The following is a 101657-nucleotide window of genomic DNA, read 5'->3' as shown; positions in this document are numbered from 1 at the left end:
AAACAAGTGGCTGAAAAAGTGAAATGTCAAGCCCTGCACTCTTACCCTGCAATTTCTGGTAACTCAATAGTCTAGCTGTCCCAAAAAGGTACCTGCTAGTACAGAGTTATGCATGCCAGCACAAGTGGACTTCTTACCTGTGACCACATTTGAGGAAACTTGCATTGTTATATGAAACAGCACAGCATGGTATAGTCCCATGGAGGTACACATGCATTTTAAACACATTATGCAACATAATTGTGAAACCCACCTTAGATGTGAAAACACAATCAGCCTTCTTTTCAAACAGCATATGAAACATCAATTCTCCTCTATAGAATAGGCTGAGGCTGTAACAGTACAGACTTGTTGAAATGATTAGTATGTTGTTTCTCAACAAATTATGGCACAGCTTTGTATCAAAAGCTCAAATAAATTGTAGCTTTACAACACTAGCAAGTTTGGCGATAATCAAGCACAAAAATAAAGTAAAAAAAAAAGAGCAAGCAAAAACATTCAAAAGCCCGATTGGCCACCGTCTTCCACTGCCCCCTCCAATCTCCACCAAACACGCATTCTCTAAAACAAAATATCTTCCATTTCCAAATTTGTAAGAATCAATAAATTTTCTGGATATTACCTCCTGTATCATCTCTGACTAAATACTGGGCCTGACTTTTGTTGATCACCATAGCAGCCTATCTGCATTCACTTCAAGCCACACCTCATCCAAAGCCATACTAGTCTATAAAGAGGGACAGCCAATCACATTTCAGCACCCCTCAGTATAGTCCCAGCCTCTTCCTGCAAGACAAGACAAACCTGGTTTGAAAGTGGTCAATCCCGTCTCATGTGAGATCATGTCTTTGCGATGTAGTAATGTGCAACATGGTGGAAATGTGTAAGATGTACAACACACACAAACTCACTCTCTCCATCCCCTTTTCTGTGTGACCTTAAAGTCAGTGAGGAAGGCCTTTTATTCTGTCACCTGCCCTGAATTCCAAATTTGTTGTCTCTTTTTTGTCCACTGTTATCACCATTGGCTCTCGTGCACACTCCTGTCCATTTGCCTTGACTTTCCTTGTGTCTCTTCCTTGTCCCCCCCCTTCAGTCTCTTGTCCATCATGTTCCGTTTCCCCCTCTATTTTACATTCTCACAGCCGACAGAGGCAGAAGAGTGTAGGGATGAACACCCCGAATGCCACCAGGATAGGGAACATGAGGCTGCTATTGTCGGCCGCATACGGGTTTGGTGTTCTGGGGCCTGACTGGACCCTGTACTTAGGAGCTGTCGAGGTACTCTTCTTACCACCCTCCTCTCCTGCCTCAGACTCCTCTTCCTCCTCCTCCTCAAGTTCTTCACGTTTCTCCAGTCCAGGGTGAGGCTGAAGTTTTGGTACATCTGAGATGCAGAAAATATAGAGATGGGAGAGATCATGGGTTTAAAGATAGGGTTGAGTGAAATTAATTTCATGCAGAACTTAGAGGTAAGACATTGAGGAGAGGGTGCGATGTCTTTAGACTGAATTGTACATACAATGAATTGTTTGAGCAGCCAATGAATAATGTTATTGAAAAGGAATGTCAGATTAAAAAAAGGAGAGCAATAATTTTGTAATACAACATTCTATTACAATTTAAATAATTTCAGAATTATTTAGACAACATTTTAGAAAATACAATTTTTCACTGGCACTGCTGAATATTCTCCTGTTAATAGACTGATGAGGCTCACCATCTAATGTTCCCTTCATCACATACAGAGCACAGACCTTGGGGTTGTCGTAATAACCCTAAGAAAACAAAGGGCAGGTTATCAGCGCAGAGCAGAGATAAAGCCATGTGTCAAATGAACATGCAGAGAAACACTGTCCTACCATTATTTGCACAAAAAAAAAAGATTAGTGACACAGAAAAGGCATAAACAAACAGTCGTGGCCAAAAGTTTTGAGAATGACAAATATTAATTTCCAAAGTTTGCTGCTTCAGTGTCTTTAGATATTTTTGTCAGATGTTACTATGGAATACTGAACTATAATTCTAAGCATTTCATAAGTGTCAAAGGCTTTTATTGACAATTACATAAAGTTGATGCAAAGAGTCAATATTTTCAGTGTTGACTCTTCCTTTTCAAGACCTCTGCAATCCGCCCTGGCATGCTGTCAATTAACTTCTGGGCCACATCCTGACTGATGGCAGCCCTTTCTTGCATAATCAATGCTTGGAGTTTGTCAGAATTTGTGGGTTATTGTTGGTCCACCCGCCTCTTGAGGATTGACTACAAGTTCTCAATGGGATTAAGGTCTGGGGAGTTTCCTGACCATGTTTTGTTCCCCGAGCCACTTAGTTATCACTTTTGCCTTATGGCAAGGTGCTCCATCATGCTGGAAAAGGCAGTGTTTGTCACCAAACTGTCCCTGGATGGTTGGGAGAAGTTGCTCTCGGAGGATGTGTTGGTACCATTCTTTATTCATGGCTGTGTTCTTAGGCAAAATTGTGAGTGAGCCCACTCCCTTGGCTGAGAAGCAACCCCACACATGAATGGTCTCAGGATGCTTTACTGTTGGCATGACACAGGGCTGATGGTAGCGCTCACCTTGTCTTCTCCGGACAAGCTTTTTTTCCGGATGCCCCAAACAATCAGAAAGGGGATTCAGAAAAAATGACTTTACCCCAGTCTTCAGCAGTCCAATCCCTGTACCTTTTGCAGAATATCAGTCTGTCCCTGATGTTTTTCCTGGAGAGAAGTGGCTTCTTTGCTGCACATCTTGACACCAGGCCATCCTCCAAAAGTATTCGCCTCACTGTGCGTGCAAATGCACTCACACCTGCCTCCTGCCATTCCTGAACAAGCTCTGTACTGGTGCTGCCCCGATCCCGCAGCTGAATCATCTTTAAGTCCTGGCGCTTGCTGGACTTTCTTGGGCACCCTGAAGCCATCTTCACAACAATTGAACCGCTCTCCTTGAACTTCTTGATGAGCCGATAAATGGTTGCTTTAGGTGCAATCTTACTGGCAGCAATATCCTTGCCTGTGAAGCCCTTTTTGTGCAAAGCAATGATGACGGCACGTGTTTCCTTGCAGATAACCATGATTGACAGAGGAAGAACAATGATTCTAAGCACCACCCTCCTTTTTGAAGCTTCTAGTCTGTTATTCGAACTCAATCAGCATGACACAGTGATCTCCAGCCTTGTCCTCGTCAACACTCACACCTGTGTTAACGAGAGAATCACTGACATGATGTCAACTGGTCCTTTTGAGGCAGGGCTGAAATGAAGAGGAAATGTTTTTTGGGGATTCAGTTCATTTGCATGGCAAAGAGGGACATTGCAATTCATCTGATCACTCTTCATAACATTCTGGAGTATATGCAAATTGCCATCCTACAAACTGAGGCAGCAGACTTCGTGAAAATTCATATTTGTGTCATTCACAAAACTTTTGGCCACGACTGTACATTCAGAGTTGTGTGCAGGTAATCATCAATTTAGTGCTTGACTTTAATTTGAGGACACATCTGAAAAATATATTTTTTTAATGGGTCAGGAGGAGAGGAGAAAACATTGAGCAGTGACACACTTCGGTCGTGTCAACTCACCTTGACAAACTCCACAGTGAGCTTGCCGTTGAAGGTGGACACCTCCCCCTGGACACTCAGTTTACCGCGGCGTATGGAGAAGGGCACAATCTCGTCATGAGCTGTACTGTGACCCACCCGCTCAAAGATATCCAGATCTTTCACCACCACATGGTCGTTAAGACGCACGTCAAACACCTGTAGAATGTCAAAAGGTATTTAAATATTACTAATAAATTACCTTGCAATAAAACATCTGTTAGAAACTGTCTTTTTGGAGACTATCAATATCTAAGTTGAACAACATTATTTGCTGCGAAATTAGAATAACATTATTATGACTTACTGTTTACAGTAGTGATAACTTTGAGATCTAAACTGAAAACATATTTTGATAATTTGATTGGAAAGCTGAGTCGTACCTTCTGCTGAGACTGAGCAAAGTAGACCTCTGCATACTTCAAGACAAGTATATAGTCTCCTTCCTCACGAATCGGCACCTCATAGCCAAAGGTATCCTCATTGTAGCGTTCTGTCTGGTAGAGAATCTGGTCCTCGGGACTAGAGCGCAATATGGGCAGACGCACTCCATAATCTGAAGCTAGAGGGAAATACAGAGTAGATTGTTCACTATGCTTTTGATTTATAAACAATTCTGTCACATATGCACCCAACACACTCCTTACATAATGCAAGCCCATTTGCTTACCATTTTACATTACATTTTAGTCATTTAGCAGACGCTCTTATCCAGAGCGACTTACAGTAGTGAATGCATACATTTCATTTCATGCATTTTTTTTTGCTGACATGAGCATGACATTGTAATTTCTGTTGTTTAATGTTTTATGGACTCCTGAGAAAACCAGCAAACCAGGCTGTCGTCTTGGGAAACAGTGGATGTAAAGAATCTAGGTAGCTAAAGCACTTACTGCAAATTGAATTTACAATTGTGTAAGCTTGCCTTGCCGTGCAATGCATCTGAAGTAACATAGATGGCTAACTATTTACTTGCTTATTGTGTAGTGGAGGATAAAAATAACTGTATGCCTATGGATGTGTAGCTAGCTACAGTATATAGCCGATCTGTGTATGGACCCTAAAACGTTTGGTATGAATATTAGTTCAGAACCTATCTATGAACCTCAGCTATCATAGTTGTATCAACTTCAAGTCTGAATGGCATTAATGAAGCCTATGGATTGAGTAGAATATAATAACTTTGTGCCAAAGATGCAAGTCCTATATACACTGCTCAAAAAAATAATGGGAACACTTAAACAACACAATGTAACTCCAAGTCAATCACACTTCTGTGAAATCAAACTGTCCACTTAGGAAGCAACACTGATTGACAATAAATGTCACATGCTGTTGTGCAAATGGAATAGACAACAGGTGGAAATTATAGGCAATTAGCAAGACACCCCCAATAAAGGAGTGGTTCTGCAGGTGGTAACCACAGACCACTTCTCAGTTCCTATGCTTCCTGGCTGATGTTTTGGTCACTTTTGAATGCTGGCGGTGCTTTCACTCTAGTGGTAGCATGAGACGGAGTCTACAACCCACACAAGTGGCTCAGGTAGTGCAGTTCATCCAGGATGGCACATCAATGCGAGCTGTGGCAAGAAGGTTTGCTGTGTCTGTCAGCGTAGTTTCCAGAGCATGGAGGCGCTACCAGGAGACAGGCCAGTACATCAGGAGACGTGGAGGAGGCCGTAGGAGGGCAACAACCCAGCAGCAGGACCGCTACCTTCGCCTTTGTGCAAGGAGGAGCACTGCCAGAGCCCTGCAAAATGACCTCCAGAAGGCCACAAATGTGCATGTGTCTGCTCAAACGGTCAGAAACAGAGTCGATGAGGGTGGTATGAGGGCCCGACGTCCACAGGTGGGGGTTGTGCTTACAGCCCAACACCGTGCAGGACGTTTGGCATTTGCCAGAGAACACCAAGATTGGCAAATTTGCCACTGGCGCCCTGTGCTCTTCACAGATGAAAGCAGGTTCACACTGAGCACATGTGACAGACGTGACAGAGTCTGGAGACGCCGTGGAGAACATTCTGCTGCCTGCAACATCCTCCAGCATGACCGGTTTGGCGGTGTGTCAGTCATGGTGTGTGGTGGCATTTCTTTGGGGGGCCGCACAGCCCTCCATGTGCTCGCCAGAGGTAGCCTGACTGCCATTAGGCACCGAGATGAGATCGTCAGACCCCTTGTGAGACCATATGCTGGTGCGGTTGGCCCTGGGTTCCTCCTAATGCAAGACAATGCTAGACCTCATGTGGCTGGAGTGTGTCAGCAGTTCCTGCAAGAGGAAGGCATTGATGCTATGGACTGGCCCGCCTGTTCCCCAGACCTGAATCCAATTGAGCACATCTGGGACATCATGTCTCGCTCCATCCACCAACGCCACGTTGCACCACAGAGTGTCCAGGAGTTGGCAGATGCTTTAGTCCAGGTCTGGGAGGAGATCCCTCAGGAGACCATCCGCCACCTCATCAGGAGCATGCCCAGGCGTTGTCGGGAGGTCATACAGGCACGTGGAGGCCACACACACTACTGAGCCTCATTTTGACTTGTTTTAAGGACATTACATCAAAAAGTTGGATCAGCCTGTAGTGTGGTTTTCCAGTTTAATTTTGAGTGTGACTCCAAATCCAGACCTCCATGGGTTGATAAATTGGATTTCCATTGATTATTTTTGTGTGATTTTGTTGTCAGCACATTCAACTATGTAAAGAAAAAAGTATTTAATAAGATTATTTCATTCATTCAGATCTAGGATGTGTTATTTTAGTGTTCCCTTTATTTTTTTGAGCAGTGTACTTACCCATGTATTGGAACAGTATAGTGATGGCTGCATACATTTATTTACTGTACTGTATTTGCACACAAATGGTGAAAACCAGGAAAATGGCACATGCATTTTATAGCTGATAAGGTCCTTTTAAAAAACGTGAGATGCAAACTTGCTGGCTAACCATAGCTTGGCATGTTAAAATATTCATGACTTATCTGTTCTGGCAAGTGAGAGGCGATATACCTGTGTCAAGTGTCAATGTTTCCTTAACTGTCTGGTTTCTATTTGCAGACAGACCCATTTGGTCTTTAGTTTAACTGGGATGGATGTCAGAAACAATATGAAATGTCACTTCAGAATGAAGTGTGTTTCAAAAAAATCTATGAACATGCAGTGGAACTAAGCATAGTGGCTATAATACATCAAACAAGAAATGTCATCAATATATCCTTTACCTCAATATACTTTCCCTTTAACTGCTCATGTTATTAGTATCCAATTGATTTTAAAGAAATACATTTGAATATCAGTCATTATCACTTGCCTAGTTAAAGGTCACATAAAAATAAAATAAACAAACATCACAGTTGAGTTTATTCATCCATGAGATGGTTCATTTTCGAAGGAGAAGCTCAACAAATGACAGCACTACTAATACTGACTATTCATTGGGTTAAATAGGTTCAATCGCAGAAGTCAAAACAATGCATGAGTTAGCTTGAAATATCTTCTTAATGGGAAATACACATCTCTACAACCATATGATCACCCTCTGGCAGAAGCAAATATTTCACTTGCTTTTCGCCAAATGGCTACAATTGTAGCTAATTTCACAGACTAGCTGGCTATAGCGTTCAATTCAATTTAGCAGTCACATTTGCTATTATTAACAGGAAATAGTAATCTAATAGAGCCATTTTGATGACCCAGCCATGCCTACATACTCACCTTTCCCAAGCTTTCCTTCCAATGGATCCTTCTTGAAATGAATGCCATGCATGTCTGTGTGAGCTTCCCCGCCAGCGTTCACTGCCCAAATAACTCGTTCAGCAAGGCCCCCACCATCCGCCCAACAGTGTTCAGCCAGCAGCGACACCACCACCACCACCACCACGACCAGCTCGGCGACCAATGGCACCGTTACCCGCCGCATTGCCATACACAACTTGGTACAAGCAGACACACGCGAGTTGGCCCAAGGAAGCTGTGTGAGAGAAGGCATCAATTGTAGCTAGCCAGCCAACTAGCATAAATGACAGCACAAAACCCTCCCACCCCCTCCCCAGATAAGGTAGTCAAATATGTTTAGGTAGCTAGCTATCTGGCTAACATTAGCCAAGCATGACTGATGAATGGTTGCAGCTGGCAAATGTTCGCAAACACTAAACATGGCTAAACCTAAAAAACTCTCAGGTAAACGAACAGCCTCGTTGGCCTTCACTATAACTGAGTAGAGTGGTCTTATCTGTTAGCTAAAAGCTATCTATGTGACTTGCTAGCTGACTTACTGCTCGGTCATCAACGTTCCCAGAAGCTCTAGCGGAATATGAGGTTCTTACGTTGCAAAATCTTTGGTGCAACTTGCTTCTATGCCTGTTTGCTTCAAGATGTAAATCGAATAGTCCACAATCTACACTGCAGCTCTCATTGAAAGCAATGAACGTTTAGTCTTCTCTGCCAAACCGGTATGACTGACGTTGATTTCCTCAGATGCACACACGGTGCATGAAGGCTGAGGCGAGAGAGGGTGTGAACATGCTGGTTCAGTGTAGAGAGGGAGTGAATGACTGAAGTGACAACCAATCACATCTCTCTAGAGAGAGAGAGAGTTTAGCATATTCATAGAAATGCATCGGATTCACGAATCAAATACAATTCCATACCACCACTGTATATCAACGAGCTAAGGGTCTGTTTGATGCAAAGCTGTTTAGTTGGAAAAATGCAGAAGGTGAAAGGTACACACAATTACACCTAATGGGAGTTATTCGTAATTGCATTAATCTTCGAAAATAAAACATTTAGAATAGAATGTATATACGAATTTCATAAAAACGACATTTGCAGTCCACATGTATGCGATGTATTTTGTGCAAACTTGAAGGACGAAAGTGATATCAATTTCCTAAAAAAAAAATGTTTAAAAACTGTAATGCAATGGCCCTATTCCAGGTCGTATTTATTGTAGTTGTGCTGTGCAGATGATCCGATCTCACAATGTCAGGAGAAGTGTCTAACTTCTCAGGAAGAACGTTAATATGATACGAAACGACGTGGCTCTCGAGAAGTTAAAACCCCCTCTCAGGCATTTTGTGATCTGATAATAGGCGCAGCGCTACTACAATATGGACGACCTGGAACGCAACTGATGTCTGAAATATTGGCCAATCAGGAGAGTCCAACGCAGCGCGCTTGCAGTGCACCCTGGGTTTGTCAAAAAGAATGAATGAACAAATAACATTGCAGTAGTAACATTTGACGCTTAGATTTCATATGAGGGCTCTCTGGGCAAAGATGGTTAAGATCAGTGGTCACCTACCATTTCTGAGTCAAGATCACTTTCGCAATAAAAAAACAAGCCGAGATCTACAGCTCAAAAAAAAATAGACTAAATAAAGACAGTTTTGTAGGAATGTGCCCTAAAACATTATCACAGCATAGTAGCTATTGTCCTATCACCGTCCTGCCAATATTGTTATTCTCGGACCATAATTTCAAAATTCGAGCTTTGATAACAAAATAAATCAGGTGTAGCATTTGCAAGTGATCTTCAGGTCGGAAAGTCGGAGCTCTGGAAATATGCTGAGTTTCCGTCTTGGAATTTCGAGTTGGATGTCCGTTCAAAAGATTTTTCCCAGTTGGATCTCGTTTTTCCCCCAAGTTCCCAGTTGTCTTGAACGCACTGAAGTCAGAGATTTATTTTGTTATCAATTCTCGAGTTTAGTCTCAGTTGTGAGACTGACCAGAGAGAGGGGACAATGTCTTCAACCTGATGGCGAAACTGATGGCGAAACTCGAGTCGCATTGCATCTGCCTCATGCACAACTTCATGCCTCATGCACAACTTCATGCTATGACCAGAGAAAGTGAAATATTCCTCAATATTAAAACAGACACGACGAGCTGCTAATAATAGCCTGATCACAGACAACGATGAGACAGCCTATAGGGAGGTCAGAGACGACAACAACCTCTCCCTCAATGTGATCAAGACAAAGGAGCTGTACAGGAAAAGGAAGGCAGAACACACCCCCATTTAAATCGACGGGGCTGTGGTGGAGCAGGTCGAGAGCTTCAAGTTCCACATCACCAACAAACTACCATGGTCCAAACACACCCAGACAGTCGAGAAGAGTGCCAAGTCTAGGTCCAAAAGGCTCCTTAACAGCTTCTACCCCCAAGCCATAAAACGGCTGAAGAGTTCATTAAATGGCTACACCCGCACATTGACTTGGTACCCCTGCCAGAACCCCCTCCCCTCCGCGTGAACGAGCACGCACTCAATTCTTCATCGCTGTGATTTGCTTGCAAATTGGGATTTTTCTGAACACGTTAGGCTGCATTTCATTTAATATTTTATGTCGGTTTGATCGCGGGGGAGGCACTAGTAATGTCTGCAGTTTTTGGGTTGTCTATTTGTTTCAAGTGTATTAGTCTATAAATAAATATCTTTGCCAGAATTCATCATCTCTTCCATGTCTTATTCGACTAGTAGTTGTTCTGAAATGTTTATTGCTTGCCGACATTTTTCTCCCTCCTCTATGTTTAATATAACACACACACATTCATTATTCATTTCGGTTGCCTATCCTGACGTGAAGTTGGTTCTATAGAAAGTATTTGACTCTGATGTGTGCCACAGAAATAATTTGACTCTAGCCCCCCCCCCCCCGCCCTTTCTAATTTCCTTAATTTTGTGGCTAGTCAAATACTTTCTGTGGCACACACTACTGGTCAACATGAGTTAACAAAATTATTCTGAAGTGTGCCAGGCCTTGCAGTCCCAAGATAGGGGGGGAGAATTTCGGCAGGCAAGAAAATGGCCTGCCGACTAGTTATTCTGAAATGTTTATTGCTTGCCTACATTTTTCTCCCTCCTCTATGTTTAATATAACACACACACATTACTTATTAATTTCGGTTGCCTATCCTGACGTGAAGTTGGTTCTAAGTTGTTTCTGTTATTTTATTGTGTTACTTTTTAAAACTTATTTAGTAAATGTTTTCTTAACACTGCATTGTTGGTTATGTGGTTGTAAGTAAACGTTTCACGATAAGGTCTACACCTGTTGTATTCCGCGAATGTGACAAATTACATTTGATTAAATAAAAAAATGCGTCTATCGAAGAACTTGCCAACTCATTCATTGTAGCTGCAGCGTGAGTGGAAGTATAGAGAAGCGCATTTTTGTTTTGTAATAGTGTTTAATAAAGACTGCTGAATAAAAACTTTGTCATTAACTCACTCATATAAACAGCAGGTCTTTGCTGTATTTTTTAAAAGTATTTATCTGAGCATGGTTTTAAAAGTTATGAATTCTCACGTTGGCTAGTAACTAACTTTTCTGTCGCCGGGGTCCTCCTGTCTTGGAAGCTTGTAGGCACGGTGATGTGAGCTATCCGATTGGCCAGCAGAGTAGGCGCACTCGATTTAGCCACTTAACTCCCTGGTCTGCCGGGTAGGCGGAGTTTGTCTTTTCAGACAAATAAAATGGTTCAAAATGGGTGCGCAGGGCTTCTGAATCATGTGCACCTACCGTCAACAGCGAACACACACTTTGCTACAGAAATGTTTGGTGATGACTAGGCGATCAATTGGTGACCACTGGTTTAGAAACTGTGCCCTGGGTTTTGATCAACCACAACAGACCATGCCGATATGTTGTCACTAGGAAAACACAACCTGTAGCCTACATAATCATATCAACATATGACAATTCAGCAATACACACAACACAATTCCCACACAATATGCATACAGCGAACACTATGATGAAAGAAACCTGCACCTGACTTTTTTAAAGTGCTGTGTAGCTAGCTGTATGCTAACGATGAGACAATTGTATCCCTTGCATCTCTTCAGTTTCGAAAATTGAGATCAAGAACTCAAAACAAAATGTATTCCTAGACATTTACCACACGATGGAGCCCGTGCGGATTTTGGGTCCTGTCAAGACAGACGGTAGGGAACAAAGAAGAGAGATGTTTCGCCGCTCCTGCGGATCCAGGTGGTCGAGCGAGACAGTTGCCATGACAACTTGTTCTTCTGTTCCAGCCAGCCAATCATTCGCGCACCATTGTTGTATCCTGGTACCATGAAAACGTCTCTGTCTCGTATCCTGTTCCCGCTAATAACACAAACACTGCTCCAAATAATTTCTGTTCTGTCAAGGTCAGCCTTTAGCAATATCTGTTTGAATATTTTCTTAAATTTTGATATTGTTAGAGCCCAGAATGTTCTAGGCCTATTGCTCTGTATTGTTTAACCATTATGCAAAAAATGAAAAGGAAGGTTAGATGTGTCAGTCCAATGTCCTTGTGAGACACTTCTTCACTTCACACTAGACCCTAATATAGGCCCTTTACATGTTTGTCTTGTATTGCAATAGTTAAATCCTTCTCTTCTTTCCTGGCTTTACACCATATAGCTATTTCCCTAGGACTTATTGCATCACTGGAAAAAAACAGGTTCACAAGTAGACATTTATTTTTAGTAGATTGCGTAGCCTACTATATACATTAGACAATGTATTACATTTACTGTCACACCCATACAGATACATACTATATTTCAAATTAGGTTTGTCTCTGGCATGCATAAAAACAGCACAATGACAAACTAGGACTCTGGAATTTATTTGTCAAACTGTACCAACAGACAGACAGACAGAGAGACAGAGAGACAGACAGACAGACAGACAGACAAGATTCTGTACACATAAACCATCATGTTTATTCACTGCACACAAATGTGAAGAAAAGCTACTATTTTCCAGATCTGGGGTTGACGTGTTTGCTGAGGTCCTCTTAGCTCTTGCTTGTACCATAAACCCAGTGCATTAGAGAGGATCTGGTGCTTTTATGGTGCTGGGTAAACACAGTGATCACCTCACAAAAGATCACAGTGACAAACACACACACACAAATAAGACTGCTTTTCTCACTCTATTACCCAAACTTGAACAACGTATCAGTAGTCACAAGTAATATTGCCATTTAAAGGTTGAGAAACAAAACTTGCCTAAACAGCAGGCTACACACAAGTGTATACAGTTCGTGGAGGGTTAATAGTGCGGAAACCATTAGCGGGTCAGTCTGTAAGCTACAGTAGAACCTGTCTAAGTTGGAATGTGGGGCTTTTAGCGAAGAACACTATTTTGACCAGTACCGTGGTCTTCCGTTTCTACTTAGAGGTAAGGGCTTTAATTCCAGTTTTTCTCAGGAAAAGATAGCTCAGAGGTCCAAGTATTTACTCCGTTTTGCTCATTCAATGATGATGACAAAGGGGCAGAGGTTCACATTCAGAATAATTAACTTGAAGCCATATCGACCATTCTTCCTCTCAGCGGGACATCATTCGTACAAACTCTGTGAAAAGAGAGGATAAGATCTGTCAAATATTAGAAGTTCAGTCTGTGTGTGTTAAAATATGCATAGGACATGCAGACTATGTGTGAAAGTGGACAGTATCACATGTTACTGCACATGTCTATATTTGAGTCACAGAGAGCAGTGGGGCCCCATAGTTGTCTGCAGCCGACAGACATATTGAATACTGTATCATAATGCATTTACCAGTTTAAGAATTGGGGTATAGGGATTGTGTTCTCGCTGTTATAAGGAAAACACAGGAGGAGACCACACTTTCCTTACATGGTTGAAATAGGCAGTTTGCAAATGTCAAAGCTATTTGAAGCTTTGCCAGAAAGTGGATAAAAGGAAGGAAATATCATGAAATTGAAGAGTAAGGAAGACCAGTTGACATCAAGCGTTTATGAAGCACTCCTGTCCCATCAGCTGAAGACTAGCTTGCACACAGCATGAATAGCAAAATCTCTAGCTATTACAATATTGTCTGTGATTTTATTATTCTGTTGGTATAGATAAATAAACTCTGCATCAGCTTACCTTCAAAGTCAACATGCCCATCACCATTCAAGTCGATGTCCCTCAGGATATCTTCTAAGTCCTTGTGGCCAACCTACAGTCCAGTAACAAAGGAGGAATACGTGTGTGAAAAACAAACAGTTTTTAGTAGTGATGCATACATCGATTAAGCTACTCAGACAGACTTCATTTGGTAACCTCACCTGTTGTCCCAGCAACTTCCTCATGGCTTCTCTCAGCTCAGCTGTGCTTATCGCTCCATCACCATTGGTGTCAAACTTCATGAGGAAAAAACAAATGATCACATTCATAATCCAGAGCATGAAATATTAGACAGACAGGCAATAGAACTACTTCTCTCCGTAATCACCCTCTCCTCCCTCTCTCTCTGGCAATCCAGTTTCTCACCTCTTTGAAGGCATCCCTCAGTTCTTTCACACCAATCATATCTGCAGTTTCAGCAAGAAGTTTGGGGCCCATCAACTCCACAAAATCCTCAAAGTCAACATGACCTCCCACTTCCCAAAAAGAGAAGGAATGAGGGAGAGAATGTTATGGGGAGGGAATTAGCAAACCATGGTGTAATGTACCTGTACTGCAACTATCTAGACTAGGGCACACTCTTACAATTCATGTTGATCTGTTGGCTCAGTTCTATCAACTCCATTTCAGTAGGCATGTATCCCATGGTTCTCATACAGTTTCCCAGGTCTTTACAGCTGATGAAACCATCTTTGTCCTTATCAAACTCCTTAAAAGCATCCCGCAACTCTGCAGAGAGAATACAGAGAAAGATTACTCTCCTGTAATCTGAAAACTCCTGCCACTACCAGAGACCCAACTACAGAGAGACAAGCACAGGAACATTAATGAAAAACAACTTACCATCAATCTCCTCTGGCCTCAGGTCTCTGTCCTATTGGGGCAAAAAAGACAGTGTCCGTGTAATCAGAACTTCAAATAAAATTAAGTTATTAACAATGAATAAATAAAGATTATGATTAAGTCGTTTAGAGACAACAATTGTCAACGTCCATCATATTATATTCTTACACTATCTGATGTTAACAATCCCAGGAACATAGCGACTTCAAAAGGTGAATCTGCGGTCTGCGCCATGATAATCCTCTATCTATTCTGGTGGAACTCAAGCAAGGCACAATAGCTATATATATAGTCACTGGAATGTTTTCAAACATCTTAATGACTCCCATTCAGACTGCTCCCAGCGTCATCAGAGACAGAGCACAAACGGGAAACGCATGTCTTTCAGTCTGCAAGGAATGTAGCTATGTTCTTTGTTCAGCTCTTGCTTATAATGAAAGCAACCTTTAAAGGATATAGAGGACAGAGAGAGAGAGAGAGAGAGAGAGAGAGACATATCCCAGAACCCTTAGGGGTTAATCTGCAGGGAGAAGTGTAAACATAGTGGCCCGAAGAAATATATTTGGCTAAACATCAAACAGCCATCAGAATCCTAAATGAATCCAATAATGGAACAAACTGCAGGGGTTTCTTTTGACATCAGTCACAACACAAACATAGAATGTAAAACAAAGAGCGTTGACCAAGGAGTACAGTAGCCCCAGGTAGGTAAGTCCCTGTTTGCGGTCTAATCCACATATTTGTACTTTATCTGCCCCACACACACACACACACATTTACATTACATTTACATTACATTTAGCAGACGCTCTTATCCAGAGCGACTTACAAATTGGTGCATTCACCTTATGATATCCAGTGGAACAACCACTTTACAATAGTGCATCTAAATCTTTGGGGGAGTTAGAAGGATTACTTTATCCTATCCCAGGTATTCCTTAAAGAGGTGGGGTTTCAGGTGTCTCCGGAAGGTGGTGATTGACTCCGCTGTCCTGGCGTCGTGAGGGAGCTTGTTCCACCATTGGGGTGCCAGAGCAGCGAACAGTTTTGACTGGGCTGAGCGGGAACTGTGCTTCCTCAGAGGTAGGTAGGCGAGCAGGCCAGAGGTGGATGAACGCAGTGCCCTTGTTTGGGTGTAGGGCCTGATCAGAGCCTGAAGGTACGGAGGTGCCGTTCCCCTCACAGCTCCGTAGGCAAGCACCATGGACTTGTAGCGGATGCGAGCTTCAGCTGGAAGCCAGTGGAGAGAGCGGAGGAGCGGGGTGACGTGAGAGAACTTGAACACCAGACGGGCTGCGGCGTTCTGGATGAGTTGTAGGGGTTTAATGGCACAGGCAGGGAGCCCAGCCAACAGTGAGTTGCAGTAATCCAGACGGGAGATGACAAGTGCCTGGACTAGGACCTGCGCCGCTTCCTGTGTGAGGCAGGGTCGTACTCTGCGAATGTTGTAGAGCATGAACCTACAGGATCGGGTCACCGCCTTGATGTTAGTGGAGAACGACAGGGTGTTGTCCAGGGTCACGCCAAGGTTCTTAGCACTCTGGGAGGAGGACACAAGGGAGTTGTCAATCGTGATGGTGAGATCGTGGAACGGGCAGTCCTTCCCCGGGAGGAAGAGCAGCTCCGTCTTGCCGAGGTTCAGCTTGAGGTGGTGATCCGTCATCCACACTGATATGTCTGCCAGACATGCAGAGATGCGATTTGCCACCTGGTTATCAGAAGGGGGAAAGGAGAAGATTAATTGTGTGTCGTCTGCGTAGCAATGATAGGAGAGACCATGTGAGGATATGACAGAGCCAAGTGACTTGGTGTATAGTGAGAATAGGAGAGGGCCTAGAACAGAGCCCTGGGGGACACCAGTGGTGAGAGCACGTGGTGCGGAGACAGATTCTCGCCACGCCACCTGGTAGGAGCGACCTGTCAGGTAGGACGCAATCCAAGCGTGGGCCGCGCCGGAGATGCCCAGCTCGGAAAGGGTGGAGAGGAGGATCTGATGGTTCACAGTATCAAAGGCAGCAGATAGGTCTAGAAGGATGAGAGCAGAGGAGAGAGAGTTAGCTTTAGCAGTGCGGAGAGCTTCCGTGACACAGAGAAGAGCAGTCTCAGTTGAATGCCCAGTCTTGAAACCTGACTGATTAGGATCAAGGTCATTCTGAGAGAGATAGCAGGAGAGCTGGCCAAGGACGGCACGTTCAAGAGTTTTGGAGAGAAAAGAAAGAAGGGATAATGGTCTGTAGTTGTTGACATCGGAGGGATCGAGTGTAGTTTTTTTTAGAAGGGGTGCAACTCTCGCTCTCTTGAAGACGGAAGGGACGTAGCCAGCGGTCAAGGATGAGTTGATGAGCGAGGTGAGGTAGGGGAGAAGGTCACCGGAAATGGTCTGGAGAAGAGAGGAGGGGATAGGGTCAAGTGGGCAGGTTGTTGGGCGGCCGGCCATCACAAGACGCAAGATTTCATCTGGAGAGAGGGGGGAGAAAGAGGTCAAAGCACAGGGTAGGGCAGTGTGAGCAGGAACAGCGGTGTCGTTTGACTTAGCAAACGAGGATCGGATGTCATCAACCTTCTTTTCAAAATGGTTGACGAAGTCATCCGCAGAGAGGGAGGAGGGGGGGAGGGGGAGGAGGATTCAGGAGGGAGGAGAAGGTAGCAAAGAGCTTCCTAGGGTTAGAGGCAGATGCTTGGAATTTAGAGTGGTAGAAAGTGGCTTTAGCAGCAGAGACAGAAGAGGAAAATGTAGAAAGGAGGGAGTGAAAGGATGCCAGGTCCGCAGGGAGGCGAGTTTTCCTCCATTTCCGCTCGGCTGCCCGGAGCCCTGTTCTGTGAGCTCGCAGTGAGTCGTAGAGCCACGGAGCAGGAGGGGAGGACCGAGCCGGCCTGGAGGATAGGGGACAGAGCAAATCAAAGGATGCAGAAAGGGAGGAGAGGAGGGTTGAGGAGGCAGAATCAGGAGATAGGTTGGAGAAGGTTTGAGCAGAGGGAAGAGATGATAGGATGGAAGAGGAGAGAGTAGCGGGAGAGAGAGAGCGAAGGTTGGGACGGCGCAATACCATCCGAGTAGGGGCAGAGTGAGAAGTGTTGGATGAGAGCGAGAGGGAAAAGGATACAAGGTAGTGGTCGGAGACTTGGAGGGGAGTTGCAATGAGATTAGTGGAAGAACAGCATCTAGTAAAGATGAGGTCAAGCATATTGCCTGCCTTGTGAGTAGGGGGGGAAGGTGAGGTCAAAAGAGGAGAGGAGTGGAAAGAAAGAGGCAGAGAGGAATGAGTCAAAGGTAGACGTGGGGAGGTTAAAGTCACCCAGAACTGTGAGAGGTGAGCCATCCTCAGCAAAGGAACTTATCAAGGCGTCAAGCTCATTGATGAACTCTCCAAGGGAACCTGGAGGGCGATAAATGATAAGGATGTTAAGCTTGAAAGGGCTGGTAACTGTGACAGCATGGAATTCAAATGAGGAGATAGACAGATGGGTCAGGGGAGAAAGAGAGAATGTCCACTTGGGAGAGATGAGGATTCCAGTGCCACCACCCCGCTGGCTCGATGCTCTAGGGGTATGCGAGAACACGTGGGCAGACGAGGAGAGAGCAGTAGGAGTAGCAGTGTTATCTGTGGTAATCCATGTTTCCGTCAGCGCCAGGAAGTCTAGGGACTGGAGGGTAGCATAGGCTGAGATGAACTCAGCCTTGTTGGCCGCAGACCGGCAGTTCCAGAGGCTGCCGGAGACCTGGAACTCCACGTGGGTCGTGCGCGCTGGGACCACCAGGTTAGAGTGGCAGCGGCCACGCGGTGTGAAGCGTTTGTATGGCCTGTGCAGAGGGGAGAGAACAGGGATAGACAGACACATAGTTGACAAGCTACAGAAGAGGCTACGCTAAAGCAAAGGAGATTGGAATGACAAGTGGACTACATGTCTCGAATGTTCACAAAGTTAAGCTTACGTTGCAAAAATCTTATTGACTAAAATGACGAAAATGCTAGCTAACTAACACAACACTACACTGATCAAGTCGTTCCGTTGTAATGTGATAGTTTCTACAGTGCTACTAGTCGGTAGAGGTTGGCTATTATACAAAAGCAACTTTGTAGCTAGCTAACATAACACTAATCAAGACGTTCCTTTGTAATGTATTTAGTTTCTACAGTGCTGCTCGTCGGTAATAGTTGGCTAGGTATGGAACAATGGCGTCGCGGGGGACGGAAATAGCTGGCTAGCTAACCTCGATAATTACTAAACTACACAATTATCAAGCTATGACAAAGACAACTATGTAGCTAGCTAGCTAACACTGCACTAGTCAAATCGTTCCGTTGTAATGTATTAGTATCTACAGCGCTGCTAGTCGGTAACGGTTGGCTAGCTAGCAAACCCACTAGCTAGCAGTGGGTTTGATGACTAGGCGTGTTGACTAAGTCTGGAGTCAGGACAAGGCGTCGCGTCGCGGCTGGCTAGCTAGCCTCGATAATTACTCTAAACTACACAATTATCTTAGATACAAAGACAGCAAAGCCAACTATGTAGCTAGCTAACTAACACTAACACTACACTAATCAAGTCGTTCCGTTGTAATGTAATAGTTTCTACAGTGCTGCTAGTCGGTAGAGGTTGGCTAGCTAGCAGTGATGACTAGCTAGCAGCTAGCAGTGTTGACTACGTTAGGAGGACGAAAAAATAGCTAGCCTCGATAATTACTCTAATTACTCTAAACTACACAATTATCTTTGATAGCTAAGAAAAATTGCTCAGATCAAACAAACCAAACCGTTGTAATGTAAAGAAGTGTAATATTACCTGTGGAGCGAAGCGAAGTGCGACTGCTCGCTCCGGACCGGAGCGAGCACACACACACACACACACACACCAATGTATGCAAAGTATTAAGAACACCTGCTCTTTCCATGACATAGACTGACCAGGTGAATCTAGGTGAAAGCTATGATCCCTTATTGATGTCACTTGTTAAATACACTTCAATCAGTGTAGATGAAGGGGAGGAGACAGGTTAAAGAAGGATTTTTAAGCATTGAGATAATACACGTAGATTGTGTATGTGTGCCATTCATACTGCGAATGGGCAACACAAAAAATGTTAGTGCCTTTGAACGGGGTATGGTAGTAGGTGCCAGGCGTACAGGTTTGTGTCAAGAAACTGCAATGCTGCTGGGTTTTTCATGCTCAACAGTTTCCCGTGTGTATCAAGAATGGTCCACCACCCAAAGGACATTCAGACAACTTGACACAACTGTGGGATGCATTGGAGTCAATATGGGGTAGCATCACTGTGGAATGCTTTCGACAGCTTGTAGAGTCCATGCCCGACGAATTGAGGCTGTTCTGAGGGCAAAAGGAGGTGCAACTCATTATTAGAAAGGTGTTCTTAATGTTTGGTATACTCAGTGCATATGTGTTTGTGTGTGTCCAGACTTACTTACAGCCTGCCTGATATCAGCCAGGCTCTTGAGCAGGAAGATGCAGGTGGGCCTCATAATGTTGTGAATGAAAGCGCAGTTTTGTGCTAGGGTTATGAGCGGCTCCTGATAGGCCCCTCAAATGGGGAGGCCCCTTTCATCACAGGACTGCACCACCTCTGTACTGCCTCCTGTCTTCCTGGACCAGCTTTCCAGGGGGGTTCGGGTATAGGGGGACAGAGACAGTGTTAGAGACCTGTAGTCAACAGCAGCTTCGGGACAGAATGAACTCAGAGGTAGAGTTGAGAGGGAGTAGTAAGTCAATTTGATCTGTATAGCGTCAGTGAGTCTCTAATTTCTCAAAAATCTACATGCCGTGTCAAATAAATCTGATAGAAAAAAAAACATTGTAAGGGTTGTAGTGCATAATATCCTTTCATATGAATGACCTGTTCAATGTGTTTAGGGCCCTACCTTTGACCTGTTAATTCTGTCATGCTGCAGTCATGTTGTAATACTTATCAGTCAGTAGCTTGTGCTGCTTGCTACTTTTTTATCAAATTTCCTTTATGCTAGTCTAGCAGGAATTATCGACAGCTTTCACACCCAAAAGCCCTCCCGTTTAATAAATTACTCCCATTCATCCTACTCCCACTTCCTAATTTATCAAAGTGATTTTTTTTACATAAACCTTTCACACAGCAAACATGACTGATTGCAATAGTTATAGTAGATCTGCTAATGCTTCCAGCGGGATGGGGTCTGTTAGCAAGCCTGTTGGCACATCAGTGGAGACTTTTACAGTGCTTGTTATCAGTAACGTCACACTTGCTGTCATCGCTGTCAGTAAAATGTGTTCTAAATGTGAATGTTTTAGTGTGTGTGTGTGTGTGTGTTCGAGACAGAGAGAGGGAGAGAGAGAGAGAGAGAGGGCGCAAAAGAGAGGGGTGGAGGGACTGTATATCCACATCAATAAAAACGTGTGTGGAACTTTCCATTCATTCATCATAACAGTTTACCGGTCACATCATGTAGACTGGCACTTGAGACCTATACACTGTCAACACGACAGTAAGCACACACACAGGGGGAAAGGCGAGAAAGACTAGTGGATGAAAGGCAGAGAATAGATGGAAGAGAAGATACTTTCTTTCAGTGAACTAGGACTGCACTCACACGTGTATTCCATTTAACTCTTAATACTCTACTAGAACCTGGATCTGCTACTAGAACCTGGATCTGCTACTAGAACCTGGATCTGCTACTAGAACCTGGATCTCTCCATCATTCTACACTGATGCCCAAGACCGACCATTTGTGCCAAAGACTTCACTTGCAATTTATATTTGGTTCAAATATTTTTTTCTACGACAGAGCATGTTCCAAGAGGCAGGCCAAGTATAGGTATAAATAGGCATGGTAAGAGGCATTGTGAAAGTAGTAGATGTCCCCAAAAAATGTTTTGCTGTCATGAGTGAAATATAATTGTAAAAACGTGGCCTGACATGAGTAGACAAACAGTATAAAAATACTCTTCATCGCTTTGTAAACTAATTTACACAGATGAAGAGCTCTGCAGTCTACAGACTGTTATGAACTTTACTGTATATGTAAATGTAATAAATCAAATGACAAGTGACTTGTTCTTATTCTAGTAATACAGTACCAGTTGAAAGTTTGGACACACCTACTCATTCAAGGGTTTTTCTTTATTTTTACTATTTTCTGCATTGTAGAATACTATGAAATAATACATATGGAATCATGCAGTAATGAAAAAAGTGTTAAACAAATCAAAATATATTTTATATTCTTCAAAGTAGCCACCATTTGCCTTGATGACAGCTTTGCACATTCTTGGCATTCTCTCAACCAGCTTATGAGGAATGCTTTTCTAACAGTCTTGAAGGAGTTCCCACATATGCTGAGCACTTGTTGTCTGCTTTTCCATCACTCTGTGGTCCAACTCATCCCAAAACATCTCAATTGGGTTGAGGTCAGGTGATTGTGGAGGTCAGGTCATCTGATGCAGCACTCCATCACTCTCCTTGGTCAAATAGCCCTTACACAGCCTGGAGGTGTGTTTTGCGTCATTGTCCTGTTGAAAAACAAATGACAGTCCCACTAAGCGCAAACCAGAAACCACTGCAGAATGCTGTGATAGCCATGCTGGTTAAGTGTGCCTTGAATTCTAAATAAATCACTGACAGTACCACCAGCAAAGCACCCCCACACCATCACACCTACTCCTCCATGCTTCACCGTGGGAACCGAACATGTGGAGATCATCCGTTCACCTACTCTGCGTCTCGCAAAGACACGGCGGTTGGAAGCAAAAATCTCAAATTTGGACCCATCAGACCAAAGGACAGATTTCCACCGGTCTAATATCCAATGCTCGTGTTTCTTGGGCCAAGCAAATCTCTTCTTATTATTGGTGTCCTTTAGTGGTGGTTTCTTTGCAGCAATTCGACCATGAAGGCCTGATTCATGCAGTCTTCTCTGAACAGTTGATGTTGAGATGTGTCTGTTACTTGAACTCTGTGAACTTATCCTCTGCAGCAGAGGTAACTCTGGGTCTTCCTTTCCTGTGGCGGTCCTCATGAGAGCCAGTTTCATCATAAAGCTTGATGGTTTTTGCGACTGCACTTGAAGAAACTTTCAAAGTTCTTGAAATCTTCCCGATTGACTGACCTTCATGTCTTAAAGTACTGATGGACTATTGTTTCGCTTTGCTTATTTGAGCTGTTCTTGACATAATATGGACATGAGCTGTGTTTGAGTACCCATAATAACATACTGTATACAACATACTTAATGAGTATATACTACATACTATTATTTCATTTTAGTATACTGTAAATGAAAGGTATCGTTTCAGTTGAGCATACTAGCGCTTCGCCTGTTTACCGGAAGTTGATGGTGTGGCTATGCAACCTCTTGCTAGCTTGTTAGCATAACAAATGACTAGCTAGACATTTTATGATGTCGGGTGTGTTCGTAAATTCAATCTGGAGTGCGATTGTCAGATTGTCCATTCGTAAACTCAGAGCGTTTTGATCTGGCCGAGGAGTAGGGTTAGGGATCCGAGCGTTCTGAACCTTACAACGGCAGTCAAGCACCCAAGCTAGCTACTTCCAGACACAAATGAGAGAACACCTCACTCTGACCATTTTACTCGCCTTAGCAGAGCTGGTTAGGCTGTTTTCATGTTATCCAGATTGTTGGTGACTGTAACTGTGCTGCTGGATACAATTTAATTACTCCTTTTTTTGGAGTAATAAATGTTGGAGTCAATAAATGTTGGATAGTTAATTAGCATATAGTTAATATACTGCCTGGCAAGTTTGATGTACACAGCGTGCACAATTGTTAGGCAAATTGTATTCCTCGGGATTAATTTTACTGTTGAACAAACACAATGCTCTCAGTCAATCCAAAATGTTATTGAACCTCAAACCTGAATGTTTAACAAAGGAAAATTGAGTTTTGTCTTTCTCAGGGAAATATATAAGTGTGCACAATTATTAGGCAACTATTAGTGTGCAGAATTATTAGGCAACTAAATTACAAAAATTATTTCTCTCAACTCACTTGTTGATTCTCAATTTTTAGAGTAAGTGTAACAGATAAGTAACACAAAATGACAATTATATAAAATCTTTGGCCTTTCAAAAATATTCAGTGACCAATATAGCCACCCTTCTTTTCAATAACTGCCATGAGCCTTCCATCCATGGAGTCTGTCAGCTTCTTGATCTGTTCAGAATACATTTTCGCTGAAGCAGCAACCACAGCATCCCAAATGCTGTTCAAAGAGGTGTATTGTCTTCCCTCACTGTAAATCTCACATTTGAGAAGGGTCCACAAGTTCTCAATAGGATTTAAGTCAGGTGAGGAAGGGGGCCAGGTCGTTATTCAGGCATCTTTGAGGCCCTTGCTGACTAGCCAAGCAGTGGAGTACTTGGATGCATGCGATGGAGCATTATCATGCATAAAGATCATGGCCTTCTAGAATGCTGAGGACTTCTTCCTGTACCACTGTTTGACAAAAGAATCTTCCAGGAACTGGCAGTAGGTTTGGTAGTTGAGTTTCAGTCCATCTTCAACCTGAAAAGGTCCAACTACCTCATCCTCAATGATAGCAGCCCATACCAGTACCCCTCCTTCATCTTGCTGGCACCTGACTCAAAGTGGTGCCCTGTGTCCATTACTGATCCAGCCACGGGCCCATCCATTTGGTCCATCAAGAGTCACTTTCATTTCATCTGTCCATAAAACCTTTGAAAAATCTGTCTTCAGGTATTTCTTTGCCCAATCTTGACGCTTCAACTTGTGAATCTTATTCAGTGGTGGTCTTGTTTCAGTCTTCTTGACCTTGGCCATGTCTCTGAGCACTTGACACCTTGTACTTTTGAACACTCCAGGTAGGTTGCAGTTCTGGAATATGGTGGCACTGGAGGATAATGGGTTCCTGGTAGTTTGACGTTTAATTCTTCTCAAGTCTTTTGCAGTTAATTAGCGCCTTTTCTTCCCCATGCGTTTTTTGCACCCCAGTTGACTATTCGCAACAAAACGTTTGATTGTCCGGTGGTCATGCCTCAATAGTTTAGCTATTTAAAGAGTGTCGCATCCGTCTGAAATGCATTTTACATTTTTGGGCTTTTCAGTGTCAGTTAAATCTCTTTTTTGGCCCATTTTACCTGAGGTAATGAGGCTGCCTAATAATTATGCACACCTTGATATAAGGTGTTATTCACTTTCGCCACACCCTCCCTCATTACACAAATACATATCACCCGAAAATGATTACATACTGATGTAATGCTATGCGTTTCATAAGGATAGCGTAGCTAACAAATTGTCATCCAACATAACGCGTAACGTAACTTATTTGAAGTCATTTCTTTATTACATTCCTTAACATTTTCTTAAAATTTGACATAATTAGTTAAAGCAATGCATTTGTAACCACTCTCGTCGGACTTCAGCTGCATATTTTCCACCATTTTCTTCAAATCTGAAAATGTGAAGCCACGCCCATTTTCGGAAGAATTGCATTATGGGCCCTAAAAGCATGGATTGAGTGTCCGCTGCTTGTATACTTCGTATTTTGGCAAGTTTAGTACGACATCCGGGAACTTTTGGCATACTAACAATATCCATACAATGACCAATAAGCATTCTACATACTCAATTGACGTCAAATGGGAACAGACACAAGACATAGAGGATAGACAGCTGGAGAGGTAGAGCACATGTGCTATAGTCAGGGTTGGGTAGGTAACTTTGTAAATGTAATGCGTTACAGTTACTAGTTACCTGTCCAAAATTGTAATCAGTAATATAACTTTTGGACTACCAAAACTCTGTAACGTAATCTGATTCCTTCAGACTACTTTACCCTTAAGAGGCATTCAAAGAACACAAAAAGGATCCATCAAATGCATTTGGTGTGTCATCATTGCGGTCTCTGACTTTTCAATGCTGAATTGAATGTCATTAAGAAAACAGAAAAGTGTCATAATGTATTTTTTTCGCAAACATCCTTTCTGAATTTAAAAGTAATCCAAGAAGTAATCATCTAGTTTTTCAAATGATTTCAATCTTTTTTTCTGGTAACGTATCCGTAGAGTTACAGTATTTTGTAATCAGAATACATGTAACTGATTACATGTAATCAATTACTCCTCAACCCTGGCTACAGTGCATCACATTAAATACAACCTTACCTTTTTGGAGAGGCTTCTAAAAGGAGATTTTACACAGTTCCCAATGGTAGAAAACAAGGGTTTGCACCAGACATAAAAATACCACAAGGGTCTTTCTGAGAGGGTTTGGAGGAGAGGAGAGATAACACAGGTTTGAGGTAGATCCATGTGGATAGAGGTCGAGAGCTTCAAGATCCTTGGTGTCCACATCACCAACAAACGATCATGGTCCAAACACACCACGACAGTCGTGAAGAGTGCACGACAACGCCTATTCCCCCTCAGGAGACAGAAAAGATTTGGCATGGGTACTCGGATCCGCAAAAAGTTCTACAGCTGCACCATCGATAGCATCCTGACTGGTCGCATCACTGCCTGGTATGGCAACTGGTAGACATCTGACAGCAATGCGCTACAGAGGGTAGTGTGTACAGCCCAGTACATCACTGGGGCCAAGCTTCCTGCTATCCAGGACCTCTATACCAGGCGGTGTCAGAGGCACAAAAAATTGTCAAAGACTCCAGCCACCCTAGTCATAGACTGTTCTCTCTTCTACCGCATGCCAAGCGGTACAGGAGCGCCAAGTCTAGGTCCAAAAGGCTCCTTAACAGCTTCTACCCTCAAGCCACAAGACTGCTGAACAGTTAATCAAATGGCTACCCGGACTAATTGAATTGACCCCTTGTTTTTTCACGCTGCTGCTACTCGCTGTTTATTATCTATGCATAGTCACTTTACCCCTACCTACACTACCGTTCAAAAGTAGGGGGTCACTTAGAAATGTCCTTGTTTTCCATGAAAACATACATGAAATTAGTTGCAAAATGAATAGGAAACATAGTCAAGACGTTGACAAGGTTATAAATACTGATTTTTAATTGAAATAATAATTGTGTCCTTGAAACTTTGCTTTCGTCAAAGATTCCTCCATTTGCAGCAATTACAGCCTTGCAGACCTTTGGCATTCTAGTTGTCAGTTTGTCGAGGTAATCTGAAGAGATTTCACCCCATGCTTCCTGAAGCACCTCTGCCACGACTTCTGCCGAAGTCGATGCCCCTCCTTGTTCGGGTGGTGCTCGGCGGTCGACGTCACCGGTCTTCTAGCCATCACTGATCCATTTTTCATTTTCCATTGGTTTTGTCTTGTCTTCCAACACACCTGGTTCCAATCCCATTCATTACATGTTGTGTATTTAACCCTCTGTTTCCCCTCATGTGCTTGTCAGAGATTGTTTGTTGTTATGTGCTCGTGTATTTTGTATTGGTGCGCGACGGGTTATTTTACCCATGTTATTTTTTTTATGTACATTGGTTTTTGGAGTTTGTTTTATCTTAAACTACTCCAGTTACACCAAGTTGGTTTCTCCTGCGCCTGACTTCCCTGCCACCTACACACACGACAATGACAACCTCCCACAAATTGGATTGGCTTGATGGGCACTTCTTACGTACCATACGGTCAAGCTGCTCCCACAACAGCTCAATAGGGTTGACATCCGGTGACTGTGCTGGCCACTCCATTATAGACAGAATACCAGCTGACTGCTTCTTCCCTAAAAAGTTATTGCATAGTTTGGAGCTGTGCTTTGGTCATTGTCCTGTTGTAGGAGGAAATTGGCTGCAATTAAGCGCCATCCACAGGGTATGGCATGGCATTGTAAAATGGAGTGATAGCCTTCCTTCTTCAAGATCCCTTTTACCCTGTACACATCTGCCACTTTACCACCACCAAAGCACACCCCAGACCATCACATTGCCTCCACCATGCTTGACAGATGGCGTCAAGCACTCCTCCAGCATATTTTCATTTTTTCTGCGTCTCTTCACTGTTGACCTTGAGACTGGTGTTTTGCGGGTACTATTTAATGAAGCTGCTAGTTGAGGACTTGTGAGGCATCTGTTTCTCAAACTAGACACACTAATGTACTTCTCCTCTTGCTCAGTTGTGTACCAGGGCCTTCCACTCCTTATTCATTTCTGTTTAGAGCCATTGTGCGCTGTTCTGTGAAGGGAGTAGTACACAGCGTTGTACGAGATCTTCAGTTTCTTGGCAATTTCTCGCATGGAATAGCCTTCATTTCTCAGAACAAGAATAGACTGACGAGTTTCAGAAGAAAATTATTTGTTTCTGGTCATTTTGAGCCTGTAATCAAACCCACAAATGCTGATGCTCCAGATACTCAACTAGTCTAAAGATGGCCAGTTTTATTGCTTCTTTAAAATCAGAACAACAGTTTTCAGCTGTGCTAACATAATTGAAAAAGGGTTTTCTAATGATCAATTAGCCTTTTAAAATGCTAAACTTGGATTAGCTAACACAACTTGCCATTGGAACACAGGAGTGATGGTTGCTGATAATGGGCCTCTGTACGTCTAAGTAGATATTCCATAAATCTGCCGTTTCCAGCTACAATAGTAATTTACAACATTAACAATGTCTACACTGTATTTCTAATCAATTTGATGTTATTTTAATGGACCAAAAAATTGCTTTTCTTTCCAAAACAAGGACATTTCTAAGTGACCCCAAACTTTTGAACAGTAGTGTACATGTACATATTTCCTCAATTACCTCGACTAACCTTGGCCCCCGCACATTGACCCGGTACCGGTACAGCCTGTATATAGCCTTGTTATTGTTATTGTGTTACTTTCTTTTACTATAGTTTAGTTTGTAAATATTTTCTTAACTCTTTTTTTTCTTAAAACTGCATTGTTGGTTAAGGGCTTGTGAGTAAGCATTTCACGGTAAGGTCTACATGGTGTATTCGGCGCATGTGACTACATTTGTTTTGATTTGAGGTACTGAGTGTAAGAATGATACTGAGAGAGAGCTGAGCTGATTAGCACCTAACGAAAGTGGAAACGAAAGTGACAGGACCAACAAAAACAGTAAGAGAGAGGGAGAGAGAAGGACAGAGGGAGGGAGGAAGGGAGGAAGAAGGAGTAAGAGGGAGGGAACAAGAGATGGAAAAGGGGGGGGAAGGGGAGGTAGATCCAACTTTCCCATAAAATGCACAAGCTGAAACAAATAATGCAGAGAGAAGATGCCGATCCTTTACCCACATAGTCTCCTTCCGTTTCTCTCAAAACACATGACACATTCCATTACCTACACAAACATACACGATTCTAATCAGCAGGAAGGTTGTGCAGAGATATTTAGGGGGCAGCAGGTGTTTAAAAAAAGGCTCATCTGTCTAAAAGCGGCAGGATACCATTTTCTGGCACATATAAAGAATGCAAGCTTGAATAAACACCATCAACAATTTTAAGCAAATATATAACAAAATGAGGATAATATGCAGGGACAATTGCAAAAGTATTTGTAACAATGTTTTTACCATGCGTTAAGTGCAGGTTTAGGTGGGACTAGTAGTAATTCATGGTTTAATGAATGGATTATTATATACTGCTGTGCCATTGAGTGTTTTTAATTCCACTTTCAACTGCCAAGCCATGAAAATGATCCCTGACTGTACAGTACTGATGAATAAAGTAGTAGACCACTACACCTCAAGAGTTTTGTCTTTCAGGTGTACCAGAGGGGGCAATTTGCACTACGGTTGGTTGCACTGCCATTGATATCACAGTTATCACTGTGAGACAAATACAACATGCCCCACTCATTTATTGAGCCATTTCCTTAAATTGTTCATCAATAGGCTATAAATGTAAAACCAGCAAAATATGCAGCTACTTTGGGAGATAGGCAATGAGAATTGGCTGACACGTTGGATGACCGTGAAACACGCAGATGGTGTAAGTTATTTCTACAAAATCTCTGATATAACCTTCCTCCCTCTCTCTCTCTCTCTCTCTCTCTCTCTCTCTCTCTCTCTCTCTCAGGTGATGATTCATCTTGGTAGGAGCATATTTAGCTAATGTAGCATTCTTTCTCAGAGTCATGGTGAACTTCAGAACACATCCCACATCTGATCAGAGCCATTCTCTGGTTTGATTGCATCATGTTAGCATCATGCAGATGTGTACGCATGCACATCCACATGTAGACAGTACACATCAAACTCTGTTCAATTTCACACCTGGTTTTAAGCTCTAGATGGAACTCTGACTGTAAAATGCACAGTTCCTTTTAATGTGCCTGTAAATAATTCATTGTAAATGTACAGGCACATTGGAGATGAATACATTTTTCTGCTCAACTGTCACCTGGCTCTCTATCTCCTACCCCCTATTTTCCCCGTCATCCCTCTATCCTTCACTCTCCTCCCCTCTCCCCCTCCCATCTCCACCACTCTGTAGACTATGACAAGGTCACACTGACCTAACAAATACAGAGCCAAATGAACAGAGAACGTCATGGAAGGGGAGGGAGAAAAAAACATGGAGGGAGGTAGAACATTGGAGCATTGGATTCATTTTGGAACATTCTGTTATACCGGTAGTCTGTAAGAAAAAAAAGCAACTAGGTAGAATGAGATGGCTGCTTTATCTGTCTCAGAAACATTGTGTCTTATAACACATGCTACATTGGGATCTAATAGAAGATGTGTTACGCTTCTCCCTGTGTCTCACCACCTCTCAATTACTGTGTCATAAATAGCTGATTCATATTGAGCTTATGTTTCACTGGCACACACTTCCTGACTGACTCACAGATGACAGGGAAAACACCCGAGAGACAAAACAATTATGGAAATAGATTGGCTGCTGAGCTGAGGGTTGTCACAAAGACTCATTGACTTCATTGTTAGAAGCACCAAAGCTTCAGTTTGCAAACGCTCAGCAAAAACACAAAAGGAAACTAATTAAACATTGAGAACACATAATATACTCCACCTAATCCGCAGGACACTTATTGAATAGATTATAACCAAAGTATGAGGCATAGCATATCACAACACACCATCACCATACAAGTCAAGAGTAATCCACAAAGTCAAGTGTCCATTCCATGATGCCGCACACTCCCATTGACAGACCAATACCAACTTCCTATTTATGAATACTAAGGACCCCAGTCTGCAGAAGGGTCAGTGCCAGCACATTACTATGTTTACAGAGCAGGGACACAAATCATTCACTAATATAGGAATGTTTTCTGATCTTATCATGTTTTATTTTGAGCAATACTAATACATTATCAGAGTGTCCTCTAGCGTAAAGTGTCATTATAATGTCTGAATGTAGTTACTACTGTATTCCATGTGGCTTATAAGCATCAACTGTAGTTAACATTAGAGGTCGACCGATTATGATTTTTTTTTTCAACGCCGATACCGATACCGATTATTGGAGGGTCAAAAAAGCCGATGCCGATTAATCAGCCGGTTTTTTTATTTCTTTATTTATTAGTAATAATGACAATTACAACAATACTGAATGAACACTTATTTTAACTTAATATAATACATCAATAAAATCAATTTAGCCTCAAATAAATAATGAAACATGTTCAATTTGGTTTAAATAATGCAAAAACAAAGTGTTGGAGAAGAAAGTAAAAGTGCAATATGTGCCATGTAAAAAAGCTAACGTTTAAGTTCCTTGCTCAGAACATGAGAACATATGAAAGCTGGTGGTTCCTTTTAACATGAGTCTTCAATATTCCCAGGTAAGAAGTTTTAGGTTGTAGTTATTATAGGACTATTTCTCTCTATACCATTTGTATTTCATATACCTTTGACAATTGGATGTTCTTATAGGCACTTTAGTCTTGCCAGTGTAACAGTATAGCTTCCGTCCCTCTCCTCGCTCCTACCTGGGCTCGAATCAGGAACACTTCGACAACAGCCACCCTCGAAGCAGCGTTACCCATGTAGAGGAAGGGAAACAACTACTCCAAGTCTCAGAGCGAGTGACGTTTGAAACGCTATTAGCGCGCACCTGGCTAACTAGCTAGCCATTTCACATCGGTTACACCAGCCTAATCTCGGGAGTTGACAGGCTTGAAGTCATAAACAGCGCAATGCATTGCGAAGGGCTGCTGGCAAAACGCACAAAAGTGCTATTTTGAATGAATGCTTACGAGCCTGCTGCTGCCTACCACCGCTCAGTCAGACTGCTCTATCAAATCATAGACTTAATTATAATATAATAACACACAGAAATACGAGCCTTAGGTCATTAATATGGTTGAATCCGGAAACTATCATCTCGAAAACAAAACGTTATTCCTGTTACATTGCACAATCTTCAATGTTATGTCATAATTACGTAAAATTCTGGCAAATTAGTTTGCAACGAGCCAGGCGGCCCAAACTGTTGCATAAACACTGACTCTGCGTGCAATGAACGCAAAATGACACAATTTCACCTGGTTAATATTGCCTGCTAACCTGGATTTCTTTTAGCTAAATATGCAGGTTTAAAAATATATACTTCTGTGTATTGATTTTAATAAAGGCATTGATGTTTATGGTTGGGTACAGTCGTGCAACGATTGTGCTTTTTTCGCAAATGCACTTTTGTTAAATCATCCCCGTTTGGCGAAGTCGGCTGTCTTTGTTAGGAAGAAATAGTCTTCACAGTTCGCAACGAGCCAGGCGGCCCAAACTGCTGCATATACCCTGACTCTGTTTGCAAGAGAAGTGACACATTTTCCCTAGTTAAAAGAAATTCATGTTAGCAGGCAATATTAACTAAATATGGAGGTTTAAAAATATATACTTGTGTATTGATTTTAAGAAAGGCATTGATGTTTATGGTTGGAGTAACGTGTACCTAAGCGATTATATGCAACGCAGGACAGGCTAGATAAACTAGTAATATCATCAACCATGTGTAGTTAACTAGTGATTATGATTGATTGATTGTTTTTAATAAGATAAGTTTAATGCTAGCTAGCAACTTACCTTAGCTTCTTACTGCATTCGCGTAACCTTGTGGAGTGCAATGTAAAGCAGGTGGTTAGAGCGTTGGACTAGTTAACCGTGAGGTTGCAAGATTGAATCCCCGAGCTGACAAGGTAAAAATCTGTCGTTCTGCCCCTGAACAAGGCAGTTAACCCACCGTTCCTAGGCCGTCATTGAAAATAAAAATGTGTTCTTAACTGACTTGCCTAGTTAAATAAAGGTCTAAAAAAATAAATTATAATAATTATAATAATAATAATAATAAATAAATCGGCCAAATCGGCGTCCAAAAATACCGATTTCCGATTGTTATGAAAACTTGAAATCGGTCCTAATTAATCGGCCATTCCGATTAATCGGTCGACCTCTAGTTAACATATTATGACATTTACACAACCATCCTAAAACAAATTGCTTGAGCTATAGATAGGCATATCTTAACACCAGTAAATCGACTATTGGAAGGCCTATGTCACTATGGAGATTAAGCTCTGTGCATGAATAACAATTGGCTATTTATTTCTGGACAATAACTTGAATACCTATAAACACATCCAGCACATGTTTGGAAAACACCTGTTCGGAGTGCAGTGAGGAACATCTAACATCCTTTCATCGTGACGAGATACTTCAATGTGACTAGGCTACCTTCAATGTGACTCGGCTACCTTCAATGTGACTCGGCTACCGTCAAACAGCAAAATACAAAAAAGATAGTTATTTTTTTAAATCAATGTATTTATGAATATGCAAATCACATTGATTTCAGTGTAATACAAATGAACACTTCAGAACCGTTCTACTCTGTATCTCTCTATCTCCTCTGCCTCTCTCCTCTCTCATTTCAATGTGTAGGCCTACTACTGAACATCCATGCTGAGAAACCATCAATCGAGACATGGCTTTATATGGCAATGTGTGTAGCTGTAAATATTACAAAGGCAGAAAAATCTGGAACGTAAGGCTAAATCACCTGTGATATCATCGTACATGTGAGGATAACAATTTGTGCACCAAATGTGGGCATTACATTTCTGGATAATTTTATGTGAAATGTACAATGAGGATAGCCTACATGGTTTCCTTTTCACGGTTCATTAACAGAGGAGCTCTAATAAGAAGACTCACTGAAGCCCTCTGTGCTTTCACAGACAAGCTCATCCATTAATAATGTCATTGATTTACTGGGCTCAGTGAGCCAGGAATGTTCAATGGCTGTACGATTCCACTACAAGACAGTAATGTGAACCTCAAATACTATAGTTTTCATGCACTATCAATTACATTCAGACTACTACCTCTCTATCTGAGATCAATACTCTGATAATGGTAGACCTTCTCCCTCTTAAGAAATAGCCTACATTACTAGGCTAAATAGGCCTTGTTGATTATGAAACTATTTGAAGAAGCTTAGCCTTATAATTTGTGATTGCAAGTGAATTATTATTTTTCATAATTAAGAAATACTTTTAATTAACAATTTAATTATGTTTTAGGCAAGGGTCTTACCTGTCCAAAAACCGAGTTGAGAATTGGCCGCAAAAAGTCAGATTCACACGATGCTGCGCTGGACCTTCGAGAGCGGTGAGAGGATCGGCTGGATACGGGGATAGGTGAGGAGGAAGCTGGGGACGGGATGCTGGCATCCACGCTAGCAGACGAACTGGCCCTTGTATGGTCCCTCGATTCAAACAAGAGCGCGGTGTCGTCTTTGCAGTCTGAGTGAGGCTGTATGCCTATCCTGGAGTCTAAACGGGTAGGGTGAGTGTGGCTGTGGTGTTGTGCAGCTGGCTGGTCGTCCCGGGTCGTTTTCCGGTGGTGTCGGTGATGCTTGGCTGACTTGCAGCGTTCTCTCACACCTCGACCCACACCATGTTGCTCAGATGGGTCATCCTGGGAGTGGGCGGCGGGGACGTTGCCATGTGGGGCGTGGGGCTGGCTCTTACTAGCTCGGGTCGTCGCCCTATTCCGGGTACCGAGGAGCGAGGGGTGGCACAGGGGTCTCCGCGCAGTAACGTCGCACTCTGCCGACCAGAACGACTCCTCTGCGGCATTGCTGCTCACTTGACTTGCAGCTGGACGGTGGTGATGATGATGATGATTTCGGTCGGTTCCTGTCGTACGTTCAGGGAAGTGTGTCGATCTTCCGCTTGCCGAGGAAGATTTCAGCAATGAGGTCTTGGATTCGGATTTGGGAAAAGAGGAGCTCATGATTGTGTCTTGCTTCTAGTCTCGTTTCATCCGGTTAACCTACTCATTGCCGTTTGGTTACCCATCAACTATGTCATTTTCTCACATTGTCGGCCCTCGTAAGGTAACAACTACACCATAGCTGCCTTCAAAAGCTATCCTTAAAAGTTGCATTTTACCACCTGATTGCTATGTGGCCCGGCCGCTGATGCAGGGCGCGCGCAGACGCGTAACCAAAATCATAGTGATGAGGGAGAGCACGATGTTCACGTCGCGTCATCCTGTCACTAATGTAAACGTCCCTGGAACATTGAATTTACCGTGCGTGTTCTGTTGTGGGAGGACCAAACACCGTGCTCATAAATGATTGCGGTAGGCTATGCTGTCTTCAAATGGAATGGGTCATAATTCAGCAGTAAATGTCAATGCCCATCTCTCGGTTGCCAGCTATGGTAGGCTACATCTCTATTGATTTAAACAGAGAGGGCAAAGCTCCAAAATGAATGCAGATAATAACTATGGATATGGAAACCCATTTCCTCCACCATTTTTTTAAAAGTTCCTAGGCAGCAGTTTTTTATCTCAATATCAAATCATTTTTGGATAACAATTAAGTACCTTACTGTAATTGTTAACAATTAAAATGGTCAAAAATAAACAAAAATAGCTTCTTAACAAAGAGCAATTTCTGGGAGTGGTCTGAGTGGGGAGGGGAAAACTGAAAAATAGCTGTTATTGGCAGAGAGATTTGGAACTCTCTTTCTTATTGGTCTGTTAATTTACCACCTGGTGAGGTCAACAGGCAGGCCATAACTCCATCCCACCAAAACAGGGAGAAATTTCAGGTGGTCTTTTCAAACAGCTCTTACACTAAAAGGGCATTATCATAATTTTCATAATTTCACATATTATTCCAACCACATAGTGTGGAAATATATATATAAAACACAGGAAGATAATGTTTTTTGACTGCACTGGGCCTTTAAATGTCAATACTATCTAAATGTTGAGATAGGCTACTATGTAAACATTGAGATACCCAAGTAACATTTTTTAGATACTAGCCTACCTCAAAATGTTGAGATAGTAGGTCATAGAGGATATGTTTCTTAATTTGTAGCATTGTGTGGCGATTTCCATCTATCCACGTTGACATTGCAGAGATCAGCACAGTGGGACCGCCATCAAATGTGTGGTGAGCTGGCATTTACCCCAGCAGTTTTGATATGATTTAATACAAAATATTGGCACAAAGCCATTAAATATGGACAAAGTAATGTTGTTGTTGTTTAGACTGATTTGCCTCATGATTTGTCAAATCGTGTACAATTAATCTGTGCTTCAGTCTGATCAACTGTAGCCTACTGATAACAACCACAGTTGCAGGTAGCCCAGAGCAGGGTTTCCCAAACTCTGTCCTGGGGCCCTCCCTGGGTGCACGTTTGGTTTTTGCCCAAGCACTACACAGGTGATTGAAATAAACAACTCATTATCAAGCCTGGATTATTTGAATCAGCTGTGTAGTGCTACAGCAAAAACCAAAACGTTCACCCAGAGCGGGCCCCAGGACAAAGTTTGGGAAACCCTGGCCTAGAGAAGCCTATGCGCTCCGATCACCTCTGGCCAGGGGAAACGAAGCGGTAAACAAACTGCAGACACCTTGTAATTGTTGATATGAATTCTGAGCATGTATAGCGATTTTTCTTTACACAGACAAAGAGACAACTGCGTTTGGACAATAGAAATAACAGGGCTAAGCTTGCTTTATGCAGGGTTGCATCATGTAGGCCTTTAAATCTGTAATTGAAAAGTTACTCATACAGTGATTAATTCCAGTCAATCATTTTGTATCGAAAAGTACTAGGTAACCTAGCCACCCGAAATTTGAATATTAACAACATTTGATCACATTCTCTTTTAACACAAATAAATTGGCGTATTTTATGCTATAAATACAGTACATAGTTTAGGCTATAAATACAGGATGTTAAAATCAATTCAAATGTTATTGGTCACATACACATATTTAGCAGATGTTATTTCGAGTGTAGCGAGATGCTTGTGTAGCGACATGCTTGTGTTCCTAGCTCCAACAGTGCAGTAATATCTAACAATTCACAACAATACACACAAATCTCAAAGTAAAAGAATGGAATTAAGAAATATATAAATATAAGGATCAGCAATGTCAGAGTGGCATTGACTAGACTACAGTAGAATACAGTATATATGTAACCGATATGAAATGGCTAGTTAGTTAGCGGTGGTGCGTGCTAATAGCGTTTCAATCAGTGACGTCACTCGCTCTGAGACCTGAAGTGGTTGTTCCCCTTGCGTTGCAAGGGCCATGGCTTTTGTGGCGCGATGGGTAACGATGCTTCGTGGGTGTCAGTTGTTGATGTGTGCAAGGGTCCCTGGTTCGAGCCCAGGTTGGGGTGAAGAGAGGGACGGAACCTACACTGTTACATTGATGCTGTTGACCCAGATCATTGGTTGCTGCGGAAAAGGAGGAGGTCAAAAGGGGGGTGAGTGTAACCGATGTGAAATGGCTAGTTAGTTAGTGGTGGTGCGAGCTAATAGCGTTTCAATCAGTGACGTCACTCGCTCTGAGACCTGAAGTGGTTGTTCCCCTTGCATTGCCGCGGCTTTTGTGGCGCGATGGGTAACGATGCTTCATGGGTGTCAGTTGTTGATGTGCGCAGAGGGTCCCTGGTTCAAGCCCAGGTTGGGGCGAGGAGAGGGACGGAAGCTATACTGTTACATATACATCACAGGAGGCTGCTGAGGGCAGAACGGCTCATCATAATGTCCAGAACAGAGCAAATGGAATGGCATCAATCACCTAGAATCCACGTGTTTGCTTTATTTGATACCATTCCACTAATTCCGCTCCAGTCATTAACACAAGCCCCTTCTCCCGAATTAAGGTGCCACCAACCTCCTGTGATATACATATGAAATGAGTAAAATAGTATGTAAACATTATTAAAGTGACCAGTGTTCCATTATTAAAATGATCAGTGATTCCCTGTCTATGTACATAGGGCAGCAAGCTCTAAGGTGCAGGGTTGACTAACCAGGTGGTAGCCTGGTAGTGACAGTGACTAAGTTCAGGGCAAGGTGGAGGCCGGCTAGTGATGGCTATTTAACAGTCTGATGACCTTGTGAAAAAAAACTGTTTTTCAGTCTCTTGGTCCCAGCTTTGATGCACCTGTAGAGCAGAGCGAATAGGCCTCTCTAGGCTACTGCAGCTGTGGTTGTTATCAGTAGTTGATAGTATCTCCAAATGTTTTTTTAGATAGTATCTCAACATTTTTAAATAGTATCACAACATTTTGAGATACTACAAAGAAATGTTTTGTTACGCATCTTTATATTTTGAGATACTATCTTGAAATTTTGACTGACAAATCTCAAAATCTTTAGATAGTATAAACGGGAATGGGCTTCCATACATATTAACTGTCAACCTCCTTCTACTTGCATGAATATTGATGTTGCTATGTACATATTGATTCTTGCCAAAAGCTTGCTCAAATCCTTCCTCTACAGTGGGGGAAAAAAGTATTTGATCCCCTGCTGATTTTGTACGTTTGTCCACTGACAAAGAAATTATCAGTCTATAATTTTAATGGTAGGTTTATATGAACTGTGAGAGACAGAATAACAACAAAAAAATCAAGAAAAATGCATGTCAAAAATGTTATAAATTGATTTGCATTTTAATGAGGGAAATAAGTATTTGACCCCCTCTCAATCAGAAAGATTTCTGGCTCCCAGGTGTCTTTTATGCTCGTGTAACGGGGGTCAGTTTGCTACTAATAGCTTCCCCCAATGTCCGACTGTCTCATACTGGGCTCGAACCAGTGATCCCCTGCTTCGCAGCACACGTGACTGCCTTTCTTGACATCCCCAAAAACTACAGATTGGAAGGCTCCATCCTCAACATTTCAAGCTAGCTGTGTAGTGATCTTACGATATGTTCTTAACTATGTTACACATTATCAACTGCATTTATTTATACTCAGTAGGCCATTTTATGTAAGCATAATTTCAAGCAAATGTCTGCCAAAAGGTCTAGTCCTCTATGGCACAGGAGATAGCGTATTTCCCCTAACAGCAGGTTGCTGACCCCTCCCTGCTATACACACTCTAACAAACAAACACATGCACACACTTTATTGAATAATTGCAGGGGTGCAACTTTCACTGGGGACAGGGGATGGGGGGGGGGGGATGGGACATGTCCCCCCCACATTCTGAAATTGCATATTTGTCCCCCCAGTTTTATCATTGCACTGTGATACAAAACGTGGCGCCGGTGTGCTTTAGGACCACGCAGACACCTCAGAGCGGTCGGGTAGGCTGTTTTACAGTATCAGCCGGGTGGAGTTAGGACCACATGGACACCACAGATCGTGCTGACAGGCTGTGTGAAGGCAAAGCTCCTGAAAGGCTGGCGTATAGGACCAGCACCGGAGAGATGAAGAGGCAGCTGCTGTCTGTATCGTGCTTTTTGTCCGAGTTGTAAAAGCGAGCTGAGCAGAAACTGGCTACTGTTTAGTTGACTGATCTAGCTGGCAAGGTAACTGCTGTTTGACAGAAAATAGTATGTATCCCGAGTGCTGAGCTAGTAGTAACATGTTACGTTAGCCAATGTTTCATACCCTCTCGACTGAAGTGAATGAACTACTAGCAGCTAGTTAGCTAGCTAGTAGCAACCATAGCCAGTTCAGCTCTAGCTAGCCTCTAACTATTTAAAAAATATATATTTTACCTTTATTTAACTAGGCAAGTCAGTTAAGAACAAATTCTTATTTTCAATGACAGCCTAGGAACAGTGGGTTAACTGCCTTGTTCAGGGGCAGAACGACAGATTTGTACCTTGTCAGCTCGGGGATTTGAACTTGCAACCTTTCGGTTACTAGCCCAACGCTCTAGGCTACCCTGCCGCCCCTATCTGTCAGGTAACAGAATACAGCTGTGTTGTGTATGGAAATATTTTGTAGACTTTGTTTTGTCCCGTTTCAAAATGAGTACATTTGATGATGTACCTAGCTAGAGCTAGCCAAAAGTTGGCTAATGTTAGCTAGCTAGCTAGCTAGCTAGCTAGCTGACTAACTTCAGCTATTATTTTTTCTCAATCACACTAGACCTGAATCAAACAATGAAACAAGCTGCCAAACGATTAAAGATCGTTATTCTGACGTTTTTTTTCAGCGCAATGTTAGTTTTTATTAGTCAGTATAGTAATGTAACATTATTGATCTGTCAGTTTCCCTAGCTAATTCCCTACTTTTCACACTGACACGGTATAAATATCTCTACAGACGGCAGGTAGCCTAGTAGTTAGAGCATTGGGCCAGTAACTGAAATGTCAAAATCTGTCATTCTGCCCCTGAGCAAGGCAGTTAACCCACTGTTCCCCGGGCGCCGAAGACGTGGATGTCGATTAAGGCAGCACCCCGCACCCCTCTGATTCGCGCACCAGCAGTTATTGACAAATAGACATACACCCCCGCCCCTCGTCTTACCAGAAATGTTATTATTCTGCTGGATGTGTAAAGCACAAACAGGGAAAGATTTGCATACTGTATGTTATGGTCATGTGAAGGCCAATTGAATTCTGGCAAAGAATATGTTATTTTATCTCAGCATGTCTACAGATTTTCCCTTCTTCCTGTTTTTGTTTGCTTGGAAATGTTGATACTGGAGACTGTTACCAGAAGAAACTGTAACATAGCATTTATTGTGGCTAAGAAATGCATTGCTATTAATTGGAAGGTTGGTTATCCTCTCACAGTGTATGGAAGAAATGTCAAGTCATGTACACTAGATTTGTTTTTACAAGATTTGTATTTGTATTCAGTACGAATCCCCATTAGGCGCTGCCAAGGCAGCAGCTACTCTTCCTGGGGTCCAAACACATTAAGGCACTTACATTATACATAAAACAATGTAACATTATTACAGCACTACATATCTACAATACAAAATGCATAATATCGCCATATAACAATGTATAGAGTGCGTGTGCTAGTGTTTATATGCCTTATATGGAATACTGGACGACAGTCTTTATTGAAAAGATTCCCACGTTAGGGAAGTTACCTATTTAGGCAATCCCTAGCTGCTGGTCTGCTCAGTCTGGGTGCGCAGGTAGCTCGGGCTGGCTGGCTGGGCGGTCTGGCTGAAATTGAATATAGAGGATGTCTTAATAAAAACAATCAAAAGTTAAGTCGTTGTACTTTATTTGTAACAGTTATTAATATGTTAGGCTATTGGTTAAAGGTGCAACACAATATTGATGATTGAATTATCATTAATCTAGTTCAGTCTTATCAATCACTTAATATATTTAATAATCTCTTACCTAGCTTGATGACTGTGGGCATTTTTGTTGACTTTTTGTTCTAAATAGAGACTGCTAGAAGGGTCATGGGTCATATTAGATTGTGTAGAAATTAAGGAAATGTGCTTTAGACACCCCCAAAAATGGGAGGACCCCAAGACCCCCCACCAAGTTATGTCCCCCCCAGTTCTAAATCCAAAATTGCACCCCTGAACAATTGAATAGTCCCACTACTGATTCACTTGAATCATCACTGAACTCTGAGGTGCAGGGTAAAATATGACCCATTTTCACAAATGAACAAATTGCAGCTTTATGCAGATGGACCAAATTACAAAACAGTCTGAGAAACTACTCAAACTATGCTGAACAAAAATATCAATTCAACAATTTCAAAGATTTTACTGAGTTACAGTTCATATAAGGACATCAGTCAATTTAAATAAATTCATTTGGCCCTAATCTATGGATTTCACATGACTGGACAGGGGTGCAGCCATGGCTGGGCCTTGGAGGGCATAGGGCCACCCAATAGGGAGCCAGGCCCAGTGAATCAGAAATGAGTTTCCCCCCACAAAATAGCTTTATAACAGACAGAAATACTCATCAGCAGAAATATGTGGTATTGTGTTGTGTGAAAAAACTGCACATTTTAAAGTGGCCTTTTATTGTCCCCAGCACAAGGTGCACCTGTGTAATGATCATGCTGGTTAATCAGCTTCTTGATATGCCACACCTGTCAGGTGGATGGAAATGTTCACTAACAGGGATGTAAACAAATTTATGCACAATTTGAGAGAAATAAGCTTTCTGTGCATATGGAACATTTCTGAGATGTTTTATTTCAGCTCACGGAACATGGGACCAACACTTTACATGTTGCGTTTACATTTCTGTTCAGTATACTTAGTCATATGTAGAAGAGTAGTAGCCCCAGAACAGGTGTTCATTCCAGTAACTTTTTTTTTTTTACAGTACATTATAATTCCTCTGCTGCTAAGATTGAGTAGCGTAGGTGTGTTAGTGTACTGGCCTTGCTTTGCTTCAGTGGAATCTCCATATTCACCTCTCCATCTGTTCATACTGAATATGGCACACCTACGCCTCCTCGTGCCACTAATATGAAACTGCAGAACAACATTCTACCCAAGGGTACTGATATGCAGACACACACGGAATACATAAGCGGTTGCAACAGTGTTACCATGCACAAAATAGATTATGAATTCAAGACTGAAGTTGTCTGATTCAGATAATTTGCCATTTATTAAATACTGTTCAAAATGAGTACAAATGCCACAAATATGACTATTGGGGAAGAATATCACCAAACATTTGATATGCAGCTGAAAAATCACAGAATGGTATAAAATGTTACTGAACAGTTACTGAATAGCCAAACCACTTGATAAACATTTCAAATATCTAAAAATGAATGTCTCAAAATGACAAATACTCGGGAGAGAAGATGACATTGCAGTACCAGTAAATTAAGACCACACAATAACTACTGATTGTAAGACAATTATATTTCAAAACCTCTCAGATATGTTTTGTACTCCAACTATATTTACATAAATACAAAGTTGATATCAAATACAACCAACCATATTACAAGCATTAATTAGATCATTTACCAAATACACAGTGGCGTGTATTCATGGATGTCAAGGGAAGCCAGGCTCCCCCAAAATGTACCAAGAAAATAACATTAAATAATTTATCATTCATCTCTCTGTTTCATCATTTTCCCTCAATTTGCAAGAGGCTTAATGTATCTCGGAGGAGAAAGCATCCGAACAAGCGAAACAGAGCCCCCTCTGTCGGTCTACGTGTATGCCATCTATCTGATTCTGTCTGGTCCCAACGACAGCCAGCATCAGATAGATGTATGACATTGTTGCCGCCCCAAGCATTGAATGGAATGCAAGGAAAGCCTGCGAGCATTTGGCCTCCCTTGATAAAAAAATAAATAAAAAAAGTTGCTCATCGTTGAGCTAAACGGTCCTGGCGCACCAAAAAAAAGTGTCAAGGGAAGCCAGCTTGGATTTTGGCGTCACTACTATCAAATCGCATTGAGAGCATACATCATTGATAGAAACAAGTTGAGTTGTTGCATCTCGTTGTGTTATTGTCTTCCAGTGACTAGCTAGCTAGCTAAAGTTGTCCGTTTCCTAAATAAGCCATGGATGGCGATAGGGATTTGGACTTGTTGTTTTACTTAATTCTCTGTACTGGCCAATGATTATAATGGCATTCTGACCATTCATTCATACATTGTTGTGACCCTGGCCTGAGAGGACGTTAGTTCAACATGTAGCTAGATGTAGAAGGCTAACATTATCTAGCTAACATTGCCCATGAATGGAAGTTAGGCCAGCATGCGTTTTAGCCAGCTAGCCTAGGACAACAAAAAATAAAAGTGTGTACTGTATGATAGACCGTTTCGTCAAAATGAAAGGGAGGAGGATGGCATTGGAATTTCTCTACAAGTAGGGTGAGTCAACATGTTTTTCTACTTGCACGCACACGCACACGCACAAAAAAATTAGAACCGTGGACAGCCACATCATGTTTAGCTTATGTTGATTGGACTAAATTGTTTTTGGTATATTTTAGTTCACTGTATTAGACTAAGCAAAGGTGATTTGATGATGTTGAAATGTTGAAGTTGAAACGGTGCTGGAATAGTGGAGGCAGCGGTGCCTGTTTTCTTTGAGACTGGAGGTAACTCTCTGTGGTTCTAAATCAATAGTTGTTTAATAGTCCAAAAATGTCAGAGACATTAACTTGCTTGACCATGCTGTAGGTCATGTAACTGTCTGTTACATGCAATATGCTTTGTGGACTAAACCGGACAGAGGTTGCTATCCGGTTTTGTGATAAAACAAAGGTGTGGTTGAATTTATTCTGCCACTGTCTTCTTATTGTCTCGGTCTTTAGACCTATATATCACAGTCGCAAGGCATATGAATTAACAGGTTATAGAGCAAACAACGCAGTTATCACAACACAGGTTGTAATATGGCTTTTTTTCTGGCTTCCCCAGTGATTTCCCCACTACTGCAAATACAACCATTTCTCCTGTGTAGCAACAACACAGGCAGTCTCTAGCAAATCATTTGATCTCTAAAAAACATTTTCTATGTGCTTATCCAACTGTTTTAGTGAAAGCTGTATTGATTTCTAAAGGAGAGCACAGTAAACTATCACACATGGGCAGGGATAATTACAGATATAAGGATTGGGGCTGTAAACATTCAAATGTAATATTTTACATTACGTCTGTTTGGTCAAAGTCAGTAGGTGCTAAGGGAGAGTTACAGGGAGAGAGCCAATTTGAACAAGACAGAGAATATGTACACAGTGAGTGTGGGAACGGAACAAGAGACAAAGAAGATCTCTTACCTCACTCACACTGTTCTTCTCTACTTTTCTCACCAACTCTCTCTTCAATTCTGACACATTCTCTCTGTCTCTCTTTACCTCTCTGTGTTTCTCTCTGTAGCTCTGTCTCTCTTTCTCTCCCCCCCACCCCACCCCACCCCACCGTTTGCTCAGCGTCCAGGGGTGAAGATGTAGTCCAGAGCCTGCCTCTCAGCAGCTGCCACATTAGGATGCCAGAGGTCCACCATGAAGACCACCCTGGGGCCGTCCTCTGGGCTGCCTGAACATAGAGAAAACACAGATTCCTGTTTTCCTCCAATCAACCCTTTATAACAGCTTAATAACACTTTGTCAAAATATTACAAACTCACACACGCAACCCAGGGTAGAAAAAGGCAACCCCTTTCATCCCTCCTCACAAACAGCTGTCCCTCTCTCACCCTCATGGAAGGCCCTGTGGAGGAAGGAGTCATCAAACAGCAGACAGCTCCCCTCAGACCAGCACTGCGGCTCCCCTCCAACTACCAGCTCACAGGAAGAGGGCACTCTAAGACCTACAGAGGACAGACAGCAAGTCAGTCTATATAATTACTAAAGAAACCAAGGAAAATATTGTATGACACAAACACATATGAATATATTCTAAAATGTCTGCTGTATATGCTGCAAGCAAAGCAAGCTTTGAAACCAACCATACGAAAGTGAATAGCATTATTATCATTGTAATACTTTCACAAAGACACAGGTGAACACATACATATGGGAGCCAGGTGCATTTTGGGAGCCAGGTGCATCCCTATATTTAACAGTGTTGTAGCCCTCCAGGGAGCTCTCTCTATTTCTTACCCAGGTGGCAGCGCAGCCTGACGTTGGTCGGGCCATAATGCTCAGTTATCAGAGCTCCGGGGGTCAGCACAGAGAAGCAGGCATTTCCAAACACGTTGTTGGCAATGAAGGTGCGCAGCTGGCCCAGCACCCTCCATGCCCGGGGGCACCTCCTGGCGTTGAGGGCCAGCGGAGTTCCCTGGTTCACCAGGTAGAAGGTCCACCACTGGCCATGGGGGGTGGTGTTGGCCTTCCAGCCCGGAGGCAGGGAGGAGCCAGCCCGCGCTGGGGGGGCGTGGTAGATGTTCTCAAACTCAGCCAGCAGAGCAGGGAAGCTTCTCTCCAGCAGCTCCACGTCGTGTTTCTGTGCGTCCCGGGAGAAGAAGGGTGCTGAGGGCAGGTCAGGGAGGAAGAACACCTCTGGCCTCTGGATGGTGGGCCGGCTGGTGAGGTAGCGGCCCTGGTCTCGTACCCCTTTGTGTACCCTGCCCATGCCTGACCAGGTGTAGCGTTTGGCATAATCCTGCAAGCTGTGGTACAGCCTCTGATTAAGACCCTCCCCTGTGTTGGTGCAGCGAAAACACTCGGTGGACTGGCAGTAAGCAAAGCCGTTCTGCTCCTCCACCCCTGACACCGGCCTGCCTTTAGCCCTACCATCCCCATCTGTGCTGATCAAGGCCCCCCCACCCCCTCCTACTCGACTGGGCTCAGTGCTGTACCCCCCACGCAGGGGAGAGGAGCTGTGCTCACGACCTACCCTGTAACAGTACCACACAAAGAGCAGCAGCAGGCACATGGCTGTGCCAAAGGCACTGGACTCACAGTCCCTCATAGACTGCATCCCTCCAGCCACCATCTCCCTCACCCTTTCTAGTGACCACTCCATACTGGCTCCTCGCTAAAACCCCTGATGGTCTGGTCTGGAGAAACTACTGTTGAGAAGGTCAATGACCAAATCTGTCTGACTGATTGAAAATGTATTTTAGAGGAAAATCTTCCACAGGGTGTCTGAAAGGCTACTTTCAACAAACTCTTATCATCCCCCCTGCTGGATGCAGTCTGACACTATCTGATGACACACTACGGCTCCAGTCCGGACATTTCAGCACTCAGGGATGAGGGGAGGGCTCCCCCTGCATCGCGTCTGGCTGTGCGGTATTTGTGCTGCTCCCGCCCTTTTTCATTTTAGACAAATGCAGACAGACAACATACCTCAGAGTATCTGGCATCTGCATCAGAAAGACAGGGAAGGAAATAGGGAAAAGGTCATTAGACATAAGCATTGCACAAACAAATACACTCAAGACTTTAGGCAGCATCTAATACAGAAGTAGAGTACCAACATGCAGATGTCATTGCAAGTTCAGTTTTCCACATGACTCCCCCACTTAGTTCCATATTAAACCAGCTAACTCCCACCCTCTGCACCACCCTTTGTGCAAACTCCCACCCCCACACTCAGCTCTGGACACACGCAGTGCATCATGCACACACCCATACGGATGGCATTTCAAATTCAGGTCTCCACACACCTCCACACTGCATTGTACAAAGCCATGAGTCACATTTCATGCATGTAAAATGACTTCATGGATAATTTTTTCGGGATGGTAAAAAGATTTTAGTATAAACTTAAACGACTAGAACCAGATATAAAAATATGTAGAACATATCATGGAGCAATATATTTTTAAATAAGATCATCTTTGAGAACTAACAATCACCAAAATAAAAACTAGACAAGGAGAATTTTAAATGTAAAAAATTGCATGGCATGGGGCCCCCATTGACTTTGTTATAATGTTTGAGTCAATCAGATAGCATAAGAATAGCAAAATGTATAGAATTGCAGGAAACTAGGTTTAAAACTACAAATTCTCTCAGCCCCATGGCAAAATGTGTAGAATTGCAGGAAATGACCCATGAAACTGCAATTTTTCTTTCAGCGCCATTAATTGCTATATTGTAATTACTTTGCCACCATGGCCTATTTATTGCCTTATTTTGTGAAGTGCACCAGTCCTTCCTGCAGAAAAGCAACCCCACAACATTATGCTGCCACCACCGTGCTTCACGGTTGGGATGGTGTTCTTCTGCTTGCAAGCCTCCCCCCTTTTCTTCCAAACATAACGATGGTCATTATGGCCAAACAGTTCTATTTTTGTTTCATCAGACCAGAGGACATTTCTCCAAAAAGTACGATCTTTGTCCCCATTTGCAGTTGCAAACCGTAGTCTGGCTTTTTTATGGCGGTTTTGGAGCAGTGGCTTCTTCCTTGCTAAGCGGCCTTTCAGGTTATGTGGATATAGGACTCGTTTAACTGTGGATATAGATACTTTTGTACCTGTTTCCTCCAGCATCTTCACAAGGTCCTTTGCTGTTGTTCTGGGATTGATTTGCACTTTTCGCACCAAAGTACGTTCATCTCTAGGAGACAGAACACATCTCCTTCCTGAGCGGTATGATGGCTGCGTGGTCCTATGGAGTTTATACTTGCATACTATTGTTTGTAGAGATGAACGTGGTACCTTCAGGCGTTTGGAAATTACTCCCAAGGATGAACCAGACTTGTGGAGGTCTACAACTCTTTTTCTGAGGTCTTGGCTGATTTCTTTTGATTTTCCCATGTTGTCAAGCAAAGAGGCACTGAGTATGAAGATGGGCATTAAAATACATCCATAGGTTCACCTCCAATTGACTCAAATTATGTCTATTAGCCTATCAGAAACTTGACATCATTTTCTGGAATTTTCCAAGCTGTTTAATAACCTCTTTAGGCCAGGGGGTAGTATTTTCACGTCCGGATGAAAAGCGTGCCCAAAGTAAACTGCCTGTTACTCAGGCACAGAAGCTAGGATATGCATATAATTGGTAAATTTGGATAGATAACACTCTAAAGTTTCTAAAACTGTTAAAATAATGTCTGTGAGTATAACAGAACTGATATGCAGGCGAAACCCCGAGGACAAACCATCCCCCCAAAATAAATTCAGCCTACCACTGTTTCCAATGGATTTCATGTTTATTATGAGGCGAAGTCCTCCCAGATTGCAGTCCCTAGGGCTTCCACTAGATGTCAACAGTCTTTAGAAAGAGTTTCAGGCTGGTTTTTGGAAAAATTAGCTAGAAGTTGTAGTTTTTCTAAGTGGCTCCCATTTTGGCTGTAGTGTTTCCATGCGCGTGGATGAAGTGTGTTCTTTGTTATTTATCTCCGGTAATGAACATACTATTCTCCGTCTTAAATTTGTATTTGTACCTAAGGTTTGATTATAAATGTTGTTTGACTTGTTTGGATAAGTTTATTTGTAACGTTTGGGATTCATTTTGTATGCATTTTGAAGGAGGGAAACTGGTGGATTATTGACTGAAGCGCGCCAGCTAAACTGAGTATTTATGGATATAAAGAAGGACTTTATCAAACAAAAGGACCATTTGTGATGTAACTGGGACCTTTTGGAGTGCCAAAAGAAGATCTTCAAAGGTAAGGCATTTATTATATCGCTATTTCTGACTTTCGTGGCGCACCTGCCTGGTTGAAATATGTTTTTCATGCTTTTGTATGCGGGGCGCTGTCCTCAGATAATCGTATGGTGTGCTTTCGGCGTAAAGTATTTTTGAAATCTGACACAGCGGCTGGATTAACAAGAAGTTAAGCTTTATTTTGATGTATAACACTTGTATTTTCATGAATGTTAAATATTTATATTTCTGTCATTTGAATTTCACGCTCTGCAATTTCACCGGATGTTGTCGAGGTGGGTCGCTAGCAGAACGCCTGCGCTAGAAAGGTTAAAAAGGCAGAGTCAACTTAGTGTATGTAAACTTCTGACCCACTGGAATTGTGAAACAGTGAATTATAAGTGAAATAGTCTGTCTGGAAACAATTGTTGGAAAAATTACTTGTGTCATGCACAAAGTAGATGTCCTAACCGACTTGCCATAACTGTAATTAGTTAACAAGAAATGTGTGGGGTTGTTGAAAAAACAGTTTTAATGACACCAACCTAAGTGTATGTAAACTTCCGACTTCAACTGTATGTGTGTTTGTGTTGTGTCAGTATGCATGTGTGTGTTGTGTGTGTTATGTGTGTATGTGAATGTGTGTGGGTTTTGTGTGGGCAATACCATAGAGGCAATACCAGAATAAGTAATCTAATGGTTCTGTCTCTTCGCAGCAAAATCTGCAAAGCTAACATGGTTGTATGCCCCATATCAGTGCTGTGAGAAAGTATTTGCCTCCTTTCTGATTCTCTATTTTTGCATATTTTTGATAGGTAATGTTATCAGCTCTTCAACCAAAACCTACTATTAGATAAAGGGAACCTGTTCAAATAACACAAAAAATATTATTTTATTTATTTAATTAACAGAATTATGCAACACCCAATTCCCCTGTGTGAAAAAGTAATTGCCCCCTTACACGGAATAACTGGTTGTGCCACCTTTAGCTGCAATGACTGCAACCAAATGCTTCCTATAGTTGTTGATCAGTCTCTCACATTGCTGTCGAGGAAATTTGGCCCACTCTTGCATGAAGAATTGATTTAACTTAGCGACATTTGTGGGTTTTCAAGCATGAACTGCTCGTTTCAAGTCCTGCCACATCTTCTCAATTCGGATTAGGTCTGGACTTGACTAGGCCATTCCAAACCTTTCAAATGTGTTGCTTTATAGCCATTTTCATGTAAACTTGATTGTGTGTTTTGGATCATTATCTTGCTGCATGAACCATCTGCGCTTCAGCTCAGACGGATGGCCTGACATATTCTCCTGTAGAATTCTCTGATATTCATGGTTCCTTCTATTAAGGCAAGTTGTCCAGGTCCTGAAGTAGCAAAGCATCCCCAAACCACCACCATGCTTGACTGTTGGTATGAGGTACTTACTGTGGAATGCAGTGTTTGGTTTCTGCAAGGCATAACGGGACCCATGTTTTCCAAAAAGCACCTGGAAGCCCCTGGATGGCCATCAACACTCTTGGAAGTATGCTCCATGCACAGATGATTCAAAAGTCTAACTTTTTGGACGACATCGGTCCCATTATGCCTGGCAAAAACCAAACACTGCAGTATCCAAAATTGGCAAAATATGAGAAAAATAAGGGGGTAAATGCTTTTTCACAGCACTGCACATAACATTCTGTTCATGGCAAGAATCTTGTATAATAAAAAACTGTTTTTTGAAACAAGCGTTGGTTTGTGTATCAGTTCATAAACCATGTGCCATGGAATCGGCACATCGAAAATCGAAACTATTTTGCAACCTGTAAAAGATTTTGATCCTCAAATTAAAGCGGCTATATTTTTGTATTTATGACAATTTTTGGAGGCCAATTTTGGTCTTTAATAAAGGGCAGACAAGTTCCCTACCTTCTCCCCTTTCCAATTGCCTCCTCCATTTTTGAGTTAACGCTGAAATCAGCTGGTTGTAATTTGGGATAGAGCAAACATTTCCATATTTTTGTTAACGGCACGTGACATAACTCCACCTTCCCTATTTATAAGATAATACCTTATTTTTTCCCCATAAATAATGCTTTTTTAAATGTTTATTACATTTTAATAATTTAGTAGACGCTCTTATCCAGTGCAACTTACAGGAACAATTAGGGTTAAGTGCCTTGCACAAGGGCACATTCACAGAGTTTTCAGCTAGCTCCGGGATTCAAACCAGAGACCTTTCAGTTACTGGTCCAACGCTCTTAACCACTAGGCTACCTGCTGCTCCATAAAAAGGTAATACATTTTAAAAGTTAAATGTCAAATATTTAGGCTATATTGGCACATTAGTTTCTAGGTCGAGGAATAGCCGGTCTGATCCGGAAAGCAGGCAGAACACGCGTTAAGCTTTCCTGAATAACTGGCAGAGGTGAGACCAAGTCACTATTATTCGAGTAACAAGCAAGTCTCAAGTAACAAGGTCAGAGTCTCAAGTCGAGTCCCAAGTAGAACGGGTGGAGTCAAGTCAAAGTCGTGCATTCTAAGAGCAAGTGAAGTCGAGTCACAAGTCAAGTAAAAAAAAAAAATCTATACATGCAATGACTTGTTCAAGTACAAATTGAGACGCTGAGACCATAAGGTTCCATCTGACATTTTTGTCAAAAATGAGTTAGTCACATATAATAGATCTTTAGATGGTTATTCATATGTTTGTGAAGTTAGATTTTTGAAAAAGTTCATTTTAAGTGAAAAACTACAGCTTTCTATCTGCATAAACTAATTTGAACTTGGTGCTATAAGATTGTATCTGCAATCCAATCACAAGCCTGAACAAATACAGAGGGACCAATCAGAACACGTCTTTGCCATCTAAGTATGGTCTAGGCTCGTCTAGCGAGCAAAAATGGCACACAAGCAAGAAAATAACACTATCAGAAATCTTAAAGTAAACAATGTCACATCATTGTTCAGTGATGACAGTAATTCGTCTGATGATCGTAATACATTTCTTAACGTATTTGATGATGAGTACTGACTATCTTGGTACAATAGTTATATTATATTATGTATGTATTCAAATAGCTACAGTCTTCTTAAAAACTGAACAAGTCTAATTCAGAAGTGTCAGATAGAACCTTTGCGATTGAACCCTCCTGAAAAAAACAGATTTACAAATGCCTCAGGATTTTGATACTCTGCACTTTAGGTGAGGACCTTAAGGTGAGGGTCTACATCCAAGATGGCGTAGCAGTGGGACGTGTGTTTTGTCTTGTCACGTGTAAATATCGTTTTTCCTTGTTTTTTTCCGTATATATTTCATATATATTTTAATATCACTTTCCATCTACGGACTGAATATACTCTCCTGCAACCCACCTCACCCAATGTGGTACAGATCTGCTATTTCTTTATACTTAAGAACCGGAACCCCCATCAAAAGCTAGCCAGCTAACTGGCTACTAACTAGTAGTCAGTTAGCCATTGCTGGGCCCATCTGCTAGGCCAATCTCCCGGCTAGCAGTAGAGGCACATCAGCCACTCCTTGGGCTACAATACCTGGACCCCCACCGACCCATCACGACTGGACTACCGACGTAATTCTGCCCGAGGGGGTTTTTCAACTGACTCCTCCGTCGCGACGTCCCCTGTATGCCCACCCGCTAGCTTGCTAGCCGCGGCCCGCTAGCTTGCTAGCCGCGGCCCGCTAGCTGTCTAGAACACATCGGACTGTTAGCTTAAGAGGCCCATCAGACAAATTCTTTGGCCACTATACCTATTTTGCCAATTGGCCTGGTTTACCACACGGAGCCCTGCTGATCCATCCTCTGAACCGGAACCCCCCCAACAGAAGATAGCCAGCTAACTAGCTAGTAGTCAGCTAGCCACTGCTAGCAGTCATCAGCTACCTTTAGGCCGGACAACTCTCGCCAGTCTGCACAGCGCGACTCAAACCACAGCATATCTTACTCATTTTTCTCCATATCTCCAGATTCCTACCGCAAGCTCTGAACCTTTATTTTTTTCTCACCTGGATCATCGCAGCTAGCTAGCTGCTATCCGAGTGGCCACTCCTGGCTAACGTTTCTGTCCCGAAGCAAGAACCAATTAGCCTGGAGCTAGCCTTGCTAGGCCCATCTGCTAGCCTGCTAGCCGCGGCCCGCTAGCTGTCTAGAGCACATCGGACTGTTAGCTTAAGAGGCCAATCGGACAAATTCTTTGGCCACTATACCTATTTTGCCAATTGGCCTGGTTTACCACACGGAGCCCTACTGATCCGTCTGCCGACGTCACAGCACGAGGGGGCAACAACAGACTTTCTTCCGTCGCGACGTCCCTCAAAAGCCCTTCTGCTAGCTTGCTAGCCCCGGCCCGCTAGCTGTCTGAAGCCACTCACTGGACTCCTATGATCACTTGGCTACGCATGCCTCTACCTAACGTCAATATGCCTTGTCCATTGCTGTTTTGGTTAGTAATTATTGCCTTATTTCATTGTAGAGCCTTTAGCCCTGCTCAATACGCCTTACTTAACACTTTAGTTCCACCTCCCACACATGCGGTGACATCACCTGGTTTAAATGATATTTCTAGACAATATCTCTTTCATCGTCACTCTATGCACAGGTTTACCCCCACTGTATTCACATCCTACCATACCTTTGTCTGTACATTATGCCTTGAATCTATTCTACCGTGCCTAGAAATCGGCTCCTTTTACTCTCTGTTCTGAACATACTAGACGGCCAGTTCTTTTAGCCTTTAGCCATACCCTTAGCCTACTCCTCCTCTGTTCCTCTGGTGATGTGGAGGTTAATCCAGGCCCTGCAGTACCTAGCTCCACTCCCATTCCCCAGACGCTCTCATTTGTTGACTTCTGTAACCGTAAAAGCCTTGGTTTCATGCATGTTAACATTAGAAGCCTCCTCCCTAAGTTTGTTTTATTCACTGCCCTAGCACACTCTGCCAACACGGATGCCCTAGCCGTGTCTGAATCCTGGCTGAGGAAGACCACCAAAAACCCTGAAATTTCCATCCCTAACTATAACATTTTCCGACAAGATAGAACTGCCAAAGGGGGCGGAGTTGCAATCTACTGCAGAGATAGCCGGCAGAGTTCTGTCTTACTATCCAGGTCTGTACCCAAACAATTCGAGCTTCTACTTTTAAAAATCCACCTCTCCAGAAAAAAGTCTCTTACCGTTGCCGCTTGCTATAGACCACCTTCTGCCCCCAGCTGTGCCCTGGACACCATATGCGAATTGATTGCCCCCATCTATCTTCAGAGCTCGTGATTGTTAGGTGACCTAAACTGGGACATGCTTAACACACCGGCCATCCTACAATCTACACTTGATGCTCTCAATCTCACACAAATTATCAATGAACCGACCAGGTACAACCCCAAATCTGTAAACACGGGCACCCTCATAGATATCATCCTAAACAACCTGCCCTCCAAATACACCTCTGCTGACTTCAACCAGGATCTCAGCGATCACTGCCTCATTGCCTGTGTCTGTAATGGGTCTGCGGTCAAGCAACTACCCCTCATCACTGTCAAACGCTCCCTAAAACACTTCAGCAAGCAGGCCTTTCTAATCAACCTGGCCGGGATATCCTGGAATGATATTGACCTCATTCCGTCAGTAGAGGATGCCTGGTTATTCTTTAAAAGTGCTTTCCTCACCATCTTAAATAAGCATGCCCCATTCAGAAAATGTAGAACCAGGAACAGATATAGCCCTTGGTTCACTCTAGACCTGACTGCCCTTGACCAGCACAAAAACATCCTGTGGCAACTGCATTAGCATCCAATAGCCCCCGCGATATGCAACTTTTCAGGGAAGTTAGGAACCAATATACACAGGCAGTTAGGAAAGCAAAGGCTAGCTTTTTCAAACAGAAATTTGCATCCTGTAGCACTAACTCCAAAAAGTTCTGGGATACTAAAGTCCAAGGAGAATAAGAGCACCTCCTGCCAGCTGCCCACTGCATTGAGGCTAGGAAACACTGTCACCACCGATAAATCCGCGATAATTGACTATTTCAATAAGCCTTTTTCTACGGCTGGCCATGCTTTCCACCTGGCTACCCCTACCCCGGTCAACGGCCCTGCATCCCTCACTGCAACTTGCCCAAGCCTCCCCCATTTCTCCTTCACCCAAATCCAGATAGCTGATGTTCTGAAAGAGCTGCAAAATCTGGACCCCTACAAATCAGCAGGGCTAGACAATCTGGACCCTCTCTTCCTAAAGTTATCAGCCAAAATTGTTGCAACCCCTATTACTAGCTTGTTCAACCTCTCTTTCGTATCGTCTGAGATCCACAAAGATTGGAAAGCTGCATCGGTCATCCCCCTTTTCAAAGGGGGAGACACTCTAGACCCAAACTGCTACAGACCTATATCTATCCTATCCTGCCTTTCTACGGTCTTCGAAAGCCAAGTTAACAAACAGATCACCGACCATTTCGAATTCCACCGTACCTTCTCCGCTATGCAATCTGGTTTCCGAGCTGGTCATGGGTGCACCTCAGCCACGCTCGATAAGAGACAATACTGTGCAGCTGTATTCATCGACCTGGCCAAGGCTTTCGACTCTGTCAATCACCACATCCTTATTGGCAGACTCAACAGCCTTGGTTTCTCAAATGACTGCCTCGCCTGGTTCACCAACTACTTCTCTGATAGAGTTCAGTGTGTCAAATCGGAGGGCCTGTTGTCCGGACCTCTGGCAGTCTCTATGGGGGTGCCTCAGGGTTCAGTCCTCAGGCCGGCTCTTTTCTCTGTATATATCAATGATGTTGCTCTTGCTGCTGGTGATTCTCTGATCCACCTCTACGCAGACGACACCCTTCTGTATACTTCTGGCTCTTCTTTGGACACTGTGTTAACCTGTTGGGGATAGGGGGCAGTATTTGCATGGCCGAATAAAAAACGTACCCGATTTAATCTGGTTACTACTCCTGCCCAGTAACTAGAATATGCATATAATTGTTTGATTTGGATAGAAAACACACTAAAGTGTCTAAAACTGTTTGAATGGTGTCTGTGAGTATAACAGAACTCATTTGGCAGGCCAAAACCTGAGAAGATTCCAAACAGGAAGCGCTCTCTCTGACTATATCTTGGCCTTCTTGATCATCTCTAACCAAAACAGGGGATCTCTGGCATAACGTGACATTTTCTAACGCTCCCATAGGCTCTCAGAAGGCGCCAGAACGATGAATGGTGGCTTTGCAGGCCATGGCTGAAAAACATTAGCGCATTTAGTAAGTGGTCGATCTGAGGACAATGAGACTGGAGGCGCGTGCACGAGCCGACACCATGTTTACTTTCTCTCTCTTTGAACGAAAACAACGACTCCCGGTCGGAATATTATCGCTTTTTTACGAGAAAAATAGCATAAAAATTGATTTTAAACAGCGTTTGACATGCTTCGAAGTACGGTAATGGAATATTTTGAATTTTTTTGTCACGAAACGTGTCGGGCGCGTCACCCTTCTTTACCCTTCGGATAGTGTCTTGAACGCACGAACAAAACACCGCTATTTGGATATAACTATGGATTATTTGGAACCAAACCAACATTTGTTATTGAAGTAGAAGTCCTGGGAGTGCATTCTGACGAAGAACAGCAAAGGTAATCAAACTTTTCTAATAGTAAATCGGAGTTTGGTGAGTACCACACTTGGTGGGTGTCAAAATAGCTAGCCTGTGATGGCCGGGCTATCTACTCAGAATATTGCAAAATGTGCTTTCACCGAAAAGCTATTTTAAAATCGGACATAGCGAGTGCATAAAGGAGTTCTGTATCTATAATTCTTAAAATAATTGTTATGTTTTTTGTGAACGTTTATCGTGAGTAATTTAGTAAATTCACCGGAAGTGTTCGGTGGGAATGCTAGTCACATGCTAATGTAAAAAGCTGGTTTTTGATATAAATATGAACTTGATTGAACAAAACATGCATGTATTGTATAACATAGTGTCCTAGGATTGTCATCTGATGAAGATCATCAAAGGTTAGTGCTGCATTTAGCTGTGGTTTGGGTTTATGTGACATTATATGCTAGCTTGAAAAATGGGTGTCTGATTATTTCTGGCTGGGTACTCTGCTGACATAATCTAATGTTTTGCTTTCGTTGCAAAGCCTTTTTGAAATCGGACAGTGTGGTTAGATTAACGAGAGTCTTGTCTTTAAAATGGTGTAAAATAGTCATATGTTTGAGAAATTGAAGTAATAGCATTTCTAAGGTATTTGAATATCGCGCCACGGGATTACACTGGCTGTTGAGTAGGTGGGACGCGAGCTTCAATGCCATACAACTCTCCTTCCGTGGCCTCCAACTGCTCTTAAATGCAAGCAAAACTAAATGCCTGCTCTTCAACCGATCGCTGCCCACACCTACCCACCCGTCCAGCATCACTACTCTGGACGGTTCTGACTTAGAATATGTGGACAACTACAAATACCTAGGTGTCTGGTTAGACTGTAAAGTCTCCTTCCAGACTCACATTAAGCACCTCCAATCCAAAACGAAATCTAGAATCTGCTTCCTGTTTCGCAACAAAGCATCCTTCACTCATGCTGCCAAACATACCCTAGTAAAACTGACCATCCTACCAATCCTTGACTTCGGCTATGTCATTTACAAAATAGCCTCCAACACTCTACTAAGCAAATTGGATGCAGTCTATCACAGTGCCATCCGTTTTGTCACCAAAGCCCCATATACTACCCACTGTATGCTCTCGTTGGCTGGCCCTCGCTTCATATCCGTCGCCAAACCCACTGGCTCCAGGTCATCTATAGGTAAAGCACCACCTTATCTCAGCTCACTGGTCACCATAGCAGCACCCACCTGTAGCACGCGCTCCAGCAGGTATATTTCACTGGTCACCCCCAAAGCCAATTCCTCCTTTGGCTGCCTTTCCTTCCAGTTCTCTGCTGCCAATGACTGGAACAAACTGCAAAAATCACTGAAGCTGGAGACTCATATCTCCCTCACTAGCTTTAAACACCAGCTGTCAGAGCAGCTCACAGATCACTGCACCTGTACATAGCCAATCTGTAAATAGCCCATCCAACTACCTCATCACCATGCTGTTATTTATTTTGCGCCTTTGCACCCCAGTACCGCTACTTGCACATCTATCACCCCAGTGATTAATTTGCCATACTGTAATCATTTGGCCACTATGGCCTATTTATTGCCTCGCCCCCTTATCCTACCTCATTTGCACACACTGTATATAGACTTTCTCTATTGTATTATTGGCTGTATGTTTGTTTATTCCATGTGTAACTCTGTGTTGTTGTTTGTGTCGAACTGCTTTGCTTTATCTTGGCCAGGTCGCAATTGTAAATGAGAACTTGTTCTCAACTAGCCTACCTGGTTAAATAATGGTGAAATAAAAAAATAAAAAATAAAATAATGGGTTAAGAAAGAAGAATTCACTACAAAACAGTTAATATTCTTGATCAGCAAACCATTTTTGTAGCTGCATATTTAGTTATGTTAATCCTCTCTCCCTACATTTGCGCTGCACCCGATCCTATAGCTGTACCACAAATCAGCAACCTGTTTGCTAGCGCAGTGGGTCTCAAACGTTTTGACCTGCGTACGACAAAAAGGAGGGGTTCGAAGTTTGCGACCCCCCACGCATGCACGCGCAAATTCTTCTTTTTTTTTTTAAACGAAAGATACAGAAATAAACTGCGTTTTACACCTGCATTTTGAGCTGAAAGTCATTAATGTTAACAGTCAATATAAACTAGTCCAGAGTCCAGAGCAAGCACGATCACACAGCCTACCTATATGCAGCGGGGGTTGCAGGATTGGATGGAAAGCATGATCTGTCTGTAGTCTTTTTCTTTCTCTCAAATATTGTAATTACAGTGCATTCAGAAAGTATTCAGACTGCTTGACTTTTTACACATTTTGTTACGTTACAGCCTTATTCTAAAATTGATTAAATAAATACAAATCTGCAGCAATCTACACACAATACCACATAATGACAAAGGGAAAACAGTTTTGACATTTAAAAAAACAGAAATACCTTATTTACATATGTATTCAGACCCTTTGATATGAGAAACTAAATTGAGGTCAGGTGCATCCTGTTCACATTGATCATCCTTGAGATGTTTCTACAACTTCATTGAAATCCACCTGTGGTAAATTCAATTGATTGGACATGATTTGGAAAGGCACACACTCGTCTATATAAGGTCCCACAGTTGACAGTAAATGTCAGAGCAAAAACCAAGACATGAGGTCGAAGGAATTGTCCATAGAGCTCCGAGACAGGAGCACAAATATGAGGAAGGGTACCAAAACATTTCTGCAGCATTAAAGGTCCCCAAAAGCACAGTGGCCTCCATCATTCTTAAATGGAAGAAGTTTGGAACCACCAAGACTCTTCCTAGAGCTGGTCGCCCGGCCAAACTGAGCAATCGGGGGAGAATGGCCTTGGTCAGGGAGGTGACCAAGAACCTGATGGTCACTCTGACAGAGCTCTAGAGTTCCTCTGTGGAGATGGGAGAACCTTCCAGAAGGACAACCATCTCTGCAGCACTCCACCAATCAGGCCTTATGGTAGAGTGGTCGAAACAGAAGCCACTCCTCAGTAAAAGACACATGACAGCCCACATGGAGTTTGCCAAAAAGGCACTTAAAGACTCTCAGACCATAAGAAATAAGATTCTCTGGTCTGGTGAAACCAAGATTGGACTCTTTGGCCTGAATGTCCAGCGTCACATCTGGAGGAAACCTGGCACCATCCCTACGGTGAAGCATGGTGGTGGCGGCATCATGCTGTGGGGATGTTTTTCAGTGGCAGGGACTGGGAGACTAATCAGGATTGAGGCAAAGATGAACAGAGCAAAGTACAGAGAGATCCTTGATGAAAACCTGCTCCAGAGCATTCAGGAACTCAGATTGTGGCGAAGGTTCACCTTCCAACAAGACAACGACCCTAAGAACACACACAACACAAGAGTGGCTTCGGGACAAGTCTCTGAATGTCCTTGAGTGGCCCAGCCAGAGCCCGGAATTGAACCCGATCGAACATCTCTGAAGAGACCTGAAAATAGCTGTGCAGTGGTGCTCCCCATTAAACCTGACAGAGCTTTAGAGGATCTGCAGAGAAGAATGGTGTACAGGTGTGCCAAGCTTGTAGCGTCACATCCAAGAAGACCCGTGGCTGTAATCGCTGGCAAAGGTGCTTCAACAAAGTACTGAGTAAAGGGTCTGAATACTTATGTAAATGTGATATTTCCGTTTTTTTTTATTTTATACATTTGCTAAAATTTCTAAAAACCAGTTTTTGCTTTGTCATTATGAGGTAGTGTGTAGATTGAGGGTAAACAAACAATTTAATACATTTTAGAATAAGTCTGTAACCTAACAAAATGTGGGAAAAGTAAAGGGTTCTGAAGGCACTGTAATTCACCAGAATATGTTACATCTTCATCACATAAGTACTGAAGCTAGTGCGATGTTAGATATATAGCCAGTACCACCCCTGAGGTATATAATTTTAACTAGGGTTGTTGCAGTGACCGTATTACCAGCGGTCACAAGTCATGAAGGCATTCAAATTCCACATGACCATTTACTTACGGTATTTAGGCTTGTCTAAGCTCTGATGTTGCTGCTGGTCATTAGTAGCCTACCAAACTTGCTAACTGCCTGGTACTCAGCACTATATTGTCCCTCTACTCCCTCTGACATCAATGCAAATGTATTTGAAAATCTAATCAAACACTTCATGTTGCGCAACATTTCTATAGGCTATGCAATTGCGGGAGAAAACAGAGTGATGGCCGCTAATAAAAAGAGGAGGATCCCATGAGCTTTCTATAGGCTAGGCCTACTATATTTATTCATCAACTTTCCTAATATTAAGCACATTGCTTATATTTACAACAGGAGTATAGCCAACCTGGCTGGCATGAAAATAAACGACGGGAAAAGCATCCATTCGCTATTTAAGTGCATAGATGACATGTATTTTTTCCTCTGCCCGTTTCGATACAGGTGCATGATAATGGTCCATTCTAAATCATAAATGTCACACATATTGTTTAGTATATGTAAAGACCAGATTAAATCAAGAATAGTCTGATTAATTATATATCATCACTTGTGAATGATGCCCAGCATAAGAAACAATGCCTGTTTTTGCGACTTGTTCAAATCATAGTCACACACCTCATGTAGCCTAGCCCATAGGCTTATATGTTTTAATAAGGTTTGCATCACAACTAAAGTGGCCAAATAATTTCTTAAAATTAAGCACATTAATCCGCTTTACTCGTGAGTTTCAAGTTTGGGTAAGATAATTTTCAACATAAAAATGCACCTTTTATGATAAAAGCATTACATGCATAATTTCATTTGCGGTCACTTTTGATAATGGTGTTTTCTGCTTATGGAACATTCACCCTTATAGCCTACTGCCATGTGCGCATTGCTGCGCTTATAATGTGACAGTCTAATAGTTTATCAACATGTTAAGCTAAACGTTCTGATCTGTTGCGTCAGCCACATTACATAAACAAGGTTTGTTGATGCTAGTTGTTGTATTAATTTGGGATCTATCGCATCCCACAACTGTCCCAGACTGTTTGGAATATTTATTTCTCGCACAGAATAGGTCGACTTTTGTACTATGGGGGATAGTACATTGACATTGGCTATAGTTTTTGCTGTTCATTAGGCCTACTCATCTTGTTGGCTGACAAAGTAAATGTGGACAGTTCATCCAATATCTTCAATATGCACCTCGTAATTGGATATGGCACAACGCAGCACTCCCGGCCGCAAAAGGCATGGATGTTTTTAGGGTGCATTACGGCCACAAAGGCGATGCCGCCATGAAATTCAAGGCATCATCAAGTGCTTGTCAAATTGTGAATGAGAGACTAATGAAGTGTGTACAGCCGGCGCAAAAAACAAAGCAGAGCTCATGCCTTTCAAGCGACTTTTTTCAAATAATCATTAGTCTCACCATGCAGCCTTACAATGTATTAAAAATCAAAACATATAGCCCAACATTTGTAGAACAACTAAAGTTACATTAATAACTCTAAATTAAGCATATGAGTACCAGTTTCTTTGTTAACCGCTCAACACATAATAGCCGCATGTGCGCACTCCCTCAAATCGTTTGGAGAAAATATTTAGATTTTATTCAGCTTTGTTCAATTGTATTATTCATACTATAAAATAATATCAAATAATGCCACGGAATTATAAGTAAATCTTGTCTGTTAAACTAGTGTAGCCCACAGTCATAGCCACATCAGGACAACTCAGAGTATGCTATTATGTTCTTCTGAAATAGACTACATTTTCTTCATATCATGCTTCTTTAGACATGTCTAAAATAAATTATGGATTTATTGTTAAGGTGTAGGCTATATTACATGGATTTATTCGAGTTTTTAAAATGGCTTGTAGGCTATGTGTGGAAGCCAGGAGATCCTTAATGTGTTTGTTAATTAACGGTCAATTACCGTGAGACTGACAGTTATTTGCTTGACAATCACCAGCTGACGAAATTTCGTGACCGCCACAGGCCTACTTATAACCCACCCAAACTAGGCCTACCTGAAATATGAAAATAATCAATGAAATCACCAGGTAGCCTATTGTTCTGGCAAGATGCCTCCGTAGCAGATTGCTAGACTGAATTTTATATGGATAATAATAACGTAGTTAGTCTACTCTGTTTTTTCCAGTGCCAGCATCCCCTCAAAACCTTCTCACTGCGCTACTGTAGCTCACCCGACCTGTGTTAATTGACAGTTTGCTGGTCCAATCAGAGGGCAGAGTGTGCGTTTCACTAGCTAATCTGTTTATTTGCAAGTGCGGTACTGTCTCTGGCTGTGTGGAGAGTAGCCTAATCCATGGAGACTCTGTGCCACAAAATAAGTGACATGACATTACAAACCCTGGCCAGATAATTTCAAGTAAACAGTCAGGTCCCGAGTCTTGAGGCTCCAAGGTGAAGTCAAGTTATTTTATTTTCTCGAGTCAGACTCGAGTCCAAGTCATGTGACTCGAGTCCACACTGATAACTGGGCCTGCTGGGAGCATATGACAACTTGGGAGAATGATGGTTCAGCAACAGACAACGCATCAGAAGTAAAAATACAGACAGAGTGGCCTGCTACTGTGCCTTTCTATAATCTGTCAAGAGTAGACCCACAACTGATCCAAATGGAATGAAACATTCAAATAACAGGGCTTTTGATCCATTATTCAAATGACCTTTTCCACTGCAGTGTAAAGCCTAGAGTAGAATTATACTCACTTGAAAACAATATTGCAATTATTAACTGGATTGTGGTGTTGTAGGCTAGGTAGGATAATTTGATTGTTCTTAAACAAGATCAATAAGAGAGCTTTTTGAATTGCATGTCTTCACTGTTCTTTCATGCAATTATGCACCTGGCCTCTCCTCTGCTTATCAGCTATTCCTCTATTTTGTGGACTTATTTTGAAAAATTCCGATTTTAATTATTTTGTGTGGTATGATTTCTACTTAACCTACAGCAGATCTGGACAAACGATCCACCTACCACTATTGTCACTATGAATACAGGGCAGGATAGACAGTTGATTGGTAGACTATATTGACCTGTGTGTGGTATAGTAAGCATGTGGAAAAAGCATAGGGCATAAGGGAAGTACCAAAACACCTTGATAGGGGAGGAGCATGCAAGCAGAATAGGAAATCTGGCAATATGGAAGACAATATATAGTAACACCTGCAGAATGGCGAATGTAAATCAGGGGAAAAAAACGCACTACCCTCCCCTGTGCAAAAAAAAAAAACATTCCCCAAACCAAAATGTTTTGTTGCCCCCCCCCCCCCCCCCCCCCCAGTACTGTACATTTCGTTTCGAACTGTCCCTTGGGAAAGTGAAAAAGGATCATGGCAATGTAAACAACCATGATGTGCATGAAGAGAACAAAGGATTTGCACCAGCATATATACATGAACAGTAACTGCAGTATGAAGCACCCACAATCACGAGTCACGACACAGACGAAAAGATACTGTCACAAGAATACTATGCACTGCATGCAGTAAACATAAACACGCATAAGCAGCGCTCACAATGTACATAACTGCCTATGCTTCTCCTGCAAAACCATCTCACCAAGAATGGTCCGGCAAACCTGCTTGGACAGCCAGAACAGCCCTCTCCTCTCAAGTGAACACAACCCCGATCACAGTCCACCGAGACGCACGCCCCCACAGAACCGCCCTGGCACAACTACATAGTTCACTCCACTGAGCTATAGCCTATATACGCTCGTTGTCTGCTGCCGTGCCTTGAGGAACTGTCATATTAAAAAACCCTACAGCAATGGGGATAACCATCCATAACACTCGTCTCCCCTCCCCTCTCTCAATTTCACCAATATTCCTGCCTCTAATGCTTGCCTACGTGTCATCATTCAATCGCATAAAATCACCACAGAATCTCAGACAGCATCTTGTGTGAAGATCTGTAAAAGCTAGACTTGTAGCCCATAAAAACAACTCGGAACGAATGCAACATGATAGGCCTGCGCAATAATAATAACTCACCCAATTGTCATGGTTGTGGATGATATCTCGCCTACAGGTTTACCATGTTACCAAGCAGCTAGTGTCCTCTTATCTAGGTTATAAGCCTATAATTACCTGTCAATCATAACGAGGCCCTACTTAACTTGTGTTGTTGCATGACATTCACCGCGATATCTAGTAAACTAACAGCAGGCAAAGCACGTACAAAGCACCGCAGTGCAACAGGAAGTCAGATCAATCTACCCCGGTATAGGCGTACAAGCTAATCTTTAGATTTAAAATTAAACATAGGCCTTCGCAAATAAGAATGTAAATACTAAATACTTATAAGCTATATGTGTCCGTAAAAATAACCTTAAATCGCCTTGTAATAATGTAACCAGTAGCCTATAAAACTCTACAGGACAGAAGACTTGGGCAACTCATCCAGTCCCTCTACTATTTAAACTACAGTCCCCAACATGCCCTTGTGAACTATGACAGGAACGTACATTTTATGCCACGTTCATAGATTAGTCGGAACTAGGAAACTAAGAAATGTCCGACTCGCTAACTGGTTGTAGTTGGCAAGTCGAACATTTCTGAGTTTCCTGGTTCCAAATAGTATACGAACGTGGCAATAGTCCACAAACGCTGAGACGCGATACTCCGACGTCCCATTGATCGTCATAAATCACCAGTGGCGATTTTAGCATATATATCTTGGCGAGGCAAACTTAACATTTTTTTAAAGATGCATGCCACCAAAGCCACTACACAACACAACACTAAACAATATATGAATCGCACTATAACGGTGACAAACGTTCCCACTAACTGTTAGGGTCTACATAAAATTGTCCCAACAGCAGAGCCTTCTTTTCAGCACCATGGAGTGAATCCTTACCACTGCTACACCTGGCTATCAGCGGAGCCTTGTCTTGCAGCGAAACAGTTCATTCAGCCTCATTTACTGCCTTTAAAAAAAACATAGCTGACTTGATTAAACAAATGTGGTGTTTACTGACAATTGAGATATACAAACTATGGCATAAGGGACGACAAGCGATAAGATGCAATCCGTAATTTTGATTGACATTAATGAGCAAGCTGGGACGTACGTAGTCAATATAACTATTTGTTCAGTACTTTTGAAATGTACAAAATGTACAGCAACAAAATTCAGAACATGGGCCATTCTTACAGTGCTCTCCCTGTACACCAAGTCAAAACCGTAGGATAAATAAAGGGGGCATGTAGCAGACAATGAAAGCTCTTACAATATTCAATGATTACATTTCTCTAAAACAGGTTATGGGTGAAAATTAAGAGGTGAAAGTAGACCAAATTATTAGAGTAAGGCAAACGGGCTACTAACAGCTTATTATACAACATACACTTAGCATTACTTTCTAATCTACAGTATACATATCTCCCTGGCATATTACATCATTTATGCAGTAGCATAAAATAAATGTGGCGCGGCAGTCCTTCGTTTGCAAATTTTGTCACCAAAGAAAGAGAAAGAGGATGAATTTACAATTCCGAGTTGGATGACCGTTCAAAATGTATTTTCCCAAATGTATTTTCCCAGAACTTCCCAGTTGCAATGCTTGCAGTTAGCCACTGTCACCGATTCCTTCCAAACCACTCACTGTTGAATTTGTGATTTCCTACTTGTTGTGTAATGTTTATGTCTAATGGCTGATGAGCACCGATAATTTTTTATCTATAATTTCTCTTCATTATTTCTCTTCATATGACAAGGATTAAAAAGGATTTGCCAGTAGATTGTCAGCTTGATTCATGATGATGACTGCTAGCTTAGATTTTGAAAGTAAGATGTTGACACGATCAGTCCAATCAAAGCTACTGTACATATAACGTGACTTGACGTCATTTTATCTGTGGTCATTGACCTTGAGCCTTCTTGGAAGGGTACTTCTAATATAACTATGTCCGGACCCAAAGGGCTTGAATTTTCGATGTCTACCCTTAGACTTGGCGGTGACGTAGTGACCCCATGAGTGACAGAATACTGAGACAATCACGGTGCAACGCACCTATTTTCTGCTGGTTTGCCCCACTACCACAGAAGCACTGAGCTAGGCTGAAACACCTGCATTTTACAGCTGCCTTACTCAAGAAAACAAAAAAGAGACCATGTTTGTATGTGGCTTTATTATCTCTATGATATATATATATATTTTTACATTGTTTGCAAACTGATATGTGACACATACTAATGCGAAAACAACATGCAAAACAGGCAAGCCCCAAAAACATGTTTTTTTTTGCTAAAAATGTGTTGCTCAAAACAGGTCGCCACTGTTGATATGGCTGACTTGCTTAAACAAATGTGGTTTCTACTGACAATTGAGATGTACAAACTATGGCATAAGGGGACGACGAGCGGATAAGAGGCAATCATTAATTCCGATTAAGACATTAATAAGCAAGATAGGATGGATGTTGTCAATATAACTATTTGTTCAGCACTTTTGAAATGTACAGTGACAGAATTCAGAACATGGGCCGGTCTTACAGTATTCTCCCTGTACACCAAGTCAGAACTGTAGGATAAATAAAGGGGGCATATAAGCAAACAATGAAAGCTCTTAAAATATATTTTAAGATGATTACATTTCTCTTAAACAGGCTATAGGCTACATGTCCACCACCAAGTCAGAACAGTATTATGAGGGGGGAAAGGGACCAAATTATTAGGGTTAGGCACATGGCCTACTAACAACTTACTACACAACATACACTAAGTGTTACTTTCTTAGCTACAGTATACATATCTCCCTGGCATAGTACACCATTTATGCAGCAGCATACAAGACATTTTTGGACTCACCTTGTTGTGCTGTACTCACTTGAACAGGAAGGTAGCGCAGCGGTCCTTCTTGTGAGCAAATTTTGTCATCAAACTTTGCCATCAAAGGTTGAATAATGACGTCATTGATCTTCAGGTTGGAGCTCAAGGAAGAGGCCAGAGTTCCCGACTTGGAATTCTGAATTGGATGATCGTTCAAAACTTATTGTCTCAGTCGGAGCTATTTTTTTTAACTTTTGCCGCGGTCAAAACAACTGGAAACTCGGAACTGGGAAATCTCAGACGTCAGTAAGTTCAAGACAACTGGTAACCCTAGGATGTCAACCCCAACACATGTTCATGTCATCGTTACCACTCAAATGCATTACAGTTAAAAATGACTTTGACTAACACCACTGATTTCTGTAGCAGTTACTTTTTCTAAACCTGAAAAGGGACAACTTCTACATGTTATGCAGCAAATACAGACACAAATATCAACATTTGACTTAAGTAACCACATAGTGGGCCTGTTACAATACCTGAATAATGATGGATTTGACAAATATCCACTTTGTTAGATCAGATTTGGTGGTGGTCTAAGGCACTGCATCGCAGTGCAAGCTGTGCCACTAGAGATCCTGGTTCGAGTCCAGGCTCTGTCGCAGCCAGCCGCGACCGAGAGACCCATGGGGCGGTGCACAATTGGCCCAGCGTCGTCCGGGTTAGGGGAGGGTTTGGCCCGGCCGAGATGTCCTTGTCCCATCGTGCTCTAGTGACTCCTGTGGCGGACCGGGCGCATGCATGCTGACAAGATCGGCAGGTGTACGGTGTTTCCTCCAACACATTGGTGTGGCTGGCTTCCGGGTTAAGCGGGCATGGTGTCAAGAAGCAGTGTGGCTTGGCTGGGTCGTGTTTCGGAGGACGCACAGCTCTCGATCTTCGCCTCTCCCGAGTCCATACGTGAGTTGCAGCAATGGGACAAGACTGTAACTACCAATTGGATACCACGAAATTGAAGAAGAAAAAAAGGGGTACAAAAAAATACATATACAGTATATATATACTTATATATAAAAAAATATTGGATTTGGTGAATGTGTGCCAATCTGGTCAATGAAACGTCTGCATTCTGTTGACTCCTTTACCACATCTATGCTTCCACCATTTTAAAGTAGTCATAGTAGTCAACTAGGTGGGGATTCCTATGGGTTGTCAATGGCGCTGCCCAAGCTGTCACAGACGCTATAATGGCATAGATATAAAGATGAGTCCTCTATCTATCTCTATGGATCACGCAAACTAAGGCCAACTTTAAGTAGTTGATATCCCAGGTTTATGTGCTGTGCGCAATAGTCTGGGGACGAGGTTAAAATGTAGCTGGCTGCTGTTGGCAGAAATAGGAGCAACATCAAATGTTATAGTCCTTTGTTCTTTTCAAAGTGTATTTTTCATTAAATTGAGTTGGTTGTCAGATTACCAGTTGCTGATGTAAATGTGCATGTTTCCTGTGCTTTGAATAGCACAGAGCACAGAAATGCCACTACGGTTTTGTGTCAATCCAGATTATCAAATTTTGCACCATATACTGACCTTGTGACACTGAAATCCGAGGATGTTTCTCAAACGTACATTTTAGGGTAAACTTCTCCATTAACATTGTTGATACATTGGTACAGTAGCCTATATGTAGTAGGCTTATGACCGTCCAGGAACACATTTTTTTAGTTTCAGGAGAGTCATGCTTATATGATTATGTATGTTGGGGGGTCCATAAAAATGCATTATCCCTGGATTAGCCTATGGGTTGTTGTTTTTTACTGTTGTCTTTAGCTTATGTGCTTTAAAAAGTAACACAGTTACAGGCCTATAGGCTACGGGTGATAAGGATTTATACTTGTGGGTTTGTATTTAATGGAAAAACTGGTGGTAGGCTGTGTAAGGGTGAGTTGCTCAGTTGAATTGGTTTTCAGATTATATACAGTGCCTTCAGAAAGTATTCAGACGACTTGAAGTTACAGCCATATTCTAAAACTGATAGAATTGTTTTTTTCTTCTTCATCAATCTACACACAATACCCCAAAATGACAAAGCAAAAACATGTTTTTAGAAATTTTTGATAATTTATAAAAAATAAAAACTGAAATAAAAGCACCTTTGGCAGCGATAAAAAAAAAAAATCCTCAGCAATCTACACACAATACCCCATAATGACAAAGCAAAAACAGGTTTTATAATTTGCAAATGTATTAAAATAAAAAACAGATATCTTATTTACATAAGTATTCAGACCCTTTGCTATGAGACTTGAAATTTAGCTCAGGAGCATCCTGTTTCCATTGATCATCCTTTAGATGTTTCTACAACTAGATTGGAGTCCACCTGTGGTAAATTCAATTGATTGGACATGATTTTGAAAGGCACACACCTAGAGGTCCCACAGTAGACAGTGCATGTCAGAGTAAAACCCAAGCCATGAGGTCAAAGGAATTGTCCGTAGAGCTCCGAAACAGGATTGTGTTGAGGCACAGATGTGGGGAAAGGTACCAAAACATTTCTGCAGCATTGAAGGTCCCCAAGAACACAGTGGCCTCCATCATTCTTTAATGGAAGAAGTTTGGAACCACCAAGACTCTTCCTAGAGCTGGCCGCCCGGCCAAACAGAGCCTTGGTCAGGGAGGTGACCAAAACCATGATGGTCACTCTGACAGAGCTCCAGAGTTCCTCTGTGGAGATAGGAGAAGCTTCCAGGAGGACAACCATGCGCCAAGGATCCCTGACCTCCAGGGGTGTTAGTCACTCTCATTCAGATATCATTAACATGGTATAAGTCATAGAAAAATGGATAGAATTACAGGAAATTAGCTGTAACACTGCAAAAAAAAATATCTCTGTGCGATGGCAAAATTTGTAGAATTGCATGAAATTTGTTATAACATTTCTAAACTTCTCTCAGTCCCATGGCAAGATGTGCAGAATTGCAGAAAGCTAGCTTTAAAACTGCAACATTTTCTCTACTCCCCATGGCAAAACGTGTAGAATTGTAGGAAAATAAACTTCAAAACTTAAATTAAATGTTTGGCCCACAATGTGGGGGGGCTGTCATGCCAAATTGTGTCCCCCGGCCAAATAGTGTCCCCCTCTACGTTACAATGGTATTCGATGAGTTCTAGCTTCTGTTGCTAGGGCTGTTGCTAGAACTTGAAACATTCTGACTGGATTACGTAATGAACCAAAGTGTCCGTTGCTATGCTGGTTGTTTGGAAGGAGGACGCGGGCAGTTGACCGCATAGACGCTCGCTCAGTCCACGCAAAATTATTACCTCAGAATTGCTCTCCAAGGACGGTGTTTTTGACGGTGACAACCTGCTGACTACCTGCTGCTTAGAGGACCGAAAAGACTGGAAAGAGAACACTTTCTTTACCATGTATTTGTCTTTATGTAAATACAAATAACAATAAGTAATTTAAGCTGTTTTTAGATTGACGTTGCTAGCTACTGTACTTATATACCCCAGCCTGCCTTGTCAGCTAGCCAACTACCGTAGCTAACGTTAGTTAGCTAGCTAGCAAGCAAGCTACTGTAATTGTTATTGCAGCTTTTTGTTTGTATGAAACGTTAGCTTGCACTTCAATGACATCCCTCGAGGAGATGTTAATTTATCTTTCCAACCTGGTGAAGGAACGTTACTATGAAGACACCACTGTGTCACACCCTGATCTATTTCACCTGTCTTTGTGATTGTCTTCACCCCCCTCCAGGTGTCGCCCATCTTCCTCATTATCCCGTGTATTTATACCTGTGTTCTCTGTTTGTCTGTTGCCAGTTCATTTTGTTTCGTCAAGCCTACCAGCTTTTTTCCCTCTGCTCCTGTCTCTCGATTGTTCCTGTTTCCTAGTTTTCCCGGTGTTGACAATTCTGCCTGCCCCGACCCTGAGCCTGCCTGCCGTCCTGTGCATTTGCGCCACCAATGTGGATTAATGACCTCTGCCCGCCCTTGACCTGCCTTTTGCCTGCCCCTGTTCGATTAATAAACTGCTGTTACTTTGACGTTGTCTACATCTGGGTCTTACCTGAAACGTGATAGTACGAACTGGCCATGACTGACCCAGTAGACTCAGACCACCTCCGCAATGCCATCTCCTCCCAAGGAGCCACCATTGGTGGGCATAAGGAATTGCTTCGTGGCCTTATGGAGGTGGTCCACACCTTAGCCGAACGCCATGACCGGGCATTGGACATCTTGCTGGAGCAATTCCGCGGGTTGGCTGGGAGGCAGCCTACTATGACGGTAACCTCACAGCCCCTCAGTAACTCGGCTATTAGCAGTGCCACCTCACCGGTCACTCCACTTTCCCGGGAGCCTCGCTTACCTCCCCCGGAACACTTCAATGGAGAGCCGGGCACCTGTCGGGCGTTTCTAGCTCAGTGTGCCCTCATCTTCGAGCTTCAGCCCTCCTCCTTCCCCTTGGACCGCTCTAAGATAGTGTACCTTATCACGCTGATGTCCGGGAGGGCGCTCGCCTGGGCTACAGCTGTATGGGAGCAACAGCCGGCCATATGCGTAAGTCTGGAGGAGTTTGTGGGAGAGATCAAGAAGGTGTTTGATGCCCCATTCTCCGGGAGAGAGGCTGCCCGGAAGCTACTCCAGCTTCGGCAGGACTCCCGCAGTGTGGCAGACTATGCGGTGGATTTCCGCACGTCAACAGCTGAGAGTTCCTGGAACCAGGAAGCGCTGTTCGACATGTTCCTACACGGAGTCTCGGAGGAGGTCAAGGACAAGCTTGCAGCCCTGGAATTACCAATGGATCTCGATTCCCTCATTGCCTTGACAATCAAAATTGATGGGCAAATACGGGAACGACGGAGGGAGAGGAGATTTGATTTTGCTCATCCATCATAGGATTCCACCTCGCCTCCGAGGCATCCTGGAAGTCCCCGATGGTCCCATTGCCGAGAGAACCCGACGCTACCCGAGGTTCCCCGAGAGTCGCCGAAGTCTGCCGAGTTACCGTTTCCCAAACCTATACAACTAGGCAGAGCTGGGTTGTCTCCAGTGGAACGGCTATACAGGCTCAACACTAAGAGTTGCCTGTATTTTGGGACTCGTGGTCGGTTTGTGTCCTCTTGTCCGTTAAAAGACCAGGCTCACCGGTAGGAGCGAGTACTCTGGTGGGCCATATGGAGAACTTTTCTGCTTCCCTTACTCGCACTCCATTACATGCCATTCTGCTGTTGGGAAACCAGTCGAAATCTCTCCTGTTCCTCATCGACTCTGGGGCTGATGAGAGCTTTTTGGACTCTACACTGACTTCTGAGCTGGGCATCCCCACTCAGCTCCTCTCCATTCCCATGGACGTTAGAGCGCTGGATGGGCGCTCTATAGGCCGGGTCACCCAGAACAACACTCCCATCAACCTACATGTGTCAGGGAACCACAGCGAGGCTATCCCGTTCCTGCTCATTTAGTCTCCTCAGATTCCCGTGCTATTGGGATTCTCCTGGCTCCAGCGACACAATCCCCTCATTAACTGGTCTACTGGTGCCATCATGGGCTGGAGCCTGTTCTGCCACACCCATTGCCTGAAGTCAGCACAGCTTTCCCCGGGATGTTTTCCTGGGGCCTCGGAAGTTGCCCCGGACCTCTCCGCCATTCCCGCGGAGTACCAGGACCTCCGGGCCACTTCGCTTCCGCCGCACCGACCATATGACTGCGGGATTGGCCTTCTCCCTAGCACTACTCCACCCCGGGGATGACTAATCTCTGTCGGGACCAGAGACCAAGGCGATGGAGACTTACATTGGGGACTCCCTAGCTGCAGTATTCATCCGTCCTTCTTCCTCTCCCACCGGCGCATGGTTCAATGGAGAAGAAGGGCAAGATCCTGTGCCCGTACATCGACTGCCGGGGTCTCAATGACATAACGGTGAAAAACCGCTACCCGCTACCCCTCATCTCCTCAGCCTTCGAGCCGTTCCAGGGGGCCACCGTGTTTTCCAAGCTGGATCTACGGAAGGCCTACCACCTGGTGCAGATAGGAGAACGGGATGAGTGGAAGCCTTCAACACGGCCAGCGGTCACTACGAGCATATGGTCATGCCCTTTGGCCTTACCAATGCCCCTGCTGTGTTCCAGGCTCTGGTTAATGATGTTCTCCGTGACATGTTGAACCGGTTTGTCTTTGTCTACCTCGATGACATCCTCGTCTTCTCCCACTCCACCCAAGCACATGTGTTTCACGTCCGACATGATCTCCATAGCCTCCTGGAGAACCAGCTGTTTGTAAAAGCAGAGAAGTGCGAGTTCCATCGCTCCACCATCCCTTTTCTGGGTTACATCATCACTGCAGGGAGTGCACAAATGGATCCCGGGAAGGTGAGAGCGGTGGTGGATTGGCCCCAGCCTACTTCCAGGGTGCAGCTGCAACGTTTCCTGGGGTTCGCCAACTTCTATTGACGCTTTATTCGGGGTTACAGCACCCTAGCTTCCCCCCTGTCAGCACTCACCTCGCCCAAGGTTCCGTTCATGTGGTCTCCAGCTGCTGACCGGGCATTCCGGGACCTCAAACATCGCTTCACCTCCCATCTTGGTTCATCTGACCCATCCCGTCAGTTCGTGGTGGAGGCCGATGCTTCGGATGTCGGAGTGGGGGCTGTCCTGTCCCAGTGTTCTGCCCTGGACCTCAAGCTATATCCCTGCGCCTTCTTCTTCCATCGCCTCAACGCCACGGAGAAGAACTACGATGTGGGGAATCGTGAGCTTCTCACGGTAAGGATGGCATTGGAGGAATGGAAGCACTGTCTGGAGGGGGCGGAACATCCGTTCATCGTGTGGACCAACCACAAGAACCTGGAGTATCTCCGCACCACCAAGCGGCTCAATTCCAGGCAAGCTAGATGGGCCCTGCTGTTCGCATGTTTCAACTTCTCCCTCTCGTACAGGCCGGGATCCAAGACTGTCAAGCCGGATGTGCTGTCACACCGCTATAGACCCACGACTACTACCGCAGAACCCGAGACCGTCCTTCCCACTTCGTGCCTGGCAACGGCACTCAGCTGGGGAATAGGGAAGCAGGTCCGTGAGGCGCAGTGTTCCCAGCCGAACCCCGGGGGGGCCCTGATAACCGGATGTCCTGGAGTGGGCCCACTCCTCCAGGCTTGCCTGCCACCCAGGCTCCCGTCGGACCCTGGCTTTTGTGTGACAATGCTTTTGGTGGTCTACCATGGTCCTTGATGTGCCAGCGTTCGTCGCCACTTAAACGGTTTGTGCACAGAACATGGTCTCCGACCGGGGTCCTCAGTTCTCGCCCCAGGTCTGGAAGGCGTTCTGCACCCTCATTGGGTCGTCAGCCAGCCTGTCCTCCGGGTTCCACCCCCAGTCCAACGGCCAGTCAGAGCGAGCCAACCAGGACCTAGAGTCTACTCTGCACTGCCTGGTCTCTGTCAACCCCACCACCTGGAGACAGCAGCTTGTGTGGTTTCGAATACGCCCGCAACCCTTCCCTGCTCTGCCACGGGCCTATCACCTTTTGAGTGTTCCCTGGAGTATCATCCCCCACTCTTTCCTGAGTAGGAAGAAGAGGTCGGCATACCTTCTGCCCAAATGTTTGTCCGCCTCTGTCATCGTACCTGGAGGAGAGCCCGATCGGCCCTCCTCAAGACCACCTCCAGGTATCGACGACAAGCTGATTGCCACCGTACCCCGGCTCCCCGGTATCGGCTAGGGCAGAAGGTATGACTGTCTACCTGGGATCTGCCGCTCCGGGTGGAATCCTGCAAACTCTCCCCCCGGTTTATTGTCCCATTTCCCATCTCCAAAGTCATTAACCCCTCTGCTGTTTGTCTTCTGTTGCCCTGTACCCTTTGTATACATCCTACCTTTCGTGTGTCCAGAGTTAAACCCATGTCTCACAGCCCTTTGTCTCCTGTTTCCAGGCCAACCCCTCTCCCCTGTCTCATCGACGGCCAACCGGCGTACACTGTCAGGCGTCTCCTGAATGTTCGACCTCGGGGCAGGGGGTTCCAGTACCTGGTTGACTGGGAGGAGAGGTGCTGGGTCCCCGCCAGGGACATCCTGGACCCAGGCCTCATCACGGATTTCCAACGCCGGCACCCCAGTCAACCAGGTATGCGCCCAGGTAGGATGCCAGGTGGCGCCCCTAGAGGGGGGTGGGGGTACTGTCACACCCTGATCTGTTTCACCTGTCTTTGTGATTGTCTCCACACCCCTCCAGGTGTCGCCCATCTTCCCCATTATCCCCTGTGTATTTATACCTGTGTTCTCTGTTTGTCTGTTGCCAGGTCGTTTTGTTTCGTCAATCCTACCAGCGTTTTTCCCTCTGCTCATGTCTCGATTGTTTCTGTTTCCTAGTTTTCCCGGTGATGACCATTCTGCCTGCCCTGACCCTGCCTACCGTCCTGTACCTTTGCCCCACCTTTCTAGATTATTGACCATTCTGCCTGCCCTGACCCTGAGCCTGCCTGCTGTCCTGTACCTTTGCCCCACCTGTCTGGATTACTGACCCTTTGCCTGTCCTGACCCTGAGCCTGCCTGCTGTCCTGTACCTTTGCCCCACCTATCTGGATTACTGACCTCTGCCTGCCCTTGACATGCCTTTTGCCTGCCCCTGGTCGATTAATTACTTCGACATTGTCTGCATCTGGGTCTTACCTGCAAAGTGATACACTGATCTCGACAAGAGGTGCAACATTCTGAGAAATTCACAGTTCAGGCTAACGTTAAGCAGATAACTGGACGGATTTACCTATGTACAACCATTTTTCAACAACCATTTTCCATCTAATGTTAGCTAGTTGCTAGCTGTACATATAGTTCAGTGGATGCTGCTGAGGGGAGGATAGCTCATAATATGGAGTAAATGGAATGGTATCAAACACGTGGTTTCCATGTGGTTGTTACCATTCAATTGACTCCATTCCAGTCATTATTATGAGCCGTCCTCCCCTCAGCAGCCTCCACTGTAATAGTTATATTTCTTATATTTATAGCTATAAGTTAAACCTGATCAATCAAATGGATAGGTGTCAGCAATTATGGTAATTCCAAATGCCCTTAACTAGGTGTCTTTGCTGGAGGGGTGGGGGGGGGGAGAGAGAGGTGAGAAGAGCGTAGAAGACAGACAGAGAGAGTGATGGGGAGAGAGTAACAAAGAGAGAAAGACAGCAGTGCAAATATACTTAGACTTATTTCAACAACTCTTCTCTTCCAACTTGTTAGGCAATCATATCTACCTACCGAGGAAGGATGGAAAGCTACACAGGAGGGTGATTTTTACTAAGAAGGCCATGCTGACCGAGATGCATGCTGGCCATTTCAGAGTGAAGCGCATGATTGGCAAAACCAACCTATGCTTCTTCTGACGGGGAATTGTCAAGGAGGTGGACAGCTGGGCAAGTCAAATAACCTTTTGTTTTTCAATCACATTCTATTATATCTGTTATATTATGAATTTAGTTTTGTGTGATACCCATCAAGGACGAGACTTGCGAGGCCACCTCCAAGGCGATGGTGGACATCTTCAACACCTGACCCCCATGAGGAATCTCGTCCACCAGAACCAGTGAGTTCGGATCAGTCTGATTCTCTGTGCTCTGAGTCGAGGGGAACCAGCATGAGGTAGTGTTGAAAAGTACATATCTCCCACTTATAACACTGCACTAATCCATAACATTTTCTCACAGTAAAGTGTAACCTGTGTGTTTGCTTGTTTACGTCTCTGTCTCCTACCTTGTTCCCTTTAACTCTGCTCCTGTTCTCCAGGACCTAGGGGTTCTGACCAACACCCAGACGTGGATCTACCTGATGTCCTCCATTACCAACCACCCTCCAACTTTTCATTGCATCATCTACAGCTACAGTTGTTGACATGTTGTCATTATCCGCTAAGAAAGCTTTCTTGCTCTATCATACCGAGCACATAATATGTGAGATACACAGATTAACTAAAAACACTAGCACTGCAAACACTCAGAACAAAGAGAGCAGCAGTGCCTGGATTTTGCAGTCTCCCTTTTCAAAGCCCCCCTTCTGAGACTGACTGCCTGTTGAGAACAAGTGACAGGCAGAACCTCGCAACCACCTCCTCTATATTCCAAACACCAGAATTCAGTATTTTAGTCTATGATTGCCATCTGGGTGCACAAAAAATATATAAAAAAATAAATGAATGACACAATTGTACCAAAAACGATCAAAGTTGAGGTATTAAAATCTTAAATATTGCCTGGTAGGTTTTCATAGCTGTTTCACAAGGTGTTCATTATTGTAAGTTATCTTTTGATTGTATTTATTTGCTCCACATTATTCATTGTTGTTTCCTTGGACCGACAATAGATACATATATATTCAACCACAAGGGTGTACTAATGAGCTATGCAAGACACAGATTTTTTTTTTATCATAACAGAAGACTACTGAAATTATATTATTTCAGTGTAGATAAGTGAAAGGCAGGTTAAAATAAAAACATGACAGCCAGACAAACCAGTGTATGAATCAAATCGATTTGCATATGAATGGAGTGGAAATTAGCTGAGTTTGTGATCTGTAAGGTATGTAACTTTAATGTGTCAAACAAATTACACGTTTTCTTTGCCATTTCCGAAACGTAGTAATGTTTAAGACATGGAAAGTTTACAAGAAAGCTTAAATTCTTGTTAATATAACTGCACTGTCCAATTTACAGTAGCTATTCAGTGAAAGAAGACCATGCTATTGTTTGAGGAGAGTGCACAATTCTGAACTTGAAAATGTATTAATAAACCAATTAGGCACATTTGGGCAGTCTTGATACAACATTCTGAACAGATATGCAATGGTTCATTGGATCAGTCTAAAACTCTGCACATACACTGCTGTCATCTAGTGGCCAAAATCTAAACTGTGCCTGGGCTGGAATAATACATTATGGCCTTTCTCTTGCATTTCAAAGATGATGGTACAAAAAACCTGCATGTTTTCTTCTTTTTATTATCTTTTACCAGATCTGTGTTATATTTTCCTACATTAATTTCACATTTCCTCAAACTTCAAAGTGTTTCCTTTCAAATGGTATTAAGAATATGCATATCCTTGCTTCAGGTCCTGAGCTACAGGCAGTTAGATTTGGGTATGTCGTTTTAGGCAAAATTTGAAAAAAAAAGGGTCGGATCCTTTAAGAGGTTTTTAAACAGCGGAATGGTCACGGAAACCAGCCTTATTTGCATAGCGATGATGAAACGAACGTCATTTAGGCCAAAATGATCTCCAAAATTCTAATCATTAGGTCATCACAGCGTTGATATAGCAACGACGCTAATACTTTATCGAATCCCATTGTGAAGTAGAGGGGGACACTATTTGGCCAGGGGACAATATTGGGCATGACGGGGCCCCCAACTAAATGTCACTTAGAGCCACCAAAAAGCTAGGGCCGGCTCTGGGCTAATACTTGAAGGAATCGCTGGTGGTAATCTGTGCAAAGGTGGTTAGCAGTATAAACCCATAGTTATTGTTTTTCCTACTGTCGTTGAACTATACCTACGCGTAATGTTGGCCATTTAGGCTATACAGCAACTGTCTTAAACATAGCCTAACTGCCCATAATTGCAAGGTGGTGCACAGTTCCCCCAGGTATGATAACATGAGCCACTGTTCCATAATTCCTCTGGGCTCCGCCCACGCATTATGCTATGACACTACCTACATTGGACCAGAGCATTGCTGACATGGGTATGACTTAACAACCTACGAGTTTTATCCTAAACATCTTCTCCTGTGACTCCTATGAACAATGTCAAAGAGGAGGAGTTTGCCTGTCCATCTGCGTTCGGAATAAGGACATGGTGACAAAAGTTTTGGACGCCGCCGCAATTATAAGAGTGGACTAAAAAAACAAGTAATGGCCAGATCTAAAGCAAGAATATACACGTGTATAGCTTTAACGCTAGTGAGCGTGATTGGGATAATTATCTTATGCACTGCATTCGCCAAGCAACATTCTACGGAAGGGGTCTTTAGAAGCGCAGCTGTAGCCGCAGACTCGGAAACATGCTCAAAGATTGGACGGTAAGTGCTTACTGCTTATCCGTTTACCCCTAGGTAGGCTACAATGGATTATAGTATTGCAAAGGTGGTATAACTGGTATTTATTTATTTGACAAACTTATTATGGTCATGTTTTCCAAAAACAAAAATGGCACAGTCGCATAGAGCGTATAATTTAGACTTAATCAAGTGTTAGGAATGGACAATCCTTAAAGTCGAAACAGTTCCTCAGTCTCTAACACAGGCAATGTCACTCACTGTTAAATAGCCGAGAAAAGGAGCTGTCCGGTGCGGATATGTATGTGCGTTCGTCACGCGCGTAGCCGCGCAGGGCCACATTTAGTCTTGAGTAGATAAAGTTGAACCCTAATCACTAACTTTGGTTATTCATACGTTAGGATTTACTGCCTACCTTGTCTACCAGTTTAATGAAAAATGTGGCCTCCTTCTACCCTCTCATCTGCACTGGTATGTAGCCTATTAGATAGTACCCATTGTTGAGAAATGTAAATAGGCAGTTTTTATTTGATTTTACCTTTATTTAACCAGGAAGGGCTCATTGAGATTTGAAATCTCATTTTTCAAGAGAGTCCTGGCCAAGATAGGCGGCACCAAGTCATTGCACAATTACAGACAGACAACATGAAAAACTACAAGTAATCTAGTAAAAACCATAGAATTCACAAGAGTATAACAAAATCATAAAACAGCAAATTAAAAACATTGACAGGTCAGGGAATCAGTCTCCAAATCCTTTATCAGTGATTTCAAAGCACCAATTGGGACAAGTTCTTCCAGTTTAAAAGTATTTTGTAAGGCGTTCCAAGCCGATGGCGCAGAGTACATAAAAGCCCTTTTTTACCAAATTCAGTTCTGACATTTGGAACAGTTAGCAGGATAAAGTCCTGCGAACGAAGAGAGTACCCACCACATTTCTGAACAATAAAAATGCCCAAATAAAATGGTAGTAAACCTGAAAGGGCTAGAGAAGGCCAGCCAACCCTGGTATACAAAGTGCAGTGGTGCGTAAGTGTTTTGCAGTTTAAAATAAATCTCAAAGTGCCATGGTAAAGGGTGTCAATTGATCTCAAACACTGAGCGGAAGCATTCATATATAAAATATCCCCATAGTCTAGTAAAGCCACAAATGTAGCTGATACTAGCCTCCTTCTGGCTTCAAAAGAAAAACAGGCCTTATTCCTAAAATAAAATCCCAACTTCAGCTTCAATTTTTTTGAAAGTTGTTGAATATGCAATTTAAAAGAGAGGCCATCATCAATTAAAATTCCAAGATATTTATATGAGGTTACAGTCTCAATCTCATTGCCCTGACAGGTAGTAATGGGTGAAAGGGTCAGAGATATATTTCTTGCTTTAGAAAACACCATTTGATTAGTTTTGTCAGTATTGAGGATAAGCTTCAATTGACACAAGGTATGTTGAAAAGCAGTTTGCAAGTTCTGGAAAGCTTTTGTGAAAGATGAGGCACAACAATAAATAACAGTATCATCAGCATAAAAGTAAAGTTGAGCATTTTGCACATTTTTGTCTAAATTATTTATATAAATCGTGAATAAGAGGGGACCAAGTACAGAGCCCTGGGGCACATCATTACAGACAGACAATTTAACAGACATGTGCTCATCAAATTGAGTGCACTGAGTTATATTAGACAGATAGTTAGCAAACCATGCAACTGCATGCTCCAAAAGACCTACACTTGACAATCTCTGCCTCAGTATAGCATGATCAACTGTATCAAAAGCCTTAGAGAGATCAATAAAAAGTGAGACACAGTGCTGTTTTTTGTCAAGGGCTTCAGTGATATCATTTAAAACCGTCATGGCTGCTGTAATTGTGCTATGCTTCTTCCTGGAGCCCGATTGGTACATTGATAAAATAGAGTTAGAAATAAAAACTATTTTAGCTGTTCACTCACAAGGGTTTCAAGTATTTTCACCAGGGGTGACAGCTTTGAGACTGGCCTATAATTATTTAAAAGAGTTGGATCTCCCCCTTTTAAAAGTGGTAGGACAAATGCTGATTTCCAGATCTTTGGAATTTCATTACATTCCAGGGTTAGATTGAACAGATATGTAAGTGGTTCAGCTATGAAATCAGCTGCCAGATTTAAAAAGCAGGGATCAAGAAGATCAGGACCTGCAGGCTTTCTCTGATCTAAGGATTTCAGGGCTTTATGTACCACCTGCACTGAGAATGGCAAAAAGCTAAAGGTTTGACCAGCTCTCACTGTTTCATCCACACAGGGTTGCACAGAGACAGAGGACACTGAATCAAACAGCCTACCAGATGATACAAAGTGCTCATTGAAACAATTCAGTTATCAACTACATAATCACTGACACAATTCCAGCTATGCAACTACCTTTTTGTGTATCTATGTATTGTCTGACCTTTAAGAAATGAAATGAACATGCATTTGCATTGATAGCTACAGTATATATCCAGTACTTATCTGATTTTACTGAGGCTATACATCTACAGTGGGATTTGAAGGTATCAGATTAATTTAATGCTAGTCTAATGGTTCTTAGTATTATTGCACAGTCCACATCGAGACAGACAAATAGCCAGGCTCACTACATGCTATGTAATCCCCCATCCAGAGATATCCTGCAGAGAGGAGGATCAGCAGTAGATGGAGCCATTGCTGCATTACTGTGCACCTCTGTCATAAACCCACAAAGTATGGGCATTGGCGGGGGGTCCATATTCACGGTGATGGACAGTAGCGGTAAGAACACCTCATCCCCCTACTATGAGATACCACACATACATCCAAATATTAAAGTCACAGAGAGGGGATAAACACTTTCATGTCATGTACATTTGTTTATTTCAAAGGCAAGGTTAAAATCATCAATTCAAGAGAGACTGTCCCTCAGGAGTTTAATCCTGATCTACTGAGTGGATGCCCACACACCTTCCAAATGATGACAGGTATTTGTAGTGAAAATGAGTGAACATGAACTTTGTCTTACTTCACTTGTTTTTGTAGTCAAAAAGCATGTCCTTCCGCTTTACGATGGGAGCTGTTTTTCTTGTTGTTCGAGCTTTCTTTCCTGTTGGCATCAAGGTGGGAATTCTGTGGAACTCCAGTAATCCTGGGGCAGCTTGATCTAGCTGATTTAAAGCTGTCTGTCAAGCGACAAGCCGACTATGCTGGTTTATAAGCAAGGATTTTCATTCCTTGGTATAAAGTCCTTATTTAATGATGACATTGAGAGCCAGTACAGTCACATCCAGACTCCTGTTCAGACATGTGAAACGCCCCTGGTACCCTCCTCCATGGGCCTGTTTCATGCCTGAAGTCTGCCTCCCTTCTGACAGGCTGTCTGCTAATGCCAGCCTGCTTCTGGTTCTCCTCTCACTGTGAGGCAGATGGTTTTGCTGCTTCCTTTTGATTTCTCCCCTTTTCAATAAAATGAGATTATAAACGCACTAAACAAGACAAAAGGGTTCCCGTGGACCTTTAAGCAGCATGTTGCTGTGTGATGTAAGCCAAGAGCACACACAGTGAACAGCCAGTCAGTTGGCTTTGTTTTTAATACCACAAATCAGGTTGTTATATATACTATAAATTAACATAAACTTTATTGAAAATGTTCATCTTCATTTGTAAACACAAAAAGAGAAATCTTCCGCAAAAGATTATATGTATTACCATACCAGTCTAAATGTAATGGCTTAGCAAAATCCCTAAAGGAAATCAACTCATGAAAGGCTTAAACAATGTTTACTCCATTCTAAAAAATAAACTTTGAAATGTTGTTAAAAGGTAAACAACACCAGATTTACTTATACATATGAAAGTGGACAAACAAGCTATAATCAGTATGTGATAGCAAACTCAGGCATATAAAAGATACCGTGACTGTGACCAAAGACAGTTTCGGATAGAGAGAGAGAAAAAATAAAAAAAGTCTGATTTTCCCCACTCCTGGTTCCAGGCAGCCAATGGATTGGTGTCCCTGGAGAGATCCGTGGATATGAGCAGGCCCACAGGTTGTTTGGGAAACTCCCATGGGCCAGCCTCTTCCATCCCACCATCAAGCTGGCCAGAGAGGGTTTCCCTGTACCCCAGGTCCTGGGCCGCTTTATCCCACTGATCAACACGGATGAGACCCTACCAGTACGGTAAGAACCACCCTGATCTTAAAGACCTTACCATTATGGTAAGAGCCACGTTGACCCTAGATAACTGGAGGAATCCAACTCATAAAGCCCACCCTAGAGTGAGACAATAAAACAGTATGATGAGTCCCAGATGTGTGGATGTATAATATGAAAAGTATTTCAAGAGATCAAATGTCAAGCCATCATTCTGTCACCACATTGCAACAAAATAATATTTGAGCTGTAGTCAGTTGTTTCTAGATAAGGATGGAAACCTGCTGAAGGTTGGAGACACTGTGAAGTTTGAAAAATTGGCTGACACGTTGGAGATCATTGCAAACCAAGGGGCAGATGCTTTTTACACTGGAAAAGTAGCAGAGGATTTAATCGGCGACATAAAAGAAGCAGGTACACCAAGTTCCATTATTGATAATCACCTCTCCCTGATTGTGGCATTGCTTTACAGCAAATATATTTAATTACAAGGAAGCTGTAAGTCTCTAATGCATTCACATTGATCACACCCAAACTATAATGTGCCTGTGGTATGTATAGGCATTTGGAGTGCTGATTAACTCATCAATATATTTCAATTAATGTTTTTGCTGTCTTGTAACTGTATTTTAGGTGGAACACTATCCATGAAGGACCTGGAATTGTTTAAAGTGACTGTGACAGATGCATGGACCATTCCTCTAGGAGAGTACCAGATGCACTTCCCCCCACCCCCATCAGGAGGCGCTATCCTCAGCTTCATCCTCAACATCATGAAAGGTTGGACTTGAATAATAATAATTTTTTTCATTTTAAGATGGACCCCATATAACACTGACATGCTCTTATTTAGAGGATATAAGTAATCGTTAGCTTATTGATACAGTATTTGGGTTAACTGAAATTGATTATAAAACATTTAAGATTGAAAGCATCCTGGAGACCAGAAAACTGGCAGGAAACCCACCTCCTTATTACATTTGCCTTATGTCTTTGTCTATAGAATACACTCTAAACTCAGCTTCTCTGATGGGAAAACAAAAGACTCTCACCTATCAACGCTACATCGAAGCTTGCAAATTTTCTAACGGACTGAGGAAGTACATCCGTGATCCACACTTCAACTCAGAACCAGTAAGTTCCACAAGACTCCAGGCGTATAGGAAATCATGACATATTATAGGTCAAGACCTGGCTGCTCGTAAATCTTTAATGATCTAAGTGCTGTTTTATCCCAACAGGGTACTCTCAGGGTCATGTTGAGCCACAAGGGATAATTATGGAGGGTGCAGCATCAGCTATTACTAATGCCAGCTTAGCTGTGCTCCAGTCTGAAATGACTTTCCATCCCTACCATGATCAGATATTCCTGGGTTTCTTTCACAAATTGTTCAAAATATGTCTCATCTCTGCAAACCTGCTAGACCTGAGACATGGCTGTATACTCATAGGTGTCTAACTCCATGAGGTCACAGGCATCTGCAGCCATGCCCCAGGGCAAAACACCTGCTTTTCAAATCCCTCACACACAAAACAAAACAACACAAAACAGCAAAACATGCATTCTGCATGATAAGATAGGAGGGTGAAATGGGAAGTGGCTAAGTAGGGAGTTGCTACTGTAATGTAATATATACTGTAACTCCAACATACCTGATCAAGGTCCATTTACTTATTTTGTCCAGAGAGCATTGAAGTTCACTGAGCAGCAGTTTGCTGACCACTTCAGGGCCATGATCAGCAGTAATGAGACCCATGATGCTCAGTACTACAACATCACTCCATACCTGGACACCATGGGCACCACACATGTGTCTGTGATGGCTGAGGATGGAACTGCCGTCTCTGTTACCAGCACTATCAATCACATGTAAGTCAAATGTTATTCACTGTGTAGAATCATAATAATCATCATTAGGGCTATGTCAGCCATGTATAATTGTCATTAGCTATGTATAACCATGTAACATTCACAATACACACAATGACTTGTCAAATATCTTTCCCTTCACTCAGGTTTGGATCCAGAGTGTTCTCCCCTAAAACTGGTGTCATCCTCAATAATGAGTTGGCAGATTTCTGTGGGAAGGCAGATCACATTGTTGCAGGTAATGTGACCCCCAAAAATAGTGTTTGTAAGGGTGGCTGTAAAATAAACTGATAGTTTCTTGGACATTTCAATTGCTTTTGTAGCCTCTCCTTGATGATTTGTTTTATGGTTTGGCTTGCAGGTGAGCAGCCTCCCTCCTCCATGTCCCCTGTTGTCCTGCAGTCCAAGTATAAGACTCTGGTGATTGGCGGGTCAGGTGGCAGCATGATCACCACAGGGATGGCCTTGGTAAGTGACCATGGTAACAACAATATTTGATCAACATACACTTTGTGTAAGCAAATAACGAATACCTGAATAACACCAACACTCACCTAATGTTTATAAATCTACTGTGTGACCAATACTTTACTGTTTGTTTTCTAAAACACTGTACCTTAAACACACCACCATGTTAACATTCCCTTTCAGTCCACATACAGGCACAGTATTAGCAGTCTTCCTCCTCATGGTCTCGTATATCTGTCTCTCTCCCAGACCCTCATGAACCACCTGTGGTTTGGGAAGAGTCTGGAGGAGGCCATCGCTGCCCCTGTTGTGTTTGTGGATTCCAAAAATGCACTGAAGTTTGAACCTGACTTTGACAAGGTAACACCACACATCATGGGCACTCAACAATTAAAGACGTATTCAGTTATGTTTCTGAAGAATATTGTTGGTCTTTCACAGATTTACACATCTGAAGGGGTAGTATTCACAGGTTTCCGTATACATTGTGCTCATACTTCAGTGTGTCTGTCCTCCTGTTCCTGGCACTTTCTCCTCTCTCCCTAAGGCCGTGGTGGAGGATCTGAAGAATTTTGGGCACACAGTGGAAGTTCCAAAGTACTTCTACAACGTGGTCAATGCTGTAGAGAAGGACATCGGTTGCATCCAAGCCGTTTCAGATTCCAGAAAGATGGGCAAGGCAGCTGGTTATTAGTCTTCCAGACTGTTGGTCACTGACTCTGGATATAGATAGTCTTCCAACTGTCAATATAGAGCTACTGTAGCTATAGCAAAAACATGGCTCTGATTATGCCTCAGACAAAATGTGATTGTGCAGTATCAACAGGCATCATGTAGAACAGCAACCTCTGATATTGAGTCACAAATAGGAGCATACTGTATTTCATTGTAATGTAGAGGATGATTGAATGCTAGATCTGTTCTGTCTTCTCTTCCCCATCCCTTTTTCTAGAACTTACTGGATATTATTCCAGTACTGGAATGTATGTACTTAAAAATGTACACTGACCAAAAATATAAACACAACAATTTCAAAGATTTTACTGAGTTACAGTTCTTACAAAGAAATCAGTAAATTGAAATGAATTAATTAGGCCCTAATCTATGAATTTCACATGAATGGGAATACATATATGCATCTGTTGGTCACAGATACCTTAAAAAAAAGGAAAGGGCAGAAAACCAGTCAGTATCTGGTGTGACCACCATTTTCCTCAAGCAGCCAGCGCAACATATTTCCTTTGCATAGAGTTGATCAGGCTGTTGATTGTGGCCTGTGGAATGTTGTCCCACTCTTCTTCAATGGCTGTGTGAAGTTGCTTTGATATTGGCGGGAACTGGAACATGCTGTCGTACACATCGATCCAGAGCATCCCAAACGTGCTCAGTGGGTGACATGTCTAGTGAGTATGCAGGCCATGGAAGACCTTGGACATTTTCAACTTACAGGAATTGTGTACAGATCCTTGCGACTTGGAGCCGTGCATTATTATGCTGAAACATGAGGGGATGGCAGTGGATTAATGGCACAACAATGGGCCTCAGGATCTCGGCACGGTTTCTCTGTACATTCAAATTGCAATCAATAAAATACAATTGTGTTCGTTGTCCATAGCTTATGCCTGCCCATAGCATAACCCCACCATCACAGGGCACTCTGTTCACAACGTTGACATCAGCAAACCACTCGCCCACACGACACCATACAGATCCTTTGCCATCTGCCCAGTAAAGTTGAAACCAGGAGTAATTCGTGAAGAGCACACTTCTCCAGTGTGCCAGTGGCCATCTAAGGTGAGCATTTGCCCACTGAAGTTGGTTATGACACCGAATTGCAATCAGGCCAAGACCTGGTGGAGACGACGAGCACACAGATGAGCTTCCCTGAGACTGTCTGCCAATTTGTGCAGAAATTCTTCAGTTGTGCAAACTCACTTTCATCAGCTGTCCGGATGGCTGGTCTCAGACGATCCGACAGGGGAAGAAGCCAAGTGTAGCGGTCCTGGGCTGGCATGGTTACACGTGGTCTGCGGTTGTGAGGCCGGTTGGACATACTGCCAAATTCTGTAAAACTAAGCTTATGTTAGAGAAATTAACATTAAATTATCTGGCAACAGCTCTGGTGGACATTCCTGCAGTCAGCATACCAATTACACACTCCCTAAAAACTTGAGACATCTGTGGCATTGTATTGTGTGACAAAACTGCATATTTTAGAGGGGCCTTTTATTGTCCCCAGCACAAGGTGTAACTTTGTAAGGAGCATGCTGTTTAATCAGCTTCTTGATATGCCACACCTGTCACGTGGATGGATTATTCTGCCAAGGAGAAATGCTCACTAACAGGGATGTAAACAAATTTGTGCACAACATTTGAAAGAAATAAGCTTTTTGTGCGTATGGCACATTTCTAGGATCTTTTATTTCAGCTCATGAAACATGGGACCAACACTTTACATGTTGCATTTATATTTTTGTTCAGTGTATATGGAAGGAGCCTTTTAATACCTGAAAATGTTCAAATATGTTTTCTATGCAATATATTATTTTATATTCTATTTTAGAATTGATGCTGAATTTATTTCTATTGATGCTTTCTTCAGTTTGATACTTTAGTTTTGCTTTTCATATCTGTATTATTACATAGGTCTGTTTATTTTAAATATGTTCTGACCTAATGAAAGCTTCATATATTTGGTGGTTACAAACTTATTAACAGGCCCATAGCCACATGGTCTTTATCTTTTATTCATACACTGTGTGACAACTTTGTGGTGGAAATTATACCCTTAGTCAATAATGAGGAGAGGCAAAATTAATCAAGGTATTACTTTTATTAAAAGATTTGTTATAACAAGGAGGCTGGTCGCCCCACCCCCACAGGTGGTGGAGTGAGAGCCCCCTGAGTGGAGTTAGCTTCTGGGTTATATACGATCTCAGGATAGGTCAGGATAGGTGCAACTTCAGATATGATGTACAATGGTTCCAAACACTAACCCCACACATCCCGTGCCAGACCTTGGGCCCCAAATACAAATAACTTGTTTTGTTCAGTACTAGAACTTAGGACATTTGTTGTCACTTTGTTCTCTCCCCTAGTTCAAGGTGGAAACTATCTCCGCCTAGGAGGAGGTGACTGACGCACGAACACTGTGGAGACAAGTGATTGGTTCCCCATTACTCACGCCATCCCTTCACATGGTTTGCAATAATGACACACAGTTCACATATGGAAACAATTTTTCCTTCTGACCACCTTTGCCATACTCCCTGCTGATATTCTGCATAGCAACAGCGACATGTGATAGATGAGCATGATTTCTCCCCTCTCTGGACCCAAAGTGACTGAGGCCCATTTGAGGGAGGAAGTACAGCTGCCAACACCAGAGCCCGAAAGGAGACATTCTAATAACAAGAGTTTCAACAGTTCAATCATATAAGCATATTCTGCAGATAAGACATCTCAATTATCTTCGTTACTTAGTTAAAGAGACTCTCAAGCCCAATGCCTAGGCTTAAAGGATATTTTTAGTACACAAGCATTAGTAGGGTGAAACAGAATTTCCCTCACATTCTCCACTTAAGAAACTAAAGTTTTCTAAACCTTCAGTTAAACACTTACGGCGTTAAAAATAATCATAAAACAATCAAAACGATAAAACCCTTCTGGTGCTCAGCACTGCCATACATGGTAAATAACCTCTGTTGGGTTACTGAGTTTAATCCCTTTTTCTACCATCAGCACAGTCTTCTCTACATCAAATCATTTTTAGGAAATGACCATTGACTCTGGGACAAAGTCTTCCCTTTAAACACCATCTGCAGTTGCCCCTCTTAAGACAACGTTTACAAACCAAATGGGCCATCAGATCAATTTGGGCCCTGTGCTCAGGGTTTGGATCAATATCAACATAAATGTAATTTGGAAATGGATATTATAAGGGCACAGGGTGAGACCTAGATGCAGATGTTCAAGTCTCTGATATTTATTATAATCCAAGGGGCAGGCAAGAGAATGGTCGTGGACAGGCAAAAGATCATAACAAGGTCAGAGTCTAGGAAGTACAGAGTGGCAGGCAGGCTCGAGGTCAGGGCAGGCAGGTACAGAGTCAAGGCAGGCAAGGGTCACTGACGTGGTCTTCCTGTCTGGGTTGGCGCCCCCCTTGGGTTGTGCCGTGGCGGAGATCTTTGTGGGCTATACTCGGGCTATACTCGGCCTTGTCTCAGGATGGTAAGTTGGTGGCTGAAGATATCCCTCTAGTGGTGTGGGGGCTGTGCTTTGGCAAAGTGGGTGGGGTTATATCCTTCCTGTTTGGCCCTGTCCGGGGGTATCGTCGGATGGGGCCACAGTGTCTCCTGACCCCTCCTGTCTCAGCCTCCAGTATTTATGCTGCAGTAGTTTATATGCCAGGAGGCTAGGGTCAGTCTGTTATATCTGGAGTATTTCTCCTGTCTTATCCGGTGTCCTGTGTGAATTTAAGTATGCTCTCTCTAATTCTCTCTTTCTCTCTCTCGGAGGACCTGAGCCCTAGGACCATGCCTCAGGACTACCTGACATGATGACTCCCTGCTGTCCCCAGTCCACCTGGCCATGCTGCTGCTCCAGTTTCAACTGTTCTGCCTGCGGCTATGGAACCCTGACCTGTTCACCGGACGTGCTACCTGTCCCGGACCTGATGTTTTCAACTCGCTAGAGACAGCAGGAGCGGTAGAGATACTCTCAATGATCGGCTATGAAAAGCCAACTGACATTTACTCTTGAGGTGCTGACTTGTTACACTCTCGACAACTGTGAATATTATTATTTGACCATACTGGTCATTTATGAACATTTGAACATCTTGGCCATGTTCTGTTATAATCTCCACCCGGCACAGCCAGAAGAGGACTGGCCACCCCTCATAGCGTGGTTCCTCTGTAGGTTTCTTCCTAGGTTTTGGCCTTTCTAGGGAGTTTTTCCTAGCCACCGTGCTTCTACACCTGCATTGCTTGCTGTTTGGGGTTTTAGGCTGGATTTCTGTACAGCACTTTGAGATATCAGCTGATGTAAGAAGGGCTATATAAATACATTTGATTTGATTTGAAGGGTCAAAACCGGGAGGACTAGCAAAAAAGGAACAAACAGGAGCACAGAATAACACGCTGGTTGACTTGACAAAACAAGATGAACTGGCAACAGACAACACAGGAATAAGTACCCAGGGACTAATGGGGAAAACAGGTGACACCTGGAGGTGGGTGGAGACAATCACAAAGACAGGTAAAACAGATCAGGGCATGATAGTACCCGCCCATTGACACCTCTTGGCGTCCTACCTGGGCATGCCTGGCTGACCGGGGTGTTGGTGGTGAAAGTCGGCGATGAGGGCCGGGTCCAGGATGTCTTTAGCGGGAACCCAGCACCTCTCCTCCGGGCCATAACCCTCCCAGTCAACCAGGTACTGGAAACCCCTGTCCCGTGGTCGAGCGTACGCTGCCTGGCCATCGATGACACAGGGGGAGGGATGGGCCTAGAAACAGAAGACAAAGGACAGTGAGACAAGGGCTTAATCCTGGACACATCAAAAGTAGGGTGAACACAGAGGGTAACAGCAGGCGGACAGCAGTGGGACTAAGGACTCTAGAAATGGGACCAATGAAACGGTGGGAAAGTTTGTGGGATTCCACCCGAAGGGGCAGGTCCCGAGGGGACAACCATACCCTCTGCCCGATACGATAGCGGGGAGCTGGAGTCCGGTGGTGATCCGCTTGTCGGCGATACCTGGAGGTGGACTTGAGAAGAGCCGACCAAGCTCTTTTCCTGGTACGCCGACGCACATCTCTACTTCTTGCTCTGGGAAGAGCGGAGGCTGATTTCCCCTTCGAATGCTCCATGGGGTGAATCCAGTGGCCAAGCAGGGGAGGGTGTTCCTGGCATATTCCACCCAGACCAGTTGCTGACTCCAGGTGGTGGGGTTACTAGCAACGAGACACCGGAGTGCCGTCTCCATGTCTTGATTGGCTCGCTCCGACTGGCCATTGGATTGGGGATGAAACCCGGAGGACAGGCTGGCCAACAACCCAATAAGGGTGCAAAACGCCCTCCAGAGTCGGGACGAAAACTGAGGACCCCGAGCCGAGACAATGTCGATCGGGAGAAACCTTCTCCCGGGAGCCTTGGAGAATCCCTCTTTTACGCTGCTGCTACTCTCTGTTTATCTTATATGCATAGTCACTTTAACTATACATTCATGTACATACTACCTCAATTGGCCCGACCAACCAGTGCTCCCGCACATTGGCTAACCGGGCTATCTGCATTGTGTCCCACCACCCGCCAACCCCTCTTTTTACGCTACTGCTACTCTCTGTTCATCATATATGCATAGTCACTTTAACCATACCTACATGTACATACTACCTCAATAAGCCTGACTAACCGGTGTCTGTATATAGCCTTGCTACTGTTATTTTCAAATGTTTTTTTTACTGTTGTTTTATTTCTTTACTTACCTATACACACACACACACACACACACACACACACACACACACACACACACACACACACACACGCAAATGCATGCAGGGATGAAAGCCGAGACATCAGGAACCATGGTGAGCAAACCAGAAGCATTGTCGGAGGAAAGCCAGGGTACAACGAGCACCAGGATGACAGGCTTTGTTCTCACTATTGGTTAGAGCCTGTAAGTAAGCATTTCACTGTAAGGTCTACACCTGTTGTATTCAGCGCACGTGATAAATAAACTTTGATTTGATTTGAGTCCATGGATTCGGAAGACGTGCTGCACCATGAGCTGGGCTGTCTCCTTGGCTGAAGGTAACTTAGGGAGCGGGATGAAATGGGCGGCCATGGAGAACCTATCCACCACTGTCAGGATGGTGGTGTTGCCATCTGACGGGGGAAGCCCGGTGACAAAATACAGGTAAATACGGGACCAGGGGTGACGAGGAACAGGGAGTGGCTGAAGGAGGCCAGACGGAGCTTGCCATGGAATCTTACTTTGAGCACACGCACACACGCACATGCACACACACACACACACAATGCATGCAGGGACGAAAGCCGAGACATCAGGAACCATGGTGAGAAAACCAGAAGTGTTGTCGGAGGAAAGCCAGGGTACAACGAGCACCAGGATGACAGGCTGGGAACGTTGTGTTTTACGGACCAGAGCCTCAATACTTCAGACAACCGAAGCCGCCAAACATGAGGCAGGGAGGATGGTCTCAGATTCAGAGGGTGTGGCAGTGGAACTGTACAGGCAGGAAAGGGCATCCGGCTTCACATTTATGGTCCCTGGGCGGTAGGAGATGGTGAAATTGAACCTGGTAAATAACAGGGCCCAACAGGCTTGCCTTGAGTTAAGGCACTTGGCAGTGCGGAGGTATTCTAAATTCTTATGGTCCGTCCATACCAAAAACGTATGTTCCGCCCCTTCCAGCCAGTGTCTTCCCTCCTCCAGAGCCATCTTCACGGCTAGGAGTTCCCGGTTCCCAGCGTCATCATTCCTCTCCGCAGCGTTGAGGTGATGGGACATGAAGGCACAGGGATGAAGCTTTTGGTCCGGGACGGATCACTGGGAAAGGACGGCCCCTACTTCAACGTTGGAAGCGTCAACCTCCACCACAAACTGACGGGTCGGTTCTGGATGGATGGTGGCAGTAGTGAATCGCTGCTCCAGATCCACAAAAGTCCGCTGTTTGGGACCATGTGAATGGGACCTTGGGAGAGGTGAGTGCAGAGAGGGGAGCCGCCAGGTTGCTGTAGCCCCGAATGAAATGGTGGTAAAAATGTGCCTTCCCCAGAAACCGTTGTAGCTGCACTCTGGATGTGGGTTGGGGCCAATCCACCACCGCTCACTTTTTCCGGATCCATCTGAACATTCCTTTCAGTGATGACGTATCCCAGAAAGGAGATAATTGAGCGGTGGAACTCGCACTTCTCAGCATTTACAAACAACTGATTCTCCAAAAGGCGCTGAAGGACTTGTCGAACATGTAGAACGTGTTCTTGGGCAGAATGAGAAAAAACAGGATGTTATCGAGGTAGACAAAAAAAAAACGATTCAACGTCCCACAGCACATCGTTGACCAGGGCCTGGAAGACAGCGGTAGCGTTGGTGAGTCCAAACGGCATGACCAGGTACTCATCGTGTCCACTGGCTGTGTTGAAAGCGGTCTTCTACTCGTCTCCTTTGCGTATCCAAACAAGGTGGTAGGCATTCCGGAGGTCCAGTTTTGAAAAGATGGTAGCCCTCTGGAAAGGTTTGAAAGCTGAGGAGAGGAGTGGTAGTGGGTACCGATTCTTGATCATGATGTCATTGAGGACCTGGTAATCAATACATGGACACAGGGTCTTGTCCTTCTTCCCCACAAAGAATAACCCTGCTGTGGCAGGAGAGACAGAAGGGTGAATGCTCCCAGCAGCCAGAGAGTCCTCAATGTACTCCTCCATGGCCTTGGTCTCAGGGCCAGACAGGGAATATAGCCGGCCTCGAGGTGGTGCGGTGCCCTGGAGGAGGTCAATAGCACAATCGTAAGGACGATGTGGAAGAAGGGAGGTAGCACAAGCCTTGCTGAAAACCTCCAGGAGGTCATGATACTCTGCGGGAACGGCAGAGAGATCCGTGGCCGTACTTAACCCTGGAGGCAGACGTTCCGGGGAAGGCTGCGCCGCCTATAGGCAGTGTGGATGGCAGAACGGGCTCAAACCCAGGATTGAACCTGTGGGCCAGTCAATATCGGGGTTGCGCTTCTGGAGCCAAGAATATCCCAAAACAGTGATATGAGGGGACTCAATGAGGATAAGCTGTATTGACTCACTGTGATTACCAGATATCCGCAGATTAATGGGAACTGTGCTATGCATGACTCTACCAATGGAGCGGCCGTCCAGTGCTCTGGCATCCATGGGAATGGAGAGGAGTGGAGTGGGGATACCTAGTTCCGATACCAGGGTAGCGTTCATGAAATTCTCATCAGCCCCAGAGTCAATGAGCACTCGAAAAGACTTAGACTGGTCTTCCCACAGCAGGATAACAACAAAAGGAGTATGGGTAATGGGAATTAGAGGGTTCCCAGTCTGGCTCACCAGTGCACTTGTACCTACTAATGATTGAGGTCTCTTCACTGGGCAGGTGGCTATGAAATACCCCGCAGCACCACAATAGACAACTGTTGGAGCTTAGCCTATGTGAACGTTCCCTAGGCGATAATCCAGCTCTGCCTAGTTGCATTGGTTCAGGTGTATCTGACTCACCCTTCGCCGATTATTCTCAAGGGAACTCGGGTGGCTTCTGGTTTTCTCGGAAATACAGCCTTCAGGGACTTCCGGATTCCTTCGGAGATGAACGAGCAACAGCAGATGAACGAGTGTGCCCAAGACCAGATCTCTCACTCCTGCGTTCCCGTAGACGCCCATCAAACCTACTAGTTAGGGTGATGAGGGAAGAGGTCCAGCGGTAACTCCCGAGCTGCTAGCTCGTCTTTTATTTACTCTGAAAGTCCGTGAAGGAAGGTATCGAATAGGAACTCCAGATTCCAGGCACTCTCGGCAGCCAACGTGTGAAAATCTACTGCGTAGTCTGCCACACTATGGGAGTCTTGATGTAAGTCAAGTAGTTTTCGGGCCGCCTCTCTCCCGGATACCGGAGAATCGAACACCTTCACCTCTGCCATGAAATCTTCCAGATAAAGACAAATGACAGATTGTTGCTCCCAAACTGCCGTAGCCCAGGAGAGCACCCTTCCCGACATTAGCGTAATAATATACGCTATCTTCGACCGATCAGAAGGGAACGAAGATGGCTGTAGCTCAAAAATGAGGGAGCACTGGGAAAGAAAACCCCGGCAGGTACCAGGATCCCCAGAATATCACTCCGGAGCAGGTAAGCAGTGTTCTCGTGGAGCCGGGGTAGGCTGTAAAAGGTTACTGGGTGGTTGGGAGGTTTCAAAGGTGGCAGGCTGCCTATGAGCTAACTCACTGATTGTCTCCATAATAGCCTTGAACCCTTGGTCTTGGTGTTCCGTCATGGAACAAAGCCCTTCCAAAAGGTCCAGCAGTAGCTCCTCATGCCTCCCAATGGTGGCTCACTGCAGGGAGACAGCGTAACGGAGCTGGTCCAAGTCGGCTGGCTCTGTCATGGCCAGTTCATACCATAAGGGCACTGGGCGAAACCCAGATGCATACACGGGAGGCACATGGTTCGAGTCTGTGATATTTATTATAATCCAAGGGGCAGGCAAGAGAATGGTTGTGGACAGGCAAAAGATCATAACAAGGCCAGAGTCCAGGAGGTACAGCGTGGCAGGCAGGCTCGAGGTCAGGGCAGGCAGTTGGGTCAGGCAGGCGGGTACAGAGTCAAGGCAGGCAAGGGTCAAAACCGGGAAGACTAGCAAAAAAGGAACAAACAGGAGGACAGAATAACATGATGGTTGACTTACAAACCAAGACGAACTGCCAACAGACAAACAGGGAACACAGGAATAAGTACCCAGGGACTAACGGGGAAAACAGGTGACACCTGGAGGTGGGTGGAGACAATCACAAAGACAGGTCAAACAGATCAGGGCGTGACATATAGGTCAAAAAGATTAGGATCAGTTTCACTCTCAGGATCAGAGTTCATCCTCTCCATTTACCACAGCATGCTGAGAATAGTGTCAACATCTTTAGCACACAACTTCTTTACCTATGTCACAATTAACATAACATCAATCGAAACAATCAATCCATAATACATTAATTGCTTCACTCATGTAGTTATTCGCATACTAAGAACATGCTCAAATGAATTGGTCAGTTTTCAAAAAAATCATTCAGTTTCCAATCATAATCAGAACCCAATAAATTATCCAACCCAAAATTAGAATACAACGCTTCAGTGATTCACATTGGTCCCAGTACTCAAAGTTAAAACCCTTCAATTTAGCACAGACACTGGCAGAATATACATTTATATAAACATACAGTATAATTATCCATAACTATAGTATTCACTTTCTTCTCATGACTATAACCAAAGATCATTATCCCAATGCATTCTTAATCTAAATGACTAAATTTAGCAGTGTGTACACCTCTACAATCAACTTGATACCCCAAATTAAAGACAAGCCTAAATCAATTCTGGGCATTGACTCAGTCAACCTCTCGCTGACTGAGTCTGTAATACCTACATGTTTCAAGCAGACCACAATAGTCCCTGTGCCCAAGGAAGCAAAGGTAACCTGCCTAAATGATTACCGCCCCGTGGCACTCACGCCGGTAGCCATGAGGTGCTTGAAGGGCTGGTCATGGCTCACATTAACAGCATCCTCCCGAACACCATAGATCCACTCCTATTCGCATACCGCCCCAACAGATCCACAGATGACGCAATCTCAATCACACTCTACACTGCCCTTTCTCACCTGGACAAAAGGAACACCTATGTGAGAATGCTGTTCATTGACTACAGCTCAGCGTTCAACACCATTGTGTCCATGAAGTTTATCACTACGCTAAGGACTCTGGGACTAAACACCTCCCTCTGCAACTGGATCCTGGACTTCCTGACGGGCCGCCCCCAGGTGGTAAGAGTAGGCAACAACATGTCTGCCACGCTGATCCTTAACACTGGGGCCCCTCAGGGGTGTGTACTTAGTCCCTTCCTGTATTCCCTGTTCACCCACAACAGCGTGGCCAAACACGACTCCAACACCATCATTAAGTTTGCTGACGACACAACAGTGGTAGGCCTGATCACCGACAACAATGAGACGGCCTATAGGGAGGAGGTCAGAGACCTGGCTGTGTGGTGCCAGAACAACAACCTCTCCCTTAATGTGAGCAAGACAAAGGAGCTGATTGTGGACTACAGGAAAAGGCGGGCCGAACAGGCCTCCATTAACATCAACAGGGCTGTAGTGGAGCGGGTCGAGAGTTTCAAGTTCCTTGGTGTCCACATCAGCAACGAACTATCATGGTCCAAACATACCAAGACAGTCGTGAAGAGGGCACGACAAAAACTTTTCCCCCTCAGTAGACTGAAAAGATTTGGCATGGGTCCCCAGATCCTCAAAAGTTTCTACAGCTGCACCATCGAGAGCATCCTGACTGGTTGCATCACTGCCTGGTATGGCAACTGCTCGGCATCTGATTGTAAGGTACTACTGAGGGTAGTGTGAACAGTCTAGTACATCACTGGGGCCAAGCTTCCTACCATCAAGGACCTATATAATAGGCGGTGTCAGAGGAAAGCCCATAAAATTGTCAGAGACTCCAGTCACTCAAGTTATAGACTGTTTTCTCTGCTAATGCACAGCAAGCGGTACCGGAGCGCCAAGTCTAGGACCAAAAGGATCCTCAACAGCTTCTACCCCCAAGCCATAAGATGATAGAACAATTAATAAAACCGCCACCGTACAATTTACATTGACCCCCCCCCTCCCCTCCCTTTTGTACACTGCTGCTACTCGCTGTTTATTATCTATGCATTGTCACTTCACCCCCACCTACATGTACAAATTACCTCAACTAACCTGTACCCCTGCACACTGACTCGGTACCGGTCCCCCCTGTATATAACCTCATTGTTGTTATTCTTATTGTGTTAATTTTTATTATTACTTTTTAATTTTAGTTTACTTGGTAAATATTTTCTTAACTCTTCTTGAACTGCACTGTTGGTTAAGGGCTTGTAAGTAAGCATTTCACGGTAAAGTCTACACTTGTATTCGGCGCGTGTGACAAATTAAGTTTGATTTTATTTGATAACCGAGAGAGAGAGAGAGAGAGAGAGAGAGATAGAGGACAGATCAGAACAACAGTTTAGTTCAGTTCATTTCTGATTCAGGAAATCCAGACAAGCATTGACTATATGACAAATTAGTACTTTTACCAATTATTCTTAATACAAATCTCTAAACATAAGTCAAAGAGAACAACAACAAATTCTGTTGAAATGTATTTCCATTTTTTTTCAAATTGGTTTATACTCCCCATCACACTGTCAACTTTATTGCAGAGTCACGGGATCAGGAAGTTAGACCTCTAACCCATCGGGAGAATGCCAGCAATTTAGTAGATCCAATCTGGTGAGATTTGTATTGAAACAGAACAGAACAAGCAACACAACAGTACACTCCTTGTGTTGCTTGTGTATCCCTCAATATACTCCTACATATCACTATTGCACCATTTTGACACAAGACTCACAATGTGAGTGATGTGTTAAAAAAAAACACCACCACTGGTTAAAAATAAAACAAAACAATTTCAAATAACATAATCGAATTAGAACCACTACCCATAATAACTCCATAAAGATTTTTTTTGTGTGTTTCTTACTATATTAGACTAATTAATGACAAACAGTCAAACATTTCATACATTTCGTATCCCAGGTTTACAGTAGTTTACAGTACATTTCTTAACAAAATAATTTACATGTGTTCAATTAAAACTCAGAAAATAAAAACTTCAGAAAATTCCATGCATGTGCTCTTTTAAGATCCCTCGGCACTAACCCGTGAAAACCCACTTGACTACAAATGTGTTGTGAGTGGGTATTTGCAAACCACATGGCAAAAACAAACAAAAAAAGCCTGGCCAGTTCCCTTTACACATTTATTTCAGAACAAGACGACATAAAATCTCCCACGAGATTAAAACATCAAAAAATAAAACATTTACTTGGACCTACCTAAAAAAAAAATGTAAACACTGTTCCCCGCAATGGAAAAACATTAACTTCTTGCTCAAATTCAATGGTGTTACCTAAACTTTAAAATCCTGACCTCTGCTGCAAATGTCCCACTGCGGCCCCAACAGATAGCCTGATATAGCCCAGCGGACTAAAACATGGCATTAGTTGTCTATCAAAAAACCACCAATAACTAATAACATATTTCCATTCAAATTATTAGATGGCATTGTTTTCCTTTCAGTCTACCCAAACAATATTACTCTATATGTTTAATAGCAACCTCTGCTTCCCACTTATTAAATGTCCATGACTTTTAAATGAACATGTAATGCGCCAAAAAACATGCATCCGCAACAGTTCATAAGGAAAAAATACATTTCGATGGGAGCTAATAGTTCACAATGATAGAGCCTTTTTCTGTCCACAACATCAATACATTGCTTTTGTAGCTTTATATCATCATGCAATAATTACCCATATTTAGTTATCAACTATGATCATGGTCAAAGATCTATCGCAATTGCCTATCCGCTATTATTACAATTCATAAGATTTAGTAATTGTCCCTTCTGATTAGGCTAGAGGTAATAAAACAAACACCTTCTTTAAACATTTTTTTTTAACAAGCTTATATTCAGTTCATAACCATATCATTAATATTTGATTCAGTGATTTAAGTTACGACATCATTCCTAGTAGCCTATTGTAACGGGTGTCGTGTGTGGAGGACCAAGACGCAACAGGGAAGTGTATACTCATCTTCTTTTTTTGATATTGAAGAAGGTGAAACAAAATGAAAGACGTATACAATTACGAAAACGACACTAACAGTTCTGTCAGGTGACGAACACAAAACAGAATACAACTACCCACAATACAAACACACCCCTAATTATAGGACCTTCAATCAGAGGCAACGATAGACAGCTGCCTCCAACTGAAGGCCCCAACACCAATTAACTAAACATAGAAATACAAATGACTAGACAGAACATAGAAATAAACTAACATAGAACAATAATCAAAACCCTGGACTAATAAATCAAATACCCCTCTCTACATGGACACATACACACAACCACCCTGAACCACATAAAACAAATACCCCCTGCCATGTCCTGACCAAACTAAACACTAACAAATAACACCTTTACAGGTCAGAACGTGACACCTATTCTATCAGGCGATTAAGGAGTCATCAAAATCGAACTAAGCAAGCTGGAAACGCGTCCAGTTTATAGCTATATCTTTCTAAGAAAAAACATGGCAATAGTTGAAATCACAATCAGAAACAGTCAGTAACATAGACCCAATGCTATTGAAATGACCATCAAATTCCGCAAATAGCCCAATTATAACAGTCTGTAGTCTTAACATCTGGCACATAATACCGACACAATTTACCAGAAAATAGCTTTAAAGTTCAGTCAAGTGTTTCTCCACAGAGATTTCCACATGCGCAAAGGGGATTTATTCACAATCATAGCAGTCCAAAAAATTGATTCGACATCCATTAACTCAAAACCAGATCTTGCGCCTTGTAATGAAAGCAGATTATCTTTTCTCATGCAACATATTTAAATTACTTTACTACATCACATTAACTCCGCAAAGATAATTAGTTTGATGCAGACCCTAATTTGGCTTTGTATGACAATAAATTACATCAAGATTCCATCTTAATTCACTGTAACTGTATGGGAAAAGGATCTATTCAATAAATATAGCAACTCATCTTTAACTGCAAAAATACATTTTTCAGGCCTTAAGGGCAGTTTCTCTAAATGTTTTACCTGGATGGAAAAAATCCCATAAGCATTTAGACAGTCATATAATGCTTCAACCTTTTATCAAATGATCCATAAAAGGGGACCAACTCAGAAAAAATGTGTATTTACTATTTTCCCACCGGACATATGTCTATGTCTGGGTGCACAAGTAAGTATATTATTCATCATTTAGTTCCATCATTACTTCATCAAATCTCTAGTAATCGATTATACACACATACAATTTGTCACGTTTCCACATTTTCAAAGAATCCATATATAACGTTAGAATCTTAGGTACTCACATTAATGAACCACTCCATGTGCATTTCCAACGACTCCCCCTGCTACATGGCAGCTCTGCAAACACTCCCAGCAGAATCCAAAAAATCTAGACTTCCAGAATTATAGACTTGCCCCTACCCTGTGATATTCCATGATGGGCAGTGATGGATGGCACCCCAAGATAACGCCATATATCGAAACGTATTATCCAAATTTAAATCACAAATTCTAATCTCGTATAATGCTAATTTCTACATGTTATTATAGAAACTTCAGATGAACACTTACAATGAGGGAAAAAAGTATTTGATCCCCTGCTGATTTTGTACGTTTGCCCACTGACAAAGAAATGATCAGTCTATTATTTTAATGGTAGGTTTATTTGAACAGTGAGAGACAGAACAAACAAAAGAATCCAGAAAAACGCATGTCAAAAATGTTATAAATTGATTTGCATTTTAATGAGGGAAATAAGTATTTGACCCCCTCTCAATCAGAAAGATTTCTGGCTCCCAGGTGTCTTT

The 101657-nt window shown here is 43.2% G+C and overlaps 4 protein-coding genes across 8 annotated transcripts; 1 reads left to right on the top strand and 3 right to left on the bottom strand.

Moving 5' to 3' along the window:
• Nucleotides 1-200: 200 nt before the first annotated feature.
• LOC115164636 (malectin) lies at nt 201-9437 on the bottom strand. 3 transcript variants are annotated; one of them, XM_029717326.1, is made up of 6 exons: nt 9330-9437; nt 7315-7570; nt 3989-4167; nt 3588-3764; nt 1721-1778; nt 201-1387 (listed from the first exon to the last, which is right to left on the bottom strand). In XM_029717326.1, the coding sequence occupies exons 2-6, from the start codon at nt 7523-7525 to the stop codon at nt 1140-1142; spliced, it is 873 nt and encodes a 290-aa protein (XP_029573186.1). In that variant the 5' UTR covers nt 7526-7570; nt 9330-9437; the 3' UTR covers nt 201-1139. The 3 variants fall into 3 exon arrangements, with proteins under 3 accessions (XP_029573186.1, XP_029573184.1, XP_029573185.1); XM_029717324.1 differs by lacking the exon at nt 9330-9437 and adding an exon at nt 7875-8124; XM_029717325.1 differs by lacking the exon at nt 9330-9437 and adding an exon at nt 7926-8124.
• A 2618-nt stretch (nt 9438-12055) lies between these two features.
• LOC115164634 (calcium-binding protein 1) lies at nt 12056-34725 on the bottom strand. Of its 2 annotated transcripts, none has more exons than XM_029717322.1 (7): nt 33799-34725; nt 14359-14389; nt 14101-14244; nt 13882-13991; nt 13677-13751; nt 13495-13567; nt 12056-12954 (listed from the first exon to the last, which is right to left on the bottom strand). In XM_029717322.1, the coding sequence occupies exons 1-7, from the start codon at nt 34498-34500 to the stop codon at nt 12929-12931; spliced, it is 1161 nt and encodes a 386-aa protein (XP_029573182.1). In that variant the 5' UTR covers nt 34501-34725; the 3' UTR covers nt 12056-12928. The 2 variants fall into 2 exon arrangements, with proteins under 2 accessions (XP_029573182.1, XP_029573183.1); XM_029717323.1 differs by lacking the exon at nt 33799-34725 and adding an exon at nt 14527-15206.
• Nucleotides 34726-42070: 7345 nt separating this feature from the next.
• Nucleotides 42071-64500, bottom strand: LOC115164633 (aspartate beta-hydroxylase domain-containing protein 2). 2 transcript variants are annotated; one of them, XM_029717320.1, is made up of 4 exons: nt 64094-64500; nt 45065-46272; nt 44659-44772; nt 42071-44498 (listed from the first exon to the last, which is right to left on the bottom strand). In XM_029717320.1, the coding sequence occupies exons 2-4, from the start codon at nt 45927-45929 to the stop codon at nt 44389-44391; spliced, it is 1089 nt and encodes a 362-aa protein (XP_029573180.1). In that variant the 5' UTR covers nt 45930-46272; nt 64094-64500; the 3' UTR covers nt 42071-44388. The 2 variants fall into 2 exon arrangements, with proteins under 2 accessions (XP_029573180.1, XP_029573181.1); XM_029717321.1 differs by lacking the exon at nt 64094-64500 and adding an exon at nt 63660-64087.
• Nucleotides 64501-78585: 14085 nt separating this feature from the next.
• Nucleotides 78586-86427, top strand: ggt5a (gamma-glutamyltransferase 5a). Its single transcript, XM_029717319.1, has 12 exons — nt 78586-78941; nt 81548-81675; nt 81786-81881; nt 82892-83078; nt 83305-83465; nt 83685-83831; nt 84055-84185; nt 84737-84921; nt 85068-85159; nt 85283-85389; nt 85639-85749; nt 85937-86427. Exons 1-12 carry the CDS (start codon nt 78775-78777, stop codon nt 86081-86083), a joined length of 1659 nt encoding a protein of 552 aa, XP_029573179.1. The 5' UTR covers nt 78586-78774; the 3' UTR covers nt 86084-86427.
• The last annotated feature ends 15230 nt before the right edge of the window (nt 86428-101657 follow it).

This window comes from Salmo trutta, chromosome 27 (assembly GCF_901001165.1).
Source record: "Salmo trutta chromosome 27, fSalTru1.1, whole genome shotgun sequence".
Lineage (NCBI taxonomy): Eukaryota > Metazoa > Chordata > Actinopteri > Salmoniformes > Salmonidae > Salmo > Salmo trutta.
The sequence above is the reverse complement of the archived record's forward strand: the minus strand, read 5'-3'. Positions and strand labels throughout refer to the sequence as shown.

What these genes read in the sequence shown, in the direction of transcription:
- LOC115164636 (XM_029717326.1), bottom strand. Translation starts at nt 7,525, where the DNA reads ATGGCAATGCGGCGGGTAACGGTGCCATTGGTCGCCGAGCTGGTCGTG. An exon ending in TTGCTCAGTCTCAGCAGAAG is followed by an intron (nt 3,765 to 3,988) that starts GTACGACTCAGC and finishes GACATTCTACAG; the next exon opens with GTGTTTGACGTGCGTCTTAA. An exon ending in TCACTGTGGAGTTTGTCAAG is followed by an intron (nt 1,779 to 3,587) that starts GTGAGTTGACAC and finishes TTGTTTTCTTAG; the next exon opens with GGTTATTACGACAACCCCAA.
- LOC115164634 (XM_029717322.1), bottom strand. Translation starts at nt 34,500, where the DNA reads ATGAGCTCCTCTTTTCCCAAATCCGAATCCAAGACCTCATTGCTGAAA. An exon ending in GAGGCCAGAGGAGATTGATG is followed by an intron (nt 14,245 to 14,358) that starts GTAAGTTGTTTT and finishes TTCTCTCTGCAG; the next exon opens with AGTTGCGGGATGCTTTTAAG. An exon ending in CCAACAGATCAACATGAATT is followed by an intron (nt 13,992 to 14,100) that starts GTAAGAGTGTGC and finishes CTTTTTGGGAAG; the next exon opens with TGGGAGGTCATGTTGACTTT.
- LOC115164633 (XM_029717320.1), bottom strand. Translation starts at nt 45,929, where the DNA reads ATGGAGTGGTCACTAGAAAGGGTGAGGGAGATGGTGGCTGGAGGGATG. An exon ending in CAGGCTGCGCTGCCACCTGG is followed by an intron (nt 44,773 to 45,064) that starts GTAAGAAATAGA and finishes TGTCCTCTGTAG; the next exon opens with GTCTTAGAGTGCCCTCTTCC. An exon ending in CCACAGGGCCTTCCATGAGG is followed by an intron (nt 44,499 to 44,658) that starts GTGAGAGAGGGA and finishes CTCTATGTTCAG; the next exon opens with GCAGCCCAGAGGACGGCCCC.
- ggt5a (XM_029717319.1), top strand. Translation starts at nt 78,775, where the DNA reads ATGGCCAGATCTAAAGCAAGAATATACACGTGTATAGCTTTAACGCTA. An exon ending in CACGGTGATGGACAGTAGCG is followed by an intron (nt 81,676 to 81,785) that starts GTAAGAACACCT and finishes TTTATTTCAAAG; the next exon opens with GCAAGGTTAAAATCATCAAT. An exon ending in GATGAGACCCTACCAGTACG is followed by an intron (nt 83,079 to 83,304) that starts GTAAGAACCACC and finishes TTTGAGCTGTAG; the next exon opens with TCAGTTGTTTCTAGATAAGG.